We start from the raw sequence: 139,422 nt of genomic DNA on the forward strand, positions 1-139,422 counted from the left end.
GGCGGGTGCCGCCGCCTGATGCTGCTTTTTGGCTCAAGGGCCCTGTGATGTCTACCCTGTCCCTGGACTTTGACAACCCAATGGATCAATATTCACAAGAGACGTGGAAAGGAAAGGGTCGAACAAACTGACAGCACACCAGTCGGTCCCAGCAAACCCCAAAACCCTCACCTCCGCAGGCCAGAGCTCCCACCACGCCGCTCAAAGGCGCTTCCGCCACTAGCCTAGCCCCGCCCCGCCCCGCCCCGCCCCGCCCCGCTCCGCCCAGACCCCGCCCCGCCCCGCCCCGCCGCCCTCCGCGGAGCCCGCGGCGGTAAGCTCCGCCCTAGCGGCCCGCGTGGGGGTTGGGTCTCGGCGGCTTTCTCCCGCCCGCGCGGCGCGTGGTGTACGCGGCGGTTGCTGGGCGCCAGGGCCGCTCCCGGGGTAGCGAGGGATGCTGAAGGAATTGTAGGTACGGTCCATTTTTCTCAACTCTCGCTTTCCGGGCCCTTGGGCACTCCTGGTCCCTGGTCTCCCGCGGTCCTTCCCTTCCTGCGGACCTGAGGAACTCCTTACCTCCCGCTTCTGGGGGATGCGTAGCTCCCAGGCTGGGGAAACAGCCACGAACCCTTGGCTCCCCTCTCCCTGACTCGTTGCTGTACTCCCTCATCCCACATCTCCTCTTTATTCTTTCCCTTCCTCCTCTGTTTCTCTCGTTTTGCAGGTAATTCGCAAATAAGAAAAAAGAGGTCTGTCAGTCAAGATTGACTGCAAAATTAATTTTATTAAGGGCAGACTGTTGTACAATCGGTGACTATCTGCAGATGAACCTTAACATGCTCTTGTGACTGGAGGTGTGTTCCAGGATTCGTTGCTTATTATCCCTGGAAGACCTTCCTCCCTAATTTACCCTCCTCGCGTTCCCCCGTCCCCAGCCCCTTTCTGTTGGCTTTATCACAGGGGACAAGCCCTTTAGATCAATGCTTTTGAAGGATTAAGGACAGTTGTTGCACAGGGACCAGATGTCCAGTTCATCATTCAGGAGTGGTAAGAGCTCTGCAGGCCCTACCAAGTCCCTGACACCCCTCGATGTGTGTCCTAAAGTCTGTGAAAAATTAGATGGTGCAATGGGAGAGGAGCACTTGACCCTCATACTCCCTAATTTTCCATGAGGATAAATAGAATTGATATTTGTGCAACAGCACTGTGGAAAAGTAACACTTGTTACTCTCACAACCAAAGAATTCATGACCCCGGATGGTGTAGTTACTATGTGCCTATGAAAAAGGCATTCATATTTATTGCCTTCTGTGAGTACCAAAATTTATATAGCTTTTTATCAGTTGGCTCTTGTCATGAGCTCCCACCCATTACCAGACAAAAGGAAAGAGGCTTGTGCGGTAGGGGTACTATATAAATAACATGTTTGTGCTACCTCTCATTTTGTACATTATTTGCATATTCATCCTGTTTATACATTTCTGTCAGTTGGAGTTGGTTCACAAAATTCCAGTTTACTGAGGAGGGAACTAAACACAGATTAAACAGTACCTGAACTTAGTAAAATATGCATTCAGTAAATATTTGTTGAAGGAATAAATGGATGAGATCCTCAAGGAGCCATGCCTTATACACCTTTGTAGTCCCTGGACGCAGAGCCAAGTCTAGCTCCAGGAAGTTCGCAAATGTGAGAGAGGTTGAGTGACTCACTCAGGAACGGGAGTTCAGTAAGTATCCTTAGGAGCTACTATTTTGCCATTATTCTGAATGCAATGGTAAAAAAGACTGGCAAGATCCCCGTTCTCAGGGAACTTAAAATTTAGTGCAAAGGGAAACAAGATACGAACAAGGAAATTTTGGATAATGTTAAGTGACTTGAAGAAGTAAAATAGTGTGAAGTGAGAGAGATACTGGGGAAGAAGTTGCTTTAGATTTATTTGTTATGGAAGGGCTCTCCAAAGAGCTGACATTTGTACTGAGACCTCAGTGATGTAAAAAAGCCAACCACAGAAATATTTAGGATCAGAGCACTGCAGTTAAAGGACACTCCAATTGCAGAAATCCTACAGTAGGAAAGAGCTTGGCTCTTTCAAGGAACACAGTAAGATTTCTGTAGCTGGAATATGGATAAAGTGGTGTAATATGACCTTAATGAGATAAGTAGGAGCCAAATCACATAGGGCTTTGAATAGGTCATGGGGATCTATCTACCCATGGAATAAGTTTGGAATTCATTTAAAGTGTGATGATAAACCAGCAGGGAGTTTTCTGGAAGGGAGTAATATAATCTGATTTACATTGAAAAAAAGATGTGTTCTTCCTGTTATGTGGTTAATGTATCATAGGGATTGGGGGAGAAGAGTAGTACCAGAAGATAGTTGTGATCCAGGAAGAAATGACAGTAGTTTGGGCTTAAGTGGTATAAGAAGTGGATGGGTATGAAATATATTTGTAGGCAGAACCTACAGACTTGATGATGTTACGAATATCGGGGAGAGAAAAAAAGAGAAGCTCCTAGGCTCTTCTCTTTAATTTGAGTGGATGGTTATGCCATATACCAAATTAAAAAGACTAAAGAAGAAAGTGTGTGTGTGTGTGTGTGTGTGTGTGTGAAGGGGAGGGTTTTTACTTTGCTCACCTTCAGTTTGATATGTTTATTAGAAATCCAAAGTAAGTCCTGTGTCTTGAGTTCTCTGTAAGGAACCAAAGATACAAAGTTGAGATTTATCAGCACATAGAAAAAACTGCCTGGAGAAAGTGTATTCATAGAGAGCATTCCAATGATTAGAGGTAAAGCAGAAGAAAAGAAGCAAGCAAAGGAGATGGCAAAGGAGTAGCTCAGGAAGTAGGAAGAAAACCCAAGAATGCGGTGGCCGAAGAGCCAAGACAACAAAGCATGGCTAGTGTTATTGAAACATACTGAAAAATCAAATAAAGAGATCTGATCATTGGATTTTGGCAACATGTAGTAGTTATGTGCCTTGACAAGCAAAATGAAGAGAAAATGTAATGTGAAGAAATAGACATAGCACTATAGATATCTCATGATATTTCATGAAGAAGAGTGAGAAATGTAGGTAATAGAGGAATACGTGGGGTCAAAGTAGAATTCTCAAAGATGGGAATACTGAAGTGTGTTTCTAGGCTAATGGGAATTATTCCATAGAGGAGAAAAATTATAGTATAAGAGAGAATGTGTATATTTTAAGAGTGAAGTCTTTGATAAAACAAGAGGGAATAGGATCCAGGGAATATGTAGATGTATTGGCTCAGAAACATGAACGTAAAATTTATAGTAATAGGAAGAAAGGCAATGAGTATAGATAGCCATGCAGACAGATGAATAGATTCAATGATCTCAGGAGAGAGTTTCTGCCTGATACTGATTCTCTTTTTCTCAAGAAAGTAGAAGGTCTGAGGCTAGATCAGTAAGGAGAGAGAGGAAGAATGTTTGGGTAGAAGGTTTAAAGGGTGAAAAGAAGACATAAAATAGACATTTTACCCAATGATAGCCTAGCTGGATATAGTATTCTTGGCTTTTATTATTTTTTTAAGACTTTATTTGACAGAACACAAGCACGGGGAGCAGCAGGCAGAGGGAGTGGGAGAAGCAGGCTTCCCAGAGCAAGGAGCCTGATGCTGTGCTCGATCCTAGGGCCCTAGGATCATGACCTGAGCTGAAGGCAGACACCTAACAAACTGAGCCACCCAGACGCCCTATAAAATATCATTCTAAAGGACAGAAGGCCGTCATACTTGCCTTGGTCTCTGTGGGCTGCTCTAACAAAATAGCATAGACTAGGTAGCTTATAAACAATTTTATTTCTCACAGTTCTAGAAGCTGGGAAGTCCAAGATCAAGGTGCTGGCAGATTCAGTGTCTGGTGAGAACCCTATTTCTGGTTCACAGTAGCCAAAATGGAATAAGGAGCTCTCAGGAACTCTCATCCAGGGTATTTATCCCATTCATGAGGGTTCTGTCCTCATGACCTAATCATATACCAAAGACCCCCACCTCCTAATGCCATCACATTAGGGGTTAGGATTTGAACATATGAATTTTGAGGGGACACAAATATTCAGTCAATAGCAATACTAAACAAGCATAGAGTAGCATAGCTGGGCAGGATCAAGTGCCCATTTGAGATTTGTGGCCTTATTAGTGGGTAGCTGAGATAGGGTGGAGGAAAAGATCATAATAGCCAAGGAGTCATAAGACCAGACTGTTGGGAGGGTTGGCTACCTGGTTATTAGTGATAAATTACTGACTGAGCTAGTTCTTGAACCCAGATATCCTGACTTCCCAGCTCAATAGGTTACCATTTTATTGATAAATGACTCACAGCATTATTCTTTGGTGCCACCTCCCCTTCCAGTTAACATTTAAAAAAAAAAAAAGACTTGATTTTTCTTTGATCCATGTTTCTAAATTCTAGATTTTCATAGGCTGCTGCTTTTTTCTCTTTTATCCCCTTTAATATTTACTTGTTAAATTTTAGGTTTGTTTTTGTTGTGTGGGGGCTTTTCTTTTAACCACTTCCATCAATATGTGTTTATTAAATTGAAAAACCCTAACTCTTTTTTTTTTTTTTTAAGATTTTATTTATTTATTTGACAGACGGAGATCACAAGTAGGCAGAGAGGCAGGCAGGGAGAGAGGAGGAAGCAGGCTCCCTGCTGAGCAGAGAGCCCGATGTGGGGCTCGATCCCAGGATCCCGGGATCATGACCCGAGCCGAAGGCAGAGGCTTTAACCCACTGAGCCACCCAGGCGCCCGAAAAACCCTAACTCTTAAATAGTAAAGTGGGGATGAAGGATGAAATTTGGAAATCCTGTTGCCTATAGAGCTGGAATGACCAGTAATAGGGAGACCTAATTTGCATTTACTCAAATAATAATAGTATATAACAATATAGACAGCATTCGGGTAGCCTTTTGCATTTTATAATATGCTTTTTTTCTTATTGTTTTTAATTTTTTTATTTTTTATACACATATAATGTAATTTTAGCCCCAGGGGTACAGGTCTGTGAATCGCCAGGTTTACACACTTCACAGCATTCACCATAGCACATACCCTCCCCAATGTCCATAACCCCACCACCCTCTCTTGACCCCCCCTACCCCCAGCAACCCTCAGTTTGTTTTGTGAGATTAAGAGTCACTTACGGTTTGTTTCCCTCCTGATCCCATCTTGTTTCGTTTCTTCTTCTTCTACCCCCCTAACCCCCCATGTTGCATCTCCACTTCCTCATATCAGGGAGATCATGTGATAGTTGTCTTTCTCCGAATGACTTATTTTGCTAAGCATGATACCCTCTAGTTCCATCCACATTGTTGCAAATGGCAAGATATCATTTCTTTTGATGGCTGCATAGTATTCCATTGTTTATATATACCACATCTTTATCCATTCATCTGTTGATGGACATCTACGTTCTTTCCATAGTTTGGCTATTGTGGACATTGCTGCTATAAACATTGAGGTGCACGTGCCCCTTCAGATCACTATGTTTGTATCTTTAGGGTAAATACCCAGTAGTGCAATTGTTGGGTCAAAGGGTAGCTCTATTTTCAACTTTTTGAGGAACCTCCATGCTGTTTTCCAGAGTTGTTGCACTAGCTTGCATCCCCACCAACAGGTAGGAGGGTTCCCCTTTCTCTGCACCCTAGCCAGCATCTGTCATTTCCTGACTTGTTAATTTTAGCCATTCTGATTGGTGTGAGGTGGTATCTTATTGTGGTTTTGATTTGTATTTCCCTGATGCCGAGTGATGTGGAGCATTTTTTCATGTGTCTGTTGGCCATCTGTATGTCTTCTTTGCAGAAATGTCTGTTCATGTCCTCTGCCCATTTCTTGATTGGATTATTTGTTCTTTGGGTGTTGAGTTTGCTAAGCTCTTTATAGACTTTGGATACTAGCCGTTTATCTGATATGTCGTTTGCAAATATCTTCTCCCATTCTGTCAGTTGTCTTTTGGTTTTGTTAACTGTTACCTTTGCTGTGCAAAAGCTTTTGATCTTGATGAAATCCCAATAGTTCATTTTTGCCTTTGCTTCCCTTGCCTTTGGCGATCCTCCTAGGAAGAAGCTGCTGCGGCTGAGGTCAAAGAGGTTGCTGCCTGTGTTCTCAAGGATTTTGATGGATTCCTTTCTCACATTGAGGTCCTTCGTCCATTTTGAGTCTATTTTCATGTGTGGTGTAAGGAAATGGTCCAATTTCATTTTTCTGCATGTGGCTGTCCAATTTTCCCAACACCAATTGTTGAACAGACTTTTTTCATTGGACACTCTTTCCTGCTTTGTCGAAGATTAGTTGACCATAGAGTTGAGGGTCTCTATTCTGTTCCATTGATCTATGTGTCTGTTTTTGTGCCAGTACCATACTGTCTTGATGATGACAGCTTTGTAATAGAGCTTGAAGTCCAGAATTTGGCTTTCTTTTTCAATATTCCTTTGGCTATTCGAGGTCTTTTCTGGTTCCTTATAAATTTTAGGACTATTTGTTCCATTTCTTTGAAAAAAAAAAAGGATGGGATATGCATTTTATAATATGCTTTTATTTTCTCTTATCTCATTTGATTTTATAACTACCTTTTTCAGATGAGGACACTGAGGCTCAGAAAGGTTAAGGATCTTGATCCAGGACACATACCTAGTAAGTGGCAGAATTATTAACCACAGTGTTCTGACAACAAGTCCTATATTTTTTACTGTAGTAGTTTGTCTCTTTGCTTTTTATATTTTATTATATCCAAAATGATATCAAAGAAAAACAGCTAGGTAGAAAGTAATGGCTGGCTAGAGGCCTTTTACAATTCAAAAACTTTTTCTGTATGTTTAAAATTCAACAGTTAATGAGATTAGATAATTACCTACCATCTGTTTTAGGTAATTTAAAGAACTCAGAGATGATTATGAAATCACTGATTTAATCTAGTAGGGAAATGCAAGTCACTAAACAGCATTTCTTGTACCCTCTCCCAAGCACATTTTATATGTGCTTCCACAATACCCTGTATTGACTAAACTCTATGTACAAAGGAGAATGAATTCAGTACCAGTTACACAGTGGGCTGTCAGTGAATATTTGTCAAATAATAGCGTGATGATAGTTAAACGAGCAATTGTAATAGTGAGATGGATGCTGTGATAAGGATGCATCCTAAAGGGAAATTCTAAAGGGAGGAGCTCAACACTGATAGAGAGTTATTTGTACAAAAAACAGTGGTGTAGGGTTGGAAGACAATACACAGAATATATAAAGTCTCAGAGATATGAGAGTTGGCAAGTTTAAAGAACTAAAATACAGCTGAAGTTTAAAAAGCCAAGTAAAAAATGAGATTGGCAAGGACAAGTTTAGCCCTTATTAAAGTGAGTTCCATAGCTGAGTTTGAGTTTGGACATTTTTCTTCTATGGGGAGCCATTGAGAAATATTAGGCAGGAAGTTGCCATAATCATGCTATATTTTAGATTATGCTGCACTGTGGACATTAAAAAGGGAGGCCCAAGACTGGAAGTAGGGAGACCAGTTGAAACATCATTACAGAGCTTATGGGAAAAGGTGCCTATAGCCTGGAATGGAACAGCAGCAATTTATAATGAGAGTAGTGGACAAAATTTTCAGTTACTTAGGAGCTTGTATTAACATGATTTATTAATCAGTGGATATCAGCAGGGAACGAGAATGAATGACTCCTTGGTTTCTAGTTTCAGCAACAGGTAGATGTTGCCTTCGTTCTCTGAAATAGGAAAGTCTCTGAAGAAGGAATAGACTTAGTGGGGGAAGGTTTTGAGTTCAGTTGTGCATATATTGAGCTTAAGATGCTTGTAAACACAATGAAGTAGAGATATCCAGTAAGTACTTAAATACACTATTTAGAAACTCAACAGAGCTTCTCTAGGCAGACTCATCAGCATATTGGTCATAATTGGAGCCATGAGAATAAAATAAATTTCTTAAGAAATGTATATAGAATAAGAAGAGAAGAGGGGATAGGGAAGAGTGCTGAGGAACCCCAACACTCAAAGGATGGATAGAGAAAAAGAAGACCAAGAAAGGACAACCAGAGAGCTAGAACAAAGGTTGGACAAGTGATAATGTGATGTGAGAATTCAAAAAAGAAAGACGACTTCTAGTTTTGTGCAATGCCTTATAGGAAATTCTATTAGAAAGACCCTTAACCAGTACCTTTCATTTACAAAGAAGAGATGCAGTGGTAAAGTATTACAAGCAAAGAAAACAAAAAATGCATGGGAGAACAAGTAACAGTGTAATGTGACTGAAATGTAGAATCAAGAGAACTAGAGAGAAAGCCATGATAGTTTGATGCTCTATCGTGGAAAACCACGGATTCTGGGTAAATTGTTGGTAACTTTACTATTTGGTGAGAAAAACCATTATGGTTAGGGCAAAGGGAAAGACAAGGATATAAAACATGTTCTGAACCCTGGAAAACCTTACCATTTTATTGTGGAAACAAGATCTTGGCACCTGAAAAGAATAAAAATTCAAGATAATACCTGATTAATGAGAACAAACACCTAATACTATAGGAATTTTAACAGTGGCAAAGTCGATTTGAATTGGAGTACTAATTTAGTCCAGATTTGTATTGTCCTGATTAAATAATAATGCCAAATAGTCATTATCTTAAAAACAAAACAAAAAGTCCTGTTCTAATTTGAATGCTCTGTATAAAGAATATTCTCTTTGTAGATACAGCTTTCAAATTCATTTGTTCAGAAAGGCTTATACTAAGTTTTTACTTGATGATCTTTGATGTACACTCAAAAAGACTTCTTTGTATGAAAACAGTAGCTCCAAACATCCTAAAATAATACATGTAAACACACATTGATGCTTATGCTTTACCTAACATTCATTTAATAAATATATGTTAAATGAGCATTATGTGTCAGTAATACTTAGTGACTCTGGGCATGGGCTACATATTGAAACACACCTGAATTCAAATCCCAGATCTACTTTCAATGGAAGGAATAAAAGTTGCAATCTCACTTAGAATAGTTTATACTTAATTCTAAATATTATGATTTTTTTAAAATTTCAGTTATTATGTATCCAATTATTAAGACTGCTGTCAAACTTAATTGATATTTTTACATCTGTAGGGGAGAGAAATAAGGAATGATTTTAAAGTATTTGGCTAAACCACAGAGTGAAATGATCCATACTTAAGAGAACTAAGAATTGGCCATAAATTTTGCTGAATGGTAGGGATAAAATCAATAGATGTCGCCATTGCACAATATAGCTTCAAAATGATAAACCCAAAGTACAGTATAGAGTACAAGAACACAGACCAAGGAAAGACAACTAGTTGTTTCTATTATATGATATACATACATACATACATATATACATATTTATATAAGATGTGTCGGTAGTTCCCAAGCAACATGTGTTGATATTCTCTCATGCTGTTTCTTAGTAAGTCCATAAGTGAATAGAAAGGAGCGTAGACTTAAAACTGGCAAAAACCTTTGATCATCTAACCTCCTCCCTCTCTACCCCGTTTTACAAGTCTGGAATTAAGGACAAGGAAGTGAAATGACAAGAAATTGACTCAATACTATGTAGCAGAAAGCTTGGATTTCCCAACTTTATGATACTGTTTCTGTTAACATTTATAATAAAAGAGACATTCTAATAAAACCAGAGCCTCTTAAATCCATCAAAACTTTCTACCACTTTAAAAGCAAAGTCTAACAATATGATAGCATCCCCCATTTCTAATAAAAATTATCAGTTGAATACCATAGCTTTTGCTATGAACTATAAAAACATCTCACTTTATCCCCATAATAGCAAGATATGTAGTCTATATTTAATTATTTCTGTCTTATTCCAAAAAGGATTTTTAAGAAATTTATTGAGGGGCACTTGGATAGCACAGTCCGTTAAGCATCCCACTCTTGGTTTGGTTCAGGTTGTTATCTCAAGGTCATGGGATTGAGCCCCTCATCGTACTCCACACTCAGCATGGAGTCTGCTTGGGATTCTCTACCCCTCCCTGCCAACTCTCTTAATCTCTGTCTCAAATAAATAAAGTTTTAAAAAGAAGCTTACTGAAATAAATATATCATAAAATTAAAAATGAAACTGAAGTGATCATAAAAGATACTAGAATATAAACCACTATTAAGTCTTCTTTTTGTTAATATATGAAAATCATGCCCTAATGTCTAGTAGAATCAGATTTGATTGGTTAGTCTCAAATTTTGTTCTGCCTTCTCTACTGTGAGAACAAAGTAAGAAAAGTAGATAGTATTATGCTCATTAAAAGATAACCAGATACTATAATTTCCCCCAAGATCATGCAAGTAGTATATTTCTGATTTCAAAGCCCTCATTCTTTCCATTTTGCTAGCTATCCAGACATACGAGAGGACTCCTAACAGGATACAGTCACTGTAACCCCTAGACACCCGGATTGCCACAATTCTGATTTATACAGGTAGGCTATTGTTTATATCAAATTTATTTTGAAAATTGCACAGAGTTGTTGACAAGATTTATTCTGTCAAGAAACTGACTCCTAAAAATTTATTAAAAGAAAGATAAACGTTATGAGCTTATCTACATTTTAAATTAAAAAATTTGTATTGTATTAAGGAAATTGGCATTTGAAAAATTGATTATCTAAGAAAAAGACATCTCCAGGAGAAGTGAGAAGTCCAAAGGAAAACAGAGAGGAGATATCTAGAGCAAAGAGGAAAACAGATAGGCACAATATTTAAAAAGAAAGAAGGGGAAAATGGGGAGAGAGCTAAAGCTCATATATCCTGCCTAGCCTGTTTCTGATCCCTAAATTAGTCAGGTATCTGGATTTTCCTCTTTATCTTCCCCCATTTTTGTACCAAAAATCTTTTAAAAAATCTTTAAAAATCTTAAATCTTACCTTAGCCAGGGTCCTAGCTCTCCAAACCTTCCTTTCTTCTTAACATGCAGAAATGTTTCTGTTTTGGTTGTCATCTTGAGTATGTGGCATTTTAAAATTCTCAGTTCTTGGGGCACGTGGGTGGCTCAGTGGGTTAAGCATCCACCTTCAGCTCAGGTCATGATCTCAGGGTCCTGGGATTGAGCCCCACGTAGGGCTCTCTGCTCAGCAGGGACCCTGCTTCCCCCCCACTCTCTGCCTGCCTGTCTGCCTTCTTGTGATCTCTCTGTCAAAAAATAAATGGAATCTATAAAAAAATAAAATTCTCAGTTCACTCCATATTTGTTTCACAAATATTTATTAAATGCTTACCACATGTAGATCAAGGGTAAAACTGGTTATTGTCCCTTCTCTCATGGAGCACACAGCTTTCCAGTTCCCTCCAATATGTAATAGATCCACTGCAACCTCTTTTTTTCACCGCTCACAGTAAAGACTCTAGACAAAACCTGAAGAGCAACTACATGAAGATCAAAAAGTAAAAAAGCAAGTGGATTGTGAAGAAGAGTCAAAACTACAAGACTGAATTTCTTTTGCAGCTTTGACCTGAAGGCAGGCTCCAGTCATAAAACCAATGCAATAATAGCACAGGAGGCCAAAACTACAATAGAAAACCTATTTTTATGACCTGCAGATGTGGGAAAATGGAGTCTGTAGTTTAAAGAGAGCATGAGGAATCCTCGTTATTGATGTTGTTTTCTTTTGTGATTTTTTCCCAAGGGCAGGTCCTATTAATGACATTATGGGCTACAACTCAGAGAAAAACCCCATCTTCAGACCAGAGAAACCAGGGAAAAAGATCTTGAGATATATAGCAGGGTATATAGGATAATAGGTATATATAGATATAGGAGAAGAAAAAAACTGGAGAATGAGTTTCCTTAGTTATGCATATGAACCCATCCAGGGGCTTTGGGTCATCTCCATCTGTGCATGCATGAGACAGAACATTGAAAATAGGAACAGACTCAAAGGAACCCTAGAATTTTTAGTTAGCAGTTAGCAGAAAAAGATGTTAAAATTACTATGACTGTAAGAACTAAAACTAGGAAACTCTTAGAAGAAAATATAGGGGGAAACCTCATGATATTAGATTTGGCAGTGATTTCTTTGATTAGATAGCCAAAGCACAGGCAATAAAAAATATAGATACATTGGACTATATCAAAATTTAAAATGTTTGTGTGTTGAAAAACACCACCAACAGAGAGACAAGACAAGCCACAGAATGAGAGATTAGTGCAAATAATTTATCAGGCAAGTGATTAATATCCAGAATATATAAAGAACTCTTACAACTTGAAAACAAAAATAAATAACCCAGTTAAAAACTCGGCAAAGGGGTGCCTGGGTGGCTCAGTCACTTAAGCTTCTGCCTTCAGCTGAGGTTATGATCTCAGTGTGCTGGCATGGAACTCCGCATCAGGTTCCCTCCTCAGCAGTGAGTCTACTTCTCCCCTTTCCTCCCCCTCTGTGATCTCTCTCTCAAATAAATAAATTAAATCTTTAAAAGAAAAACTGGGAAAAGGACTAAAATGATATTTTTTTTCTTTTAAATTATTTTTATTAACATATAATGTATTATTTGCCCAGGGGTACAGGTCTGTGAATCATCAGGCAAAATAGATATTTTTCTTTTTTTTTTAATATTTTATTCATTTATTTGTCAAGAGAGATCTCAAGTAGGCAGAAAGGCAGGCACCGAGAGAGAGGGGGAAGCAGGCTCCCCGCTGAGCAGAGAAGCAGATGTGGGGCTCAATCCCAGGACCCTGAGATCATGACCCGAGCTGAAGGCAGAGGCTTAAGCCACTGAGCCACCCAGGTGCCCCAAAATAGATACTTTTCTAAAGGAGTTATACAAATTGCCGATGCTCAAGGATGCTCAATAATCATTGGAAAATGGCAATGAAAACCACAGTGAGATACCATTTCATACCCATTGAGCTGGCTATTATGAAAAACAAAGTAACATGTGCTGCCAAATATGTAGAGAAATCAGAACCCTTGTGCAGTACTGGTATGAATATAGGATGGTATAGGCATAGTCACTGTGGAAAACAGTGTGGCAGTTCCCCTAAAAATGAGACAATTACCATATGATCCAGCAGATTTCCTTCTGTGTATATACCCAATATAATTGAAGGCAGATACTTAAACAGTTATCTGTACATCCATGTTCTTATCAATATTATTCACAATAGACAAAAAGTCGAAATGACACAAATATCCATCAATGAATGAATGGATAAACAAAATGTGGTATATATATACAATGGGATGTTATTTATCCTTAAAGGGGAAGGAAATTCTGATACATGTTACAACATGAATGAATTTTGAAGACATTATATTAAGTGAAATAAACCAAATGCAAAAGGACAAATATTATAGATTCCATTTATCTGAGGTACTTAAGGTACTTTAATTCATAAAGATGGAAAGTGGAATGTGGTTTCCAGGGAGTTAGGAGAAGAGAGAATGGTGAGTTAATAGGAAGTTGGATACAGAGTTTCAGTTTGGGATAATAAAGTTCTGGAAATGATAGTAGTGATTGTTGCTGCTTAATATGAATGTACTTGATGCCAGTGAACTGTATACTTTACAATGGTAAATTTTTTGTTATATATATTTTATCACAATGGAAGAAGATTTTTTAATAACTATGATTAATATCAGCCAAGAACATATTATCTTCAAAGGAGCCATGGTAAGAATTAACAGTTAATGTCTCAATAGAAATCATGGGAGCCAGAATAGAGAGGAACATCTTTAAAATTCTTAAAGAAAATAACTTCTGATATGGAATTCTGTATTCAGTGAGAACAGCTTTCAAAAGGAAAGGTGAAATAAAGACACTTAAGGCAAACAAATAAGGAATGTGTTGCCAACAGATATATATTAAAACAAATATTGGGGACAGACAATACCAAGGTCAACAAGGATATAAAACTGTAAAGACAGGTTACAACTAGTACAATAAGAAAAGAAAAAAAAAATATGTAAAATTTAGAAAGGAAGAAATAAAACATTTGCTGACTATGTGCTTGTGTACTTAGAAATCTAAAAGTATCATTAGAATAAGGTGAATTTATCAAGGCTTAGATATAAAGTAAATAAATAAAAATTACATGTATTTCTGCATACCAGCAAAAAAACAAGTAATAAATTTTTTAAATGGTACCATTTGGTACATCCAAAAAACATCAATACCTAGAAATAGGTCTAATGAAAGATACGTAAGAGCTCTACACTGAAAACTATAAACATTACTAAGGTAAACTAAAGAAAATCTAAGTATAAAGAGATACAGTGTTCAAGAATTAAAAGACTCAGTAGTGTTAAGATGTCAGTTCTCCCCAAATTGACCTACAGTTTCATGCAATTTCTTTTTTTTTTGATTTAATGCAATTTCTGTCAAAATTCCACCAGAGAGAGAAAGTGAGAAAGAGTGTGTGTATAAATAGACAACCTTATTCTAAAATTTATGTGGAAATATAAAGAGATAAAGAGTCAATCCTACTCTGAAGGAGAACAAAACTGGAGAACTTCCAACACTAGGTAACAATTCCTATTATACAAGTACTAGTGTAGTATTGGCATAAGGATAGACAAATAGCCAGTGAAACAGAAGAAAATGAAAAATAAATTCACATATATGTGGTCACCTGATTTACAACAAAGCTGACACTGGAATGCAATGGGTAAAGGATGATTTTTTTTTTAAGATTTTATTTATTTATTTATTTGACAGACAGCGAGAGAGGGAACACAAGTAGAAGTGGGAGGGGAGAAGCACAGGGAGCCCGACTCAGGGACCCTGGGCCATGGGATAATAACCTGAGTCAAATGCAGACACTTAGTGACTGAGCCACCCAGGTGCCCCATGGATGATCTTTTTAATAAATGATGCTAAGTCAGTTCGATTTTGATACAAGAAAAAATGAATTTTACCTCTTCTCACACCATACACAAAAATCAATTCCAGATGGATCTTAGAATTAAATGTGAAAGGCAAAACATTAATGCATCTAGAAAAATATATAGAATACCCTATAAGTTCGGGGTTGGCAAAGACTTAAAAAACAATAAAGCTCTAATTATTAAAAAAAAAGATAAATTAGACTAAATTAAAATAAAAATTTCTGTTTGTTCAAAGACATCATCAATGTGAAAAGACAAGCCACAGAATAGGAGACAACATTGCCTATTTATATATCTAATAAAAGATTTGATTCTGGAATACATAAAGAACTCAAAAAAGTCAGTAAAAGTCTGCCAATACATTTTTTTAAATGAGCAAGAGATTTGAACTGACACTTTACTACAGAAAATGTTCAAATGGCCAATAAATATGTGAAAATAATGTTAGTCATCATGAAAATGCAACTTAAGCTTCTGCTCATGATCCCAGGGGGCTGGGATCAAGCCAGGCATAGGGCTCTCTGCTCAGCAGGGAGCCTGCTTCCCTTCCTCTCTGTCTGCCTGCCTCTCTGCCTACTTGTGATCTCTGTCAAATAAATAAAAAATTTAAAAAAAAAGAAAAAAGAAAAAGAAAATGCAACTTAAATCCACAGTGCAACAGCTCCAGAATAGCTAAAAGGAAAAAGATGATACCAAGGTTAACAAGGATTTAAATAGTATTAAAGAGTATTTGGTTCAAATTCCAGCTATGCAATTTGCTAGCTGTGTGACTTTGGGAAAACCACTTACCCTTTGTGGGTCTCAGTTTCAACATCTATAAAATGAGAATAACAAGTAACTCCTATTATGCTAAGCGAAATAACTCAATCAGAGAGAGACAGTTATCATATGATCTCTCTGATATGCAGAGTTTGAGAGGCAGGGTGGAGGATCATAAGAGGTAGGGAGGGGAAAAAAATGAAACAAGATGAGACCGGGGAGGGAGACCATAAGAGACTCTTAATCTCAGGAAACAAACTGAGGGTTGCTGGGGTGGGAGGGAGGGATAGGATAGCTGGGTGATGGACATTGGGGAGGGTATGTGCTATGGTGAGCACTATGAATTATGTAAGACTGATGATTCACAGACCTGTACCCCTGAGTAAATAATACATTATATGTTAATTTAAAAAAACTCATAGTGTTGTGGAAATGATTCATGTTGAATGCTTAACTTAATCCAACTTGTATCAGCTTTTATATCATTTAATCCTCACAATAACCAATATATTTAGCAATATATCATTACAGGTAAGGAAATTGAGGCCTATGGAAATAAATCACTCCTCATGGTTATTAAAAGATAAAGGGGTGAAATACATTTCTATCTCAGCTCCGAAGTCCTTACTTTTAATTGCTCTGCTTACTACCTACAGTTCCTCTCTTGGCAGATATGTAAAGAGAGTATTGAGTAGTTGCCAGGCATAAATGTTACTTGACACAGTATCAAATTTCTCTTACAGTGGCTAACATGTACATTTATTGTTCAGACTCCTTATCTAAGTTTTGAAGTTCTGTTGCATGGTTCGCTTGCCTGGATTCCAAGTCCTGCTATCCTAACCATGACCTAGTTATAGATTTTTTTTTTCCTTAAGATTTGTTTATTGATTTTTAGAGAAAGAGAGAGAGTGGGGGTGGGGCTGGGGGAGAGCAAAGGGAGAGAACATCTTAAGCAGACTCTGTGCTGAGCACAGGGACAGACTCGGGGCTCAATTTTACAACCCTGAGATCACAACTGAGCCAAATCCAAGAGTTGGAGGTTCAACCAACTGAGTCACCCAGGTGCTCCAACATAGCTGTCGATTTTAAAATACGCTACCTTGTGTCATATACAATTCTTGGTGTTATGTTTGCTTCTTCCTGTCTACCTGCCTAGTTATGACTCACAGTTTCTCCTAAGTTAGGTCACAGCTCAAATGTCACCTTGATGATCATTGTAACATCTTCTAGGTTTATTTTCTCCAGTACTTAATCACAACCTGAAAATATATTGTCTTTGTTTTCCTCCCACCAAGAATATCATCTCCATAAGAGCAGAAACCTACCTTTGTTTTATGTTATTTTGCTGTTTTATCTTCAGAGCCTAGAAGAATAGACATTCAATAATTACTGTATGGATGGGACTTTGTGTCCCGACCTCACAACTCTTGTGCACTCCAGCTCAAATTTCTTAATATTTCTAGCCCTCAGCCTATCCTTTCAGAACTTGACACAGCTTGGGTGATTTCACTTACCCTCCTTGTTCATACAGCTTGCTCACTTTTAACTTCTAGTCTAACAGTTAATGACAGGCTCTCATTCTAATGACCAAATAGTTTCTATATTCCCTTCATTAAAATGGAATTTTACTTTAAAGGGACTTAGCTATTTTTCATCACATCTTAAAAATAAAAGTTATTTTCTGTTTTAATGTCGTAAATTAGTTATGATTCCTTATAGGATTTTACACACTAATATTTTACTTCATTAAAATGAGGCAATAAATGTAAAGCACCTGGCATATGTGGTGGATACTCAAATGTTAATGATTCTTTTCTTAAAATTGCTTGTCTTTTTTAAAAAGTCTAGATACAGGAAAAACTGTGAGGTTTGGTCTTATCAAGTACCTAAAAATTCAGACTTAAAGTTTTAAATTTTGTCCTCAACAGTAACTCAGGAATTGAAAGATATTTTTATGGCAGCAGAAATCACAGAGAAGGTAGAAATAATAGATATTTAAAAATAAGCTTCCAGACCTAATTCTTCTCCTGATGTGGTTAATTAATTAATTATTTGTGTTTATAATTAATTCTTAATTCTTTTTTTTCTAGTTCATTGTTATTCAAAATGAAACTTATTTTATTTTGTTTAAATGTTGCACCTATGGATCTTTCAAATGGACTACATATAAAGATAGTATGTATCAGTAACTTACAGATGTAGGTATTAATGCAGTTGATCATATTTAATTTTAAAAATTTTGGACTCTTCTGACAGGGATGTGACTGAAATGCTGGAAATTATTTTAGTGCATAAAATAAAGAACTGGGTTTTCTGATACATGCTTTTACGATATGACCCACCATTATGAACTACTGAGAGGTATTAAATTTCTGTGTGATAATGGTTTTTAAAACATATATACATGATTTTGCTTCATAACTTTACAATGAATATTTAGAGCTGTCTTAACTATGAAGCTATCTGGCTTGACTGTGAAACAACTTTATGATAAAAAAATCATTAAAAAATTAATCCCTCTTACGCATGTTTGTTTCAGATGTCTGTATAGTACTATTTTATTCAAATTGTTTTTCTTTTAAACATTAGCATGTACACCACAGAATCACAGAATGAACATCTGGAGGATAAAAACACCCCATCATCTACAACTTCTCAGGTAAAAACCTAAAACTATTTTGTAATGTACAATATAAAAATCAATCTGATCTTAAAGTTTATTTTTCAAGTTTACCAGTTAGGTTTCTATTATATGTCTAGTTAAAAAATGAGAAGGGGTCACTTAAAAATAACTAGTTTAAACAGGTACTAAGAAATGAGCAAAAGGAATGAAAAGATGGAAAGGGGTGACTAAAGATTATTTTGGAGTAAAGAGTTCAGATATCAAGAATAATGGAAATATGGCTTATTATTTCTCACCATATCTAGGAAAAACTCAATAATTTAGTCTATAGGAGGTAAAGAAATTAATTAAAATGTTGTGTTATATATTTGAAAAGAACCAAGTTTTTATTTTTCTAAGAGTACAGAGTAAGTCATAAACCTTTTGGTCTATTTTACTCCATAATAATTGCTTATGGTTAGAATTATAAATTAATTTACTTTTTAAAAATTTTACTTTTTTAAAACAGAGGTTTCTATGGTTCTCAAGGGCCCAGATTTTCTTCTTTTAAATATTTAAGATATTCACCATTGATTCAAATTATTTGTCTGTAAAGACTTTATCCTAGTCTCTGTCAATTTGTTATAAATTCTGAAATAATAAAACTTAAAATAGTCGTATGGTCTTACTTCATATGACCTTTAACCCACACTAATCAAAATTCATCTTTGTGTCTTTACCTTGGCCCTTGTGTATAGTGACAGACTTCCCACAGAAGCCTTTATACCAGAACTCCAAAAAATTAATCATGATCAGATTTAAAGAACTTTGATATTAAAAGAGCTGCATAATTCATTTACATCAGCTGCTGTGATGCCTTTGCCTCCCTAGTCATTAAATGTTTCCTCTTTGCTTCCTTAATATGTCCATGCCTCTAGCCTTTGTTCCCAGCTTTTCTGATAATCCAGTGTTCTCTCTCCACTGCACTCAAAGTATTATCAATACACTCGAAGTGTTGGCCTGTGTGTACACATGCATACATGTGCATGCACACACACACACCATGACAATGAGGCAAAACTGATGATTTCTATTTCAGGGTTAATGCTACTCTGTTTTGTTTTGTTTTTCTTTTTGTTTTTCTTTTTGTTTTTGTCTTGTTTACCTTGGTAGAAACCTCTCAATATTTTCACCAACTAAGATGTCCTTTTTTTTCTAAGTCAGCAGTTTCATAATTAGACTAACTACCATTAAAAGCCTGGAAGATGCAGCTAAACCCATGAATTACCTAAGGATGTTATCTATAATTAATAGTGGGAGCATGAACCTTAAATTTCTGAAAGCTTGAACTGTTTTTCTCATTTTTTCCAGTTATATAATTTTTCAAAGAAATGAGTCCAAGTAAAATTATATTTCACCTCCTTTCCAACATAGTTGTATTTTCATTCTACAAAAGTTTTATTAAATAATCGTCGGCAGTAAGACTGAAGAGGAACACTTTTAATTATTCTGCCTACACTATAGCTCACTTATTCAGTATGCATAAATCACAAATTAAAAATAGCAGGGACTCAAGTCTATAAAAGCTAAATCAAGGTGCTCTACAAAGTGCTCTCCTGTGACATCCTCAAATACCTATTGATATAGTGCATGAATATTCTTTTATATGTGTAATTCTCCAGGGTGACAGTAATGATATGAATTTAATTATGAGATTTGGTGGTTTTGTACTGTCATAAAATTGTATGAAAAGTGTATTTTTTCAAAGATTTCCTTGCTTTACTTCAGATCCTCAAAGATAGTAATATTAGTGAACATGAAGAAACTAAGGAAACAGTCTTGTCACAAACAGAGGAAACAAAACCACAACCACAGATGGAAAAGACTTGTTCTTGTCCTCCACAAGGAAAACTGAATAAATTTATTACAAATGGTATGTGAAATAAGAAATGTAAGTAGAGAGAAAACCAGAGATGTATTTGATAAATATATATTTTTAAAGATTTTCTTTATTTATTTGACAGAAATAGAGCACAAGCAGGGAGAGCAGCAGAAGGAGAAGTAGGCTCCCCACTAAACAAGGAGCCTGATTTGGGGCTTGATCCCAGAACCCTGGGATCATGCATGACCCAAGCAGAAGGCTGACACTTAACTGAGCCACTCAGGTGCCCCTATATTTGATGAATATGATAAATATTAAAACACGAACCAACAAAGCCACTGCTAAATCTATATATTTACTGTACACTTTAGCTATATACTTCAGTTCTTATTACAAGCAATATGTGGACAAAGAGGAAATATTTCCTTAACTGTCAAAAACTAATAATAATTGCTTAACAGATACATATTTTAATTTTTTCATGACTTCTTCTATTAAATCTTGGGGATTAGAAATAGCATAGATTAAGGGGCACCTGGCTGACTAGGGCAGTAGAGCATCTGATTCTTGATCTCAGTGTTGTGAGTTCAAGCCCCAAAATGGGTGTGGAGCCTACCTGGAAGGAAGAAAGGAAGGAAGGAAGGAAGGAAAGAAAAGAAGGAAGAGAGGAAGAGAAGGAAGGAAGGAAAAGAAAGAATGACATTGATTAAATGATTAAAGATTGATTAAAGATTTTTATTTAAACCCTACTTTTGATATTTAGTTTTTTAAAGATTTATTTTTGAGAGAGAGAGAGAGTGGGGAGAGGAGCCAAGGGACAGAATCTCAAGCAGACTTCCCATGGAATCCAGAGCCCAATGTGGGGCTCAGTCTGACAACCCATGAGATCATGACTTGAGCCAAAATCACCAGTTGGACATGTAACCAGCTGAGCCACCCAGGTACCTCTGATATTTAGTTTTAAGTCAGCTGGAATGAACATTATACCCCTGGCAATATTAAGGTTCTTAATAAAATTAGGACCCAAATTTTTTAAAGAGCCGCTGCCTTGTAAAGGATTGTATAAATTTGCTTTACCCTTAAAATTTTAAAGCATCTCATTGTCGTATATTTATATGTTGTCACCTAATATTAATAAAAGATTTTCTTGATTTTTTTCTAGATATTCTATATGATTTAACTTAGATTTTGGTCTCCATAAGTATAGATCCTATAGAGAACAATATTTAGTTTAAAATATGATGAACAAGTAACTGAAGTTTTAAAATTTTCTTTTTTTTTAAGATTTTATTTATTGAGAGGGAGAGAAAGCATGCACATGCACAAGCTGTGGGAGGGGAAGAGGGAAAAGGGGAGAGAAAATCTCAAGCTGACTCTGCACTGAGTGCCAAGCCTGACACAGGACTTGATCTCATGACCCTGAGATCACAACCTGAGCAGAAACCAAGAGTCAGACACTTATAACCAACTGAGCCCTCAGGCACTCTAAAATTTTACTTTATTTACTGCTTGCTAAATTTAAACTTTTGAAACCAGATTTTACTAATTGATTTTTCCCTTAGTAAAAGTTACTTTTTAATTCACATCAATATATTTTTTTAAGATTTTATTTATTTGTTTGACAGACAAAGATCACAAGTAGGCAGAGAGGCAGGCAGAGAGAGAGGAGGAAGAAGGCTCCCTGCTGAGCAGAGACCTCGATCCAGGACCCTGGGATCATGACCCGAGCTGAAGGCAGAGGCTTTAACCCACTGAGCCACCCAGGTGCCCCTTAACATCAATATTTTTAAGGATTCTAAAGCTGAACTTGAATATCCGACAGTGAAAAGTGATTGGACTTCTTTGTAAACATAATTTCTGCACATAGATCTTACATGCACATTCCCATGACCATATACTCTATATAGTGGGTATTGTCTATACAGCAATTGTTAGGAGTAGGGTCAGGGCCTTTGAAGAGAGGAAAATGTATTGGTCACCAAAGATTATCCACTGAGATTGAGAACTGCAGTTTGCTCAGGAACTAATTTAGGAGTTTTATAACACCAGTATTGAAACTACAAATATACTTGGGCTTATAACTGGTTTTCCCCTTTGTTTGCTTTCATTTTTGATTTTTCAAATTTAGAGAAATTTATAGGAAAATGATCTTCCATGTTTCTATCTTAGGGGGTGTATATTCTTGTATTCTCTTTTTCTGTCTCTATCTCCATCTGTCTGTCTGAGTCTTATCTCTGTCTCTCTCACACGCACAACTACACCCTATATATTGGTGTACAGAAACTCTTAAAACATATTTTCTAGATAATAGCATATATTCTAGATAATGGAGATAGAGCTGCAGTTTCTCTGTAAATCATATTTAATTCACCAATCCCATAATGTATATAAGTTAATTTAGTAAGAAATCTAAACTCTCAATCACATGCAGAAATCAATCTCATCCCTTTTAATCACACTATTTATGTCTTTTATTTGGGTGGTAGCTTGCCTAGTACCAAAGAAATGGATATTCTAGGGAAATAAGTTTAGGTTTTAGGCTATTATTCTTTTTTTGTTTCTTTTAAGTTTGATTTCAGTAAAGATACTTTGTTTTCAATAAAAGGTACTTTATAACCTTTTTCATAAAGTGTTTTTCCTTTAAATAAATGAAAGGAAAGCTTTATTATATGTCCAACTCTGACTTTCAAATAATCTTAGGACCAGAATTTCTCCATTAAAATCTTATCATCAGAAAAAAAAAAATCTTATCATCAGTATTATGAAGTAAGTGGTCTTGAAAGTTTAGAGCTCAAAAATAATATCCCAGACACTTTCAATTTCTGGTCCAGCATCATCCCTCCACCTTAACATATAAAAAGCTGAACAAACTGAAAAATTAATGACTCTTCTTTGTCCCACCAAAAAAGTAAGGCTAGAGGGCAAATAACTACCCCCAAATTGGAGACAGCATGTGGACACAAAGGATCATAACTTATCAGAGCAGAAACCTCTGTGAGAACCAGTACTAGGGTAGGTATACCTAAATTTTAATTGACAAATTGGCTAGGGACTCAGGGTGGATAAGTCTGAGGGGGGTAGGCCAGTCATGGTACGGGAAACACACTTTTGTGAGTTTTACCTCCAGGAGCCATCTGGCAGGCGGAGGGGGAAAGTAATCATATGCAGTATACTAGAGCTTTCTGCTCTTCTTAAGAATACCTTCCCTCAAGAGAAACTGTTTTATCGGAACCTAACCTATGGGGATTTTATCTGAACCAAACTGACCAGGGAAAAGAGAAATAACCAAAACTTATCCCCTCTGTATAACCCCCACTAGCCATCCTATAAAACCTAATGGGATAGGAAAAAAAAAAAAAAAACTAAGAGGCACTTGTGAGGTTCATAGTGCAGGAGCAAAGGCTTACTAAAGACTGGTTCAACTCTATAGAAGTCTTCCCCTTCCCACACAACTTACCACTATATTACCAAAGGTCTTTTTACCCAGGACAATATATTCACTTTTAAGCAAAAATATGTAAGATGTATTTAAAGACCAAACAAACAACAACAACAACAACAACAACAACAAAACAGTTTAGGGACGCCTGGGTGGCGCAGTTGGTTGGACGACTGCCTCCGGCTCAGGGCGTGATCCTGGAGTCCCGGGATCGAGTCCCACATCGGGCTCCCAGCTCCATGGGGAGTCTGCTTCTCCCTCTGACCTTCTCCTCGCTCATGCTCTCTCTCACTGTCTCTCTCTCTCAAATAAATAAAATAAAATCTTAAAAAAAAAAAAAAAACAGTTTAAAGAGACAAAGTATCAGTAGACCCATATATTGCAGGGATGTTGGAATTATCAAACTGTGAATTTTAAAAACTATGACTAATATACTTAGGGCTCCAGTGGAAAAGTAAACATGTAAGAATGGAAGGGTAATGTAAGGAGGAAATGGAAGTCCTCAGAACAAAAAAAAAAAAAAATGCTAGAAATTAAAAACACTAATGGAAACAAATGTCTTTGATGGCTTCATTAATAGACTGTACACAGCTGACAAAAGAATCTCTGAGCTTGTGGATCTGTCATTAGGAAATTCCAATGCTGAAAAGTAAAGAGGAAAAAAAGATTGAAAAAAAGGAACAGAATACACAAGAACTGTGGGATGACTACAAAACATAATGGGATTAGCAGAGAAGAAGAGAAAAGGCAGCAGAATAAAGATTTGAAAGCAATAATAACTGAGATTTCCCCCAAATTAGCACCAGGTAGAAAACCACAGATCCAGGAAGCTCAGAGAATTCCAAGCAGAATAAATACCAAAAAATAAACAAACAAACAAAAATACTACACTTGGTTATATCATATTCATCCTATAGGAACTCAAAGATTTTTAAAAGTCTTGAGAGAAGCCGGGGAGGGGGAACACTTTACTGATAGAGTAGCAAAGATAAAAATTCTATCTGACTTAACTGCCGAAATGATGCAAGTGAAAAGAGAATGAAATGAAATATTTAAAGTGTTGAGACAAAAACAACACACCAGCCTAAAATTCTGTATACTACAAAATGATCATTCAAAAGTGAAGGGTCTTTTGGGTGGCTCAGACAGATAACTGTCTGATTCTTGATCTGAGGTCATAATCTCAGGCTTGTGACATTGAGCTTCGCATCAGAGTCCACACTGGGCATGGAGCCTGCTTAAGAGTCTCACACACACTCTCTCTCTCTGTCTCCCACTGTTCCTCACCCCCAAATTAAAAAAAAAAAAGAAAAAGTGAAAGAGAAATAAAGACTTTCTCAGACCAACAAAAATCAAACCAGTAAATCTGCCTTGCAAAATGTTAAAAGAAATTCTTCAGAGGGAAAAAAATTATATAGGTCAGAAACCCAGATTTACATGAAGAAGGAAGCACATCAGAGAAGGAGTACATGAAGGTAAAACAAAAACTTTTTTTTAATAGTCTTAAATGATTGAACACATAACATTTCACAATAATAGCAAAAATATGTTCACTGATTATATGCATTATTCTCAAGCTTACATAGAACATTCACTAAGATGGACCACATTCTGTCATATGCATACAAAACACCTTAATTAATCTAAAAAAATAAAAATCATACAGTATATACCCTCAGACCATAAAGGGTTTAAGCAAAAATTCCAAAGGCGGTTGGAAAATCCTAAAATACTTGGAGATTAAACAATACATTTCTAAATAATACATGGGAACTTCAAGTGATATTTTAAAATAGTTGGAACTAAATGAAAATAAAAATACAACTTGTGAAAATTTGTGAGATGCAGTGAAAGCAGTGCTTAGAGGAAATTTTATAAAATTTAGGGGCACCTGGATGGCTCAGTCAGTGAAGCGGCTGCCTTCAGCTCAGGTCATGATCCTGGAATCCCAGGATCGTGCCCACATCCTGCTTCCTGCTCTCTAGGGAATCTGCTTCTTCCTCTACGCCTCCCCATGCTCATGCTCTCTCTCTCTCTGGCTCATTCTCTCTCAAATCAATAAATATTTTTAAAATAGTGAGAATTTATAACATTGAATGCACATTTTAGAAAAGAATAAGAATCTAAAACCAATCTTCTAAGCTTCCACATTAGGAAACCTGAAAAAGGAGCAGATTAAGCCCAAAGTAAACAAAAGAAAATAAATAGCAAAAATTAGAGCAGATATCATTGAAACTTAAATCAATAGCAAAAATTTTAGGTGCCTGGGTGGCTCAGTCTTTAAGCATCTGCCTTCAGCTCAGGTCAGGATCCCAGGGTCCGGGGATTGAGCCCTGCATCGGGCTCCCCACTCTGCAGGAAGCCTGCTTCTCTCACTCTCTCATTCCCCCTGCTTGTGTTCCCTCTCTCGCTATGTCTCTGTCAAATAAATAAGTACAATCTTTTTTAAAAAAATAGCAAAAAAATCAATGAAACCAAAAGCTGGTTCTTTTATAAGGTTGATAAGCTCAATAGACCTCTAGCTAGGCTAAGAAAAACACAAAGAAAATATAATCCACTAAAATTAGAAATTTAAGAAGGGACATCACTACATCACTACCCATGGAGCTGTAGAAAGATATTAAGATAAGATAAAAAGATAATAAAGGAATACTATGAACATCTCTTAGCTCACAAATTTGATAACTGAGAGGAAATAGACCATTTTCCTGAAAAACACAATCTACCAAAATATACACAAGAATAGACAATCTGAATAGGAATATATCTATTAAATAAATTGAATCAATAATTAATAACCTCCCAAAACAAAAGGCACCAGACCTAAAATGGCTTCACTGGAGAATCTTGCCAAATATTTAAGAAAGAAGTTATACCAATTTTCTACAATCTCTTCCCAAAGATGGAAGCAGAGGGATAGTTCCCAAATCATTCTGTGAGGTCAGCATTTGCCTCATATTCAAATCAAAAACATTACAAGAAAAGAAAACCAGAAACCAGAAGATCCTCAACAAAATATTACTAAATTGACTTAATAATGTATAAAAGAATTATACAGGGGTGCCTGGGTGGCTCAGTTGGTTGGGCCATTGCCTTTGGCTCAGGTCATGATCCTGGAGTCCTGGGATCAAGTCCCGCATCAGGCTCCTTGCTCGGCGAGGAGCCTGCTTCTCCCTCTGCCTGCTCTTCCCCCTGCTTGTGTGCTCTCTCTCTCTCTCTCTGACAAATAAATAAATCTTTAAAAAAAAAAAAAAGAATTATACATCATGCAACCATGTGAGATTTATTCTAGGTATGCAAGGTTGGTTCATATTTGAAAATGAATGATTGTAATCCATAACATGAACAGGATAAAGAAGAGAAATCATATGATCATAATAATAGGTGCAGGAAAAACATTTGACAAAATCCAATATCCATCATAATTTACAGATAGAGGGAAACTTCCTCAGCTTGATAAAAAAAAATAAAATAGACTAAAAATCCACAGCCACCATTATACTAAATGGTGAGAAACAGAAGCTTTCCCACTAAGACGAGGAATAGGACAAGGATGCCCTCTCACACTACTCCTTTTCAATATCATACTAGAAGTCCTAGCTAATACAATAAGAAGAGCAGAAACAAAGCATATGAAGAAATAAAAAATACAAAAACAAAGTATATAAAGAAATAAAACTTCCCTTGTTCACAAATGACATGATTGGGTAGAAAATTAAAATAATCAAGAAGAAAACTCCAGAGACAACAAATAAGCAAGTATAACAAGATTGTAGGATAGAAGGTTAATAATACTAAAGTCAGTTATTGTCTTCATATGTACCAACAATGAATAAATGGAATTTGAAATTGAAAATACATTACTATTTACATTAGTACCCCTAAAAATAAAACACCTAAGTATAAAGCTAATAAATGTACAAGATCTACACTAGGAAAACTGCAAAACTCTAGTGAAAGAAATCAAAAAAGAACTAAATCAATGCACAGATTTTCCTTGTTCGTGAAAAACTCAGTATTGTCAGGATGTCAGTTCTTTCCAGCTTGATTCATAGATTCAATAGAACCCCAAACAAAACCCGGACAAGTTACTTTGTGGATGCCACAGACTCATCTGAGGTTTATATAAAGTGGCAAAAGACTGAGAAGAGCCAATGTAGTATCAAAGGAGAAAAATTAGATAAGAACTAACACTACCCAACTACAAGACTTACTATAAACCTACATATCCTGGGGCGCCTGAGTGGCTCAGTGGGTTAAAGCCTCTGCATTCAGCTCAGGTCATGATCCCAGGGTCCTGGGATCGAGCCCCGCATCAGGCTCTGTGCACAGTGGGGAGCCTGCTTCCTCCTCTCTCTCTCTCTCTCTGCCTGCCTCTCTGCCTACTTGTGATCTCTCTGTCAAGTGAATAAATAAAATCTTTAAAAAAAAAAACCTACATATCCTGTGGTCATCACATCAAATGATGTGATGAATAGAAGAGAATGAATAGAAGATGAATAGAAGGGAATGAATAGAAGAGCCTTACAGCAATATGACTTTATTTATCCCTCCTCTGCCTTCAGTGCAAGATTTATATATATTTTTACTTCTACATTCTTACTTTTACTTCTACATTTATGTATATATTCTTACTTCTACATTTGCTTTTAAAAGCCAAAATTCTTTTTTTTTTTTAAGTTTAAAAAAGTCTCATATTTGTCCACATATTTACATTCTCTGATTCTCTCCATTTCTTTCTGGCAATCTGAATTTTCATGTGGAATTCTGTCCCTTCAGTCTAAAAATCTTCTTGCAGTGTTTTTTTGCAGAATAAGTCTTATAGCATTCAGCTTTTGTCTGAATGTGTCTCAATTTGGCTTTTTAAAAATTTTCTAAATAGAGGTATAATTGACATATAATCTTATATTAGTTTTTAGGTGCACAATATAATGATTCCATATTTGTATATATTACAAAATGATCACCACAATAAATCTAGTAAACGTCCATCATCGTACACAGAAACTTTTTTTCTTATCATGATAAATTTTAAGATCTACTCTTTTAGCAACTTTCAAATATATAATACAGTATCACTAACAATAGCACCATGCTATACATTACATTCCAGTAACTTATTTATTTTATAACTGGAAATTTGTAACTTCTGACCCCCTTCACCTATCTTGTCAACCCCCCCCCCATCCCTGCCTCTGGCAACCATCAGTTTGTTCTCCGTATCTGTAAGCTTGATTTTTAGATTCCATGTATAGGGGAGCATGCAGTATTTTAGTCTGACTTACTTCACTTAGCATAATACCTTCAAGGTCCATCCATGTTGTCTCAAGCGGCAAAGAATTTTATCTTTTCCTTTCTTATTTTTTTTAATATTCTTAAGTAATTTCTACATCCAACATGGGGCTTGAACTCGCAATTACCAAGAGATCAAGAGTCACAAGCTCCAACAACTGACCCAGCCACGCACCCCAAGTTTTTTTTCTTTTTTGTGACTGGATATATTGCATATATATATATACCACAATTTATCCATTCACCTTAAATGGATACTTAATATTGTTTCTCTATCTTGGCTATTATAAAGAATGCTGCAGGGAACAAGAGGAGGGTGCATATATCTTTTTGACTTACTGCTTTTATTTTTGTTGTATAAATACTCAGAAGCAGAATTGTTGGGTCATATGGTATTTCTATTTTCCTTTCTTCTTGAATCAGTTTTGGTAACTTGTATCTTTCTCTGGATTTGTCAGGGTGCCCAGGTGGCTCAGTTGGTTAAGCAACTGCCTTCAGCTCAGGTCATGATCCCAGGGTCCTGGTGTCAAGCCCCACATCAGGCTCCCTGCTCCTCAGGGAGCCTGTTTCTCCCTCCCTCTCTACCTGACACTCCTCTTGCTTGTGCTCTCTCTCTCTGTTAAATACATTAATAAAATCTTTTTTAAAAAATAGAATTTGTCTATTTTATCTAGTTTTTTAATTTTTTAGCTTCAAGCTTTTTACAATATTTGCTTTGTGTTATTTTAATTTCTCTAAATCTAAAGTGATGTTTCCTCTTTAATTCCTGATTTTGGTCATTTGTACCTTCTTTTTCCTTTGTCAGTCTAGCTAGAGATATCTATTTTATTGATATCAAATAATTTTTATTTCATTGGTTTTCTCTAATGTTTTTGTTTTCTATTATTTTCTACTTCAATCTTTTTTATTTCATACATTCTACTTACTTTTGGTTTGATTTTCTTATCTTTTTTAAGTTGTTAAGGTGGATGTTTTTATTGTCAATTTCAGATAATTCTTTTTTTCTAATATTTTTAAAGCTATACATTTCCATCTGTACACATCATATCCCATTAATATTGATATGCTGTGTTTTCATTTTTATTTGCTTTAAGATAAGTTGTAAGTCCCCTTGTGTTTACTTCTTTGACTCCTGATTATTGTTTGCATAATATGTCTTTTTTCATCTTTTTACATTCAGCTTATCTGTTTCATCCAAAGTATGTTTCTTATAGATACCAAATAATTGGATCTCTTTTTTTTAATCCAGTAAGATAATCTTTGCCTTTTGAATTTAGACCAAACACATTTAGCATAATTACTGGTTTAGTTGAACTTATGTCTACCATTTTATTACTTGTTTTCTGTAAGTGTCATGTCTTTTGTTTTTCTGTTCATTCTTTACTGCTTCTTTTGTGCTAACCAAATTTTGTTAGTGCAGTATTTCAATTTCCCTGTTAATTTTTTAGCTATATTTTAGAGGTTTTAGTTTTAGTGATTTCTCCTGTGGGTTATAATTATTATCTTCAATTTTTCACAACCTACTTCAGTTTAACATTGACTTAATTCCTGTGGTATACAGCAGCTTTGAGCCAATAGACCTCTATATGCTATAAATTCAACAATATTTTGTTATACTTATTGCTCTTAATAATCTTAGTTTTTAAAAATGAATGTATATGTGTATGTATATATATATATATATATACACACAATCTTCTGTACTTAAGCATTTATTTTGTTATACTTATTGCTCTTAATAATCTTAACTTTTTAAAAATGTATATATATAATATGTGTATATATTATATATGTGTGTGTGTACATATATATGTATACATACATACAATCTTCCTTACTTAGATATTTATTTACCATTTCCAGTGCCCTTTATTGCTTCCTACTGGTCCAAATCACAACCTTTTGTCATTTTCTTTCAATTTAAAGCATTAGTATTTCATTAGTGGGGTGAATTTTGTCTATTTTTGTTTGTCTGAGAATGTCTTTATTTCATATTCACTTTGAAGAATAGTTTTACTAGATACTGAATTCTTGATTGACAGGGTTTTTTCCTGCACTTTTTTTTTTTTTAAGTAGCCTCCATGCCCAGTGAAGGGCCCAGTGAGCCCATGCTCAATTCCTAATGAAGGAATTGAACTCACAACCCTGAGATCAAGACCTGAGCTCAGAGCAAGAGTCAGGTGCTCAACTGACTGAGCCACCCAGGTGCCCTTTCTCTGCACTTTTGAAATGTCACTCTACCGCCTTTTGGCTTTTATTTTTCCTGATGAAAATGCTGTTGTTAATTACATTATTGTACCCTTGTACATGATGAGTCATTTTCTTGCTACTTCCAAGATTTTCCTTTTGTCTTTTGTTGTTAGCTATTTGATGACGGTGATGTCTCTAGGTGTAGTTCTCTTGTGCTTAGTCTACTTGGAATTTGTTGAGCTTCTACATCTATACACTTATATTTTTTATTAACTTTGGGAGATTTTCAGACATTATATTTTCAAATATGTTTCTACCCCTTCTTACCTTCCTCTTCTCCTCCTGGGACTTTCTTTATGCATATGTTAGTACTCTTGATGGTATTCTATAGGTGTTTGAGGCTCTGTTCATTTTTCTTTATTCTTTTTTCCTTTAGTTTTTCAGATTCATTAATTAATCTCTGTTGATCTATAGTCAGGTTCACTGATATTTTCTTTCACAGGCTCAGAAATGCTGTTGAGCTCTTTAGTCAACTTTTCATTTCACTGTTGTAGGTTTCAATTCCAGATTTCAATTTTTAAATAAATTTTACCTCTTATTAATATTCTTTATTAAGTTAAATATCACATTTAAATTATTTGAACATATTTAAAATGGGTGCCTTGAACTTCATAAATCCAACACCTGGATTCATTTATTCATTGTCTATTGCCTGCTTTTTTTTTATGAAAATGGTTGTACTTTCCCATTTCTTTGTATGTCTAGTAAGTTTAGGTTGAAAAATGAAATGTTTAGTTACACATTATGGCAACTTTGAATTCAGTTTTAGTTTCTTAAGGTGGTGGTGGTTGTGTTGTTATTGTTGTTGTTTGGGTAATTTGCATGTACTTAAATTGGTGGAATCATTCTGCCCCATGGTTTGCAGCAAGTGATGTCTCTTGGTTTTTGTTTATTTGTTTTTAGCCTATCTCCCTTGGAGTTTCTCTTTTGTCTGCATAACTTAATAGTCACCAAGTGATTTAGGGGAGATATTATGTTCAAGTCAATAAGGCTTCCACCTTCTGTCAAGTAATCTTTAGGTGGGTTGAAGAACACATTCAAAATTGCTACTAGTAATCAAGTCTCACTTTGTTCTTTCTTGCTTTTTTTTTTTTTTTTTTTGCCGTACTCTCTGGAGTCTTCTCTGAGATTGCATACTTTCCCAATCAGCCATAGATATACAGAGAATTTACCTTAACCTTTCTGATTCTGTATTATCTAAGATCTCACAGTTAAATTTTTAGCTTGTCTGCCACTCATATCAACTTGAACTGCAACCTCAAACTAACACCACTACATGTTTTTTCTGCTGATTCTGAAAACAATCCACAATTTTTAACAAAATTATGGGTTTTCTCCCTCTACTCCATATCAAATCTGTTCCACCTCCTCTGACAACAAAGCAGCTGGTTTTTTATCTACCTCTATACTGGTATAACTGAATTTTTTCCCAAATGAAGTAAGTGAGGGAAAATGAGGGGAAGAGAGAGAGCAATCCCAGGCAGGAAGGCCTCAGAGTTTATCAGTCCTACCCAAAACCCTGGCTCTTTTTCTTAAGGAGTAAATTCTTCTCTCAGGGAAGCACAAATCAAAACTGTAATGAGATACTACCTCACAACACAAGAAACAACAGGTGTTGAAGAGGAGGCAGAAAAAGGAGAACCCTCTTGCACTGTTAATGGGAATGCAAACTGGTACAGCCACTCTGGAAAACAGTATGGGGCTTCCTCAAAAAGTTAAAAATAGAAAAATCTTATGATCCAGAAATTACACTACTAGGTGTTTACCCAAAGAATACAAAAATACTGATTCAAAGGGGTTCATGCACCCAATGTTTACAGCAGCATTACCAACGATAGCCAAACTACGGAGAGAGCGCAATGTCCATCAGCTGATGCATGGATAAGGAAGATGTGCGATATAACTGAATATTAATTGAATATTGATCATTGATCATTGAATACTACTCAGCCATCAAAAATAATGAAATCTTGCCATTTGCAATGACAGGGATGGAGCTAAAATGTATCATCCTAAGCAAAATAAATTAGAGAAAAATGCCATATGATTTTACTCATATGTGGAATTTAAGAAACAAAAGCTACTCTAAGATATATAATGAAGTAAAGCTCATAATATTACCATAACAATTTTAAAATGTCATATGTTTTGAGAACAGTTTAGCACTTTAAAGGACTCACATATACTTTTAAAATATTCTTTAAAAAATAATACTTTAACTCTTCCCCTAAGTGGCCTGAGGTGACCTCAGAAAATGGTTTGCTATTTGCTTGACCCAGAAAACCATACAAAATTATGCAAATCTAGAGGTTCAGATCTGTGTACTCACTTTAGGAACACATATGTAACTGCCCAGGCCAACAAGGGTATGCGTATTCAAAAAGCCACCAAGTATCTGAAAGATGGTCACTTTGCAGAAGCAGTAAATGCCATTCCGTTGCTATCATGAAGAAGTCGGTAGGTGTGCCCAGGCCAAACAGTGGGACTGGACACAGGGTCAGTGGCCCAAGAAGAGTGCTGAATTTTTCCTGCCTGTGCTTAAAATTTCAGAGAGTAATGCTGAACTTAAGGGTTTAGATGTTGATTCTCTGGTCACTGAGCACATTTGGGTGAACAAAGCCCCCACGATGCAGCACAGAATTTACAGGGCTTATGGTCGAATTAACCCATACATGAGCTCTCCTTGCCACACCAAGATTATCCTTACTGAAAAAGGACTGAGTGTTCCTAAACCAGAAGAGGAGGTTGTACAGAAGAAAACAATATCCCAAAAGAAACTGAAGAAATAAAAATTTATGGCCCAGGAGTAAATACTGCACAGAATAAATGCAAATAAAAATAAAAAGAGAATGTTGGTTGTCTCTTATTACTAAACATATTTCAAGTATCCTAAAAAAGAAAATAATAATAATACTTTGTTAAAAACTTGTCCCATAAATTGATAGGAACTTTGGAATATATATTAAATGGATATGATTTCAATTATACTAACAAGCAACATAGTCAATGCTATGTATCATTCATTATATAGGACTATTAATAATGACATTTGATAAAATAGAATTCATCTTTGTTATGTATGTATCTATGTCTATGTAGATATATGGTTGTATGGTTTTTTTTATATTTCAGGAGTTACAATTTTTATGTTATGGTGTGTAGCCTGGTCATTCTTTGGCACTGAAGTTCTCCCTGGTGGAAATTTCTTTGGACTATTAATGATCTTTTATAGTGCTATTATTGGGGGGAAGCTTTTGGAACATATTAGAATACCTTCAGTACCTCAACTTCCACCTCTTATTGGTAAGTGTACAGTTAGCTCTTATTTCTTTGTTATTAACTATATGTAAATTATGAACATACTCTAGACAGAATAGATATAATTTAGAAAGATTTCAATGTAATATGATCTTTATGTATTTACCATATATGTATGCTTATAGCTCATTTCTAGAACTATTTATTCTTTCTACAAATGAGCACACAGATTTTTTTCTTAAAATATTTTTGAAATAATTCAAATATATCCAATATATGATTCCTGTTGCCTTATTGTTTAATAGGACATTTTTTAGTTAATTTAAATATATTGTAGAAAAAGAAACACTTGGAAAAGACTGAATTTTTCTGTAGATAACCTAACTCAAATGCAATTATAAGATTCAAATACTGTAGTGATTAGGGCATAAGAAGGTTTTTTTGGGGGGGGGCATAAGAAGGTTTTATGGCTTTTGGGTAAGGTATATGGGCATCTCTACTATGTACATTCTTGGATGCATAATCTGCCTAACTAGTATTTTATCATTACCATTACTATATAACTCTCCATCTGGACAGAGGAAAATTAGTGGAAGAACGTCTATTAGTAGTGTCTCATATTTTCTAAATATTCAATGCATCCAAATATTCAGTATACTTTTATTAGAGACAATCACTCCATCCTATTGCTAATACCTTTTCTATGTCCACAGCACCCTTTCAGCACCTGCTAAGTATTTATTGAATCTTTTTATTTGTCCAAAACTTCTGCTCTTGTCCTAGCTTAGGCTATTTGTTTTCCACTTTTTGATGGACTATGGCAGAGCCTTCTAATTGTTCTCCCCTCCAGTTTTATGTCTATATAATTCATCAAGACCATCACGTGGAAAATACAAGACTTGTTATGTCACTTCCTCCTAAAACTTTCCTATGGTGCATTACTCTGGCAAAGCCGTGCGAATGGAGGCTGCAGGGGGGTTAGCTTTATATGATCTGTCCCCTCCTGCCCATTTTCCTACTCCCTTCCTTGCCCTTTATGTCCCAACAACACTGAATTATTTGTTGTAGCCTTTTAAGATAAGTCATTTTTTATGCTGCTTCCTCTATGGCAAAGCTGCCTTCGCCTTTATGGCGAAGCTGCCCTTCGCCAAAGCAATGAGATACAGTGTGTTTGAAGAAGGGAAATTAAACATTTCTCTCTTCTAACTTGGAAAAATTAAATGAATGAGACGTGCTTTATTTTCTTTCTTTTAAGGGATGTTACTGGCTGGTTTTACTATCAGAAATATTCCATTCCTCAGTAATTACATCCGTATTAATAATAGGTGGTCTTCAGCTTTAAGAAACTGTGCCCTTACCATTATCCTAATACAAGCTGGACTTGGACTCGATCCACAGGTAGATTTCTAATTATATCTTTAAAAAAATATTTTAAATATTAGGGGCTTATAGAAAAGAAAAAGAGGCAAAATTTTTGTTATAGCTATTCCAAATGAAGCCTGTAAGCAAAACTAAGAGAAAAGGATTTTGCAGAAATATTGGCATCTTATAATTTCTACTTCTGGTCACCATTATTGCTGATATGAAGAGAATCATTATGATGTGAGATCTTTATTAGAGCTCATGTTTAATTATTTGTATAGAGATACATTCCCTTGTACAGCATTTGTATTGTTTGGGAGCTGCAGGTTTTCTGTGGAGAACTATTTACTTTCCAGTTAATAAAGGATAAGGTCCACTTCTAAACTGTTTTTGCTTTTCTTTTATTTTGTTTTTCAGAGGGCTTAAGTATTTTGGTAATGTTTTTGTTTCGTGATTGTTATCTACCCACCCCACCCCACAGAATATATGCCTGATTAACTTTGAATTATTGTAGATGCTAATCCTTTTAAATATTTCTTAAAATATTAATATCTAGAATGATAAATCTATTTGGCTTTTAAAAGGATGATTATTCATGAGTATTCATGAGTACTCAAACAACAAGTATAAGAGTTTAGTGGAAATATCTCAAGATATTTGTAAGAGCATATTTTCAAGAGCCTAAAGACAGGGGCACCTGAGTGACTCAGTTCGGTTAAGCATATGCCTTCTGTTCAGGTCATGATCCCTGAATCCACAGGGTCCTGGGATTGAGCCCCACATTGGGCTCCATACTCTGTGGGGAGCCTGCTTCTCCCTCTCTCTCTGAAGCTCCCCCTGCCTCTGTACTCTCACTCGCTCTTTCTCTCTCTTTGTCAAATAAATTTTTAAAATCTTTAAAAAAAATCTTCTTAAAAAAGAGCATTAAAAAACTTATAATTTATTATATTCTCAAGTAGAAAAATAGAACCAATGAAAAAATTATAAATTTCTCCCTTTTAGTAAGTTATGCTGTCTTTAAGTGATGTTCTCTTTTGGCACATTGGTATTTTCTATAAATTAATCAAGTCATTTCTAAAAGTTAGCTGATGGAAATAAACATAGGTTACTTTCATTATATTATTTACAAGGAAGATTAAGGAAGGTAGAAAAATTGATCTTTTAAAATAGTTTAGATACAAAAATGTTTTACAAAATGTGAAATAGTTTATAATCCAATGGACCTACAAAATGAGCTGCATTAGCATTTCAAGCCCAGTGGGACAATCTGGAAGATTTAACTTAGTAAAAGCTAATTACTCAAAAAAGACTATATATTTCAGAATTTACTTAAATAATTTTCTTGTTGGCCAGTATACGTTTGTCTGAATGTGATTATTTTTATATTTCAGGCTTTGAAGCATTTGAAGAGAGTTTGTTTAAGGTTGGCTATTGGTCCTTGCCTCATGGAGGCATGTTCGACTGCTGTTATTTCCCACTTCATTATGAAATTTCCCTGGGAATGGGGATTTCTGTTGGGGTAACTTTTTTTCATTTTCTCTACAAAAATATCCAGTTAAGTATGCTTGGTTTAAAATTATTGAAAATAACTCAATAAAATTATTGAAATAATCAGAATATTATATAGACAAGTTTCTCACTAAAATTCTTCTCACAGTGGTAGAAAACCTTGAAAGTTCAATTGGTTAGAAGCAGAGCCATGTTCTAAATCTACCATATCCTTAACAAACATGCATAGTCCCTTAATGTTTAGGGCAAGATAATTCACTTGATCAATTTATTCATTCTCTCCTATTATAATCTATTTCTACTTTTTAACCCATCCAATGGCCTTTTCCTTATACATTGTATATATATATATTATATATACACGAGAAAGATTTTGTATAGATATAGATATTATAACCAAAAAAAAAACCTCTTTCCTATATCTAGTGTCCCATGTATTTTTACCCACTATCCTTTTCCCTTCATGTTCCAGTTCCTCAGAGTAATAGTCTATAATCACTCTCTCTAGATACTGAACTTATTTTCATTCTTCAATGCACTTACCTTTTGCCTCTACTTATCCATTTGAAAATATAGTAAAGTTCACCCATTACATACTTACTGCCAAATGCAATGGATTCTTTAAAGTTAATTTTTATTATAAAAGTAATACCCAAGTACATTTTACTTTTAAAAAATTAGAACTTTACATGGGCACCTGGGTGGCTCAGTGGGTTGAGCCGCTACCTTCGGCTCAGGTCATGATCTCAGGGTCCTGGGATCGAGTCCCGCATTGGGCTCTCTGCTAAGCGGGGAGCCTGCTTCCCTCTCTCTCTCTCTGCCTGCCTCTCTGCCTACTTGTGATCTTTCTCTGTCAAATAAATAAATAAAATCTTTTTAAAAAAAAATTAGAACTTTACAGACAAAAAGTAAACAGCCTTTTAACCATGTCTTCAAATCCTAGTGCCCATACCCCTACCCAAGGTAACAACTTTTATAAGCTTTATGTTATCATTCTAGATCTATAAAATTAACATTCCATATAATTTATATGAAAATACATAAAACAGGGGCACCTGGGTGGCTCAGTGGGTTAAAGCCTCTACCTTCGGCTCAGGTCATGATCCCAGAGTCCTAGGATCAAGCCCCGCTTCGGGCTTTCTGTTCGGCAGGGAGCCCGCTTCCTCCTCTCTCTCTGCCTGCTTCTCTGCCTACTTGTGATCTCAGTCTGCCAAATAAATAAATAAAATCTTAAAAAAAAAAAAAAAGAAAGAAAATACATAAAACAGTCCTGTTTTCCAGGGATATATGTACTATGTACATATATATCATATAAATTGTATCAAAGAACGTATCACTTTCTTTGTAATTTTCTCAACAGTATTCTTGAGATTATACACATTTAAAAATGTAGTTCATTTGTTTAATTGTTGTATAGTGTTACATTGTATTATAAGACCAGATTTTATTTACCCTGTTATAATAAATGCATTTTATTTGTCTCATTTTGCCAAAATCTGAGTTTTTCTAGAATAGTTACCTATGTTCTGTGCATTTTCAGTTTTGATGGGTACTATCCAAATGCCTTCAGCTCATACTAGTTTGCCCCATCACCAGCAGGGTATGAAAATAACTGTTATTCTTATACATCCTTGCAAATTTTTGATATTGCCGAACTTTTATGATTTCTTCTAATCTGGTGAATGAAAAATGATATTTCATTGTTGTTTTAATGTGCATTTTTGTATTTATTAATGACCTTGAGTATTTTTATAATGAAAAAACTGTATTTAGATTTAGCCAGCTGAACTCAGTTTAGATGATCCCAATTTTGTTGGCAACATCTAAAGCATCATAGTCAGGGGCCAGTAGAACATATGCCTTCTTCTCTGCATCAGGTCATCAAGGTGTTGACCTTGGCCACATCAATGTCCTAGAGATTCTTCACAGCCTGTTTGATCTGGTGCTTATTGGTCTTGACATCCACAATGAACATAAGCGTGTTGTTGTCTTCTATTTTCTTCGTGGCTGACTCAGTAGTCAGGGGGAACCTGATGATGGCATAGTGATCAAGCTAGTTTCTCCTGGGGGCGCTCTTTGGAGGGTATTTGGGCTGCCTTCAGAGACACAGAGTCTTAGGTCCTTGGAACGTAAGTAATGTGAGGATCTTCTTTTGTGTGTGTGTGTGTGTGACTGTAGATGCCTTTCAGCACCGCTTTCTTGGTCTTTGAAGCCTTTGCTTTGGCTTTGGCTTTCAGAGGGGCAGGGGTTTCCTTCTTCGCTTTCGGCGCCATCTTCATAAAAGGGATTACCCGATATTTTTATACTAGCCACTTCATACCCTTTTTCTATTTTTCTGTTGAGTTATTCTTTTCTTTCTTACTATTTCAATGTTTTGTTACAAGTATTGCAAATATCTTGTCCTAATACACCACTAGATATTCATCTTTGCTTACGGTGACTTTCTATCTATAAGAGTATATTTAGGGGCACCCAGGGGTGCCTGGGTGGCTCAGTGGGTTAAAGCCTCTGCCTTCGGCTCAGGTCTTGGTCCCAGGGTCCTAGAATCAAGCCCCACATCGGGCTCTCTGCTCAGCAGGAAGTTTGCTTCCCTTCTTCTCTCTCTGCCTGCCTCTCTGCCTACTTGTGATCTCTGTCAAATAAATAAATAAAATCTTTTTTTAAAAAAGAGTATTTTATTATTTCCAACATATAGAAGAGCAAATACATAAAACCATTCCTTGATTTTGAAAATCAAAAAGAAAAATGAGGGCATGGGGAAACATAAATGTTTTTGCTGTACCAAAGGGTTTTAGTAATGTAATTAAATTTATCAGTATTTCTTTTTCTGTTTAATGCCTTTTCATGTGTCATTCAAATGTCCTTTTTAACCTATAATGACAAATTTATTTATATTTTGTTCACATTACTTTTAAATTAATTTTTAAAAATTCTTTTAAAATAGCTAGAGTTTATTACATATGAGGATCTAGCTACATGCATTTCCACATGAATAGGTAGTTGTCTCAACACCATTTATAGAAAACTTTTTTGTTGATTTTATCATGTAACAAATCTGATAGATTTGTTTTTATACTTTGTGTTCTATTTTCTTCCAATCTCTTTTGTCTATTTCTATGTCTAAAGTTTTTGCTATTTTGCCTCTACAAAAACAGTATCCTCTTTTTTACACACACACACACACACCCCACATCTTCATTATCCATTCATCTGTTGATGGACATCTGGACTGCTTGCACTTCGTTTCGGACATATTTTATTGCTATGTCTTCAAGTTCATTGATCTTTTCTTCTGCAGTGTTCAACCTTCTCTCACTCCTATCCAGTAAATTTTTTAAAATTCAGATATTGCATTTTTTTGTCATACATTTCTTTCCAACTTTATTGAGATATAATTCACATATAACATTTTGTAAGTTTAAGATATACAATGCGTTGAATTGATACACTTATATATTGCAAAATAATTACCAACATAACATTAGTTAATGCCTCCATCTTGTCACATAATTACCTTTGTGTGTGTGTGTGTGTGTGTGGTGAGAACATTTAAGACCATCTCCCTTAGCAACTTTCAAGTATATAATACAGTACCATTAACTATAATCACCATGTTTCACATTAGATCTCTGAAACTTATTCATCTTGTAATTGGAAGTTTATTCTCTAATAACCGACATTTCCCCATTTCTCCCACCCCCAGACTCTAGTAACCACCGTTTTACTCTGTTCTATGAGTTCATCTTTTTTAGATTCTACACATAAGTGAGATCATACAGTATTTGTCTTTCTCTGTCTATTTCACTTAGCATAATGCCATCAAGGTCCATCCATGTTGTTGCAAATGGCAGTATTTCTTTCTTTCTCATGGCTGAATATTCCATAGTGTATTCCATACGTACACATACACACACACACACACACAGGCACACACACCCCACAGTTTATCTACTCAGCCATTGGCAGAAACTTAGGTTGTTTTCATCAGATACTGCCATTTTTTATTTCCTAAAGTTCTCTTGGTTCTTTATTCTGTCTTCCACTTTTTTCTCCATTATGTTCATGTTTTCCTTTAGATTCTTAAGTAACATATTTATATGTAACATATTTATAACAGCTGTATTAACATTGAGTTATCATTTCCCTCATCACTCTCATTTGTGGATCTGTGTTCTATTAACTGATTTTTCCCCCCAGTTATAGGTTACATTATCCACCCCTTCATATGTCTAGTGGTGAGATGCTGGATTTTGAAAGTTTTACACGTTGGGTTTTTGGGGTTTTTTTCTTTTAAAGATTTTATTTATTTATTTGAGAGAGAGGAGGAGATGGGAGAAGGTCAGAGGGAGAAGCAGACTCCCCACAGAGCTGGGAACCCAATGAGAGGGACTCAATCCCGGGAATTCAGGATCGCGATCTGAGCCAAAGGCAGTGGCTTAACAACTGAGCTACCCAGGCACCCATGGTGGTTATTTTTCTTTAGAATTACACTTTGTCCCAGAGGGCAGTTTTAAATTATGTGTGAATTCGTTGATGCTTTCAAGTCTCATTTTTAAGATCTTTTGGGGATTATCTAGAGTAGCCTCACTATAGGGCTAATTTAGTTTCCTTCTAAGGTGTGGCCCTTCTGAGTTTCTACTGAATGCCTTATGTGCTTGACAAGGTATCTCCACTCTAGTTGGTGGGACCCCAGAGGTTTTCCCAGCCTTGTGTGAGCTCTGGAAATTATTTATCCTGCTACTTCAGTGATCTTTCTTTAGGTGTTGTACTTGCCCAGATTTCTGGGGTTTTACTCTATGCCCTTCCTCACTGGTATTCAACCAAAGACACAGAGAGTCCTTCATGCAAATTTCTGGAACTTTTGTCTTTCCCGCCCTCAGGTACTCTGCTCTGAAAATTTTAACTATCTTGGCTTTCCCAGACTTTTTCTCCTCAACCTAGCAAGTTTGTTGGGCTTTGTTTGGTTTTCCTCTACCACAGCCTTGAAATTGCTCCCAAGCAGAAAACCTGGCTCAGTTGGTGGTAGAGCATGTGACTCTTGATCTTAGTGTTGTGAGTTCAAGCCCAATGCTGGGCATAGAGATTACTTTTTTTAAAAAGTAAGAAAGAAAATTTTTAGAAAGAAAGAGAGAGAGAAAGAAGGAAGGATGGAGGGAGGAAGGAAGGGGGAAGAGAGGGAGGAGAGGGGAAAGAGAGAAAGAAAGGAAGGAAGAAATAAAAGGGAGAGGGAGAAAGGAAGGAAGGAAGAAAAAGGAGAGGAGAGAAGAGAAGAAAGAAAAGAAAGAGAGCAGGCAAGAAGGAAGGCAGGAAGGGAGGAAGGAAAATGTCCAAAATTATTTTCCTTAAACTTTTAAAAACTGTTCTGTTTTCTTTCATCTCCTTGCTATTGAAAAGTCTGATGTCAATCTAATTGTTATTCTTTTGTAGGTGATCCTCTGTCTGGACTTTTCTTTGATTTTCCAAAATATTACTGTAAATTATTTAAATATGGATTGTTCCATTGTCTGTGTGACCCTTTATTTAGATTTAAGGTCTTTTGTTTTTGTTTTTGTTTTTAAACAACTTTGTCTTTTTTCTTTTTAAGATTTTATTTATTTATTTGACAGACAGAGATCACAAGTAGGCAGAGAGGCAGGCAGAGAAAGAGGAAGCAGGCTCCCTGCTGAGCAGAGAGCCCAATTCAGGACTCTGGGATCCCCGGACTCTGGGATCAAGACCTGAGTGGAAGGCAGAGGCTTTAACCCACTGAGCCACCCAGGTGCCCCAATCTTTTGTTTTTAAATTAAGGGAAATTTACTTTCATTATCTTTTTGAGTATACCATCTTCTCTAATTTAATATATTTATATTTCTGGCACTCTTTTTTTTTTTAAGATTTATTTATTTATTTTAGAGAGAGAGTGATCAAGTAGGGGAAGGGGCAGGAAGGGAGAGAAAATCCTAAAGTAGACTCCCCACTGAGCATGCAGCTCAATCCTAGGCCACTGAGATCATGACCTGAGCTGAAAACCTGCCATTTAACTGACTGAGTCACCTAGGCCCCCCTCTGGCCCTCTTCTCATCTAAATAATGAAACCACTGCTATTCTGCTTTTTTAAAGATTTTATTTTTAAGTAGCTTCTACATCCAACATATCCTTCTCAGTCATTTTAATCCTTATCTTTCTTGAATTCCACTTTGCCAGATATTAATATTTCTCTTCTTATTTTGTTGTGTGTACCCTATTTAGAATGAGCTCCATCCTTGAATTGTTAAACTTTTTATTAAAGTATAACTCACATACAAAGTAATGTAAAGATATGAATGTACAGTTCCTTGAATGATTAAAAAATGAATATTCATTTAACCATCACCCAGATAGGACCCCAGAAGTGCCCTTATGCTCTCTCCTAATCATTTCTCTCCCTCCTCTCCACATATAACCACTATACTAACTTCTAACACTATAATTTAGTTTTCATGTAATGAAATCATATAGTATATATTCTTTTGTGTGTAGCTCTTAAACTCAACATTATATTTGAGATTCACTATGTTATTATGTGAACAGAGTTCACTTTCCTTTTCACATAGTATATCATTGTATAAATATACTAGTTTGTGCCTTCTATTGTCAGTGGGAATTTGCATTGTTCCTAATTGGGAGTTGTTATTACCAATGCTCTTACATTCTTGTGAATAACTCTTGGTCCACAGTTTTCTATAGGTACATAACTAGGAGTTGAATTGTTGGTTCACAGGGTAGCTGTATGTTTAAAAGTTTGGATTATGTCAAATTATTTTTCAGAATTCCTAATTTACATTTCCACCAGTAGTATTTAAGAGTTCCTATTATTCCAATTCCTGCCAACACTTGGAATCATCAGTCTTTTTAATTTGAACCACTCATATGCTGTGATATCTCATTGGGATTTTATTTCTATTACCCTGATTTATAATAAAGCTAAAGAGTGCCTGTTACGTTTCTTTCCCATATTTCTAATGAGCTTTTTTTTATTGTTGTTTTTTTTTCTGATTTATTGGTAGGCGTTCTTAACATATTCTGGATATTGGTCCTTTGTTAAATGTGTTGCAAATATATTTTTCCATTTATCAACTACCATTTTCACTCCATTAGTGTCAGAAATTTTTCATTTTTAATGTAGTCCAGTCTTTCATTCTTTTTCTTCATTATTGGCATTTTCTGTTTAGGAAGTCATTCCCTATCCAAAGTCATAAAGATATTCTCTATATTGTTTTCTAGCAATTTTACTGTTTTAACTTTCACATTTAAATCCATAATCCATAAATCCATAATCTACCTTAAAGAGAGAAAGGGGGAAGCAGGCTCCCTGCTGAGCAGAGAGCCAATGTGGGGCTCGATCCTGACCCAAGCTGAAGGCATAGGCTTAACCCACTGAGCCACCCAGGCACCCCTGACTGGTACATTTCTAATATTGAGTTATTCAACTCAAACCCATGGTGTGCCCCTCCATTTATTTAGGTATTCTCTAATTTTTCTTAATCAAGGGGTTTTTATTTCTTACATAGAGTTCCTGTGTACATTTAATTAGATTTATTCCTAGGCATTTGATAGTTTTATTGCAATTATAAATAGTACTTATATATTATGTTTTTATTATTTGTCGCTAGTATTTAGAAATATTATTTAATTATTTTCTAAATTGCTTTTGTCTCCAGCAACCTTGTTTGGCTCATTAATTCAAATTTATCTGTAGGTTGCTTTGGTTTTTCTGCATGTACAGCTATATCATCTGTGGGTAATGACAGCTCTACTTTCTTTCCAATAAATATACCATCTATTTTTCTTTCTTTGTGGCACTGATTAGGCCCTTAAATATAACGTTAATTAGAAGTGGTGATAGTAGGCATCTTTGTCTTGACTCTGTATTTGTCATGGTTTTTGTAGCTGCCCTTAATTAAATTAAGGAAATTTACCTCTATTCTTAGTTTGCTACATTTTCATTAAAAATTGGTGTAGAGGAGCACCTGGGTGGCTCATTCCGTAAAATGTCTGCCTTCAGCTCGGGTCATGGTCTCAGGATCCTGGGATCGAGCACCCCACATTGGGCTCTCAGCAGAGTTTGCTTCTCCCTCTCCCTCTGCCTGCTGCTCTGCCTATTTGTGCTATCTCTCTGTCAAATAAATAAATAAAATATTTTTTTAAATGGGTGTAAAATTTATCAAATAATTGTTTTGCTTCTATTGAGATAGTGTGAACTTTCTCCTTTATTATAGTATTATAGTGAATCATGTTGATTAATTTTCTAATGTAAATTAAACTTTCATTTATGAAATGGATTCAGTTTATTTACCAAACTTATAATTTTCAACTTCTTTGTACCATTTTGTCTTAGATGTATATCTCACTAACAGAGCTAAAATTTTAAAATTCAGTCAAAGAGGCTCTTTCTTAACAGGTCCATCCAGCCAATTCCTTGTATTAAGTCAATTTTGACTTAACCTTGACTTAACCTTATTTTGCTTTTCAAAATATTCATGTGAATTTCATGTGAATTCATGTGATTCATGTGAATTTCATTCTTTTTTTTTTTTTAAAGATTTCATTTATTTATTTGAGAGAGAGAGTGTGAGAGAGAGCATGAGCGAGGAGAAGGTCAGAGAGCGAAGCAGACTCCCCATGGAGCTGGGAGCCTGATGTGGGACTCGATCCCGGGACTCCAGGATCACGCCCTGAGCCGAAGGCAGTCGTCCAACCAACTGCGCCACCCAGGCGTCCCAATTTCATTCTTTTTTCACTTTTCCTACCTTTTGTTGAATTAACAGTATTTTCTTTGTTCCACTTTTGTTTATTCCTTTAATATTTAGAAATTAGAAATTCATTCTCCTAGTAATTTCCTATAATTTTGGGAAAAACCTACTTAAATTTATAACATTTTTTCACTTTTTCCCTCATATATTCTCCCACCAGTTGATATAATCTATAATTTTACTCCAAAATTATTTCTAAGTTTTCTTTACAATGAACACTTCTATAGATTTAGCAATTAATTTCACTGCTTATCATTATCTCTTGTGATGATAATCATAATAGTTATAGTAGTAGCATACATTTATATAGTGCTTACCACGTGTCAGGTACTTTGTAAAGTACTTGATAATTAATTTATATAATACTTATAAAGACCTATAAAGTTGATACTATTATTATTCCCACTCTTTTGCATATAAATAGAGAAAAGAGATATTACATGGTTTTCCTAATATCAGACAACTAAATAGATATATCAAGAATTTTGGCTATGGCTGGAGCCTTTATTCTTAACATCTACATTATGCTGCCTCTGCCCTTGTATTTTTTTTAAAACTCCTTTCTTTTGTACTATTCTTCCTGATAAGTTGATCTTCTAGTTCTTTTAAAACTGATAAGTGATTAAGAAACTGCATCCTTGAGGGTCTGAACATAACTTTGTGACTCAGTATTGAATTTTAGATTCAAAATTCTTTTCCCTCAATATTTTAAGGATATCAGTGACATCTCTTTGCATTAGTTTTGCCCATGAAGAATCTCTTATCAAACTAATTTTTAATTCCTTTTCTAGGAAGACTAATACAATCTTTTCTCTTTCCCTCTCTCTTTGGAAGCTGGGTTTTCCAAATTTTTACAATTAAAAATTTCATGCTATATAAAGTATGTTCCTTGGACAGCAACGTTAGTATCACTTAAAAGTTAGAAATGCAGAATCTTGGGCCCCATCCCAGACTTTTTGAAACAGAATCTGCATTTTAATGAGATTCTCGTGTAAATAATTTTCATATTAATATTTGATTAGAGCAGCCTCAGGTCTTTTTATTTAGTGAAAATTTTCAAACATGTACAAGAGTAGAGAGAATAATAACAAAATAACAAGCACCAAATATCCTTAATTTAAAGTTAATAGTCCCTAATGAATCCTAAAGTAAATTACACGCAGGATGGCATTTCATCCCTATACCCTAGAGGATGCATTTCTAAAAGGAACAGCATTTTTCTTACTAAATTAACAATTCCTTAATATCATTAGGCAAGTCTTTTTAAAATTTGTTCTACTCGGTATCTGGTGTAATGTTTCAATCAGAGGATTGTGTATCTTTTTCCAGGTCTTGATTATATCTTTTACCTCTCTGAGGTAAGAATTTTCTTCTAGTATGTCCTTCTATTATGTCCTTCGAGGTAATAGTTTTCTTCTATTATGTCCTTCTGTAATTCTCTTCTCCATACCTATTAAGTTTTCCTTATACTTTCTATGTGTTTACCTTTTTTACCTTCTATGTGTTTTACCTTTCAGTATGTTCAGTACACACTGAAAAATTTTCTCTGCACAGTTTTCTAGATTATTAAATCACTCTTCAGCTATGTTTATATTTTTTTTAATTTGGGGAATTCATTGTTGATTTCTAGGAACTATCATTAAAATTTTATGGATAGATGTAGTGTACTTTCATGATTCAGAGGATATTTATAATTATTCTGAAGTCATTTTGGTGGCTTTCTTCCTATTATATCTCTTTTCTCAGTATAAATTCCTTCCCTTTAATGAACATGTACCTTGAAGTGATAGATTTCCCTAAATATTTTGCAATACTTTTAATTCCCATTAACTTGTGATTACTTTAGCTACTGACTTTTGTCCTCTCTCAGGGAGTAGTCCAATCATGTTACCAAGCAAGGTATCTTAGAAGCTCAGGCTGAGATTAAGCTTCTTATGCAAGTAATGTATTGAGTGAGGTCTCCATAGAAACCTCTGAGTGAAGGAAGCTGGATACATTCTGGAGAAAATCAGTGGTTCCCAAACTTTACTATGTATTAAAATCACCTGGGAGCTTTCGCAAATCCCAACAATCGGAAGAGTAATATCGGCAAGATGGCATAATAGGAAGCCCCAGGCTCCCCTTCTGGCACAATACTGACTTAAAAACATAAGAACCAGATTATCTTTGTGAGAACTCCAGAACCCACTTGAGAAGTTATAGTATCCCATCCAAGTGCAAAGCCAAGAGACACATTGGAGCAGTTAGAACAATTCATTGCATTTACCCACTATGCCTCATCCCCTCCCTGCACAGCAAGGTGTAGCCAGGAGAAAACTCCCAGCTCCTGGCTTCTCTATCAGGAGGGAAATAAAAAAGCTGGAGCATGTGTCCTACAATTTGGTTTTTTTGACCCAAGGGACTGGTTTCTGTCTCACCTGACTCAGAATGCTAGCAGAAAAAAGAGTGGAACACTTTGGATATCTGAGGCCCATTGAGAACAGAAGACCTCAAAGAAATATTTGCACATCCATGTTTATTGGAACATTATTTGCAATAGCCAAGAAGTGGAAGCAGCCCACACTGACAGATGAATGGATGAAGAAAATGTGGTATATACATAGAATGGAATATTATTCCCCTATAAGAAAGAAAGAAGGGGAAGGAAGGAAGAGAAAAAAAGAAAGAATCCTGTTACATTCTCCAACATAGATGAATCTTGAGGACATTATGCTGGGATAAATAAGCCAGGACAAATACTGTATGATTCCACTGATATATCTAAAGTGGTCAAAATCATAGTAATAGAAAGTAGAATGTTGCTAGGGTCTTTGGTGAGGAAGAGAGAAAGGGGGGTTGTTTGATGGATATAGAGTTTTAGCTTTGTAAGACAAAAAAGTTCTAGAGATCTGTTATACAACAATGTGAATATAGTTAACACTACTGAACTGTGCACTTGAAAATGGTTAAGAGGAGGGACGCCTGGGTGGCTCAGTTGGTTGGACGACTGCCTTCGGCTCAGGGCGTGATCCTGGAGTCCCGGGATCGAGTCCCACATCGGGCTCCCAGCTCCATGGGGAGTCTGCTTCGCTCTCTGACCTTCTCCTCGCTCATGCTCTCTCTCACTGTCTCTCTCTCTCAAATAAATAAATAAAATCTTTAAAAAAAATGGTTAAGAGGATAAATTTAATACTATGTATTCCTTACTACAATTTTTAAAAAATTATTTAAAATCCTAGTATTCAGGTCAAATTCCATTTTAAATCAGATCAATATGTCTTAGAATGGGAGTCAGACATTAGTATTTTGAAAGGTCTCCAAGTACAAGGTAGTCAGCCTCTAAGATCACTCCAAGTGATCCCTGCTTTCTGATATCTATACCTTTGTGTAATACCCTCTTCTTGAATATGTGCTGAACTTACTGACTTGCTTCTAATGAACAGAATACAACAGAAATTATAGAATGTCATGACACCTACTATGCCATGAGAAGACCATGGCTTCTATTTTGCATGTTCTGTCTTGCATTTTCTTTGATTACTTATCTTGGGAGAAGCCAGCTGCCATATTATGAGTAGCCCCGTTGAGAAACCCCCAGAGCAAAATACTGAAAGCCTGCTAACAGTCATGTGAGTAAAGCAGATCTTCTACCACTTGTGAGAGACCTTGATTCAGAGGCATACAGCTAAGTCACACCCAGATTCCTGACCCACAAAAATTGTGTGATAATAAGTGCGTGTTGTTTTAAGCTACAAAATTTGGGAATAATTTGTTAAGCATCTACGGATAAATAATGTACGAGGTGATTCCAACATGCCGTAAAGGTCAGAAACCATCGAACTAGGCAAATAAGTATTTTTAGAGAATTCTAGGTTCTTCTTGAGTCCACAGGGAAATTTTGAGAGAAAACTATAACAGACTGTACAGCCAAAGAAGCAAAGGTACTAAACTATCAGACCCTCTATATCAGTCAGTAATTCACAGAAGCTGTCTGGAAGAAGGAGGAGTAGGAGGAAAACCTCCTTAGCAACCTCAAGTAAGCTCTTCTTAGCAGGGCAATATTGCTAGAAAGCTGCAGGTGTCAGAGGTTAGGAGCCAACAAACGGGGGATGTGTGCACTGCCTGCTAAATGTGTTCTGGTGGGGCACAAAGAACATCTGTACACAAGGTATATACTTCAACCTTTATAAAGTGAGTGTGGAAGAGATGAGGTAAGGTACTGAATGAGATATACCAACAAAGGACATCCTGAGTGGGAATGTCCTCATTCCTCATGGGTGTCATCATCCATCCCAGGAATTTTCTCAGTTGTCTTTGCAACTTTGGTGCCTACACTCATTGTTCCTTCTTTGGGACAGACATCTGTTCCTTACTGACTTGTTCAAGAGTTAGAAATGGGGTGGAGAGTACATTTGTCTGAGTACATTTGTCTGGCCATTCTTACAGTGGTACCCCAAATAGTCACCCGTTGAATTTCCTCAGATTTCTTCTGCTCACAGCATCTGCCATTTCTGTATTTGGAGCATTTTTAGAAGTATACCATATTTTTTGTAGCAATGTTTACTCACACACACTTGATTTATGATTTCCTTCTTCAATCTTAAACTCTTATCTTCCTGGGATATACTTGGTTTCTTATCCATTGAGGTGTCTCCTTTTTTTTTTTTTTTCCTAGTTAGGTTATGAGTTTTCATATTATTTTTATATCTTCATCTCAAAGGACTTAGGGATGAAGCGAGAGGCAGTTTGTGCCCAAACCAACATCTTGAATGAAATCTCTATAAACTTTTAGCCAGCAGTAAAAAATGTGTGGAAAATTTTACCACCATTAAATGACATTGACTCAGCATTTTTACTTTTGAAGTTATAGTAAAGCTTTAAAGGTTAATGTATTTGTTGTAAAGATTAATATAAAACACTACTGAAGTAGTGTTTTAATGCTGAAAGAATGTTTTAAAATTGGTTTTCAAAATCTTTTTCATAGTTTTGTAGTAGGTGCTGTCTCTCCTGCTGTGGTTGTCCCTTCCATGCTCCTTTTGCAAGAAAATGGATATGGCATTAAGAAAGGCATCCCAACCTTACTAATGGCTGCTAGCAGTTTAGATGACATCATAGCAATCACTGGATTCAGTACATGCTTGAGCATCGTCTTCTCCTCAGGTAAACAAAAAACAGCAACTGCCATCTTATTCACAGCTTTTTCTGGTTCTTTAAACAAGGTTTCTAGCTTTGCTTCTTTATTAACGTTTATTTTTACATGTAACATCTTTTTATTCTTCACAAAAAGCTCATTCTAGAGCAGGGAAGAGAAAGTGGATTAAGAAACTACTATTTAACACACATGGTTTTATTTTCATAACCATATATTGTAATTAATCTGATAACCCATATTATTACCTGGTTTTTTTGTTCATGTTGCTTTATCACAGTTTTCAATAGAAAATTTTAAGTAGCAATATTACTAGTACTGCTATTTGATATATATTTCTAAAATATGACTTTTTGGCCATCATTATAAATAACTGGTTGCTCTGTTACTCAGACAACCTAAATATATAGAGTATGGACAACTGTGTGCCTTTTTGGCAGTGGTGGGACAAGCTCAGCAGCAATTCTGAATCCCAAGATAATATTTGGTCTTGGATGTCCCAAGAAATTGTGAAAGTAAATGTTTTCAAGTTTTTTAATGCTTTAATTATCTGCAGTGTTTGAAATTCTGTCTTCTGTATTATTTAAGCACCAAAATATTTCTTAAGTTGAAAAATAATATGTCTAGTTTCTCTTAAGATCAAAAGACATAAATAAGAAGGAAAAAAAGGAAAAGATAAAAATAAGCCCTGCAACATACCCTCAGGAATAATAACTGACTCTTTTTTTTTAAGATTTTATTTATTTATTTGACAGACAAAGATCACAAGTAGGCAGAGAGGCAGGCAGAGAGAGAGGAGGAAGCAGGCTCCCTGCCAAGCAGAGAGTCCAATGCAGGGCTAGATCCCGGGACCCTGGGATCATGACCTGAGTCAAAGGCAGTTGCTTAACCAACTGAGCCACCCAGGTGTCCCAAGACATTTTATTTTTTTAAAAAAAGTTTTAAGTTTTTCGAGATATATTACCACAATGTTATGGCCTACCAGGATGTAAAAACTTGCCAGTTTCTCTTCACCTTCTTCAAAACTCAGTATCATTAGTTTTTTATATCTTTGTTAATTTGATAGGTGAAAGGTGAGGCCTTTTTAAATGATATTTTTAATGATGCTAGTGATATTTTTAAATGTTCACATTTATTGACTATTGGCATCCTAGAATGTTTTATAAATTGTTTTTCTTGAAACCTTTTGCTTATCTTATAGCCATTGTTCATCTTTTGTTCTTTTTGTCAAGATTCAGCATAAAATTAGGAATGATAACCTTCTGTTTTAAGTCCTATAGTTTTCCACATTTATAATTTCTCTTTTAACTTTATCTTTTTTCTCAATTCAGATTTTTAAAAAAATTTTTTTTAAGATTTTTTATTTATTTATTTGACAGAGAGAAATCACAAGTAGACGGAGAGGCAGGCAGAGAGAGAGAGAGGGAAGCAGGCTCCCTGCTGAGCAGAGAGCCCGATGCAGGCCTCAATCCCAGGACCCTGAGATCATGACCTGAGCCGAAGGCAGCGGCTTAACCCACTGAGCCACCCAGGTGCCCGATTTTTTAAATTTTTATTGTCAAATCTGACAATCTTTTCCTTCATGACTAGTATCAATAATTCTTTTAAAAAATATTTTTATGTTCCTCTTCCATTGTGTCAACAACTGTGCCAAACACTGAGGATAAACAGTGAACTACAATACTAGCTTTTATAATCGCTTGGTGCTTGCTCCAAGTTCCATAGCTATTTCCACTCATTTCATAGTCACCCCACAGTATGATATTCATTTTACAGAATAGGAAACTAAGGAACAGGGGTTAAATAACTTGCTAAAAGTCACAGATCCAAAAAGTAGGGAAGCCAAGATGCAATCTGGCATTCTGACCCTAGACCCACATTTTTAAGTGCTATTCTACATTAGTTGCCTAGAAAAGAAGACCATATGGTTTATATTCTCAAGGAATTTGTGTTAAACAAATAATTACAAAATGTGATGAATAGTACATAGTGTAGGGTACTATGGAACATGCTACAGAAGATCAAACCTAATTTGTGAAGGACAGAAAAAGTAAAAAACCGAAAGCAGCTACATGCTTAGATAATTCTCTTTACTCATGACCATGTATACAGTCACTTAAAATGTTAAGGACTTTGTGGGCACATAACAGGGTCTGCATTTGACTCAGGTCATGATCCCATGGTTCTGTTCACTACTCATCAGAGAGAGTCTGTTTCTCCTCTGCCCCCCTACCCCCTCTCATGCTCTCTCTTTCTCAAATAAATATTTTTTTCTCTCAAATAAATTTTTTTAAATGTTAAGGACTTTTAAGGTTTTATTTTTTTTTTACATAGATCTTCAGTACATCTATATTTTGGAATATGATAGATACAGAGACCTAATCCTATCTTCTGGATCAGTTGGCCTTTTTATCATTGTATGATGTCCTTCTTTATCTCTTATGACTTACTTGTATTTACTTTATCTCTTATGACTTACTTGTATTTACTTAAATTCTATGTGTGACCACCCTGCTGCCTTTTGGTGATCATTTGCATGGACTCTCTTTTTCCATCCATAGTTATAAAAATTTGAAGTGATAATTTACTTTAACTCACATATAAAAATTCTAATCCTTTACATCTCACCTCTTTCCTTTGTTATACAGGTCACAAATTATTTCTTTTTATGTCGTCTATCTATTAATACAGTCTTTTTTAGAAATGAAATCTTGCCAATTGCAACGACGTGGATGGAACTAAAGGGTATTATACTTAGCGAAATAAGTTAATCGGAGAAAGACAACTATCATATGATCTCCTTGATATGAGGAAGTGGAGATGCAACATGGGGGGTTTGGGAAAAGAATAAATGAAATAAGATGGGATCGGGAGGGAGACAAACCATAAGAGACTCTTAATCTCACAAAACAAACTGAGGGTTGCGGGGAAGGGGGTAGTGGGGTAGGAGGAGGGTGGTTGGGTTTATGGACATTGGGGAGGGTATGTGCTGAGGTGAGTGCTGTGAAGTGTGTAAACCTGGCGATTCACAGACCTGTACCCATGGGGCTAATAATACATTATATGTTTATAAAAATTTTTTAAAAAGATTTTTTAAATACTGTCTTTTTTTCTTAAGATTTTATTTTTCAGAGCGAGAGAGCACAAGGCAGGTTGAGGGAAAGGGAAACTCCCTGCTGAGCAAGGAGCGCAATGTGGACTCCATCCCAGGACCCTGGGATCTTAATCTGAGCCGATGGCAGATGCTTAACAAACTGAGCCACCCAGACATCTCTATTAGTACAATCTTATAGTTATTTTTATGTCTCTAGCTTAAATTCTGTAACAGAATCGAAAGTGATTTACTCACCACCATTACAGTACTACAGGATTCTGAATTCATCTATGTATTTACTTTTACCAAAGATTTATATTTGTGTGCTTTTGTGTTGCTAACATCTTTTTACTTCTACTTGAAGGATATCCTTTAATGTTTCTCGTAAGGCAGGTGCAGTGGTAATGAACTCCTTCAGTTTTTGTTTATCTGAGTCTTAATTTTTCCTTCACTTTGAAAGTTAATCTTGTAGGATAGTATTCTTCATTGACAGTTATTTTCCTTTCAACACTTTGAATTACCATCACACCACCTTCTGGTCTGTAAGGTTTCTGCTCTGAAATCCTCTGATAATTTTACAGAAGCTTCCTTGTACATGATGCGTCATTTTTCTCTTGCTGCAACTTCTTAATTAGTTTGTGGGGTTCTTTTAAGACTTTTGGACTGTATCTATTGTTGTTAATTTAATGCCTCTTTGGGGGATCAAGGTTCTGGGGCTTTCCATTCTACCGTCTTGCTATTGTCATCCTGCATTTCTATTATTTTTTCAGGAAAAACATTTCTAAAATATATATATTTACACACTTCATTGAGCTAAAATACCCATAGCATAACAATTTCTTAGTGTGACGTAGGATTTTTTAAATTTTTTACTCTGAACTACAGATACAGGTACATAAAAATATGTTGGAAACTCAATTTACTGCTGACTCAAAATATTCCTAGGGTTGACCCTGTAGTAAATCTTTTTTTTTTTCTGTTGTTGTTAGATTTTTCTTTGTATGTTTAAGTCATTTGTTCTTTGTCATAACAGGGTATCAGAGAAGGAAACATTACCAGACATGTGCAAGGTGCCAGAGGTGCTCCTTTGTCCAGCGTCTGTCCATTCTTCCACCTCCGCGGGTCTTTAAAGTTGTGTTTATAAGGGAGCACACTATGGCTTATTATTTCCTTGTTTCCTGGCCTACATTTTCAATGAACATCTCTAACTTGTGTGTATTTATTAAATTATTTGAGGGTACATAATGTATCAAATAGATCTTTATGTTTTCAAGTCTACGAATATTAAAGGCCCATTTTTGTATATTTGTTCTAGAAGATATATGCTTTTCTCTATGAACCACCTAGACTTGATCTTCTGATATGTTAGGTATGTGAAAATATTACTCTATGAGATGTTTCCCTTATTGTGTGCCCTTACAGGTACTATACTTAATAATGTCCTTGCCTCTTTTCGGGATGTACTTATTGGCATGCTGGCAGGAGCTGTTCTGGGAATTTTTGTTCAGTATTTTCCCAGTGGAGATCAGGTAAATGAAAAGTTAATCTATTTTTTAGAAGTATAGTATTAGACATTTCTTTCAAAAATTTGAATTTCTAGAGGATCCATGAGGTTTTAAATGTAGTATTTACTGGGAGGAGGGGGGGTTGGGAGAAGGGGGGTGGGGTTATGGACATTGGGGAGGGTATATGCTTTGGTGAGTGCTGTGATGTGTGTAAACCTGGCGATTCACAGACCTGTACCCCTGGGGATAAAAATATATGTTTATAAAAAATTAAAAATTAAAAAAAAAAAAGAAACACACACACAAAAAATTTTTTTTAAATGTAGTATTTAATTCTCTTCCCCAAAATAGCCCATCATGCTACTCTCTGCTTAAAATGGAGCACATTTGTGATTGATACAGGTCAACAGCCGTGATTGAAGTCTCTGCTTCCTGATTCAACAAATAAGAGTATCAGAAAATGTACTTAGGGCTCCTGGGTGTTTCAGTTGTTTAAGCGGCTGCCTTTGGCTCCTGTCATGATGGGATCAAGCCCCACATCCAACTCTCTGCTCATCAGGGAGTCTGCTTCTCCCTCTCCCCCACCCCCTAACTGTGTTCCTTCTCTCACTGTCTCTCTCTCTCTCTGTCAAATATATAAATTTTAAAAATCTTTAAAAAAAAAATAAGAAATTTAAAAGAAGAAAACTGTACTTAAACCAGAGTACCTTCTCCATTCCACCCCAGCCCTATATTCATTAAATTGCCTCCTGACCACTGGCAGTTTTCCGTAATGTTTCGCCACTCAAATTTTCCCCTGAACATTTTTTGGAAAGTAGATTGCCATTTATCTCTGCATATTTTCTGACTTAAATTTACTCCCACTGCCTTTGACTAAGGCAACACTATTAAACTCAACCCTTTCCTCCCCTAAAGGATATGCTATTACTCTTGTATTTCTGTAACTTCCATCTTATCTATAACAGCTATCTCAGCTAAAGAGATATTCAAAACTTTATTTTTTAACTGGATATGTTATAGGAACTACAATATGTATATGTATATGCTAGAGGAACTACAGTTTATACAGTTTACTTTGTTTATATGGGTCTCTTTCCTTCCTTCTTCACTTATAGCTGAGGTACTATAGCCATTTTACTAACATTAGTATGAGAGATGTGGCAGAAGATAAAACTTAATAATTGCAGATTTTTTCACTTGGTCTGCTAAAATATTTAGTGAGGAAGAAAGTAAAAATTTTAGACACTATTTAATATAACATCTAGAGACATGATACCAAAGGGTGAATAATACATGGGTAGAAGATATAAATATATATTGTTTTATATATTAAATGTAAATTAATTTCTAAATATCTATCTAATTCTAGACAAGACGTCCAGTGAAGAGAGCTTTATTTATTTTGAGTATGTCTCTTACTGCTGTCTTGGGCAGCCAGCGTATTGGTTTACATGCAGCTGGAGGACTATGCACACTAGCATTAACTTTTGTTGCAGGGATGAATTGGTCCACAGAAAAGGTGACTATTTTTAATACATCACTTTTTAAGATAAAATAACTGCATTTTTTTACATCCATAATAGATGTTTAGGAAATCTCTTCGTTCTAGTTGGAAGATGTTCCAGAAATTTGTGTCTTCAAGGATGTGTATAAATCAATCGCGGAAATAAGATATTTAGGAAAAGGACCTGGAAATACAATAAAATGCAATCAGAAGTTGAGTTAACAATCAGGCTGCTTTCTTTTTCTCAATTTTTATGCAATGTGATTATAGAACTTTTATTGATTTAATTATTTTATTCATTAAAATTATAGTTATACTGTTAATCCATGAAATGCTCATAAAAGATTAGAACAATACAAAAAGCCCACATATAGAACAAAATGTAAAAGACTCCTTTTCCCCTACAACTCCCAAATATCAGACCCCCTTCCCAGAATCAGTCATCTCCTTTAATCAGCTCTCCATTTGTGGACATTTAGATCCTTTCCATTTTTGTTATTATTAATGTGAAGCCATGAACAATCCTGTTCATGTATCTTTTTGCTAATGTGAAAGTGCTTCTGTAAAACAGATTCCTAGATATGTAATTGCTGAATTTAGAAATGGAATGTTTCTATTTTGAGGGGTACTGCAAAATTATCTTTTCAAAGATTTTAAGCATCTGATGGGTAAGAAATGTTACAGCATTATTATTCTTCGTTTATATTTCTCTGATCAATAGTGCAGTAATCTTCTCTTCATATATTCTTTTTTAACTACCTGTTCATCTTTGCCTGGTTTTTAATTGGTTGATTTGCCTTTTGTTTCTATAGATTCCCTATATATTAGTGCTACTAATCATTTGTTATGTATATATTGCATATAATTTTTGCTTATTTTTAACTTTGTTTATGATGTCTTTTGTGTTGAAGTAAAATTACCTGTAGTCAAAAGTATTTTTCTTTTTTGTTTTGAATTCTGTATCTTGTTTAAGAAGGATCTCATCACCCAAGATTATAAGATTGTAACCATAACGTTTTCTATAGTATCACCTAATACTTTGGTAGTTTTTGTTTGTTTTATTTTTGCATTTAGTTCTTTAATTCATCCGGAATTTATTTTTGTAAATGCTGTGAGATAAGGATATGTATGTGTTCATAAACATGTATACACATACATATAATATATATATATGCATATAAACTGGGTAGTCATTTTTTACTAAATTATTTATTGACTAATCCATTATTTATTCAATGATTTTTAAGAGCCTCTTTTGACATGAGCTAAATATATATATGTATGTATGTATATATATATACATACATACATATATATTCATTGCTGGAATCTATTTAATCCTACCTATCTAGTCCTGTGCCAGTCCCACTCTATTTTAAATCTGTCATTTTATGTCTCAAAATCTAATATGGAAGATCCCTCTCTTTGTACTTATTTTTAAAGTATTTCTTGACTGTTCCTGCACAAATGCTTTCTTAGATAAATTTTAAAATCAGCTTGAGAATTTCCCACCCCAAAAATTATATTAGTGTTTTGTTTAGTATTCCAACAAAATCACAATTGTAAAAAAATTAAATGGTCAGTAATAAATTACAATTAAATAAAATGAAAACTACTAAATTTCACCTGAGACACCTGGGTGTCTCAGTCAGTTAAGTGTCTGCCTTCAGCTTGGGTCATGACCTCGGGATCCTGGAATAAGGCCCTGGGTCTTCAGCCCTGCTCAGCGGGCAGAGGGAATCTATTCTCCCTTTCTCTGTATCCACCACGCCTCCCATCCCAGCTCATGCTCTCTCTCTCAAAAATGAATAAAGTCTTTATTAAAAAAATTAAAAGAAATAAATGGAATAATGTGCCACCATGAAGAAAGAGTACTATTGTTTTTTTCTTTGTTTTTTTTTTCCTTTTTTTTAACTTTACTTTTATAAATTAGAAAACCCAGTCATAAGGGAAATAGTTACAAACGTAGTTTATACCCCAAACAAAGGATATCACAGTTTTATGTCTCTTCTTTAAAAAAAGATAAGCCCGGGGCTCATGGGTGGCTCAGTGGGTTAAAGCTTCTGCCTTCGGCCTGGGATGGGAATGGAGGCCCCCATCCGGCTCTCTGCTCAGCGGGGACCCTGCTTCCTCCTCTCTCTGCCTGCCTCTCCACCTACTTGCGATCTCTGCCTGTCAAACAAATAAAATAAAAAAATAAAATAAGTTAAGCCCAGACTGAAACTAAAATCTCTTCATCCAAATTCCTTCAGAAGAGCCAGAGTACTGTTATATCAACTGGGGACTTTGTTGTAACCACATAATCACGGAAGTAGCATTGGAAGAGGTTCATTCTCAGAAAGGAGAGCCAGGCAGGCAACCAAATTAAGAATCTATTTATGGTTTTGGTTTGGTTTTAAGGAAAAAATAAAATTGAAGTTTTCAACATGGGACCTTCAGAAGCAGGCCTAACAGATTACTGATATTTTTTGCCTGGTAGTTTAGGACATATCAAGATTAACTTTCATGGGATTGGTTTCCAAGACAATTATTAATGTAGGTCTTCTCAACTCCCTTTTGAGAGTTGAAATGGTTGCATAATATTGAGTATGTGCTCAGCAGGCATGATGTAGTTCTAGTTCTGGCTCTGTTCAATTACCTTATAAACAAAAGCTAGAATTGTTATTGAACCATTCAAACATGTCTGGAACTCCGAAGACCTTATTTGTTTACTGACAAAATTACCAAATAATATTTTTATTGATTAGCTTTATAGACTTTTTTTCTGGTTTCAAGGACCATTAATTTTTACTTTACTTCTTTTTTTAAGTTTTTAATTTTAATTCCAGTAAGTTAACATGCAGTTGTTATATGTGTATCAGGTGTACAATACTGTGTTTCAACACTTCCATACACTAGCCAGTTATCATCACAGCAAGTGCACTCCTTAATCCCCTTTACCTGTTTCACCCTTCTCACCTACCTCCCCTCTTGGAACCATCAGTTTGTTCTCCATCATTAAGAACCTGTTTCTAGGGCCACCTGGGTGGCTCAGTGGGTTAAAGCCTCTGCCTTTGGCTCAGGTCATGATTCCAGGGCCCTGGGATCGAGCCCCACATCAGGCTCTCCGTTCAGCAGGAAGCCTGCTTCCTCTTTTCTCTCTCTCTGCCTACTTCCCCACCTACTTGTGATCTCTGTCTGTCAAATAAATAAATAAAACCTTTAAAAAAAAATAGAACTTGTTTCTTGGTTTTTCTCTCTCTTTCTGTTTTTTCCCTCTTTGCTCATTTGTTTCTTAAATTCCACATGAATGAAATCTTATGGTATTTGCCCTTCTTTGATTTATGTCACTTAGCATTATATTCGCTGGCCCCGTCTATATTCTTGCAAATTACAAGATTTCATTCTTTTTTACGGTTGAATATTATTCCTGTGTGTGTGTGTGTGTCTGTGTGTGTGTGTGTGTGTGTGTGTACACACATACGACATGTTCTTTATCCATTCATCAGTCAACGGACAGCTGGGCTGCTTCCATGTCTTGACTATTGTAAATAATTCTGCCATAAGCTTTGTAGATTTTTTTTAACCAAATTCTACTCAAGTGTTTGAATAAAAGAATTAACCTATTCAATTTTTAAGCTTTAACATTTCTTCTACAAATAAAATATCTTAAATTTATTAAATGTTGAGAGACTTTAATTTCTAAAAAGCAATTATTCTGTGTCACAATAACTAAACACAATAACTAAAAATACATTATTCTTTCCTACAGATTAGAGTCCAAAGAATTATTAAAACTACATGGTGTATTTTTCAACCCCTTCTTTTTGGTTTGGTTGGATCAGAAGTATCTGTTGCATCTCTTAAATCAAATGCTATTGGTAAGAATAATTACAGGCACAAAAAATATGAGCTTTGAAAATATTTAAGAAAACCATGAATAACTTTTTTATTTTGTTTACAATATGTCTTGAATGCTATTAAGAACCTTCTTCAGAAACTCATGTTGATACAGTTAATAACATACATTTGCTCTTCTGTTACCTCATATGCTCTTCATTACCAAAGCCAGCTCTGAATACCTTCCCTGAGTGATCTGAGGAAATGCAGTTTGAAATTCTTTTCTGACAGAAAATATTACATACCATCAGCAGCTTTTGAATACTTTCATTTGTAGGGAAAGTTCAAAGTCTATTAGCTCAGAATTAAATAAATATAAGCTATCTTATCTTTCATGGTACCTCCACCATAAGATAATCTCTTGCACTTTTTCTAGACATAAAGTACCACTTTTTCCAAATATTTCGTTGTTTATGTTTTTTTTAATCTGTTGTAGGCATTTGTGTTGCTACCATGAGTTTGGCATTATTGATTCGAATTTCTTTTACATTTGTATTGATGTGTTTTGCTGGCTTCAATTTTAAGGAGAAAATATTTATCGCTTTATCGTGGATGCCCAAAGCTACGGTCCAGGTAAGAACATATTAAGTCATGTTAATAATTTTTAATGTTAATGATTTTTTAAAATTCCAAGTGTAATGTTACCTTAATTACAAAATGTACATTATTAGCCTTACTTTTAAAATATTTGATTGAGCATAACTACTTACTGAAAATAATGTAATCTTTGTCAAAATCTGTTTTAAAAGCAATTCTTCTGAAGTTGAAAAGTGTACCTTTAATGACAAATACTTCCTAAACTTCTGAAACATTTTTTTTCTGTTTTCCCAAAATATAAGAATATATCTGGATACTGGAATGTTTACATTTTGCTGAATATTACAGTGATAAATGTAATGACTTTAAAGTGGAGATACATTCATTCTTCTTTTTTTTTCTTTTAAAGATTTTATCTATTTATTTGACACAGAGAGAGACAGTGAGAGAGGGAATACAAGGAGGGGGAGTGGGAGAGGAAGCAGCAGGCTTCCTGCCTAGCAGGGAGCCCAGTGCCGGGCTCGATCCCAGGACCCTGGGATCATGACCTGAGCCGAAGGCAGACGCTTAACGACTGAGCCACCCAGATGTCCCGAGAAACATTGATTCTTTTAAAAATATATCTTTCCTACCCTTGTCACCCACTCCACCATATATGAATGCACATATATTATTTTTAATTATGCATTTAATTTATATGATTTTAATTAATGACTAAATCTCCTCATCAGACTATCTGGGAAAGACAGGAACAGTATTTTCTTTCATTAATTTTCCCCTAGTACTTAATATACTGCCTGGCATGCAGGAGGTACACAATTAGTAAGCACAGCATACCTACAAGAATGAATAATGAATGATGAATGAATGAATGAATGAATGGGGAGATCTTATAGTTTTGCCCTCTGATTGAATGTTAGTCTGCTCCTACAAAGAGCTATTACTACTTATCGTTAGACTTTTTAACCTGGCAGCATAATGTCTTGATTTCTGGAGATTCTTTTTTCCACTGTTACTCCAAAACAGAAATTTGTGAGTTCTTGTACAACAAAATTCTTACTATGTATTGGTTGGTTTTCCAACCTGCTTTTGCAGGTCGATGGGACCAGCCTGAGTGTTTTGAATATCATGTAACTTACCTAAAACATTAGGCAAGTTACTTCCTAATCTCCCCTGTCCACTTTGTAGATTCCAAACCTCTTGCCAGTTTTACTGGACACACTGCCTCCCAAGTAGGAAGACAAGAACATAAGCAACAAAATCCTAGAGAACCATAAGAAACCCTAGTATTTTGTGTTGTCTTATTATACTCAAGAATTTTATCATCTGTGGTAAAGGTAAATAAGCAAAATCCTGCTTTAGCTAGAACTCCTGAGGTTCTGAGAGTAATGTGAGCACTCAAAAAAAAAAAAAAGATATTTAAACAGGAGAAAGCTGAGATGATAAAAATATAAATCAGCCCCAAAATGCATGCACAATGATTTGTCAATATTTCATTTTTCATCCAGATATATTTCCTAGGAAGAACATAGAATTGATGAGTAATTCCTGATAATTCCTCAGCACTTTAAGGCTTGTCTCTTTTCTGATGGCCTACTACTAGGTTTTGTTTGTTTTAACAGGGCCATTAACTTTTGTCATATATTAGCTATTTAACATTTTTCTTTATTTTTTCTTTATCTTTTTACCCCCTAAATGCAGGCTGTATTAGGTCCTCTGGCTCTAGAAACAGCAAGATTCAGCGCACCCCACTTGGAACCATATTCGAAGGATGTGATGACAGTGGCATTTTTAGCCATCTTGATCACAGCTCCAAATGGAGCTCTAATTATTGGCATATTGGGGCCCAAAGTACTTACACGCCATGATCCAAACACCATCAGTATGGAACTGACAAAGATGGAACTTCATTAAAAAGTTTATTTGCCATCACCTGCCTTCTTCTTTTAATATATTATCTTACATGAGAGAAAAATTAAAACATACAAATATGTGGAGATTGTACATAGTACCAAGGATTTAATAAATATGTGGTTTCATTACAGAGCTTTCCTATGATTTTTTACTCCAAGGTTAATTTAATAAAACAATGTAAATAGAATGCCCAATAGTATTTATGTATTTCAAGAACAAAGTAAATCTGTAAATATTCTAGGAAAGTTTAAAGTAATCCATTAGGCTGAATCTACTGTCACATTACAAACTTGGTGTAATTAAAAAATTAAGTTAACCCAATGACAGAAAGATAAGATAGTCTAAACCTCCATACAGAAGAAGTAGAACTCATCACCTGTTTAGTAATTTAGTTAAAAAGATCACCAGAAAAGGGGAAAAAATGCCAAGAATAAGTGGGTCAACAAAATGGATTTTGAATTGTTTTTTGTGACTATCTGAATGAATGGTATATTAAATAAAAGAACCAAAATTAGACTTATTTATTTCTGCAGTACCCTTAAAATGACAAGTTTAACAGTTTTTAAATGAAACTATGTGAAGTATTTATTTATAGATTTAAAATTAAATCACAAATGGAAATAAACCATGATTTTTCAGTGAGTATAAAATAAGGAGTTAAAGTCAGCCTGCAGAAATGAAGGATTAATAGACTTGTCCATGTGAGATTTTCTTTTCTTCAGTAATACAGAATCTCCTTTCAATTCTAGCTGATTAAATCTGCTATGCTTATAATAGAACCAATCAGAAGCAAAATGCAGTTTTCAGTTTATTTCAAGATTATTTTAAAGTTGGAAGGGTCAGGGTCGCCGGGTGGCTCAGTGAGTTAAGCTCTGCCTTCAGCTCAGGTCATGATCTCAGGGTCCTGGGATAGAGCCCTGCATTGGGCTCTCTGCTCGGCAGGGAGTCTGCTTCCCCCGCCCCTCCCTGCCTGCCTCTCTGCCTACTTGTGATCTTTCTGTCAAATAAATAAATAAAATCTTTAAAAAAAAAAAAAAGTTGGGTCATGTAAAATCTTCTCAAATAGCCTTAGTGGATGGCTTCTTAAAGTCAATCAGACTTCTTTGGCAAAAGCCAAATTCAGGAATTAAACATTACTTGGTTTCCTCTTCCCTCTTCTATATAAGTAAAATACTAAAATAGCAAAGAATGTAAAATTTACACATAAATTTGCAAAGTGAAGGAACTATAATTTAAGGCAACCAAAACTATACCAAAACTATATATGTATATACTGGGACCTTTCACAAAATATAACACTAAAACTGTCAAAAGTTCACACACACACCTGGATAACTCTGGGAGGAGATAAAATCGCTGCTGTTCTAGAAGCATTTTCTTCTACATTCTTACAACTCAGCGTCAATCCTATGCCTCATTAACAACTATTTTAATTCTAGTACTAAAATTCTAAAAATTTAAAATTCTAAACTGCCCCAGTGTTTTGACTAATGTTTAAATCATGGGGGCATATCATTTTTTACTAATATGTAAATGAAAAAATATTTACATTCACAAGGTAGTATTTTACATTTACAAGAGAATTAGATTTTAAACTAAAAAATTGATCTTAATAAAAGATAAAGTTATAATAAATCATTTTCAGAATGAGGAACTATGTTTTTTAATCAAGGGGAAAATTCTCATTTTTTGTGATTTATAGATTTTTCTTAAGTATTAAATTTAATATTTATATGTTCATTAGACCAAAACACTCTACTTTTAAAAAGTAGTGTTGCAGGCATTCAAATAATTTGAATTTTTGGTTTTCTATATAAAAATTTTTTTTAAAATTACCTTCATTAGGGGCACCTTCACCCCAATGTTCATAGCAGCAATGTCCACAACAACCAAACTGTGGAAGAAGCCAAGATGTCCTTCAATAGATAAATGGATAAAGAAGATGTGGTTCATGTATACAACGGAATATCACTCAGCCTTCAGAAAAGATGACTACCCACCATTTACATCGACATGGATGGAACTGGAGGGGCTTATGCTAAGTGAAATAAGTCAAGCAGAGAAAGACAATTATCATATGGTTTCACTCATATGTGGAACAAAATAGTGGAGGACCACAGAGAAGGGAGGGAAAACTGAACGGGAAGAAATCAAAGACAAGAGACAAACCATGAGATTCTGGACTCCGGGAAACAAACAGGGTTACAGAAGGGAAGGAGGTCAGGGGATGGGGGAACTGGGTGATGGGTATTAAGGAGGGCACGTGTTGTGATGAGCACCGGGTGTTATACACAACTAATGAATCTTTGAACACTACATCAAAAACTAATATATACTGTATGCTAGCTAACTGAACATAAATTACCTTCATTAATGTCATTTTAAAATTACAAGCAGTTAACCATGTTTACAGTATTCAAGTGTTCATAGTATTTAAACAAACACAAGAACGGTGTTCCTTATGAATTTGTCAAGTATGTCTTTGTTTATTCACTAATATTTTTTCACTATTTAAGGAATTTTTATTAAATCACAATCCAAATTACATTTCCTTGCTCAGTTTTCAATTCTATTACTTAAAACAAATGACATGCTGAGATATTCTACAGTAAAGATTTATAAAATCAGAGGAATGCTTTAAATTTTTGTACTTTGCTGAAAACTGTTTTTCCCAGGATCTATAAAACATTAGTTTTGGGACATTTGGGTGGCTCAGTTGGTTAAGCATCTGCCCTCGGCGGTGGTCATGATCTCAGGGTCCTGGGATTGAGCTCTGTGTCAGGCTCTCTGCTCAGCAGGGAGTCAAAGTCTCCCTCTATGCTCACTCACTCTCTCAAATTTTTTAAAAAATCTTTTAAAAAAAGTTTTTATAGTACTAGTTGTGTGTGTGTGTTTGTGTGTGTGTTTAAATCAGGAAGTAATCCAGCATTATGTCTGCTAGACCTGGCATTTGCTCAGTACATAAGCTTCAAAGTTTCTTTCCCTCTTTTGCATCTATTTTATATTTAGCAATTTTTCCCCATAATATGTAAGCTTTTAATGTTTAGATATTTTTCTTTGGTGAAGCATGCATTTCTATTCATGGTCTGCAATCAATTTTTAAACAATTGGAGCTCCAAGGACATTGTTAATTGCTTCCTGGGCAGCCTTTTTTGCTTGGTGGGCTTGTAGTACACCAACACTTCAGCAACCTCAAATCAGAGAGACTCTGGAGCTTCAAGCCTGTTAAGAGGTTCTGAATTATCAGTTTCCAAAAACACATGGGTGATTTTGACCAGCAACAGTAGGGTGCATGGCTCGAATAAAAGGAAGGAATCATTCACACAAATTTGTTTTTGTACTTGAGGAGGAACAGATGCTAACGTGAAAGTAGTCACAGTCTCCTGACCTTGTACATTAACAGTAGGCTGCTGCATGGTAACCTGTGGCTTTACATTAAGACATTGTGGAGGATTACCAACTCCTACAGCATATTTATACTGTGGAAGAACACTGACAGCTGGAAGAGCTACCACAGCAGCTGCTGCAGTGGTGGACCCACTGTCTGTTGGGTTAGCAACATACTGTTGACACGACTCATGATGGTAGTCTAGGAGCAGCTGGTAGATAACACCAGGCATTGTTTGGAATGGATGAGGTCTGGGACCCTTAACAGTCCAGCAAGGTCTTGGTCTTAGTTGAGCAATTTGGTGAGGATGATAGTATGCAGCATGGGTCTGAGTCTACAGGATCCCTGCCAGGAAGTATCCTGAAGGACAAGTATACAGGCATTGTAGTTGTTTCCAGCTGGTGATTAAGTTTAATACTAGCTGTAATCACCAGAGCCAGAAGTCCCTTGTATTCTGTTTATGTCAGCTTGGTATTTTTTTAAATACGCAGGGTGTTTTAGCCCAGGACAATTTACTTTTTGATTCTCAAATTGTCCCAAATATGGCCCTTGGGTACCCTTCACAGTTGATTCTGTACTCTTTGGACATGAAGCCATAGTGTTTGAATGCTTTCTTCCTTTCAGACATAACAAGCTGTCCCAGATTCATAAGCATTTTCCCTACTCCAGACCTGGAATCAGCTAGTCTCCAAAAGACTGGTATCTTTCCATGAAAATGAGTATGTTAAAACCAAAACCTGAAGGTTAGGAATGCTATTGCTGGAGAATCATTGTATCTGGATCTTGTCATAAACATTGCTAAAAAATACAAGTTTTAGAAATCAAAAAATACATCTTTTAAAATAAAAAGTACAGCTTTTACTATTACTATTATTGGTGATGTTAGAATAAAATTCATAGCACAGATTATATGTAGTCAAAATCCCTTCAGAGCTGATTAATGAGGAGAAAAAGTAAATATTATATGAAATAATGCAATCATGGGACATAAATTCTATAAGATAACTAAATATTTTAAGTTTCCTAAGTTATCATAGTCTTTGAATCATTTAAAAACAAAACTATGAAAACATGAGATCAAGCTGTTATTTCTAATTCAAATGTAATAAAGGGCTTTTACCTTTATCTTTTTTCTCTTTCACTGAATATATTGGTTCTTAATATTATTAATGTAGTATTTATTAATTAGCTTTATAGTATTCAAAAATTTCAAAATAGCAATACCAATATTATTATAATTACTGAATTAAGTTTAAGATATGTTGCAGTTTTTTCATCCTTAAGACTATATCTCACCAAAGATGTCCACCAAAAGTACTAAATTCTAAAGCTCCTTGAAATTATATATATAACTACATATATATAGTATATAATATATATACCTGGATATACAGTTAGATTTATTTCTTTCTATTTGCTTTCAGTTCTAAGAATTGGTTTTAAACAAGATTTATGTATAATTTTGTATACATAAAACATATATATAGTTTAAAAGTCAAAACTATAAGAAAAGCTCTATTTGGAAACTCTTGCTTCTTTTCCTGTCCCTTAATAACTCTAGCCCACTTTCTTTTTCTTTTATTTAATTTCTATTTTCTGCTCTTTTTTATATTTAAATAAATATAAGCAAATAGATATTTTATTGTTGAAAATTGTCCCCTTCTATTTGCACAAATGGAACATATTATGTGTATTTTTTTGACCCATGTGAGTACATAGAAACTGTCCTTGTTCCTGTTTCCCACTGAACATTACTATATTGTGGCCATGTCCCATTAGTTTGAGCAGTCCTCTGCCGAGAATGCTTTTCAGTCTTTTGATGTTAGAAATAATCCCACAATGAATGAACACGTGTTTATATTTTGTGTGTGTTTATATGAGTGTGTATGTGTGCATGTGTGTGTTCCTGGGCAGAGTCTTTTCGAGGTCACACCAAGAGCATATATATTTTCAAACTTTGGGATTCTTCCAGTCTGATAAATGAGAGATAGTATTGCAGTGAAATTTTACGTTTCTTTAACTATGAGTGAGTGGGCATCTTTTTCATTGGTTTAAAGATCATTTGCCTTTTTTCTGTGAAATATCTGTTCATGTCCTTTGTGATTTGGAGTATTTCTCTTTTCTATTTTAAAAAGCTCTTTACAGGGGCGCCTGTGTGGCTCAGTGAGTTAAAGCCTCTGCCTTCGGCTCAGGTCATGGTCCCAGGGTCCTGGGATCTAGTCCAGCATTAGGCTCTCTGCTCAGCAGGGAGCCTGCTTCCTCCTCTCTCTCTCTGCCTGCCTCTCTGCCTATTTGTGATCGCTGTCTGTCAAATAAATAATAAAATCTTTAAAAAAAAATTAAAATCTTTACATAAAAAAGAGTAGTCAATTGTCTGTGATATAAATTACAAATATTTTCTTCAGTCTTTTGATGTTGCTAGTTGTGCTTCTTTTGTTAAGCAGAGAGTTTTCTGTTCATATAGTTGAATATATGAATCTTTTCCTTTAGGATACTTTTCCTTTAGGATACTTTCCTTTAGATACTGATTCATGGTTAGAAAGGAATTCATTCATTTTTCCTTTAGCACTTGTATAGTTTTATTTCTCACTGTTACTTCTCTAATGCATTAGATTTTATCCTGTTATTTGATGTGAGGTATGGATTCTATGTTCTATTTTGCCAAATGGTTATCCAGTTATCTGATCCTGGATCAGTTTCGTAAAGCTGCTGAAACAAAGTAGCACAAACTTGGTAGTTTAAAACAATAGAAATTTATTTTCTCATAGTTCTGGAGACTAGGAAGTCCAAAATCATGGTGTCAGCAGAGCCATGTCCCCTCCAAAGCTTCCACGGGAGGATAGAGATTTCCTTGCCTCTTCCAGCTGGTGGTAGTCCCAGGCATTCTCTGCCTTGGCAATGTATCACTCCAGTCTCTGCCTCTGTCTTTACATGGCTTTCTCCCAGTGTGTCTTCATCATCCTCCCTTTGTGAATGTCTGTTTCTGTGTCCAAATTTCCCCTTCTTAGGATGTTAGTCATATTGGATTAGGGCTCAGCCTACGCTGGTATGGCTTCACCCTAATTTAAATAATTACATCTGCAATGACGCTGTTTCCAAATAATTCTGATGTTTTGAGGATTAGGACTTCAACATATCTTCTACATATTAGGACTTGAACACAATTCAACATGTAATAAATAAATAGATTCAGCCTATATTTATTAAAATAACTATCCTTTTTCCCCCTGTGATTCAAGATGTCTTCTGTATTGTATATTAAATTTCCATATGTACTTGAGTCTATTTCTGGAGTTTTATTTTATTCCACTGATATATCTAGTCACCTACTAAAGCCAAAATATTTTTCTTAAATATTTATCTTTGAGAGAGAGTGAGAGGAGGAGCAAAAGGAGAGGGAGAGAATTTCTTTTTTTTTTTTTAAGATTTTATTTATTTATTTGTCAGGGGCAGAGGGAGAGAGAGCGAGCACAGGCAGACAGAGAGGCAGGCAGAGGCAGAGGGAGAAGCAGGCTCCCTGCTGAGCAAGGAGCCCGATGTGGGACTCGATCCCAGGACCCTGGGATCACGACCTGAACCGAAGGCAGCCGCTTATCCAACTGGGCTACCCAGGCATCCCGAGGGAGAGAATTTCAAACAGACTCCGCACTGAGCATGAAGCCCAGTGATGCGGGGCTCAATCCCTCTACCCTGAGATCAAGACCTGAGCTGAAATCAAGAGTTGGACGCCTAACCGACTGAGCCATCCATGTCCTCCAGAATATTTTACTTTTCGTAGCTTTATGTTATGTTTTAATATCTGGTAGAGCTAGCTACCCTCAATGCTCCTTTTCCCCTAGAACTTTCCTTGCTTATTTATTTTCCTCATGAACTTTTAAGATGAACTGTTCAAATACAGAACATAATTCTTGCATATCACTCTGTCTGCATCTTGAGAATGTGTGGTAAAGTATCCAATCCAACATTCACTGCACAAAGAGAGACACAGAAGGAGGGTGTGGATCAGGAAACATAAATGCTTTTCATAAAAGAACTGAATAGACTATGTTTAAGTGACTTTCATTTGTTTAAGGGAAGGAATGCCTGCTATATTTAATATCCTTGCCACTACATTAATTCATATGGTACATTATACTCCCATGATGAGAGTATTCTTAAGGTTCTATTATTTTTTTATAAAGACAGTATTTTTGTTGTACTTGTTCATAGGAGTTACTGTCTGTTGGAATGTACACAAAATTACTTCATGGTGGCGTGCCTGGGTGGCTCAGTTGGTTAAGCATCTGTCTTCAGCTCAGGTTATGATCCTAGGTTCCTGGGATCGAGTCCCACATTGGGCTCCCTGCTCAGTGGGGAGCCTGCTTCTCCTCACCCTCTGCCCCTCTCCCCAACTCATGTTCTCTCCCTCTCAAATAAATAAATGAAATCTTTTTTAAAATATTAAAATCTTTTTTAAAATGTGTTTTCTTTCACTGACAACATATTACTTATTTTTTTATTATGTTAGTCACCATACAGTATATCATTAGTTTTTGATGTAGTGCTCCATGATTCATTGTTTGTGTGTAAGACCTAGTGCTCCATGCAATATGTGCCCTCCTTAATACCCATTACCAGGTTCACTAAACCCCCCCATCCCTCCTCCCCTCTAAAACCCTGTTTGTTTCTCTGGGTCCACAATTTCTCATGGTTTTTCTACCCCTCTGATTTACCCCCCTTCATTTTTCCCTTCCTTCTCCTAATATCCTCCACGCTATTCCTTACGTTCCACAAATAATTGAAGTCAGATGATAATTGACTTTCTCTGCTTGATTTATTTCACTTAGCATAATCTCCTCCAGTTCTGTCCACGTTGATTCAAAAGCTGGGTATTCATCCTTTCTGGTGGCTGAGTAATATTCCATTGTATATATGAACCAATCTTTATCCATTCATTTGTTGAAGGGCATCTCTGCTCTTTCCACAGATTGGCTATTGTGGACATTGCTGCTATGAACATCGGGATACAGATGGCCCTTCTTTCCACTACATCTGTATCTTTGGAGTAAATACCTAGTAGTACAGTTGCTGGGTTGTAGGGTAGTTCTATTTTTAACTTTTTGAGGAAATTCTGTACTATTTTCCAAAGTGGCTGTGCCAACTTGCCTTCCCACCAACAGTGTAAGGTGGCTCCCCTTTCTCCACAACCTCTCCAACATTTGTTGTTTCCTGCCTTGTCAATTTTTGCCATTCTAACTGGTGTAAGGTGGTATCTCAATGTGGTTTTTGATTTGAGTCTCCCTGATGGCTAATGGTGATGAACATATTACTTAAAATATTGTTATCAATAGTTCATATCAATTCCATTGAAGTAAGTATTGGGTGCATACTGCCCCCATGGAGGTAGTGTAATTTGGGCTACATAATTCTTTTTGTCTAAGGCAACTCTTGAGGAAGGTCTTGCTTGTGGTCTCTCAACAGACGACACTCAAAGCAGGCAAGGGAATGAGTGTCTCAGTCCTGAAAGAGGGATATTGGCTACACATCACCACCCTTCGTGCCATTTAGATCTTTGGATCTATTGCTCCATATAGATCCAAATTTCACTCCCATCTAGGAAAAGCTCCTCCAGAATTCTTTTCTTTTGCTGAGAAATTTATGAAAGGAACATTAATGGAATGAAATATAGGTCCTTACCTCTGCAGCTGGTCTTACACCCTCACCTGCCTCCTCTGCTATCCACATGCTATCTACTCCACATTTCTCTTACCCTCAGCTCACACTTCTGCTGGTCTCTGTCACTTCTCTGGCAGGGTGACCCAGATCAGCATCCCTGAGTACTCTTAGCCTAGGTCGTCATTCCTCCTCTACTGAACACCGAATGCAATGCTCAGCTATGGTACTGCACTTGTCTACTTAAATTGTGCCATCAAAACTGAACAAAAGATTACCAGTGGATCACTTGGAAGGTGCCAAAGACATTCCTCTCTCTTTCCATTTTGTAACAACATTGAGAGAGAGAAGAAGCAAAATTTCCCAAGCAGTCACTGTGAACGATGGTAAATCTCCCACTCTTTCTTCTACCCTTGATCCTCTGTCTGCCAGAGACATGGGACGATATAATGGTCATTGATCTAGAGTGTATGCTGGTATCCCATCCTTGTAGCTTCAAAGGACTTCTAAAGCTTTTTCTATTGCTCTATCAGTTTGGCAGGTTCTGGTTGTAATGATTTCATAATTTTTGTTGGATCGCTGATTCACATTGTCATGTGTCCATTGCTGCAACTACTGTACTATAAAGTGTCTTCCTTGGTCCAATGCAATGATGACCAGGATTCCATGTTTGTGGATCAACATTCTGTTAGCCCTTGGATAATGGTACTGTTTGAGGTTGTAGGAGTAGGAAAGCAAGCCCATATTCAGAATAAGTCTCAGTTCCAGTCAAGACGAATTGCTCTCTTTCCTAAATGGAAGGGATTCAATGTATTCAATTTGCCACTGTGTGACTATTTGGTCTTCTTGATGGATGGTACCATACTGAGCCTTCAGTGTTGTTCTCTGTTACTGGCAATTTGGACATTCAGCAGCATCGGTAGCTATATCAGCCTTGGTCAGAAGGAACTTCTGCTGTTTGCGCTTCTTTATAGTTTGCATCCCTGCCACTACATTTATGCACAATTGTGCCAGTACTTAGGTGGCCAATAGAAGAAGCTGGCTGATGTCAATTGGCTGAATCATTTTGTTGCCTTGGCTATTGGTAGATACCCTCTGTAAGAGTTAATATGTTATACAAAGATCTTCATACTTTGTCCATTTCCATAGTTTCATCCATATGCCTCTTTCCCAGATTTCTTTGTCTTCAATTTTCCAAGCTTTCTCCTTCCAACCCCTGACCTATCAGCCAAGCCATTTGGCTATGAATATATGAGTATATTCTTACTTTGGGCCACCTCTCTATACATGCAGAATGAATGACAAGGTACAAAGTCCAAAGTTTGACTACTGGGAAGCTGTTAATTTTTGCTCTTTCCAGAGCTAAAGTAGGCAGCCATACAATTCAGGCTTTCATCCATATCCTGAGCTAAACTTTCAATAAACCAAGTTTAACCTTTTTTCCTCTCTAAGCAATATGGGAATACCTACACAACTATAGTTGTGAGCTGAGGGAGAGAAACTAGTGAAATAATTTTTGATGCACCACCTGCTCACACTGTGCCTTGTACTATTTCTCATGCCCGATCCCTGATGTGCTACTTCCATCCTGTGATGGGTTACTACGAGACCTTATGACTCAGTAGGCCTAGCAAAACCAAGCTCATCATGAGAAGTTCTAGTCGCAAGGTCACTCAATACCCATTGCCAGGTGAACCCAGTATTATTAAGGTGTAGAATTATACTATACAATATGACATATAATTTTCAGCAGATAGCACGGCCTTGCTAGAGAACCCCAGAGAACTATGTCTTGGTTCCTCCTATTGCAGTTTGCTGTACACTCCACATGGTGTCTTTCCCACTGCATGTATCTCTAATGCCAGAGTCTGCTGGATTGTACAGCCAAGTGGTAGGGCTGCTTGTACTATGGCTTGGACTTGCTGCAGAGCCCTTTCCTACTCTAAGCTCCTGTCAAAGCTGGCAGCCTTCTGTGTCCCTCAGCAAATGTGTCAGAGCAGTATCCCTAAGTGTGGACTATGCTACCGCCAGAACCCAAAGATGCCCATGAGACATGGTGGGAATACAAGATGCAATAGTTTATACTTTATTTTAAACCTACCACAGTACTGGAACACTGGACCCTTAAAATCTCTAATGTGGTAGGTCCCTTAATCCTCAAAGGGTTTTCTCATACTCTGAGGGATGTGCCTGTCCCACATGTCCAACATACTTGCAACTTCTTATTTACCCAGTCTGTTTTAACTGGTCCCTATAATGAACAAATGTGACATTCTACAGAATATCCAGAAGTCCGGGTCTTTGGACTGTATTATGACAGAGAGTAGAAAAGCTAACATAGACTTTGGACAAGGCTGTAAACATATATTGTCCTTTCATGAATGTGAATTTCTTCTAGTAAATGTCCCTTAAAGTACTGCTTCACGTGTATTGTACAGCTGTTGGTCTATAATCTTTTCATCTTTATCCAATTTAAAATATGTTCTAAATTTAGTACAATTACTTAGTTTCATAAATTATTTAGATTTGTGCTTTTAATTTCTAAAATTTATGTATCTCTTTTGGATCACTTATTTTCTATTTATTTATTTTTAAATTTATAAGACGGAGAGGAGGGGCAGAGGGAGAGGGAGAAGCAGACTCCCTGCTGAACAGACAGCCTGATGCGGGCCTCCATCCCAGGACCCTGGGGATCATGACCTGAGCCGAAGGCAGACATGTAACCAATGGAGCCACCCAGGCACCTCTGGATAAGCTTTTGTTATTTATTTCTAATACTAGTGCTTTGTGTCTATATATGAATTTTAAAATGTGATACCTTTAGGTCCAATATCTGGTCAATTTTTGTAAATATTTCAAGTTTACTTAAAAAGAATAGGGATTATTTGATTATAGTTTTATATCATCTCTATAGCCTTGCTAAGTTTTTTTTTTTAAAGATTTTATTTATTTATTTGACAGAGATCACAAGTAGGCAGAGAAGCAGGCAGAGAGAGGGAGGAAGGGAAGCAGGCTCCCTGCTGAGCAGAGAGCCCAATGCGGGGCTCGATCCCAGGACTCTGGGATCATGACCTGAGCCGAAGGCAGCGGCTTTAACCCAGTGAGCCACCCAGGCGCCCCTCAGTTGTTTTTTTTTAAGATTTTATTTATCTGACACAGAGAGAGGAAACGCAAGCAGGGTAAGTGGGAGAGGGAGAAGCAGGCTTCCCACAGAGCAGGGACCCCATTGTGGGGCTCCATGCGGGGCTCCATGCCAGGACTCTAGGATCATGACCTGAGACAAGGCAGGCGCTTAACGATTGAGCCACCCAGGTGCCCCTAACCTTACTAAGTTGAAATCCATTTAGTCAATTATTAAAAATGATGTGTTAAAATTTGTGTATTTATCAATTATTACATATAATTCTATTAATTTTGGTCTTATTTATTTTGAAAATATATGATTAGGTGTCTACGATTTTAGAACTGGTATATCTTCCTCATGAATTTTTACTTGTATTATTATCTAGTGAAAGGGAGTGAGTTTGAGCATTTCAAGGCTGATCACAGGGGGAAAATATGGCCATAAGGTGGCAGTAGCATACACAAGTTTTATTTGGGTGCCTCTTTGAAGGTTTGCTTACTGGGTAAGGCCCCAACACCAGACCATTTAGAGCCTTAAGACAAAGAGGCCATCATTCAGAAGGGGAAGACGGCAAGGGAACTCCTAGAGGAGTAAGGCATCAGAAAGAGGGCTTATGTGTGTAGGTGGTTTTTGTAGTATAGTATAGATGTTAACTGTTTGTAACCTATATTGCAATTTTCTCCATATTTGTATTATTATTAGACTTTTTTATCACAAAAATTGTTCATTTTTGCAGCAGTTTTCCCCCGTCATTAGTCTACTTTCTCTCCCTCTCCCCCTGGCTCCCATTCTACCTCTAAGATGATTTTAAAATTTTAGGTGTCACATCAAAGCATGTAGTGTAAATTGGGAATCCAATTTTGTTTTGACTTGAAACAAATTGATCAGATAAATAAAATCTTAAGGATGAACAATTAATATTAAATGTTCATATATATCTGGAGTCACAATTCTATCGATCTTGTTTATTCTTACTTAATGCAATTGCTTTTCTTTTATTAGCTGACTTGATTCCGATGGGTTTATAGGGTATGCTGATTATCCGGTGAGTAAAGTCTCTCTCGATGGTCTTTTCTTTTGGGTAGGATTTTCTGACTATTCTTCTATATGAACATTAAGATAACTTAATCCAATTTTTAAATACTCTTGGGATTCTAATGTGAATTTTATTAAATTTATATATTGATTCAATTTTTAATTTTTATTTATCTTTGACCCTGAGATCAAGAGCTGAGCTGAGATCAACAGCGGGACACTTAACTGACTGACCTACCCAGGTGCCCATATATATTAATTTTAAAAGATTTATACTTTTACACTAGCAAATTTTTTTCATGTGTTTGTCATTCAGTTGTTTTAAATAATATTTTCATAGGTTTTTTTTTTTTTCTCCCCTGTGGTCTTTTAACTTCCTTGATAAATTTTAGTTGATACTTATTAATTTTTTTCACTATTGTGATTTTTCCCATTAGCATATCAGGGTGCTTATTGCTATTAAATTTTGTAGATTCATCTTATTTCCAAATACCTTACAAAATCTGTTTTTCCTAATGTCTGTTTTCCCAGGTATATAATTATATCAACAGAGTTTTCTATTTTTCCTGTATTTGTACTGATTATTTCACTTTTTTAAAAATTTCACTTTTTAATCTTGTCACATTCACTGGATCCTCCAAGATATTTTTTAATATTATATAATGACAGGCATTCATTCCTGCTAGTTAATGATTTTATTTTCTTAAAAAAAAAATTTTTAAGATTTTATTTATTTGAGAGAGAATGAATGAGAGAGATCATTAGAGAGGAGAAGGTCAGAGGGAGAAGCAGACTCCCCAAGAAGCTGGGAGCCCGATAGTCCAAGATCATGACCTGAGCCAAAGGCAGTCGCTCAACCAACTGAGCCACCCAGGCGCCCTAGTTAATGATTTTAAATGAGCTTGATTTGGGGGGTTTTTTTTAAAGATTTTATTTAGTTATTTTACATACAGAGAGAGATCACAAGTAGGCAGAGCGGCAGGCAGAGAGAGAGGAGGAAGCAGGCTCCCCACTGAGCAGAGAGCCCGATGCGGGGCTCGATCCCAGGACCTTGGAATAATGACCTAAGCCAAAGGCAGAGGCTTTAACCCACTGAGCCACCCAGGCGCCCCTAAAGGAGTTTGATTTTTAAATACTTGTAGTCTTTTCATAAATACCTTCATTGTTTAAATGGTTTCCCTCAATTTCTATTGAAGAATCTTGATTAGAATCATTAAACTCCAACTGATGTTATTGAATCTTAGCGATAGTTCTTCCAGCATCTATTTTCTTTTTTTCATTCATTTATGTAATTGATTGTGTTTTTAATCAGATTAGAAATAGAGTTTTAAATTAATAGATTTACTGATCAAAATACTCTTAATTCCTGGAGTGTATTAACCTTTTTCTTTTAACTGTGCTGAATTTTTTAGAATTTTTATTGATATGTATAAATGACATTGCTCTGAGTTTTTGTGTGTGTGTTTATCAGCTTTTCATATTGTTATATAACTATATGAAATGAGTTGGTAATTTTTTTCCTATTTAAAAAATCAGTAACTTATTTTTCTTGCAATCTTAGTACTTTTTACTTTATTTTTTATTTTAGGATTTATTTATTTTAGAGAGAGAGAGAGAAGGGATGCTTGGGGAAGTGGGGCAGAGGGAGAGGGAGAGAGAATCACAAGCAGATTCTGCACTGAGCATAGAAACACAATTGGGCTCAATCTGATGAACCTGAGATCAGGACCTGAGCTGAAACCAAGAGTAGGACACTTAACAGACTGTGCCACTCAGGTGCCCCAAGTACTTTTTAAATTATGGATTTTAAAAATCACTTTTAAAAACCTCACTTTTATGTTCTTATTTGATAATCTACTTACATTTTAAATTCCATCTTGGGTTACTTTTGGTTATTTATGTTTTTATAGGAAATTATCCATTTCCTCTAAGTTTTTCAACATGTTACTTATACAGTCGTATGCAGCATTTTAAAATGAACATCCTATCTTCATCTTATTTCACTTCTCAGCAGCATTCAACATAGTTGAAGACTGTACTAAGTTTTGCATCTCTTAAATTTGTTGAATGGGTGTTACGGATTCCTATCTTCAGTGTGATAAGGCAGAGGAATCTATGATGAATACTAATGGAAAATTACAGAAAATTTGAAAATTTAGTGAATTATTTCTTGACATTTTTTATTTTCTCATGAGTACAGGGTTCGCCTCTGTAATTATGCAATTTACTACCCTTTTCCCCTTTTCTACATAATGGAAAATTCCAGTCTTATAGGAGAGATCAGGAATTTGTTAACACTGGCTGATCTCTTTGATAACCGTAAATATTGAATTTGACAACAGAGAATAGAGTCACAGATATACTCTTTTTATAAGCAAAGAATCAAATACTTAAACCAAAGGACAATTAGAGGGCGATATCATCTCTGAGTAACAACTTAAGTATGCTTCTCTGAACAGATTTTCAGTGTCCTTCAAGACCATAATGAATATAAAATGGCATAATACAATCGCAAATAATGTAGACTGTCTCCTTCTTATATTAAAATAATGCTTGCTATGACATGACTCCACTGAACTGGATCTCTGCAAAAGATAAAAGTATTCACTATCTGAACATGTTAAAATAAAGTGAGCTTCCAGGAAGGGACTATCGTGACAAACTGCAACACAGCTTCAGATGATGTGGCATAGCGAAAACAAAACAAAACAAAACAGCTATGGGAGTCCTCTGCAGTCCAACCTCTGGTGCAAAGGGACCCCTTGACCAGCAAGACAGTCAGTCACAGAAATGCTGCTGTGTGGTTTTCAAACAAGCATATTTTATCCTCCCAAAAGTGGAAGTCCTCTAACGTGATTTGTGTGGTTTAAATCACTGTTCCTCTAGTTTTCCTCATACTTTAACAAATTAAATTGTGTAGTGAATTACCACCCTTAGACTTGAAAAATGTTTCTAATTGAATGGAAGAATTTCCTATGATAATCCTCCACATATCCAAGAATGACTCAAGGTATTTCCTGCATAAATTTTCCTCCTGGATATATCACTTAAGTACTAAACTTTTCACTATTTGAAGTGGAAACTGGTATCACCAAATGCAACACATATCCCGCCTTCTTAAATACCATACACTACCTATCTTGATTCAAATTCATCATGAGGGATGCCTGGGTGGCTCAGTTGGTTAGGCGGCTGCCTTTGGCTCGGGTCATGATCCCAGTGTCCTGGGATCAAGTCCCGCATCGGGCTCCTTGCTCGGCGGGGAGCCTGCTTTTCCCTCTGCCTCTGCCTGCCATTCTGTCTGCCTGTGCTCGCTCTCTCTCCCTCTCTCTGACAAATAAATAAAATCTTAAAAACCAGCACAAATTCGTTATGAAACATCATTTGTATAATCTGATCACAGAGATGCTCTCAGGGACTGCGGTGTGCAGGGTCCTATGTTAAATTCTCAATCTGCCATGCTTTTAATGTTCACATTAAATTTATTGTTTGGGTCCCTCCCCTGGTATAAGCTGTTATATTTTATTGTTTACCTGCCACTAGCCAAGACCCTGTCTATTCTTTGTTTTTTGTTTTTGTTTTTTTAAGGAGCAGAAATCAGATAACCAAATTTATCAGAATTAGTTGTGAAGTAAGAATAAGCAGACTCTGAGGATGGGGACCCGAGGCACTTTTTTAGATGTTTCTGGTAGTTAGTTAATTTAACCATAATTTAAGAACGCTAATGAACAGTAGAGTTTTTAAAAATCTCTTTGCAGAGAGAGAGTCTGACAGTATGCTTCTACTGGGAAACTATAGGAATCGCAATAAGGAAGGTAGAACTCTATGGATCAGCAACTGGCCTAAGTAGCTTCCCATAAACTTATTAACAAATTAGGTTACAAAATACAAAAGCAGTTGAATGAATCATCACATGAGGCACTGAACTCAAAGCTGAATTGTAAGGTGCTTTCACAATACAACTTCCTTAATTACACATATGAATGAGTCATTAATACCTTAAGCCTGCTCAACACTTTTGGATACCTGACATTTATGTAATGGTGGTGCTCATCTGCTAAGTAAAGCAATGAACAATTCCCTGGGTAAGGAGAAACTGGCCTCAAAACAATCACGTGACAGTGATAGCGTTGTTTCTTAAAGGTCCTAGAAACCCAAGATAGGTATTTCAAGAGCTGTTATTGTCTGTTGTAACAATTCAGAAGCAGTTACTAGATATCCATTTTTTAAAAGCAGACAGAATTCTGTGAATTTACAAGAGGAAGTGACAGCAACTGACAATAATGCTTATGTAAAGGGAGTCATTAAAATAACAGCTTGCTACCAGCCCCAGGCTTCTGAAAAATCTGTACAGGTAGGAAAATATTTGGACACAGCTCTTTAACATATTTTAAAAGTTGAAAATGTGGGGAGCAAAACTATCCTGAGAGTAGGGACGCCTGGGTGGCGCAGTTGGTTGGACGACTGCCTCCGGCTCAGGGCGTGATCCTGGAGTCCCGGGATCGAGTCCCACATCAGGCTCCCAGCTCCATGGGGAGTCTGCTTCGCTCTCTGACCTTCTCCTCGCTCATTCTCTCTCTCACTGTCTCTCTCTCTCAAATAAATAAAATTTAAAAAAAAACAAAAAAAAAAAAAAAAAACTATCCTGAGAGTATAGCCCTGATACTTCTGGGGTGTTAAAGTTACCTTTTATGAGATAATTAGTTTTCCAATTCATTATATATGTTTAGTTGACAAAATTTAAACTTGATAATTTCATTTTAGTCTCCACATTTTTAGGAAATTTTACCTTCTGTGAAATCTAAATATGGGAACCATTAGAATATACACGTTGTGCTTAAAGAAAAGCATTTTATGACCACAGACCAGGGATATTCGAACTTTTGATACGGAAGATTTTTTCCCAAAGTCTTTCGATCAGCTATGGAAAAATACTTGCTTCATCTGACAGTGAAGCCCCTTAAGAGCGTTGAAGAGAAGGCTGTAGAACAGAATACCCAGAGCCAGTGACAACAGGGGTAGATTGCTCCCTCTTCATACATGAGGAAAGAGCAACTATTTTGTACATATGCCTTGTAAAACTTCTCAAAATTGCAACTGCCTTTCTAACTCTAACTTTAAAATTCCTGCTGTTGGGGTGCCTGGGTGGCTCGGTGGGTTAGAGCCTCTGCCTTAGGCTGCAGTCATGAACTCAGGATCCTGGGAGGGAGCGCCCCCCGCCACCCGCATTGGCGCTATGCTCGCAGGGAGTCCGCTTCCCAGTCTCTCTCTCTGCCTGCTTGTGATTTCTCTGTCAAATAGATAAAAATCTTAAAAATAAATAAATAAATAAATAAAAGTGAAATTCCTGCCGTTGGTCACAAGAGTTAAGATCAAAGATGACACAATAGAACCCACTGACATTACATGTAATAAATTACAAATCTACATACCAGACTTAGTGCAGGGTCTTGTATATATGCATGCTATTAACTTTGATTATTATTGGGAGAATTAAATATGTCGGCCTCCTGTACCTTCCTTGTTTTATAAAAAAGACACAGTAAACTGACAGGATTGTACCTTTGATAGATGACATAAGGATAGCTATTAATGCAAGAACTATAATATACAATAAAACCAAATAGACTTGGGCTAAAAAATTACAAAAGTTTTAAGATTCTCCAATAAGCTTATTTTGCAACCTTTTCGTATTTTATGCTTTATTGGCTTACACTGTTATAAAGAGAAAAATGTAAAGGATTTTGAACACTAATTTATCATTTTAATATGAATTCAGATGTTTTTTATGTTTATTTCTAATTAACCTTCAAATTGCAGCAGCTTGGGAGTTTAAGTATCCTTGCCACCCCATTCCACCCTGTCACTGAGTCAGTTCAAGATACTTTTACAAAACACACACCTAAACAAACACAAACAAGCCTTTTATAAAGTAAACAAGTTTTTTATCATGCATGTAACTGTTCCTTTTTGGAACTTTCTATATCCAGTTCATGTCTTTTCAGAAATTGGGATATTCACACTTATTAGACACAGTATTTATAAAGCAAAGCATTTATCTTTTTAAAAACTCAAGTAATTCTTGAAAGCAGTGTTTTTCTTATTGATCTGAAAAGAACGGAGAATGGAAGGCCAAGAGGAAAAATCACTTCAAATGATCAAAACAGAAGGGGACTGAAAAATAATATATTTAACAGTGTACATAGGGAGAAAAACTTTAATTGTAGATTCTGTAGAAAATATTGAAATTCAGAGGAATAGCTTTGGACTCACTACCAAAAACATATTTTTCTCAGTTAGTTAAAACCACGACTGTTGGTTTTATTCAGGAAGATACATTAAGAATGAAAGGGGTGTACAATTTAACCTCTATATAAATGACTGAATATACAAAATATCAAATATGAACAGTAGTGTAGCAAGAAAATAAATTGGCAGAAATAATTACTCAACCAGTAGCAATCATTAAGACCATCATTTGAAAGACCCTCTATACACAAAGAATGAAAAAATATTGTTATAAGATTTTACAGCACACAACCGAATTCAATCCTAATTCATTACTATTATACTTCTTTCTTCTTCAGTATTAGTGGACCCACATTATCTCCTGTCAATTCATTATGTTTATTATGTGAACCATCACAGGCAGGAAACTAGAAAGGAAAAAGAGTTACAAGTGTTATTTTATTTATTTTTTTATTATAATTTTTAATTTTTTATTAACATATAAATGTATTACAAGTGTTATTTTTAAAATGATTTAATAAGTAGGAATATTTATGAAATGTTCTTATAAAGAAATTACGTAACTTTGAAAAAGATCATCAGCTTTCCTGAGTAATGTGTATTCTACATCTAACCTAACTCATTCCAATATCAAAGCAAATCTAACAATTTTAAATAATGTATTATTTGATACAGATTTGCAATAAAGAGCTTTGAATTAGTTCAAGAGTCAATTAAACAGGTTTAAAGGGGGACCAAAATAAGCCCTTGTTCTCTGTGGAACTCCAAATTAGAGCTTACCTCTTTGTTTATTTAAATTTAAAAAGAATGTACAGTTGACCCTTAAACAACACAGGTGTGAACTGTGTGGGTCCACGTAACTGTGGATTTTTTTTTTCAATAAATCTCTTATATATATATATTTTTTACCATAGGAAGAGAAAATTTCGTATTTTTTTCTCTAGCTTACTTCATGGTAAGAATAAAGTAAGTAATACATCTCACATACAAGGTATGTGTTAATTGTCTCTTTGTGTCATCAGTAAGGCTTCTGGTCAACAGTACGCCATTAAGTTTTGGGAAAACCAAAAATTATACCCAGATTTGACTGTGCAGGGGGTGGCTTCCCCAACCTCCATGCTGTTCAAGGGTCAATTGCAATTTAAATTCAAAAAACATTACTTCATGTTTTCTTATTATAAAACTCACACATAACATTTTTTAAAAAACTTAAAAAATACATTTAAAAATTCACTCATAAGTAACAATAATCAAGGTTTTGATCTATTTTTCCTCTGCATTTACTGTATTCCTTTTTTAAAAAACAAAATAGGGATCACACTGAATGTACTGTGCATTTATTAATTATATCATGTTCTCGTGTCATTAAAATAGTCTTTAAAAACATGATTTGTAACAGCTTCCTAACATCCCTTGATTTGTATTATGCTATACTTTAATCATTCCCATTTTCAGATACATATCTAGATTATTTCCAGAACTTTGCTATCACAAAAAAATGTTGTGATGAACACTCCCGTACTTAAAACTTCAAATAACCTATGATCATAGTACTAGAAGAAAACACATATCACCAGCCACTTGAAATACTCATCACTCCATATTCTTTATTATTTCAACATTAAAAGTCATCCATAATTATAGATGCCATTTATTAGCTCATCTATATATAAGGTACTGTACATACAGCATCTCACCAAATCCTAAAAAATATCTATGATGTTGACCTATTATTGGGGAAAAAAAACCCCAACCCTGAACATCAGAGATTTAGGATTAAGTAACCTGCCCAACCAGAGTCACACTATCAGTGGCAGACATGAGCTCTAAAGCATCAGATTTCTATCCTTCCTTGCTGCTGTAACTTTTCTAAAATAGATACGTATCCATCATAAAATGCAAACTTTAACTTAGGAATACAGAATTTCAGAACCCTGTGGAAAAATCGTTCATCTCCCAGAACCTCAAAAGTGATGATTTAACAAGCAGAACAACTTGAACTGTGCGGTGTTAGAGTACGTTTGAGCACACATCTTACCGTCTTAGAACGCCAACACCTACAGTAAGCTGCTTTGGTGAGACACAGATCTTCAATGTTTATTTCATTCACCACTTTGGGATTTTCCTTTTGTATTTTAAGATTAATCAAGCTATCCTTCTGTTGTTTTTTCTTCGGGAGGAATGGACGAATTGCAAGGTAGCCAAGTAGTGCAAGTACACCGAGGAAAGGCAGTAACCGAAGCCATTCTGCAACTGAACACGTACAGATTTAAGCGTGCGGCCCTCTCAGAGCTCAAACAGCACGTGTTGTCCTTGAGCTTACTCTTTCCCTATTCTTTACTTCTCATGTTAATCTCAAAACTAACTTATCTATAACACAATGTATAAATAAACACAATCAAGCCACCTATACCTGAGACCACTTCATTTTTATCTGTGGGCTAACTTAAGACTTAAAACACAAAACTTGGAGAAATAGATCCTATCTTACGTCAAATATTTTATTTCATTATCCTCACACAAAGTATATTTGTGTTTACTTTGTTTTTGTTTCAGGAATAATGATCACGATTATTACAAACAAAAGTGATATATTTTATAGGTTTAGAAAACATTTCCACCATGTCTAAAGTCATGTAACAGAATACCCAAAAATGAATATTTTACCCTTGATTTAGGATTTCAGAAAGAACATGTCTTCAGTGCTTTAATTTACATTTTTGGTAAGACATAGTGATTCCTTAAGAAATGTTTCTAGAGGGGCGCCTGGGTGGCTCAGTGGGTTAAAGTCTCTGCCTTCGGCTCAGGTCATGATCCCAGGGTCCTGGGATGGAGCCCCTCATTGGGCTCTCTGCTCAGCAGGGAGCCTGCTTCCCCCTCTCTCTCTGCCTGCCTCTCTGCCTACTTGTGATCTCTGTCAAATAAATAAAAATCTTTAAAAAAAAAAAAAAAAGAAAAATGTTTCTAAAAGCTACTATTTTATTTTTTTTTAAAGATTTTATTTATTTATTTGACAGAGATCACAAGTAGGCAGAGAGGCAGGCAGAGAGAGAGAGGAGGAAGCAGGCTCCCTGCTAAGCAGAGAGCCCGATGCGGGACTCGATCCCAGGACCCTGAGATCATGACCTGAGCCGAAGGCAGTGGCTTAACCCACTGAGCCACCCAGGTGCCCTAAAAGCTACTATTTTAGGGACGCCTGGGTGGCTCAGTGGGTTAAGCAGCTGCCTTCAGCTCAGGTCATGATCCCAGCATCCTGGGATCGAGTCCCACATCGGGCTCCTTGCTCAGCAGGGAGCCTGCTTCACCCTCTGCTTCTCCCTGCCATTTTGTCTGCCTGTGCTCACTCTCTCTCCCTCTTCTGACAAATAAATAAAATCTTTAAAAAAAAAAAAGCTACTATTTTAAAGAACTAATTGAAATTTTCATACACTGAATGTTCTCATTATTAGATACATCTTTTTCCCTAAGCGTTCATTAAATGCCTTCGGGAGTACAAAGTACTGTCTTAAGGGGGTTAAGGAATATAAGTGACTAAATAAAATGGTCCCTATGTCTGTGAAGACAAACACATAAGGAAACCAAGATTTCAACATTTCAGCATGCGTTCATCAAATGTTGGCTAGTGCCATGCCTCTGTAAGAGAAACATTTCTGTTCTTAAAATGTTATTCTTTGACAATCTTCCACTGAGTGCTTACCTGCCATCTTGCTAAGCACTATGTAGAAATAGCTTAGTCAAGAAAAAAAAGAACTGAAGATCATTTGCCAAGGCATGCTAATGAATGTTAACACACTATGCTAAGAGTACAACTGTGTTACTTTAATTCTGTTAAGCTGTTTTAAACAGCTATACTTGGTAGGTACCATTATTATTTCCATTATTCATGTGGGTAAACTACAGCTTAATAAGCAGGTTTAGTGCAGGACAATAAATCCTAACCTGTTTTGATTTCATCGAATCCAACAGATTTAAAATTTTATCTGTTCTTCTCTTGGTAAAACTACCCCAGAGATAATTGTTCTTACTATTCAAGTATTAAAGGAAAAAACTGGCTTAGTATGAAGTCTTCCAAAATGAAACTATTTTTGATACACCACCATGCCAAAGTTTGTTACGGGTTCTAAATGAAACACCTATCTATATACTATATGAACAGAAACTGTAACAGTGCCTAGCAGAGAATATATATAATAAATAATTTTTATTAGTAGGTTATGGAAATTGGTAGCCACTCCTTTGAAAAAATATTGCCAACTCAACTTAATAACAGTATATAGTTGAAATCTTTGGGGATATAATCTTTTAGTCGCCAGAATGAAGCTCTGTAAGGAGAAGGACCTTACCTATCATGTTCACCATTCTATTCTCATAAACAAAGTGGAGACGCTCCATATAGATTCTCTGAATGAAGTTCTGGAAATGAAATGTTTCTTGGGGAGAAGGGGTCTATCTATAGATCAGTCGTTGTCGAATATAGTAGCCACAAGCCACACTGCTTTGATTTGTACCTGTGATTTTATTTTAACCAGGTATGGTAAGATGACAGACAAGGAGACAACTGCCTTGAAAGAAAAGTTTACTGCTTGTATTCCCAAAAGCAGCTACACCATGTCACACAGAGCCACACAGGGAAGTACCAGGTTTGGTCAGGAGGCAGGCAAAAGGAAAACACCCACACAAATCTTGTGTTTTCCATGGAAAAGGTGAAGGAATAATTTCCATGGGCTCTGGGCTATAGGGATAGTCCCTAGTTGTCTAGTACCTAGCCCTGGGTGATTAGGGCAGGAGAAATACTGGTGTGCTATGTGAGAGCGATTTAAAGGAGGTGGTTGGTTTGCATATGAAAAGTGTGTTCATAGGGCAGGTTGTTTACTATCTCTAAGAATTAGCTGGGAAGGTGCAGGTTCTTCTTGGCCCTCATGATGTCAAAGCATCATAAAATATAGAAAATTTAAGAACATGATTAAAACACACATAAAGCTATAAACTTTAAATAAATTAAAATTAAGTAAAATTTAAAATTCAGTTTCTAAGACAAACTAGTTACATATCACCAGCTCAAGAATGACATGGTACTTGTGGCTACTCTGACAGCCAAAGAACACTTCCATCATGTTTTTTGGATGGCACTGCTACAGACCATTGTTTCAATAAAGTAACATCTCTATAGCATGGCAAGGCTGCTTTGACAGCTTCGGCACCCATCTCTTACCTACCTGAAAGCACCCAAAGCTACTACCTAGTAGCTGCCTTCCTGTGTTCTTTGCATAAGGAATTCCTTCTTTCTGCCTCTAGTTTACTGGACTGATTTGTGTAGATCCTTTAAGATTAATGTCATATATTGCCTTCTTCAGAAGTCTTCCTTGATTTCACAAAGCAAAATCTATCACTTCTTCTTGTACTTCCAAGCCCTTTTCTTGTTTCTTTTATCACACCATTGTCATCTGCTTATAAAACTGACTCATTTGTCCCTACCACTCTCCCTGACACAAAGTAGATACCTCATAGGTGTTTTATGAATGACTTAATGAATGAATGCAGAGCATAAATGTCAGTCCCTTTCTCACTCACCACACAGTACTTAATTATTTATTTGCACTTATCTTGTAGATCCGGCAATGAATATCTATTGACCCAATACTCAGTAAAATATTTTAAAGTAGTAGGTATCCAGTAAATGTTTACTAAATGTAGAGTAACTTTTAAGTATTATTCTGTATATTACAAAATTATAAAGTCATGAGGTTAAATGACTCAAACTCAAAAAGTAAATAGAAATTTAAAGATGAAAACCTTAACCTAGATTCTTAAGTTTGGCATTTCCTGTCCTAGCCCACAAATCTCAGGGAAAAAAATGGTGTTAATACTTTTTAAAATCTACTTCAGAAAATGTTCCTTTGATGTACTTAATTCCTCAGTAAAGCATTACTCTGTGATAGTATGGGAATAAAAAGTACTATTACCTCCTACAACAAAGTAATTCAGACGAGATCGGGCGCGTTCAGGGTGGTATGGCCGTAGACACAACAAAGTAATTCAAACAAGAGCCTGAGTACAATCTACTTTCTGAGGGTGATAATCTTCAATTTAATTAAAGAAAAGGTTTATAAAGAAAAATAATAAAGACTTTGAAGCTTAATAACTTTAAATGTATCTATTAAGGTTGATTTTTAGCAAACAAATATGAAATACAGAAAAATCAAACAAATTTTAAAAAATTTTAAAACAGCTATTTCCAATGAACCTACTTGATACATGTTGAGCTATTACAGAAATTTTAGATACTTTGAGGGGAAAACTATTACCTCCTAACTGTCAGGTATAATGTATATTTTGTACAGTGTATTCTTTATTTTTATTGTTTAGGATTATCAAAAACAGCACTTATTTACAAAATTTAGGAAAGTATAAAAATAACTTATAATACTATCAGTCAAGAGTTGAAAACATTTTACTTTTTTTTTTTTTGCTCTGTAAATATGTGTTTTTAATACGTAAAAACCAAAACTGAGACCATGTTGTATATACAGTCCATATCTTACATTTTTCACTTTATATCAGGAACATTTCCCAATTTCTTAGCATCATTTGGAAACATGAATTTTAACAGCTACATCCATCTATCATGTTCCCCAGTCAGGATGTAAGATCTACAAAAGCAGACACCTTATTTGTCTAGATCACCACTATATCCTCCGTGCCTAAATAATGCTTGCTTCAATTTATTTTATTTTATATTGAGTCATAATTTATAGTATAGACTGTTGAGCTTTGAGTTAAGTGTTATATTGGATGAGTCTTCACACCTACCTACACCTATAAACACCACCTGAAGCAAAATACGGGGTATTTCCCTCACTCTAAAAAGTTTGCTCTTGGGGGCACCTGGGTGGCTCAGTGAGTTAAAGCCTCTGCCTTCAGCTCAGGTCATGATCCCAGGGTCCTGGGATTGAGTCGGGCTCTCTGCTCAGTGGGGAGCCTGCTTCCTCCTCTCTCTCTGCCTGCTTCTGCCTACTTGTGGTCTCTGTCTGTCAAATAAATAAATAAAATCTTTAAAAAAAAAAAAAGTTTGCTCTTGTACAATCAATCCCCTCTGAGTTCCCTTGCCAATTTTAGTACTTAATATATTTTAATGAATTAAGAAATCTCAATTTAGTTTTTGACTACACAGTAAGTACCCACGATGTGGAGACAATGTGCTAATGCAAGTGTAACAGCTTTCTTATCTGTTTCTATGTACCCAGTGCTCAGTACACTGCCTGGCACAAAAGTAGGATTTCAATACATAATGAATTCACAGTATATTTGTGGAATAAATCCAGATTTTGATATACTCGGAATTAGGTTTCTTTGGTCTATAAAACAGAACTACATAATTCATTCATTTGTTCAACAATACAAGTACCCACCACATCCCAAATATTACATTAGGTGCTGGAGATTCAGGCAGATGTACAAGGTCCCTGTATACTCATACAGTATACATTTTAGATGAGGAGATAACCACAAACAGGTAAACAAATAAATAAGCAAGATAATTTTAGACTATAGTAAGAGCTATGAAGGAAACAAACAGGATGATATAAGCAAGAGACGATCCTAGGGGCAAAGCAGTAGGCTGACTGCAACTTTAGGTAAGGGACACAGGAAGGAAAAAAGATCTTTAAGCCAAGACCAAAGGAAAAGCAGGGAGCTCAAAGACTTGAGTAAAGAACTTTCAAGGCACAACAAAGAGTACATGTAAAGAAACTTCCAACTTCATAGAACTGTTGGGAGGAATGAATGAATGAAGTTGGAAACCACTCTAGAAACTTGTGAGCACTATGCAAAAGGAAGCTACTAATGCATTCCACCCTGAAACTAAAATACCGGTCTCCTCACCCACTCACTATCCTCTAACAGACTTAGGTAAACCAAGACTTCAATTAATTTTAACTGAATTGAGTCTGTACTCCATTAAGCTGGTATTTAAGGTAACTCCCATTAGTATGCACTTGTTTGCCTTTGTTCAAGGCTTATGAATAATAGTGTAAGTTAACAGATAAAAATTCTGTTTAAGACATTTAAGAAAAAATCTGAAGCGCCCTCAAGAAGTATAAGACCTCACAAACAGATTAGGTGATATGACAGGTGAAGATACAAAAATTATAAGACACAATCCCTAACCCAAAGAAACTTTTCATCTAGAATGGAATACAGATCTATAAAAAAGGATTACACTACCGTATAGTATGTATAGTTGTAAATAAGCAATACAGAAGACGACATGATTAACTCTGCAGGGATGAGCAGACTTGACAGAGGATATGGCACCTAACTAGGTTTCTGAAAGATGAGTAAGAGTATAGGAGTCCACAGGCTTATGGGAGGAGGGGCTGTATTTCATACAGAAGAAACAGCATAGGCAAAGGCAGAGATACCAAGATGCATGAAAAGTAACAATACTGCTGGAATATCATGAAACAGGGAAGGACTATACAGGTGACCAGGTGCCAAATGATAAAAATCAACAGGAGGGGCACCTAGGTGACTCAGTCGGTTAAGCGTCTGCCTTCCACTCAGGTTATGACCCCAGGTTCTGGGATGGAGCCTCATGTCAGGTTCCCTGCTCCTTGGGGCACGCTTGCAGCTCTGCCTGCAGCTCCCCCTGCTCATACTCTTTCATTCTGTGTCAAATGAAGAAATAAAATCTTAAAAAAAAAAAAATCAACAGGTAGGTAATAATCTACTCTGTACATAAAAGGGAACCATTGATATATCTAAATACTAACATAAACAGAAAGCTATTTTCTATGAAATCAGATGGAATTATGGTATCAGATGGAAGATGGACTGGTGGAGAAACAGGTAAGAGCAGACAGGGCTGGTAATGGGAGGACAAAATGCAAGACAATCTGTTAGAAATCCACAGAAATAATTCCGAAAAAAATCATGCAAACTTAAACTGAGGCAGTGGCCATTAAAGTAAAAAGGGCAAATGGATCCCCTGAAACTGCCTTAACAGTGTATGTGTGCATGCATTTTTTGAGAATAGTTTCATGCTTTCATTGGGAACACCGAGTAGGTCTGTGATCAATCTTCACTTGCCTTGAAGCATAAGAACCACTAACTCAATAAAATCGATAGGATTGGGTGAGTGATCAAATATGGAGGAAGTGAGGCTTTTTCTGATTCCCAGATTTCTGGTTTCATTATCGGAATGGATGGAGATACTGGTCTCTAATTTAAAAACAAAACAAGGGGCGTCTGGGTGGCTCAGTGGGTTAAGCCACTGCCTTCGGCTCGGGTCATGATCTCAGGGTCCTGGGATCGAGTCCTGCACTGGGCTCTCTGCTCAGCGGGGAGCCTGCTTCCTCCTCTCTCTCTCTCTGCCTGCCTCTCTGCCTGCTTGTGATCTCTCTCTGTCAAATAAATAAATAATTCAAAAACAAAACAAAACAGAACATAAGAAGAGCAATTTTAATCAGAATAAGACCAGTGTAGTGTTGTAGAAGAAAGGGGAAAATATGAGGTGTTGACATCTTTAAAGAATATAAAAGAGAGGGGCGCCTGGGTGGCTCAGTGGGTTAAGCCTCTGCCTCCAGCTCAGGTCATGATCTCAGGGTCCTGGGATCGAGCCCCACATCGGGCTCTCTGCTCAGCAGGGCCCAGCTTCCCCCTCTCTCTCTGCCTGCCTCTCTGCCTACTTGTGATCTCTCTTTCTCTGTCAAATAAATAAAATAAAATAAAATAAAGAATATTAGAGAGAGACTAAAAGGTCAATAGTTAGCAGCAAAAAATTAGGGATACTGAAGGATGGCACAAATCACAGTTTTCTTTGAAACACTGAAGGAGTCCAGTGTGGAAGCTGCTCTGCAGAGCCTAAAAGATGCCAACTTTCTCTGCCCCCTCATCCCAGAGAAGACAAGGAAAGATAGAGAAAGAAAAGATACCACTGAGAGAGCTACAGGCAGGGGAAGTGACTTCCTCAGGGAGAACTCTGTTTCATTTAGGGCAAGGAGGTACGTCTATGAAAAATTATGAAGTAGACAAGCCAGGAGTAGAAGATAACAATGTGAGAGATCAAGGGTGGGAGAGTGTGGGGTGTAGGTATTTTAGGCTATAATTAAGTCAAGTACATGGACCTTAGTGTGACCTCAACATTCAATCCACTAAAAAGGGACCCAGTTAGGCAACATTCTGCTTACTCATTTGAACATAAAAGGCTTAAACTTCCTCAAAATTTTTCCTTTTTTTCAAATTTTTCACTTCAGAAAGATCTTCCTCCTCTCCAGTGAAGTTTTCCTGTTTCCAATTTTTTTAAAATACCTGTTTCTAAGTTAAAACAAACAAACAAACAAACAAACCACACTAATTCTAAAATACCAAACACAGTTGGGACGCCTGGGTGGCTCAGTTGGTTGAGCAACTGCCTTCGGCTCAGGTCATGATCCCGGTGTCCTGGGATTGAGTCCCACATCCGGCTCCTTGCTCCGCAGGGAGCCTGCTTCTCCCTCTGCCTCTGCCTGCCTCTCTGTCTGCCTGTGCTCGCTCGCTCTCCCTCTCTCTCTCTGACAAATAAATAAATAATAATTTTAAAAAAATCTTTAAAAAAAAAAAAACACAGTTCTAAGTGTGTTTTGTAATATTCTACTTCCCACTATTAAGATAAGCAACAGCCTCAGAAGGTACACTGAAACAACTCACACCATCAGAGTAACAAAATCTACACCAAAAGAACATTTCAAAGCAACCTGCATAGCAAGCAATTGTCACATAATTTTTTGGAAGTTTAGATACTGTTCAAAGATAGTATCTCCTCAGAGAAACAGAATTCAGATTAGGACAGGGCAGATTCAAACTTTTATAAAGATAGGCTACCTATCACATCCTATTCTGGACCAAGATATATAAACAAATACAATGATAAAAACATTTGTAGAAGCACACATAGACACACATGGATCTCTATGAGGAATTATATTCTAAGAATCTAGGAAAGACTTTAGCCATCTCAAAAGATGGTGTATGATACTATTAAAATAATGTTGGGAACATGGTTGCTGATAGTTTAATAACATGCTTTCTTATTAGATAACATAGAAATATTTCTATTTCTGAATTGTAAAAAGAGGAAAGTAAAATATTTTCAAGGGATGGTTTTACTATTGCCACTTAAAATCTAATACAAACTGTTCAGGACCAAAGGCCAGTGAAATGAAATTAATGATCAATTTAAAAACCCTTTAGGGGCACCTGGGTGGCTGAGTGGGTTAAGCCGCTGCCTTCAGCTCAGGTCATGATCTCAGGGTCCTAGGATCAAGCCCCGCATTGGGCTCTCTGCTCGGCGGGGAGCCTGTTTCCCTCTCTCTCTCTGCCTGCCTCTCCATCTACTTGTGATTTCTCTCTGTCAAATAAATACATAAAATCTTTAAAATAAATAAATAAATAAATATTTAAAAAAAAATAAAAACCCTTTATCCGGGGCGCCTGGGTGGCTCAGTGGGTTAAAGCCTCTGCCTTCGGCTCAGGTCATGATCTCAGGGTCCTGGGATCAAGCCCCGCATTGGGCTCTCTGCTCGGCGGGGAGCCTGCTTCCTCCTCTCCCTCTGCCTGACTCTGCCTACTTGTGATCTCTGCCTGTCAAATAAATAAAATCTTTAAAAAAAAAAAAAAACCCTTTTTCCATTCATTCTTATGAACAGTGTTTTAGTGTCTAGAACATTTCCTGGACCAAGTACTCAATAAACACCTGATGACTTGAAAAATCTTATACCGCAAAGTAGTTAGATGGCACAAAATGTGTTAATGAGACTGAAACTGTTCTCCACAAAGGCTAGTATAATCTTCAATTCTTTAATTACACTGACTTAAATACAGCTGGTCTCACTAGGAAGAGGGAAAAAACTTAAAACTTCTAGGAACTATGAAACTCTTTTCCCAAATTCTCAAAAACAGTTTTTTAAGATAAAATTCTTTGATCTTATAGAAATAATCTCTAGTATTTACATAGTAATAAATGCAACTTTCTAGTTTGAACTTAATAATTTCTTATATATCCCTATTGAGAAAAATCACTTTTCATTCTATTTCTTTAAAAAATATTGTGACAAATTTTACATACAATAAACAGATCTTAGGTGTCTAGCTCTGAGCAGTACAATTAAATATACCGCAGCAGCCTCCACTGAAAACATAAAAACATGCAAAATACTCTACCACCCAAGAAAGTATTCTTTTGTCCCTTTCCAGTCTATCCTCCCACCACTGATGTCTATAAAGATTTTTCACTCAACATTAAGTTTTTTTGAGATTCATCCAGTGGATCAGTAATTCACTCCCTTTTCCAGCTAACCAATATTCCACTCTGTAGTGTAGTATACTACACTTTGTTTATCCACTCTCCTGTTGGTAGATATTTTGGGTGCTTCCAGTTTGGGGCTATTATAAATAAGGTTGCCATAAACACGCCTGTAGAAGTTTTCTTACCCATATAAGTTTTCAACCCTTTTCCACTTCTAAATTCTTCATTCAAAATTGGCCCTTTCTAGGTAAACAGAGCTAATGCCTTTAAAGCTGTCAGCTCTGACATGCTTGTGTTACTCCAGAAAATATACTGATTATCTTGGGACTCACTGCATTATCTTTAGGAGCAAAACTGTTATGTTTCAAAGAAGCAAACAGGGTCAAGGAGGGAAGAGCTACTACATTCAGTTACACAGCAAGCTTTTAAATCTAGAAGTAAACTTCTTCTGACTTCTGCATAGGAAGATTTTGTTGTTTTTCTATTTTAAAAGTTTATACAACAGGGAAAGCTTTTTTAAGGTCAGAGTATTAGAACAGAATACACTTCCAAAGGGCAAAATCATACAAATTTATCTTAAAAGACTCACTGTTAAACATATGACCTAAACAAAAATAGGTAAGTTGTTTCTAATAGATAAGGCCGGTCTGTAAATATTGTATGGTGATTAAGGATCTCCAAGTGTTTACTAAGAATGCAGAGTCATCATGAGAGAGCCAAGTGCTTTTAAAAAAACCACTAGATGTAAATAGGGAAGGAAAAAAAAAAGCAATAAGAATGTAAGCCATTACTTCCTTCTAATTTTCAGATAGAAAATGAAAACACTTTTGGTGTCTTAGACATTTTAAACATTTGTTGAAAAGTGATCCTCCAGGTTATTTCAATAAAAGTCCAAGTATGGATTCTGAAAGTAGCTCAATCAAGACAGATAAATGTAATTAGCTATTACAATCTACTTTGAAGGGAAGACTCAGAGTAGAAATTGATCCGTGGGAATTTTCTTCTATAGTGCTCCAAAACAAATTCTGCAACTGTTACCTTGTTGTCTAGTATGAAATAGACTACCTCATTTTTTCATAAAGCATGTTTTATTACAAACATGTTTCCTAACAAGCAATACAATAAGAACTAAAATAGACACATTATAATGGAACTTAAATACATGTTTTTAAGATATTTATCAATGTTGTCACTCTTCCTGAGAATCAGTTCCCACTTTAAATATTCAACAGCTTTGAAGAGGAAGTTACTATATATTATAGATTTAAGGGAGAAAAACTTTAGGCTAAGTTTCATTAATGCTTTTAATAGGAATTAAATATTTGTTGACAGTGGAGATTTTGAAGGGGGGAAATAAACCGCTTCTAAAATCTAACCGTTCATTCAAATTACATACTTTGTACTGTTACAACTACACTGCATTTACAGAAAATTGAAACTAATGTCAAACCAGCCACCACTGGAATCAGCACACATAATTCAGTTTATACTGGACTGGGGTGGGAGTAAGGGGACTTCTTTCTTTCCTGTTAAAAACTTGGCAATTGGGGCGCCTGGGTGGCTCAGTGGGTTAAAACCTCTGCCTTTGGCTCAGGTCATGATCCCAGGGTCCTGGGATTGAGCCCCGAATCGAATCGGGTTCTCTGCTCGGCAGGGAGTCTGCTTCCTCCTCTCTCTCCGCCTGCCTCTCTGCCTACTTGTGATCTCTGTCTGTCAAATAAATAAATAAAATCTTAAAAAACAACAACAACAAAAAAAAAAAACGGGGCGCCTGGGTGGCTCAGTGGGTTAAGCCGCTGCCTTCGGCTCAGGTCATGATCTCAGGGTCCTGGGATCGAGTCCCGCATCGGGCTCTCTGCTCAGCAGGGAGCCTGCTTCCCTCTCTCTCTCTGCCTGCCTCTCTGTCTACTTGTGATTTCTCTCTGTCAAATAAATAAATAAAATCTTTAAAAAAAATAAAAAATAAAATAAAATGAAATAAAAAACAAACAAACAAAAAACTTGGCATTTAATTTGGGCAAATTATTAATATAAGTTGGCAACTGGGAAATAATGTCACAAAACAATTATATTCTTCTGACCTGGTATTACCATTTTTGTGAATACATTCAAGGGTATAATTCAGAGGAGGAAAAAAACCCTTAACAACTGGTATAGGGCTACTTACCAGAACATTATGAATAAAAGATATATATGCACAAACATTCCAAATTTCCAACTGCAGGGGAATGGTTAGGGCTACCATGACGTTAGTCTAATACAGGATTATAGAGTTGTTAGAAAAAGAGAAATATATTAAAATATGTAAAGTACTAAAGTAAAAGCAATAATAAAGGGAAAAAAGTCAAAATTTTATATAAAATCTATCAGAATTACAGGATCAAAAGATTTTGATGCTTATAAATACTTGAAACATTTTTTCATTTTATGTTACTTTTACCCTGATTCTGAGGTTTGATGCTTCTTTCAATGTTAATTATTCAGTTACCATGCTTTCTATTCAATTACAAGCTTCCTACCAAGCCAGAATTCAAAGAATCTCTAGATTTAGAATGTCCTCTAGTTTACCACCTCTTCTAAATGTACTATCTGACTCTGGCTTTTTTTTTTAAAAAATATTATCCTTTTTTAGGGACAGTATTCTCTTAAAAAAAAAAACACAAAAAACAACCAAACAGAAGCCTTCTGTGTATTGGGGCTGAAATCCATCTCCAAATAATTTTCACTAATTTGGTCCTAGTTCTGCCTTTTGGTCTACAAAGAATATGTTATTCTCCCTCCACCAATAAGCCTTCCAAACGCTTTCATGTCAGCTACCACAGAACTCCAGACTGCTCCAGGCTAAGAAGCCCTATTGATCTTAAAATTATCTTAATGCATGTTTTATTCCCATTCAGGATCTATGAGTTCAAAGTTTGCCAAATCAAAATGGTTGTTTCTCCCCTCACCATCCCAATCAGTCTCAGTCTGGTTTGCAAATACCCCTCTTAGACTGTTAACACCCCAAACCCAACAAAATCTTCCAAGTGTTGGCTGCATTATGGAAATTTTCGTCTTTTAGATGTGAAATCCTGAGTTGCGGGGGTTTTGTTTTGTAAAGAACGGATCTTAAAACCACGATGTTACATATATATTCATTAAATTTCATTATCTAACATTTGGTCTATCGTACTGGCCTTTGAACACCTTTTGGCCAATTTTTCTTTCCTGAATTCAAGTTACCTTAACTACATCCAGGCCCAAGGCAATGGAGTTGACCTCGAAAGCCCTCGGGGTACTTCAAGTGTTCCCTGTGGGAATGGAGGTTATTCTCGGATTTTGTTACCGAATAAAGCTGTCATACACATATTGCGTGTATGGCTCTGTTTCTCCCCCCCCCACACACACACACACACGCTGTGGGTAAAACCCCGCTGAGAGCTGGGACTGTCTGATTGCACAGCGCCTTAGATAACGACGGCTTATCCTACTCTAACACAAACAGGCACACAGCAGTGAGAGATAGAGAGATGAAAGATATGGGCTCGCTACCAACTCGGCACTTTCTCTGCAAAAACCCGGTCTCCCATCACGAAAGGACTCGGAAAAGGCACTAGGACAAGGACGAGAGGTGGAATCATCCGCGCTCCAAGGCGGCTGCGCAGGCGCCCGCCCCCGCCGTCTGCGCACAGGGTCACGGAGTAACGCGCCACTCGCCAAAGCCCCGCCCCTTGGCCCGGGGAGGTTTAGACCACCCCCCACTCCCACGTTGGGAGTGCACGGATGGGGACTGGAGGAAGGCGGGGATTACCTGTGAGCCGGGCGAACCCGGTAATGCTCTCGGGGACAGGAAGCCGCTTTAGATACGCCGGGAGCTGCACCTTCACGATGCGGGCCACGCTCTCCAGCACCATCCTCGCCAGCAGCGTCCACTCCCCTCCCGGCCCGCGCCGTTCTCCGGCCGAGCTGTCGCGCCTGCGCGGAGAGCGGAAGTGCCCGGCGGCCGCCGCGGCCTGGGTCCCGCGGCAGGCAGGAGGGGGCGGTGCTGAGGGCCCCCAGAGGAGAGGTTGACCTGCTGGGCGCCGATTGGCAGCGGGCGAGTGACGTGCGCGCGCCGCGGACGCCGAGGGAGAGCGCGCGGCCGCGAGATGTGGAGTAGCGGCAAGGGATGAGGAACGAGGACCTCCGGGGAATCTCGGTTTTGGAGAGGGCGCGCGTGCACGTTGGGCCCTTCGCATCTGTAGACGCTCGAGGCCCGCAGAAAGGATACTGTGGCCGATGAGATAAAGCCTGTGAGGGTGCTTTGTAACCGGAAAGCGCCTTTCAAAAGTGAGTTGCTCCTGGCGTCGGTTTTTACTTTGGCGTCTCGTCCCGGCCCCTTTCTTCCCGGAACCGGTGCCTGGGCCCTAGGATTGCAAGCTCACCACGACCACCCTCCCCGCCACCCTGCGGTGCCTGACTCCGTTCCCTCACCCCAACAAGCCAGGTTTAAAGAAAAGGTTAACATACTCAAACGACGAACTGTTTAAAGCTAGCCATTAGGCAGTTTTGTGTAACCCTGAGGGGTTTTTTGCTCCTTAGATTTGTTTGTGGTTTTTTTAACATTTTATTTATTTATTTCACAGACAGAGATCACAAGTAGGCAGAGAGGCAGGGGGAAGCAGGTTCCTACTGAGCAGAGAGCCCGATGGGGGCTCGATCCCAGCACGATCCCAGCACGCTGGGATCATGACCTGAGCCGAAGGCAGAGGCCCATACCACTGAGCCACCCAGGCACCCCTGCTCCTTATATTTGACTCGCGGTAGTCCTGTTTTAGATACTTTCAGTTCCTTCTGCCTATCTTTTTTCTTTTTTCAGTTAACTAAAACTAGGAAAGTGGTAAAAGAATATAAACCTTTCAAGTGACTTTTATGTTGTACAATTTCTGCTACAAGCTAAAGTATCTGTGAAGTTCTTTAATTTTAATTGCTTATTAATATCTTTTTTTAAAATTTTATTTATTTATTTGACAGAGATCACAGGTAGGCAGAGAGGCAGGCAGAGAGAGGAAGGGAAGCAGGCTCCCTGCTGAGCAGAGAACCCGATGCCGGGCTTGATCCCAGGACCCTGGGATCATGACCTGAGCCGAAGGCAGAGGTTTTAACCCACTGAGGCACCCAGACGCCCAATATCTTTTTTTTTTTTTTAATTTAAGAAAGCTACATTTCCTTGCAGCGCTTTCCTTAGCGTGACTTTGTTTCCTATTTTTACTGAAGTGAAATATCCGAAGTAATGCCATGTGCTGGTTGCATGTTGTGTATGTGGTGTGCTGTCTGTCTTATGCCTCCTTACCGTTCTGTATCCCACCTGACCAATAGTGGTATGTAATACCAACGAACTGCCGACGGTGCAATATTTCATTTTGTGTGACTTAATATAACAGCCAGTTGTAATAAATACATTTCCTTCTTTATTTTTCCCTTGGTATTTTCATTGTAAAGTGAGAAAGAGAAGGCATTTTTTTAAAGTAACTTTTTGTTTTCTGGAATCTTTAATATGTGGTGGTTTTTAGCCAAAAAATAAATAACCGTCAGTAAAAGAGTTAGTTAAAATCTAGATTAACCAATTTTCTATCATTTACCCTGTTCAAAATACAATTACAGTGGACTTTCAATGAAAATGTTTAGATACAAATTCATGAACCAGAGCAATATAGAAGGTTATATACAAAGTGATGATCAAAAGGTTGTTTACCGGGGCGCCTGGGTGGCTCAGTGGGTTAAGCCGCTGCCTTCGGCTCAGGTCTGATCTCAGCATCCTGGAATGGAGCCCCGCATCGGGCTCTCTGCTCAGCGGGGAGCCTGCTTCCTCCTCTCTCTCTACCTGCTTGTGATCTCTCTCTGTCAAATAAATAAATAAAATCTTAAAAAAAAAAAAAAAAAGGTTGTTTACGTTAGGATTTCTTTTCAGTTTCCTTTTGAGAGCTTACTGTTGGTTTGGTGAAAGTAGGACCCTGAAGCTTGTTTACTATGAATATGATATTCTCAGATATCCTCGTCCTCTGGATTGTTCTTTTAGAGGTTATCTTTATTATTTTCTTAAAGATTTTATTTGTTTTTATTGTTTGACAGCACAAGCAGAGGGAGCTGTAGGCAGAGGGAGAGAAGGAAGCAGGCTCTCCAGGGAGCAGGGAGCACCAAGAGGGACTTGATCCCAGGGTCCTGAGATCATGACCTGAGTCTAAGAAGGCTCTTAACTATCTGAGCCACACAGGCGCCCCTTAGGGGTTATCTTTAATTTCTGTTGATCAGATGTAGAAGTACCCTTGGAGAGATGATTGACCTAGGGGTGGGTTGGGAGTGAGGCAAATTAGGGGAAGAAAAGATTGGAGATAACCTCTAAATACTGTTTTGTTTAGATTTTATTTATATTTGACAGAGAGATCACAAGTAGGCAGAGAGGCAGGCATAGAGAGAGGGGGAAGCAGACTTCTTGCTGAGCAGATAGCTGGATGCGGGCCCTCATCCCAGGACTCTGAGATCATGACCTGAGCCGAAGGCAGAGGCTTAACCTACTGAGCCACCTAGGTGCCCTAAATACTTTTTTCTTAATTAGAGGCTTTGTAGCCTTAACAGGGGCAAAAAGCAAGCTGTGTTGAGTGAGATTCTTTAGGCTTCTAAGGTTTTTCTTTAAGAGCATTAAAAAATAAATGCTTAAGAGATACAGCGTAGTAAAATGTTAGGGTGCCAAAGGTAGAATCTGATGTGACAACTGTGCAGATCAGTATATATGGGATATCTCCAACTCTGAGAGAGCTTCATTGTGCCCCTTCCAACCATGTCTCCTTACCCCACCACCACTACTATTCTGTCTTGCTTTACATGTTCTTGGACTTCGTATAAAAGGAGTTCTACAATATACATAGTTCTTCTTTTGTGATTGGCTTTCCTGAGCAATTTATGTGGATAGCTGGTTTGCTGTTTCCAAGTAGAAGAAATGTAATGAGTGGAAGTCTTATCCCCATATCTATCTATTTTTTTTTAAGATTTTATTTATTTGTCAGAGAGAAGGAGAGAGAGAGAGAGCACATAAGCAGGCAGGGAGGCAGAGAAGCAGGCTCCCTGCCAAGCAAGGAGCCCAATGCGGGGCTCGATCCCAGGACTCTGGGATCATAACCTGAGCCTAAGGCAGTGGCTTAACCCACTGAGCCACCCAGGGGTCCCCCTCCCCATATCTATCTTATCTTACCTTTTCTCTTTCTTTCTTTCTCTAATCTTATAATTCAGAGGAGATGCATTACACAAACTACATTAAAGTATAAACGGTGATAGTTTCCTAACCCCACCAATAAAATTCTTACTGTGTATTTTAGGGAATATTTTCTTAAATTCCTTTTACTTTCAAATATAAATCTTGTTTCATTCATATCTTAATTTGCATTTCATTTCCACAACCCTGCCTTCTTGGTAGTATGTGAAACAGAGGGACTGAAAATAATATCCTACACAGAAGTGACAGGCTTATCTAACCACTTTCTGACATGGTGTCCAACAAAATCTGGTTTTATTAGTATTTGTATCTTAGATTTAGATGCCATTTTTAATAGCCATAAAGATATTTTATGGTTAGAAAAGAACAGACAAAATAATATGTGAATAAAGCTAAAGGAGTTATTATTTAGTGTTAAGAATTTGAATGAAGATCGGTAAATCCTCTGCCTACTTTGTGTCCTAGCTAGACCCAAGTCTCTAATTTCTTTACAAGTTTCCTTCTGTAAGCTCATCTAGTCCCATGAATTCAAATGTGATCAATATGTTGACCTAGCCCAGATCTCTAATCCCAGCCCAGATTTCTCTTGTACAGCAGTCCCAAATGCCTCCTGGATATCTCTGTGCATCTTTACTCATTTTGCTAATGCTTTGCTCATCTTTTTCATTGATTTATGTTTTCTGTAAAATAGTACCTTGTTGGTTAAATTGGTTACCTGTCTTCTTCCAGTTTAAGACTTTTCTCTGACCTTTGTTTGTGGTGTCTTTTTTTTTTTTTAAGATTTTATTTATTTATTCAACAGAGAGAGAGATCACAAGTAGGCAGAGAGGCAGGCAGAGAGAGAGGAGGAAGCAGGCTCCCTGCTGAGCAGAGAGCCCGATGTGGGGCTCGATCCCAGGAACCTAAGATCATGACCTGAGCTGAAGGCAGAGGCTTAACCCACTGAGCCACCCAGGCGCCCCTGTGGTGTCTTGTCTTATACTGAAATTTAGTTTTAATGTAGTCAGATTTATCTTTTCCATTATATTTTGCGCTTTGGAGATCTTGTTTAAGAAATCCTTTCCTACTTCAAAATAACAAAGATTTTTATCTTTTTACTAAGAGTTTAAAACTCTTATTCTTCATATTTACGTTTTTAATCAACTTATTTTTGTGCATGAGGTAGAGATCTAATTTTATTTTATTTATATATGTACAATTGTTCTAGAAGCATTTATTGAATAATTTAACTTTTATTTTATGTCACTCATCTCAGAACAGGTTTCCACACATATGTGGGAGTTTTCCATCAATTTGTATGACTTCTGTGACATTACCACAGTATTATAATTGCTACAGATTTATAATAAGTGTTAATATCCAGGAGGATATTAACAGCAGTTAATAATCCACATATTTTTTCAAAATTATCTTAGAAATGCCAGTTATAGATAACTCTATATAAATTTTAGAGTTTTGTTAAGATTTATTGAAAAAACGTAAGAGTTTTATTGAAAAATTGTTAGAAACTCAGTTTCTCCCCTAATATGCCTATATTAATGGTTGTTATGACTAGATAAAATTAATCATTTTCATGTGCTTAATGAATGGTTGCTGTCATTTGTATCATCATCATCATCATCATCAGTGAATGAGCCTTTACTCTGGCTTTGAGATCTTAAATTCAAAAACACTACCTTCTGACCACAACCTACTATAGCTCTTTATACATCTTCCACTCCCTTACTCCTACTAAACTTATTCTTTGACTTTATCAAGATATTTAGTGTTGAAACTCTCTTTTTCTAGTCTGTCAGTCCATTTCTGGATTTATTTACTTTTTTCATTCCTTCAGATCTTCACTATTTTACATTACTTATTTATTAAGCTTTCTAATTGTTACTACCATGCTTATTTTAAGCTTTGATGACCCTGAATTTTAGTTAACAGATAAGCTCTTCTCACCAGCATCTCTAGATGTGGCTGTAATTCCTCCTATAATTAGCATTTGCCCGGCTCTCCAAGTCTTTTGCACCCTGTGTTCTAGAGCTCATCCTACAAGACCTTGCTTCATCAGTTACCATCTCAAATTTTCATTTTTCTTTCTCTACTGGCCCCACAAACTGTTGCTCTCCAGGCTTTTAGATTTCACCCGTAATTTTTTTAATTGAGATAATCAACATAGGTTTGCCAACTTTTTATTTTGTCAAGAAAAGATACTTAAAAGCAATATAACAAAAAACTACTATCACCTACTACTAGAAGGTAACATAACAGTAAGACCGTAGACTTTAGAGCTAGACTGTTTAGAATTTTGGCTCTGCCAAAATAAATTCTGTGACCTATAAAAATACAGATAATACCTACCTCTTAAGGCTGTATTGTATATACTAGTTTAGTGGATTAATACATACAAAGCAACTAAACCCACTTGGCACACATGCACAGTTGCATTATCTTCTCTCTTACATCACTGTTAGCACATCTTGTTTATTATAGCTACACTTGGTTTTTTACCATGGCTGCTGTACGTCTGTGTGGTCAGTGTGATGATAGTGCATGTGTCAGTGCTAATCACATGTGGCTGTTGGGGATCTTATTAAGATTGCTTAAAATGCTTCAAGGGGACCACATGCACATGTCTATAAAGATAGCAAGTAGAGAGACAAAGAGTAGATTGTACAAGTTTATAGAGAAAAAAAACAGGTTTCATATGAGGCACTCAAAGGTAAATGTGTTGGACTTCTCAGTAGCAACTCTGGAAACAAAAGGGTAACAGAGCAGTTCTTCAGAATTCTAAGGGAAAATTAATTCTAGTGTAGAATTCTATATAAGTCAACCTACTTATCAGTTATGAGACTAGAATAAAGTTATGTTCAAACCTAAAAGGTCTCACACTCCATACATCCTCTCTCAAAAAGCTAATAGAGAATGTGTACCACCTAAATGAGGATTATATCAGGAAAAAGCAGGGCATGTTATTAAGGAAATATGAAATCCAGAATAAGAGAGAGGTAAGGGAATTGCATTTGATGGATTGGAACAGTAAGATGAAATTAATGGAACACCTAACACAAGGATAGCTTTTTACCGTGCTTCACTTTATTGTGCTTCACAGATACTGTATTTTTTTTTTTTAAAGATTTTATTTATTTATTTGACAGAGAGAAATCACAAGTAGACGGAGAGGCAGACAGAGAGAGAGAGAGAGAAGCAGGCTCCCTGCGGAGCAGAGAGCCCGATGCAGGACTCGATCCCAGGACCCTGAGATCATGACCTGAGCCGAAGGCAGCGGCTTTACCCACTGAGCCACCCAGGCGCCCTGATACTGTATTTTTTTATAAACTGAAGGTTTGTGGCAGCCCTGCACAGAGCAAGTCTCTCAGCACTGTTTTTCCAGCAGCATTTGCTCACTTTGTGTTTCTGTCACATTTTGGTAATTCTCACAGTATTTCAAATTTCATTATTTGTCTTGGTGATCTGTGATCAGTGATTATGACTCACTGGAAGCTCAGATGATGGTTAGCATTTTTAATAATAAAGGATTTTTAATTAAGGTATGTACATTGTTTGATGTAATGCTATTGCATGTTTAGTAGATTATAGTACAGAGTAAACCTAACTTTTATATTGAGTGGGAAACCAAAAAAATTATTTGACTCACTTTATTGAGATACTTGCCTTATTATGGAGGTTTGGAACTGAACCCACTATATTGCTTAGATGTGCCTGTATGTCTGAACAGATTATTTGCAGGCTTTCCCTCTTAGGTTGCAGTTTGGGGTTAAATGAATGATTTAGAAACTAAGCAGATTCTTAAGAAGATTTTTTCTTAAACTTATCAATTTATTTATTCAAACATTTTTTTTTAAAGATTTTATTTATTTATTTGACAGAGATCACAAGTAGGCAGAGAGGCAGGCAGAGAGAGAGAGGAGGAAGCAGGCTCCCTGCTGAGCAGAGAGCCTCAATCCCAGGACTCAATCCCAGGACCCTGAGATCATGACCTGAGCCGAAGGCAGCGGCTTAATCCACTGAGCCACCCAGGCGCCCTTTATTCAAACATTTTTAAAGGGATAAACAAAATTTATTAAAAAGAGTGTTTTGATTTTGGCATTTGGTGTCACATTATACTTCCCCTTTCTTCTTGAGGAACCACATTTTAACTGCTTTGTCTTACAGTTCTAAGAGGAAATGCAACAAACTGGAAATAAAAGCAAAATTAGAGAAACAAAACTGGTGTTGGTAAATTAATAACATATGGTAAAACTTTAAAACCATCTTCCATAGTACTTCCTAGTACTAAAAACAAGCAGAATTGCCTAATGGGAAATTCCTAGAGACATGTGGTGGACTAGAGTGAGCTTTGAAAAAACCTTTCTACTCCATAATTTTTTTTTAAGATTTTATTTATTATTTATTTGACAGACAGAGATCACAAGTAGGCAGAGAGGCAGGCAGAGAGAGAGAGGAGGAAGCAGGCTCCCCGCTGAGCAGAGAGCCGGATGTGGGGCTCGATCCCAGGACCCTGGGACCATAACCCGAGCTGAAGACAGAGGCTTTAACCCACTGAGCCACCCAGGTGCCCCTATAATTCTGTAAGTGTATAGAGTTCTTCCTCAATTTATGATGGGTTTGTGCCACAACAAACCCATCGTAAGTTGAAAATACTGTAATTTGCAAATGCATTTAATACACCTAACCTAATGAACATCATAGCTTAGTCTAGCTTACCTTAAACATGCTTAGCACACTTACATTAACCTAGAGTTAGGCAGGATTATCTAACACAAAGCCTCGTTTATACCAAATATCTCACCTAATTTATTGGATACTGTATTGAAGGTGAAAAATAGAGTAGTTGTATTGGTGCAGAATATCTGTACATGTATTGGTTGTTGCTGGTGATTTTGTGGCTGGCTGGGAGCTGTGGCTGCTGCCACTGCCCAGGATCACTAGAGCGTATCGTTGTCACTATCACTAGCCCAGATGAAAGTCCTAATTCAAAATTTGAAGTACAGTTTCTGCTGAATACACCTTGTTTTTGCTTTATTATAAAGTTGAAAAATTATGAGTCAAACAATACTGTATTGACATGCCACTTTTGCAGTCACTGACTAGAAGAAGATTACAATTAAGAAGTAAATGCAAACATTTATAATAAATGCAACATATATAATAAAAAGCTTGATTCTGTAGACTTTTGAAGTTTCCTTTTCTTTTTTGGAAGCCACCTTTCTTTGCCATAGAAATTCCATATATACTATAATCTTCATATGTAGTCATTAAAATAATATAACAGATTCTTAATTACCTCATAAGTTTATGGAACTAGCCTACTCCAAGTGTGATCAATTGGGCAGTAAAGAAAACAGGAAACAAATGCTTTGTGATAATACTGTTGTGCATGCATAAATTTGAGATAGCTGAATTGTGTATGGAATTGTGCTATTTAGATTAAAAGCACCCATTAATATCTTGTTGATGACCGATTTGTTAAGGACATATCTAGGTAAAAAAAAACTATAAATAAATGGTTTAAGAATATAAGCAACACTTAAGTCGGTAGGAGAAGAATAAATGAAACAAGATGGGATTGGGAGGGAGACAAACCATAAATGACTCTTAATCTCACAAAACAAACTGAGGGTTGCTGGGGGGAGGGGGGTTGGGAAAAGGGGGATGGGGTTATGGACATTGTGGAGGGTATGTGCTTTGGTGAGTGCTGTGAAGTGTGTAAACCTGGCGATTCACAGACCTGTACCCCTGGGGATAAAAATATATGTTTATAAAAAATTTAAAAAAAAAAGAATATAAGCAACACCAAGTGTAGTAGATTAATGATTTCCTGATTCTTCCATGTCCTGTTAACTTACAAAATATTCAACATGTCAGTTATGACTATTTACATCTTTGCAGCTGTATTTCCTTTTTGTTCTCATAATTAAGCATATTCGGTTTTTTTTTAGTGGGTGTTGAGGGAATGCCAGGGTGGCTTAATCAGTTAAGCATCTGCTTTTGGCTCAGGTCATGAATCCAGGGTCCTGGGAACAAGCCCCATATAGAGCCCTCTGCTCAGCGGGGACCCTTCTCCCTCTCCCTCTGCTCCTCCCTCCTCCCAGTCCTGTGCCCTGTGTTCGTTCTCTCTCTCTCTCTCTCTCTCTGTCAAATAAAATCTTTAAAAAGAAAAACTTTTTTTGTGTGTGTTACCCTTGATTAACGTGATATTTTTAACAGATTACTTCTTTAAATCACAAATTTTAAGTTTCACTTAAGGCTTCTGGGGCACTTGGGTGGCTCAGTCAGTTAAGCATCGAACTCTTGATCTCAGCTCAGGATTTGATCTGAGGGTCATGAATTCAGGCCCCAGGTTGGGCTCTATGAAGCCTACTAAATGAAGCCCACTAAAACAAAAGAACACAGTAGATTCCACTTAAGATTTCCAAGGTGCAGTATTAGCAACTCTTTTCAAAATAATTTATTTTGCTATTTCAGAACTAATCAGTTTATGCTTGGGCCATAGCTACAACCTGCCTAATATTTGACCTATAGCTTCTAACTCTAAAATAGCCTATACAGAGCTTTACAAAAATAGTTTACAAAATAGTTTTTCTAAATGAAATTTTTTTAATAGGTTTTTTTTTGAGCAATTCTATGTTTACAAAAAAATTGGGCAGAAAATAGAGAGTTCCTACATCACACATACATATTCTTCTATTATTAATACCTTGTATTAGTGTGTATTAGTGGTATATTTGTTACCTTTGATAAGCCAATGTTGATATATTAGTATTAATTAAAGTCCCTAGTTTACAGTAGGGTTCACTCTCTTTTGTACAGTTCTGTAGGTTTTGACAAATGCATAACATTATGGACCCAGCATTATAGGATCATACAGAATAGTTTCACTCACCTAAAAATGCCCTATGTTCCTCCATTGTTCATCCCCACTCTCCACCAACCCCTGGCAACCAACAGTCTCTTTTTTTTTAACCACTGATCTTTTTATTACCTCTATAATTCTGCCTCCTAAAAGAAATTCTTAGTGTAATTTAAAACCTCAGTCTCTGGAGTAGATCCAAATGTGGGAAAAGAAAAAGCAGGCTGCAGAAAACATGTATTCTATTTATAAATTTTTTAAACCATGCATATATACATATTTGATTATACATAGAAAATTTCTGGAAGGATACATAGAAAAATAACTACTTCTATGTAAAGGATAATGGGGTTGATGAGGTCTTTTATTTCTGCTTTACTTCTGTTTTGTCATACCATCTACAAATATTATTTTGTAATTGAAAATATTTTAAATGTTAGGTTTTTCAAACATGAAAGCCCTAGGTACCACAAGGGGAAAAATCTAGAGATTGTAGCTACATAAAGATATTCTGTACCTCAAAAGCATCATAAAATCTGATCAACCCTTCTATCTTTATCCATCTATGATATACTTTTTAAAAATTTTATTTCAGGGGCACCTGGGTGGCTCAGTGGGTTAAGCCGCTGCCTTCGGCTCAGGTCATGATCTCAGGGTCCTGGGATCGAGTCCCGCATCGGGCTCTCTGCTCAGCAGGGAGCCTGCTTCCCTCTCTCTCTCTCTGCCTGCCTCTCCATCTACTTGTGATTTCTCTCTGTCAAATAAATAAATAAACTCTTAAAAAATATATATATTAAAAAAAAAAAAAAAAAGCCTTTGCCTTTGGCTTAGGTCGTGATTCCAGGGTCCTGGGATCGAGCCCTGAATGGGGCTCTCTGTTCAGCAGGGAGCCTGCTTCCTCCTCTCTCTGCCTACCTCTCTGCCTACTTGTAATCTCTGTCAAATAAATAAATAAAATCTTTTAAAAATTTTTTATTTCATTTTAATTTATCTATGTTGTTCTTTAAACTCATATTTCCATACCTAAGAGTCTCCCATGGCTTTTTAATGATTTCTTGTTCTTTCTTTATATATTACTAACCTCCCACTCAGCATCCTCTTGATTCCTATTTTAAACTTAGTTTCTTTTTTTCTTTTTTTTTTTTTTAAGATTTTATTTATTTGACAGAGATCACAAGTAGGCAGAGAGGCAGGCAGGCAGAGAGGGGAAAGCAGGCTCCCTGCTGAGCAGAGAGCCTGATGCGGGGCTCGATCCCAGGATCCTGGGATCATGACCTGAGCTGAAGGCAGAGGCTTTAAACTACTGAGCCACCCAGGCGCCCCTAGGCTTAGTTTCTTTTTAAAATGGTGACCCTTTTCAGCATTCCTAATCGGCTTTATCCTACTTTATTTTATAGCAAATACTACTTTCTAAAACGTTATTCCTTAGATAGTAAGTTGTTTGATGTTTTTGTCTCTGTCCCTCATGCCATTTCCTTCCACTGAAAATAAAACACACAAGAAGAAAGGTTTTTGTCTGTCTTATTCACTGATGAATCCTCAGTGCCTGACACTAGCAGGTGCTCAGTAAAAATTTGTTGAATGATTAATTGAATTGTTTTTTAATTCTTAAACTTAAAACATGTTTTTAAATACCTATATGCCTATAGTTCTGCTTCAGTTGGTATATGTTATGTAATTTGCTGTGTTACATAATGATCATACTCCTCAGGTGTCTAGATATTTGGTTCACTAGCTTATATTCTCTACTACCTTTTTTTTTTTTTTTTTAAAGATTTCTTTTACTTGAGAGCGCACCCTAGAGAGAGCATGAGTAGGGGTGGGGTTGAAGGTAGGTGGAGGAGCAGAGGGAGATAAATAGGGAGCCTGATGTCGGACTCCATCCTAGGGCCCTGAGATCATGACCTGAGCCAAAGGCAGACACTTAACTGGGCTACCCGGGTGCCCCTTTGCTACCCTTTCTGATAATGGATATGGAGGAAGAGAAAAAGAGAGACCCTAGCTTTTATCCCTTCCCCCAAGTTTAAAGACTAGAGAGCAGAGAGTTCCAGGTACCACAGAGGAGCTATAGTGCTTTATCTCTGTTGCTACTGTTGACTAGTTCTCTAGTGAGGATTTACCTTAAAACTCACAGGCTAGGAGTGCCTGGGTGGCTCAGTTGGTTAGGCAACTGCCTTCGGCTCAGGTCACCATTCCAGGGTCCTGGAATCCAGCCCCGTATTGGGCTCCCTGCTTATGCAGGGAGGGAGTCTGCTTCTCCCTCTCCCTCTGCTGCTGTGCCTGCTTATGCTCTCTTGTTCTCTCTCTCTCTCTGTCAAATAAATAAATAAATAAATAAATAAATAAAAAACGGGCACCTGGGTGGCTCAGTCATTAAGCGTCTGCCTTCGGCTCTGTTCATGATCCCGGGTTTCTGGGATCAAGCCCTGAGTCAAACTTCCTGCTCGGCAGGAAGCCTGCTTCTCCCTCTCCCACTCCCCTTGCTTATGTTCGCCCTCTCGCTGTCTCTCTGTCAAATAAACAAAATCTTTAAAAAAACTGAAAAAGGGGCGCCTGGGTGGCTCAGTAGGTTAAAGCCCCTGCCTTCGGCTTAGGTCATGATCCCAGGGTCCTGGCGTACCATGAGGAAAGAGCACAAAGTTTCCTTAGACATTCTCTTTTCACCAAGTCATTAAGAAGCGCTTTGGTGATAGGAGCATCAGCATTCCCAAAGAGCTCTGAAGCGGCTGTCCTCTGTCAAAATGATGGTGATGAATGCTGTGGTAGAATTGTTTCCTAATCTCAAAGAGAATAATGCCATCCCAAAGTGGCAAAGCCCACATGATGGCATATAACAACCAGAGACACGGTGGACACGATTACCATAATAAGTAAAAAAAAAAAAAGTTAGATTGTTTTGACCTGCAGGGAAAGAGGGATAATGACCAAATGATAACAAAGTCCCTAGAAATGAAATGGCTTAAGTAGCACATAAGGTGCTGCTTGACATATATAGGTGGGAAAATTCTGAACGTGTTGTCGTAGTGAAATTTGAAGACTCCCATCCGATTCACAGACCTGGAACTCCTTGATAATGGAAGGAGACTGGGTCCCTGTGAAGAAGTACCCAGCAGTGCAGCCACAGTTGTATAACCATGAACCTTCCCCTTATCCAGTGGTTTCCAGACTTGTCTGTACTTTAGAACACCTGAGAATTCTAAAGAACATACTCCAAACCAATTAAATCATAATTTCAGTGAGTGAGATCCAGGCACCGATACTTTTTAAAACTCCCCTGGTAAATTCTGAGAGAATTTAGGGGATCAATGCCCTAATCCTTCTCTATTGGCCACTTACTGAAGAAAGGAAAATACCAGACCTCCTGAGGCTTATTAGATACTGCCTCTTAATATCTGTTGATACCTAGAGACCCCAAACACCATCCTGGACAACTGGTTGAAATAGAAAGTCAAGTGATGGATATAGTCTTGGCCTGAGTCTGGGTAACAGTGAGTCCAGGAAGACCCATATTGTGGCTATTTCTCCAGTCCTAGAAATGTAGTAAGAGTAGATACATTTTAATAACCAAAGCAGTGTTCATTTTGTTTTCCTGACCAATGGAGTGACGGCTGTTACAGTAGGAAGGGCTATATAGGTGCTCATAACAGTAGGAAGGGCTATATAGGTGCTCATAACTGCTTGCTACCACTCTCACACTAAGACTATATACAGAAAGTACCACATCCTGGGGAACTCATGCTGGAATAGTGATTCATACCACATTCCCACTTAAAAATTCCTTTTGTGGTCACCAGATGAGTCATAGGGAATGACAGTGTAAAAACCAGACGGGTAGTAAAGAATGACGATTACTGCAGAGTTTGGTCAGGCGGAGATGCCAGTGGTAGTTGCTGTTGGGATCTTCACTGGAGGAAATTAATAAGAGTTTGACATGATTATATAGATTTTGGTCTGGAAGTGCCCCCTTCACTCCATTCCAGTTAGTGAGGGAAGTCAGAAATAGATCACAATGAACTGCCAGGGACAGAGTGGGCCCTTACTGTCTTGTTGCAGGGCTGTGTCAGCTTTCTGTTCTGTGGTGTGAAGGGACCTTGATCATCTTGCTACGTCATAGAATGTTTACAGTAGTCTATTATAAAAATGAATGTTAAATGAACCCAATGAGCAGGAAGTAGTAATAAGCACTCCACATGTTTTGGTAAGACCCATGCATGCAACATTAGGTGCAAGAAAAACCCTGTAAAACTTCCAGGACCTGTCACAAATTTCTAGGAGTCCAATGTCCTGAGACATGTTAGGTTATCCATTCAAGTAAAGAATCCTGTGTTGTGTTTTTCACCACAGCAATAAAGAAAAAGGCAAAACATATGGCAGACCTTCTTGGGTTCTGAAGACAACAAAATAGAACATTTGGGTGGCCTCCTCTAACCTATTTTCTGAGTAACTGTAGTCTTCAGTGGAGCCCAGGGCAAACTATCTTGCCAGTTGGACCTTGTGATTGGGCAAATCCAGTGGTATTGGAAATTCATGTGGTAGAAATGTTATATGAAGCCTCTGATAAGTGCCAATAGGAGAATTACAACACGGATTCCTTGGTTTTTGAGTAAAGATCTATTTTCCTCAACCAGTGTTTTGTTTTGTTTTGTTTTGTTGAAAAGTAGCTCCTGGTTTGCTGCTGGTACCTGGTAGAGATGGAACACTTGACCATGCGACATCAAGTGACTGTGTGAATAATCAAACCAACCATCATGACCTGGTGTTATCTGATTCAACAGACCATACAACTGGATGAGCACAACAGCAGTCCACGCCCTACAAGACTGGGAACACTGTCACAACTAAACTGAACAAGCAGGTGATTCAGACTATTAGTACCCGCCCCTATTCCTTTAGCACTTCTCCCACAATCCATATATACTGGCTTCAAAAGAGTTCCTCTAACAAATTAATGGAAGAAAGAAACGTTTGTTTGTGGTTTCTTTTTTAAAGATATTTATTTATTTATTCATCAGAGATGGAGAGAGAGAGAGGCAGAGGGAGAAGCAGGCTCCCCACGGGGTAGGGAACCCAGTGCAGAGCTCAGTCCCAGGACCGTGGGATTATGACCTGAACTGCAGGCAGCCACTTAACCCACTGAGCCACCCAGGCGCCCCTTGGTCTTATTAATTCAAAAAAGGGCCTGCAGTGACCTTGCAATAACTGGGTGTGAGTGGTCACTATACAACATCACTCATTAGTGGCCCTGAAACACAACAGTAAAAAGAAATCCTTTCATTGAGAAGAACTTTAGGAGATGATGGCCTGAGGTAAGGGTTCGTTTTTAATGGCTTATGAGTTGAAGGCCTGGACAAGAGCTTAGAACAAACTGGAAAACTGATTCAGTTGATGGGGCTAGCCAAGAGACAATAACCTGCAAATTAAGGATGCTGACCAATGGAATGAAGTATATGCTTAACCCCAATAATCAATATATAGTGCTATCTTAACCAGAAAGTACACATAGTGGAGATGAGAGTGGCTCCTCTATTTTATACATGCCTAATTAAAAAAAAAAAAACTGGCATTACGTTTTCTACATGAAATTACAGATCCACAAAACTAAGTGAACCACAAGTAGGAAAATTACAATGAAAATCACACCAATGCATGTTATAGTCAAACTGAAAAAACTAAGAAAAAGAAAAACATCTTTTTTTTTTTTTTAAAGATTTTATTTATTTATTTGACAGAGAGAGAGAGAGAGATCACAAGTAGGCAGAGGCAGGCAGAGAGACGGGGGGGGGGAAGCAGGCTCCCCGCTGAGCAGAGAGCCCGATGTGGGGCTCGATCCCAGGACCCTGAGATCATGTCCTGAGCCGAAGGCAGCGGCCCAACCCACTGAGCCACCCAGGCGCCCCAGAAAAAGAAAAACATCTTAAAAGCATTCAGTACAAGTACACATTACACACAAGGCTATTACTGCATTTATTTTAAAGTTTTTTAATTGAAGCATAACACATGAATAGAAAAGTGCACAAATATAATTATTTAGCATGACTTTTACAAAGTGAAGATAACTATGTAATCAGCACCCACTTCATTAGCTTCAACACTGATTACCCCATATTTAATATACCACATTTAATGAATCTACCACATTTATCCATTCTGCTGTTGACAGCCAAGGGAGGTATTTCAATTTGGAGCTATTATAAGGACTGCTACTATGAACATTCTTGTGTACCTCTTCTGATGTACACATGTATGCATTTTTGTTGGCTTTTCTTATTATACCTAATAACCCACTTGAAGAATTTTTGGTCCCTGAAACTTTGGACTTAGTGGGTTTGGAGGTCTTAGTACTGAAGAGAGGAATGTTTCCTAGGAAGGCTTCCTAGGGAAATAGTTTCAGTGAATTATAAGTGGACACTGCTCAGTGGCAGGTATGGGATTTTTCTGTCACAAACCAACAAAGGGATCACTCTTCTGGCAAGGTGAGGGATCCCTTTTATCTTTTTTTTTTTTTTTTTTTGAGATTTATTTATTAGAGCAGGGGAAGAGGGGAAGGAAGAGAGAGAAGCCTAAGCAGACTCCATGCTTAGCACGGAGCCCAAATTGGGACTGATCCCACAATCCTGAATCACAAACTGAGCCAAAACCAAGAGTCGGATGCTTAACTGACTGCAACAACCAGGTGCCATGGGATCCCTTTTATTTGTTTATTTTTAAAGATTTTATTTATTTATTTGACAGAGAGATCACAAGTAGGCAGAGAGAAGGGGGAAAGCAGGCTTCCCACTATACAGAGAGTCCAGCGCAGGGCTCAATCCCAGGTCCCTGAGATCAGGACCCGAGCCAAAGGCAGAGGCTTAACCCACTGAGCCACCCAGGAGGCCCATGGGATCCCTTTTAATGAGGAAATTGCATTGCTGCTATACGATGGAATAAATATGACTATATATGGAATGTAAGAGTATTCTCTGAAATGCTTATTTGTATTCTCTTAGCCAATAGTCCAATAAAAAACTAGAGTAGCCCAAAAAGGACCTCCACTAGGACTCATAAGAATGAATGTTGGAGCACCCCACCTTGTAAAGAATCCTGTTCAGGGTGCATCTGGGTGGCTCAGTCTGTTAAGCATCTGACTCTTTGTTTCAGCTCAGGTCACAGTATCAGGGTTGTGAGATTGAGTCCTGCCTCAGGCTCTATGCTCAGCATGGAGTTGGCTTAGGATACTCTATTCCCTTCTCCCTCTACTTCTCTCCCTACTCTCAATCTCTCTCTCTCTTTGCTCCTCTTCCCTTTTCTCTCTCTCTCTCTCTCTCTCTCTCAAATAAATAAAATCTTAAAAAAAAAAATCAAATTCCATTCAGGTGAGGTACAAGCAAAAAGTGAGAGAAACCAAGAATGGATGGTGAAAGAGAACAACTATTTTTATGAATCTATGCCTCATAACCAGCTTAAAAAAGCAAGTTTTATAAGACTAGTTTGGAACTTGTTTGTTTTCTCCTGTACTATATATGAAGACTTCTGGAGTGGCTAATGTTTATGGTTTCAGGACTGAATGACACCACCCCATGATGATTTTGTAGCTGATGGGAGGAAATTGCGTAGTGGAAAAGAGTGAGGTAAGCATATTTATTCCCTCTGGCTCCCTCCAGTAGAGGCTACCTGGAACTGGATGTATACCTTGACCTTAGGTCATTGCCTCTCTCAAAGTAAACTCTTCACAATTCTCTCTTTCCTGGTTCTGATTAATTTTTTCCTCTTCTGTCTTGTAGAGCCCCCCTTGTAATTCTGTTATACCCTACACACACACATTTGTAACTAGTCGTTTTGTAGGTAAATCTTTAAATTATCCTAAGTGTATCATTTGTTTCCTGTTCGGATTCTTGGACACATGAACAGTTTTTTTGTTTTGTTTTGTTTTTTGTTTCCGTGCCCAGCATGGGTCTTGAACTGACCCTGAGATCAAAGTCCCGTGCTCTACCAACTAAGCCGGCCAGGCATCTGTGAACTTTCTATCTCTTACATTGCTTCTTGCTTGAAATCTACTTGGATTTAACATAATCACACCATCTTTGTTAGTTTTTGCTGATGTATCTATCTTTTTACTTTAAGTTTTTCTACATTCTATTACTTAAGATTTGTCTCTTGAAACAGATTAAAGGTGTACCTTTATAAATCCAAGATAGTCTGTGTCTTTGCATTGGGATAATCAGTTTCCATTTAATGTAGTTATTGATATATTGGCTTTAAAGCTGCCATCCTGATGTTTTTGTCTCACCTGTTCTTCATTCCTTTTTTCTCTACTTTCTTGGGGATTGTTCAAGTTTTTTTTTTTTAATTGTTTTCTTTTGATTAGCTTTTTGGTTTTATGTTCTTTTAATATTCTTAATTCCTCTAGAAATTAGGATGTACATCCTTGACTTTTATTTTTTTTTTTAAAGATTTTATTTATTTATTTGACAGAGAGAAATCACAGGTAGATGGAGAGGCAGGCAGAGAGAGGAGAAGGAAGCGGGCTCCCTGCTGAGCAGAGAGCCTGATGCGGGACTCGATCCCAGGACCCTGAGATCATGACCTGAGCCGAAGGCAGCGGCTTAACCCACTGAGCCACCCAGGCACCCCATCCTTGACTTTTATTTTTTTTTTTTTTTTAAGATTTTATTTATTTATTTGAGACAGAGAGAGTGTGAGAGAGAGCATGAGCGAGGAGAAGGTCAGAGAGCGAAGCAGACTCCCCATGGAGCTGGGAGCCTGATGTGGGACTTGATCCCGGGACTCCAGGATCACGCCCTGAGCCGAAGGCAGTCGTCCAACCAACTGCGCCACCCAGGCGTCCCCATCCTTGACTTTTAAAAGCCTAAGATATATTAGTACTTTTGTCCACTTCCTGAACAATGGGACCAGCTTGGACCACTTTAAGTTTGTTTACCCTCTCTTCTCAATTACTGTATTGTTGCGTTTTTAAATCTGTAAGTTTTTAACATCACAATATATTAGCATTGTTTTGTAAAGTTACTATTTATTGAGATTTACCTATATATTTTTCCTTTTCATTGCTCATCTCTCCATAATCTGAGAGCATCCATCTGAGATCATTTCTCTATGCCCAAGGTCCACTCTTTCTTGTAAGGCGAAATGCTGGTACAAATTGTTTCTGTTTGTTTGAAAATGTCTTTATTTTGCCTCAATATTTGAAAGTTATATTGTTTGGACATAAATTCTGAGTTGATATTTTCCTTTGGTACTCTAAAGATAGCATCATTTTGGTTGCAACCATTGGCCTTACTGTCATTCATCTGATAAAGTAATTTATCTTTTTCCTTTGGATGCTTAAAATTTCTCTTTGGTTTTCAGCAGTTTTACTATGATGTGCTTAGGTATGTTTTTCTTTACCTTTTTCTTGCTTAATGTTTAAAATGCTTCTTGAATCCAAGGCATGATGTCTTTTACTTAGTTTAGACATCTCTTTTTTTTTTTTAATTTTTTTTTTAAAGATTTTATTTATTTATTTGTCAGAGAGAGAGAGAGAGTGAGAGCGAGCACAGGAAGAGTGGCAGACAGAGTCAGAGGGAGAAGCAGGCTCCCTGCAGAGCAAGGAGCCCGATGCGGAACTCGATCCCAGGACGCTGGGATCATGACCTGAGCCGAAGGCAGCCGCTCAACCAACTGAGCCACCCAGGCTGTTATAGTCTCTCCTTCCTCTCCTTCTGGGCCTTAATTATAACTATATTAAAATTTTTTAAAAATTTTTGTACTGGAAGTCTCTTCCACTCTTTAAAAATTTTTTGCCATTATTTTCATCCTTTGTCTCTAAATCTGAATATTTTCTTCTGAATTCTGTCCAGTTCCCTAATTTTGTCTTCAGCACTGTATAATTGGCTATTAAGTCCATCCACTGGGTTTTTAATTTGTTACAGTCTTTCAACAATAGGATTTCTATTTGTTTTTGTGTTCATTCTCTATACATATTCTTATTCTTATATTTTAAGTTCCTGAGCATTTTAAACAGCAATTCAAAGTCTTTGTTTCATAATCCCTGTGGGTTTTGTTTCTATGATCTGTGGCTTCTCTGGTTTTGTCGTACCTTCTCACATACCTGATTATTTTGTGTGTGTGCTGGGTATTATATATAAAATATTGCAGAAGTATTTTGAAGCTCTGGATAGTATTGCTTTCCTCTAGAGAGGATTTCTTTTACTTCCATTAGGCAACTCAACTGGAGCTGTTAGCAGACTCAGATCACTATAGTCCAGTTAGGGCCAGAGATGATTCAGTCTCTGCCATTTCTGACCTATTTTCAGTTCACTTTGACTGCTAGGGTACATCCCTTCAGGATCTCAACTGAAAGGCTGGGTGAGATGTTGATCTCTTCCTTGGTGAGCCCTAAACTCCAGTTTTTCAACCTCCCTGCCCCCTTTCCTAGGCCTGTGAGCTTACAAAAATCTGTTTACCTTCTCAGTCGCTTTTGGAAGAGACCGATGCCTCAGCAGAATGGGGAGAACCCCAGATATTCAAGCATCTCTCCAACATATCTCCCTCTCCTAGATCTTGGCCCTGCAATCTTCACCAATTTGGCAGCTTTTCAGTGCCTCTAAAGAAATATAGTTTTCTTTTTCTTGGTCCACTTTTCTAGTTATTATCAGCTAAAGCATGATCTAAACCCACCTAGTTCTTCATTACCAGAAGTGTAACTGCAGAGTACTTTTTTTTTTTAAATATTTTTAAAGTAATCTCTATACCAAATATGGGGCTTGAACTCACAACCCCAAGATCAAGAGTTATATGCTCCACGAACTGAGCCAGCCATGCACCCCGAAGACTCATTTTTAATGTCAAAAATTTTTATTGGATGCCCCTGTCCCCTCTCTTATCAAAATATACAAGGTAATAATTGTAATGCTTCACATATAAACTATAAATAAATATGTAATAAACATAATAGTGTGTTATTTATTTATGTCCAGGTTCCTTGCAATAACTGTTACTCAGGGATTTGTAACTCAAGGAAGGGAAACACTACTGGAAGCAAAGGCAAAGTCTCAGGAAAGTTACGATATATTTGAAAGATATTTTTAAAATTTACTTATTAGAGCACACGAGCTGGTGGAAGGGGGCAGTGGGGAAGGGAGACGCAGGCTCCCCGTTGAGCGGGAAGCCCAACAGGCTTGACCCCAGGACCTAGAAATAATACCTGAGCCAAGGGCAGACATTTAACTGACTGAACCAGCCAGGTGTATTTGAAGGAACATGAGGAGCCCAGCTTGATTAGAGATTTCATATACAAAAGCAGAGATCAAGTTCTGATTTGTATTCTCTATATAATAGGAAGCCATTGGAAATTTCCTCATTATGGTTATCTTTTAATAAAAGCTGTGTTTGGGGTGCCTGGCTGGCTCAGTGGGTTAAGCCGCTGCCTTCGGCTCAGGTCATGATCTCAGGGTCCTGGGATCGAGTCCCGCATCAGGCTCTCTGCTCAGCAGGGGGCCTGCTTCCTCCTCTCTCTCTGCCTGCCTCTCTGCCTACTTGTGATCTCTCTCTGTCAAATAAATAAATAAAATCTTTAAAAAAAAATAAATAAAAGCTGTGTTTACTCTGATAGTGACATGCAAAATAGACTGAAGAAGTAGGAATAGAGGCAGAGAAAACCATTGGGAACCTATAGTAATGGACCAAATATGAGTTGTTGATGACAGGCGTCATAGTGTAATGAAAAGAATGTTGACACTAGAATCATGGGACTTGTAATTACTGGTCCTGTCAACTTGGGCAAGTCATTTAACCTGTCTGATTCTACTTATTTACATGCCTATCACCTTGGAGGCCATTAATAGGAATGATGAAATGCTAATAACTTTTGTTTAACTCACAGAGTGGTTATACATATATAATGATAAGAATCTTTTTAAATGTATATTATAAAATTTAAGCTGTAATATGCAGTTGAAGATCCAAAGAAGAAAAATGGAGACTGGTAAGGAATGAGAGGGTGAAAGAAAAAAATGAATCCTGGTGACTAGAAAATAGAGTCACTTAAAACAGTCAGTCAGTAGAGGAACGGATTTGGGAGATCAGGACAAAGTTTAGGGGGAAAACAGTGATTTATTTCATTTTAATTGTGGAAATGGGGGCTCCTGGGTGGCTCAGTGGGTTAAAGCCTCTGCCTTCAGCTCGGGTCATAATCCCAGGGTCCTGGGATCAAGCCCCACATCGGGCTCTCTGCTCAGCATGGAGCCTGCTTCCTCTTCTCTCTCTGCCTGCCTCTCTGCCTACTTGTGATCTCTGTCAAATAAATAAATAAATAAAATCTTTTAAAAGAAATTGTGGAAATGTTCAGCTGGCAGTTCTGTTACATCTATTAGTTTTATATATTCTTAGATATTTTTATGTGAGATGATTCAATCTCCTTTATAAAATTAAAAGTTTTGAGAGAGATATGCAGCCATCAAAAGAAACGAAATCTTGCCATTTGCGACAACATGGATGGAACTAGAGCGTATCATGCTTAGCGAAATAAGTCAAGCGGAGAAAGACAACTATCATATGATCTCCCTGATAGGAGGAAGTGGTGATGCAACATGGGGGCTTAAGTGGGTAGGAGAAGAATCCATGAAACAAGATGGGATAGGGAGGGAGACAAACCACAAGTGTCTCTTAATCTCACGAAACAAACTGTGGGTTGCTGGGGGAGGGGGGTTGGGAGAAGGGGGATAGGGTTATGGACATTGGGGAGGGTATGTGCTTTTGGGTAAATTGGAAGGGGAGGTGAACCATGAGAGACTATGGACTCTGAAAAACAATCTGAGGGGTTTGAAGTGGCGGGGGGGTGGGAGGTTGGGGTACCAGGTGGTGGGTATTATAGAGGGCACGGCTTGCATGGAGCACTGGGTGTGGTGAAAAAATAATGAAAACTGTTTTTCTGAAAATAAATAAATTGGAAAAAAAAAGTTTTTTGTTTTGTTTTGTTTTTTAAAGATTTTTATTTATTTATTTGACAGAGAGAGATCACAAATAGGCAGAAAGGCAGGCAGAGAGAGAGAGGAGGAAGCAGGCTCCCTGCTGAGCAGGGAGCCCGATGCGGGACTCGATCCCAGGACCCTGAGATCATGACCTGAGCCGAAGGCAGCGGCTTAACCCACTGAGCCACCCAGGCGCCCCGGAAAAAAAAAGTTTTGAGAGAGAGAAAGAAGTTATCTCCTTGAGAATATGTGTTTCCTCCTCATTTTTAATTTAAAAAATAAAGCCTGTACCTGCTGATTTGATAAAAAGTTCCATCTATTTTGTCCAGTTTATTAGTAAATGTGATTATATGGGCAAAGTGATTATATGGGCACTTCTGGTTTAAGGATTATTTGTTCCTCTAATTTAATACCAAACTGATATTCTTCAATATGCATCACTCTAAAAGTTACCACATTAGTACTTTAGGTTACTAGTACCCTACTAAAAATCAGGCGAACATTTTAATTTCTATTTGAATTTCAGGTGAGATATAATAAATATCTTATTGAAAGTTATGTGCATGATCAAGGCACCTGGTAGCTCAGTCAGTTAAGCGTCCAACTCTTGGTTTCAGCTCACGTCAGACTCTGTGCTCGGGTTGGCCGGCGGGGGGTCTACTTGGGATTTCCTCTCTGACCCTCTCCTTCTGTCCCACCCCCACCCCCACCACACATGCTCATAAGCTCAAATAAATCTTGGAAAAAAAGGAAAAAGAAAGTCATGTGCATGGTATATTTGTTTTATATTTTAAATGTATATGCCTTTAATTTAGACCATGAACTTTAAGATGTTTTCTTTTCCTTTTTAAATGCTTAGTTTCTCCTAGTTCTTTTTAAACTTAAAACTGTATGGACACCCAACCATAGCAATAGCTCTATGTTTTGCACTAAGAACTCATCCCCCATAGTTCATCTCTGGACTGCTCTATATTACAGCATCTGTAACTTTACATTTCTAGTAACATCCAGCATCTTCAGTTGTTTAGACTTTTAAAAGAAAAGCTTCGTCTACCTTTAGAAAGCTGATTGGGTGTTTAGACCAAACATTCCTCTTGTATCATTTGCTCCCTCTCATTTTAGCCTAGTTTTACCTACTCTTTTTTTTTTTTTTAAAGATTTTATTTATTTATTTGACAGAGATCACAAGTAGGAAGAGAGGCATGCAGAGAGAGAGGAGGAAGCAGGCTCCCTGCAGAGCAGAAAGCCTGGTATGGGGCTCAGTCCCAGGACCCTGGGGTCATGACCTGAGTCATGACCTGAGTCGAAGGCAGAGGCTTTTAACCCACTGAGCCACCCAGGCACCCAGTTTCCCCTACTCCTAACATAAATAGAAATTTGGTTATACAGACCTCTTTGCCTTTTTTTTTTTTTTTGCCCATTACAATTTTCAATATTTAACAGCCCTTCTAGTTCTACTTAAAATAAAACATTCTGTATTTTTTACATGGGACCACAGAAATAATGTACTGCATTCTCCCTTATCCAGTAGACTTTGGCATTCTCAACCTCAGGGTACTTGGAAGTAAGAAAAAAAAGCAGCAGGGAAAATAGGTTTTGTAAGCTTTATTCTGCAACAAAAATATTGATCTGTTCTTGAGGAATTAAGTGTTTCACAAAAGTGAGTTCTCCATATGACTAAAGCTTCAGTTATTCATCATGGACAGTATGTCAGTGCAGTTTGAAGGTCCTTGCCATTACTGGTGAGCTGATAAATGTTTGACAACTAGCTCATGGCTGGGGGCAGTGGTGGGGGGGGGTTGATCGTGTGCAAATTTCAGGGGGTAAATAATCCTGCTTTGGCTCATTTCAAGCTACCACAGGACATCAGGAACACAGAACTGGAAGGAGATGTATAATTATAAAATGTTATTTCTACAATATGGATATGATAACCACAAAAACATGGAAAATAGTAAAAATAGAGTGAATTTTGAGTATTACTAAATCTTATATATTGGATGTTAACATAATTGTCAGGTTATATAATTAATTTTTAATAATGGCTGTGTTTAACAGTCTGTACAATTTTTTTTAAATTTTCAAATTGGTACTCATAACATAAGCCAGCTCTAGCGAACTACTGCCTGCACACTTAGTTTTGCAAGTGACTTAGCCAATATGAATTGAATCCTTCATGCCTTTTTCATATTCCTCCATGTTTTCCTTGTTATGACTTTACTTTTTAAAAATCTTCTAAGGCTACTGTAAATGTTCCATTTGTGTCATCTGTAAATAAATACAAACAAAAGGAATTTGATAAACAGTGGGAAAAATATAGAGACCTTTCTTCAAGGAAGATATATAGATGGCAAAGCAGTACATAAAAACATGTCGAACATCTTTAGTCACTAGGTAAATGCAAATTAAAATGACAATAAGATATACCACTACATACCTATTAGAATGGCTGATTGAAGATACTAGTCATAACAAGTCAGGAGGAACTGAAATTCTCATACACAGCTGGGGAGAATGTAAAATGGTACAACCACTTGGAAAACAGCTTGGCAATTTCTTGAAATATTAAACATATACCTATCAAATGCCAGCTATTCCACTCCTAGCTATTTACCTAAAAGAAATAAAAACCTATGTCCATACAAACACTTGTAGAAGAATATTTGTTATAGGAATGCTCAGGTGGCTCAATCAGTTGGGCATCTACCTTCGGCTCGGGTAATGATCTCAGCGTCCTGGGACTGAGCCCCGAGTCAGGCTTCCCGCTCAGCAGGAAGTGTGCTTCTCCCTCTCCCTCTGCTACTCCCTGTACTTGTGCTCTCTCACTCTCTTTCAAATAAATAAATAGGGCCTTTTAAAAAAAATAGTATTTGTTATAGACAAAAACTGGAAACAACCAGAATGTCTACTGATGGGTAAATGGATATGGAAATTGTGGCATACCCATACAAAGTATACTACTCAACAATAAAAAAAAAAATTAATGAACTATTGAGTTGCACAACATAGGTAAATCTCAAAATAATTACGCTGAGTAAAAAAAGTCACAGAGGGCATACAGTTTTACTTATTTAAAATTGTAGAGAATGCAAACTAGGCCAGAAAACGGATCAATGTCTTCCTATGGATACAGGAGAGAGGGGTTAGCAGAACAGGGTTTACAAAGGAGTACGCAGATCCTTGTAGTGATGCATATGTTTATCATATGATGATTGTTTTGATGGGTATATACATATGTCAGATTACCAAACTGTACACTTTAAGTAAATGCAATGTATGTCAATTGCACTATAATAATGCTATGAAAAATTTAAAACTGGTCTCAGGGCGCCTGGGTGGCTCAGTCATTAAGCATCTGCCTTCAGCCCAGGTCATGATCCCAGGGTCCTAGGATCGAGTCCCACATCCAGCTCCCTGCTCGGTGGAAAGCCTGCTTCTCCCTCTCCCACTCCCCCTGCTTCTGTTCCCTCTCTCCCTGTGTCTCTCTGTCAAATAAAGATTTATTTGAGAGAGAGTGCATGTGCATAATATATATATTTCATGTTATTTGTTCCTCATGTAACTATTATAATGAGGCTTTGGTATTAATATTCGACCACTGGTTTTTCAGACTCTGTTCAGTGAACACTAGGGATACTCACAGAACCATCTAAGGTATCCTTAGTGGGTATGGGGTTGGAGATAGAGGGAAAGTGATAAAGATTCTGAATGGGCAAGGCTTCAGCATCCAACTCAGGCAGCTTGTTTTGTAGACTTAAGGACTCTTGGGAAAGAAGTGTGAAAATCATCTAAGTTTTCCAAAAGCCACACTCAAAGGCTAATACATAGTAGTTGCTGAACAAATATCTGAATGGATTTTGATTAAATTTAAAATGCCACTTTTACTTCTTTCAGTACTCTTCACGTGGCACATAAACTTTTATTCTGCCATTTGAGTTTCTTGAGATGGGAGTATTAATTTTTGAGAAGAGCTGTTGATTTTATACTACAAAAGGTAACAACTGCAAGGAAGACAAAGAGTAGAAGGATCCTGAGCTCACCTCCCCCAAGGGATACCCCAAGGCTGCGACTACTTTTAATGCAAGTCACTCTGAAAACAACCTGAAGACTAGCAGAACAGCTTTTCCACAGCTAGAGATCTAAAGAAAAAGCCACATTTAGAAGGGTAGAAGGGGCAGAGACTCAGGAATCAAAACCCACAAGCAGCAACCCACAAGCAGTATAGATACCACAGGAATGGAGGTCCTCTCCAAGGAGGGAGGGGAATCAAGCCCCACATCGGTACCTCTGGATCTGGGGACCTGCACAAAGAACATAAATCCCCATAAAATCTGCCTCTGAAAATTAGCAGGGCTTATCTTAACGCCAAGAGAGCCAGAAGGCTGTAAGAAACCAAGACTACTCAGAGGGTCAGAGCACTATATCACTTGGTCTGAGATCCAACATAGAGGCAAGCTGTTTGAAAAGAAAATGGTTATACATGGGTTTATATGTGAAGGAAATTTACTGATTTTAGGGTGTATGCTAAAGGGTCAGGGAAATGCTGGTGGGCACCATTCTTCCTGCTGCCTTTTAGCTTAGCTGGCCAGATGCTTGTAGGAGCCAGTTCTGACACTCTCCATCTGTCCTGATAATACCACTTTCTCTATGCCAGCGTTCCCCTGCAGACCTGCCCGTCCCAATCGGCACCACACCTGGCAAACACTATTTTGTTCTGAAGATTTTACTGGGGTAATCTCTACACTCTAGATCAAGACTCACATGCTCCACTGTCTGAGCCAGCCAGGCACCCCAGCAGCCTCAGTTTTGAACAATGTTTCCCCAAAGCAACTTTCATCCCACCGCACATGGTGGGCAGCCCCAGCCCAGGCCAGTACACCTCCAGAGCAACTCTTGCCCCAGGAAGTGGGTGTGCTAGCCTCACCCATTAGCATGCCCACAGCAGTTGTGGCTAAAACTTAGCCAGCTACGCTGGGAGCTAACCCCATCCACCAGTACACCCACAACAGCCAGGTCTCTTAGCTAGCTGCACAGGGGTCCAGCCCTGCCCACCAGTATGCCCACAGCAATCACGGCTAATCACTGCAACCAGCTATGCTGGAGGCCAGATCTGCCCACAACAGGAAGGTTGCATGAAGGCAGGGGATATCATTGAGAGTACTTGGTTCTGGTGACACAGAGCACTGTGTGACTTGGCCCCAAGGGACACCTTCTACATAAGGCCATTACTTTCAACATCAGGAGACATAGCTGACCTACTTAATATAGAGAAACAATACAGAGTCAGGAGACAGAAGAATATATTCCAAACAAAAGAACAAGACAAAACCTCAGAAAGAAAACTATGAAAGAGATAAGGAATCTATCTGATAAAGAATACAAGGTAACAGTCATTAAGATGTTAATCAGATTTGAGAGAAGCATACAAGCTCAGTGAGAACTTAGACAGAAAATATAAGAATCGGAGCTGAAGAATACAATAGCTGAGGGATGCCTGGATGGCTCCGTGGTTAAGCTCCTGCCTTTGGCTGGGGTCTTGATTATGGGGTCCTGGGATGGAGCCCCACAACAGGCTCCCTGCTCTGTGGGAAGCCTGCTTCTTCCTCTCCCACTCCCCCTACTTGTGTTCTGTCCCTCACTGTGTCCCTCTTTGTCAAATAAATAAAATCTTAAAAAAAAAAAGTACAATACACGAAATGAAAAATACACTAGAGAAAATCAACAGCAGATTAGAGAATGCAGAAGAATGAAGCAGTGATCAGGAAGACAGAGTAATGGAAAGCAGCCAAGCCATACATAAAAACAAATTTTAAAAAATTAATAAAGATAGGTCAAGGGACTTCTGGGACAACATCAAGCATACTAACATTCATAGTATAGGAGTCCCAGAAGGAGAAGAGAAAGGGGCAGAAAACTTATTGGGGAAAATAGCTGAAAACCTCCATAAGTTTAAGAGGATGAAAACAGACATACTGGTCTAGGCTACACAGAGAACCCCAAATAAGGGAGCCCAAGGCAGTCTACACCAAGATATATAGTAATTGAAATGTCCAAAATTAAGGATAAAGAGAGAATCTTTAAAGCTGCAAGAGAGGGGCACCTGGGTGGCTCGGTGGGTTAAAGCCCCTGCCTTCAGCTCAGGTCATGATCCCAGGGCCCTGGGACTCAGCCCTGCATCAGACTCTCTGCTCTGCGGGGAACCTGCTTCCCTCTTTCTGCCTGCCCTCTCTGCCTACTTGTGATCCCTGTCTGTCAAATAAATAAATAAAATCTTAAAAAAAAAAAAAAAAGGCGGCAAAAAAAGCCAATAGTTACATACAAGGGAAATCCCATAAGGCTATCACCTAAATTTGTCAGCAAAATGTTTATAAGCCAGAAGGGAGTGACATGATATATGCATGATAAGTGCTCAAAGGAAAATAGCCAGGAATACCGGACAAGGTTATCATTCAGAATTGAAGGCGAGTTAGTTTCCCAGATAGACAAAAGTTAAAGTTAAGCACCACTAAACTAGCCTTACAAGAAATATTAAAGGGAATTCCATAAGCAAAAATGGAAAGGCCATAATTAGAAGAAAGCTATAAAGGAAATAATTCCACTTGTAAAACCAAACACATAGTAATGGTAGTAGATCAATTACTTATAAAGAAAGAGCTGGCTATTTGAAAAAATAAAATTGATAAACCTTTAGCCCAGACTCATCAAGAAAAAAAGACAAAGAACTCAGCTTGCATGACTCAGTTGGTTAAGCGTCCAACTCTTGATTTTGGCCCAGGTCACAATCTCAATGTTGTGAGATGGAGCTCCACATCAGGCTCTGTGCTGGGTGTGGAGCCTGTTTAAGATTCTCTCTCTCCCTTTTCCTCTAAAAAAATAATATAAGAAACAAAGGAGGAGATGTTACAAGTGACACCACAGAAATACAAAGGATTATGAGAGTACTATGAAATATTACATGCCAACAAACTGGACAACCTGGAAGAAACACATAAATTCCTAAAAACATACAATCTCTGGAGACTGAATCAGGAAGAATTAGCTCTGAACAGATGGATTTACTAGTAACAAAATGGAATCTGTAATCAAAAACTCCCAACAAACGGAAAGTACAGGACCAGACACCTTCATAGGTGAATTCTACCAAACGTTTAAAGAGCTGATACCTATCCTCAAACTATTCCAAACAAAAAATGGGGTAGGGATGCTTCCAAATTTATTCTGTGAAGCCAGGAAGGATTATCCTGATACCAAAACCAAAAATACTACAAAGAAAAATTACAGATCAATATCCTTGATGAACATAGATGCAAAAATCCTCAACAAAATTCAGCAAACCAAATTTAACAATATGTTAAAAGGATCATTCAACACCTTCAAATAAACCAATATGATAGACCACATTAACAAAATGAAGGATAAAAATCATATGATCACCTCCGAAAGTGCAGAAAAAGCCCTGGACAAAACTCAACATCTGTTCCTTATAAAACCTCTCTGCAAAGTGGGTTTAGAAAGAATGTACTCCAACATAATAAAGGCCATATAGGACAAATCCATAGCTAACATCATACTCAGTAGTGAAAAGCTTTATAAAGCATTCCTCTAAAATCAGGAACAAGACAGGGATGACTACTCTTGCCACATTTATTCAACACAATAGTAGAAGTCTTAGCCACAGCCATCAGACAAGAAAAAGAACAGGCATCCCAAGTGGTAAGGAAGAAGTAAAACTTTGACTATTTGCAGATGACATGATACCATAGATGGGAAACCCTAAAGACTACACCAAAAAACTATTAGAACTAATGAATGGATTCAGTAAATTTGCTAAATACAGAACCAATATACAGAAATCTGTTTCGTTTCTATACACTAAGAACAAAGTACAAGAAATAGAAATTAAGAAAACAATCCCATTGACAACTGCATCAAAAAAGAATTACCTAGGAGGGCACCTGGGTGGCTCAGTGGCTTAAGCCTCTGCCTTCAGCTCAGGTCATAATCTCAGGGTCCTGGGATCAAGCCCTGCATCGGGCTCCCTGCTTAGCAGGGGGTCAGTTTCCCCTCCCCCTCTGCGTGCCTCTCTGTCTACTTGTGATCTCTGTCAAATAAATAAATAAAATCTTTAAAAAAAGATCTTTGACCCCACTTGCTCTAAGATAATTCCCTATCTTCTAACTTGCTATCATGATCAAGCTCTGCATTTTTTCACTTTCCATTCACTCCCTAACATGCTTAAATTTAAATTCTGTCGGGATGCCTGGGTGGCTCGGTCGGTTGGGTCACTGCCTTTGGCTTGGGTCATGGTCCCGGAGTGTGGCTTGGGTCATGGTCCTGGAGTCCTGGGATTGAGTCCCGCACCGAGCTCCTTCGGCCAGGAGCCTGCTTCTCTCTCTGCCTCTGCCTGCCACACTGCCTGCTTGTGCTCTCTCTCTGACAAATAAATAAATAAAATCTTTAAAAAAATTTTTTAATTCTGTCGACACTACCTCAATAAAATTCTGAGTCATCAGGGACAAAATTTAGTTGACAAGTTTCTGATCTTTAGTATGTTTAACTTTCTATACCATTTCACACTTGATATTTTGAATAGGTAGTCAAATATATTTTGAATGAATAAATGAGAATTGGAGGAGGGAAGGGAAATGTTGCTCTCAAACTCAAGAGTACCCAAGGAATAATAAATAGCTGTAGTACTCAGAATAATGTCTCCCCCTGCTCTTCAACCCCCACAGAAGATGTCTATATCCCAGTTCCTGGAACCTGTGAATATGTTATGTTACATAGCAAGGGGGAATTAAGATTGTGGATGGAATTAAGGCAGCTAATCATCTGGCCTTCACATGGGTAGATTTTCCTGGATTATCACAAAGATCCTTATAGGAAAGGAGGTAAGCAAGTGTGTCAGAGTGACGTGATGGGAGAAAGACTCAACTGGACATTTCTGGCTTTGAAGATGGAAGGGGATCATAAGCCATGGTGTTAGCAGCCTCTAAAAACTGGAAAGGGCAAGAAAAGAGATTGAACCACCAGAAAGGAACAAATCTTATACCTTGATTTTTAGACAAGTAGAACCCATTTCAGACTTCCAACCTCCAATATCTTAGTTATCCAACCTCCAGATATCTTAGTTATCTAAAATAACTGTTGTTTTAAGCTGTTGAATTTATACTAATTTGTTACATCAAGAGTATTACAATTTTCCTTTAAAGTATAGTTGAATCTTGTGACTTTTTTTCCTATTGAGTCTGATCTGTTGAGTGGAGGCGTGGAAATAAGAAGGAAACCGGGATCAAATGAGAGTTCCATTAACTATGTCACAGCAACTATTCTCTTGCTGACCTTCATACTATCAGCAGCTTGCTTATAATCTGATATAAATACTAACATCCTACTATCAGAAATTAAAACCCTAATGAAAACTTAACAGGTACATACTTGCTTTAGGAACAAAAGTATAAGGAAAAAAAGAATTGTATTCTTTTGTATTCTGTGAGATTGTAATTCACCCATCCCATACCCTTCAGAAGAAAATCTGAACCCATTACCATGGCATGTTAAGGTCCTCAATATATCTAGCTTTGACTTTGAACTGTTTTGTCCCTTCTCGTCCATTCTTTCCTTGCCCTCCCCCATTCCCCGACTGCCTCCAGCCAAAGTACTTGCCAAACCTGTAGTCTCCAAAACATATCAGGTCAAGTTCTCTGAGACTTCTTTGTGTTGTTCCCTCTGCCTAGGAAGCTTCCTCCTTCTCCCCTGCCCCATCCCCCACAAGGCCAGCTATGCCTTTCTTTCATTTCTTTAAAGACAACTCTTCCATATAGAAACTTGCCCTGGGCACCCCCAGTTAAATTAAGTACTTAATATTACTCTATGCAGGGGCACCTGGGCAGCTCAGTGGGTTAAGCCTCACCCTTCGGCTCAGGTCATGATCCCCAGATCCTGGGATCGAGTCCCACATCGGCCTCCCTACTTGGCAGGAGCCTGCTTCTCCCCCATCTCATCTCTCTCTGCCTGCCTCTCTGCCTACTTGTGATCTCTCTTTCAAATAAATAAATAAAATCTTAAAAAAAAAAAAAAAGAAAAAGCCTCTGCCTTCGGCTCAGCTCATGATCCCAGGGTCCTGGGATGGAGCCCCATATCGGGCTCTCTGCTCGGCAGAGAGCCTGCTCTGCTGCCCCCCACAACCCGTCTGCCTCTCTGCCTACTTAGGATCTCTGTCAAATAAATAAATAAAAATCTTTTTAAAAAAAATATTACTCTATGCATGTATCTATGTCATCATATTATGGTGATTGTCTGATCCTTAATGGTCTCCTCAAAAGACTTTCTTAAAGATGACATCTGGGTCTTTTATCTATGAATCTTCAGCATCTAGCTCAATGCCTTGCATATAACGGGCATTCGTTATGTTTTTTAGGAAGATGGGAATAATTATATCAATAGGTTTCTATTACATTAACATTCTTCAGCCTAAACCTTCACTTAGGGAGAAACTTCCAATTGGTCTAGTTAGACTCAAGTATCGCTGACTGACCAACTGTATGAGTCTCTTGGTTTTGCCTCAACCTACATCAAAAGCAGCCCCATATTGTGAATGGATGTTTTTAAAAGCCGTAAACAAGGAGGTTTTTGGAAGGCAGAATGCACTATCATACGTGAACAATGCTGTTATAGTGACTGAATTTCAAGTTACCAAGTACAGAAATGGTAACCAAGTTGTGTAAAACTGAACCACCACAATTGTGGTGAATTCTATGCTCGAGGGTAGATCTTCTGGTGCTTAAGCGAAGAGGGGGGAAGGAAATCCTCTTCATTCCTCATTTCCTTGAGAATAGTTTTGCCTTTGACATTTTTCTTCCCACTTCTTTCTGCACACCTCTCCTTGTAGTCTCCAATGTCCTTACCTTTTGTCCCTAGTTATAGCTCTATCCAAGCCAGGAGCAGGCATTCAGCTTTATCCCTAAAATGCTCCAGAGTAATCCCCTTCTCTCCATTACTGCAGAATAGAAAGAAGGAAAATAAGGAAAAGCTAAATTCACAAAAATCTGTAACTATCTAATTATATCTTAAATCTCAGGGGGTTTTGTGGAAAGTATTCTCTGGGAGTTGAATTTCAAGTATTGTAACACCCAAGACTCTCCATTTTTGTCTGGGTCTTTTTGTAAGATGGAGAACCTGTATCATACTGTTCTCTTACCAAATATATATATATGGTAAAGACCAATCATTAACTTTTGGAGTTTAATATGCTTTGATGATGGGGTATCTCTGAAACTGTCACATTCTTCAATACCAAATAAGCCAAATTTGTTAAGGTTTTTTGTTGTTGTTGTTGTTAAGGTTTTTTAGACGTAGTGAAACATTTGTTTCATTCTTTTAGTGCCATGTGTTAAAATTGCTACTTTTGTGCAATGAAAAAACCAACAGGTGCAAAATAGTGTGTATTAAAAATTGGCGCAGTGAGTTAGGCATCTGACTCTTGGTTTTGGCTCAGATCATGATCTCAAGTTCCTGAGGTCAAGCCCCACATGGTCTCTGCAATCAGCATGGAGTCTGCTTAAAACTTTCCCCCTCTGCCCCTCCCCGCTGCATGCGTGCATGCTCTAATAAATATTTAAGAAAAACTAAAAGTCTCACATAGTGCCTTTATTATGTTACTTAAATACTATATAGATCAGATCCTTCAGAACCACTATGTACAGCATTCCCATCACTCCTTACAATTCTTTAACAAATAAAAGAATTTATTAACTTACTAAAGAATTTTCATATAGAGGGCGCCTGGGTGGCTCAGTGGGTTAAGCCGCTGCCTTCGGCTCAGGTCATGATCTCAGGGTCCTGGGATCAAGTCCCGCATCAGGCTCTCTGCTCAGCAGGGAGCCTGCTTCCCTTCCTCTCTGCCTGCCTCTCTGCCTGTGATCTCTGTCAAATACATAAATAAAATCTTAAAAAAAAAATTTTTTTTTTCACATAGATATATTTAAATAATCAAATCCACTATTTGTAAAACAATGATCCATTTCTGGCCTAAATCACAGTACCTGTTTCCTTTGGATTTTTCTGTATTATTATTGAAGCAACAGATTATATTTATTGTTGGGAAGTAATACTAATTCAAAGTACTTATTTTTTACTCAAGTACTGATAAAGTTAATTTTTATATTGAGATCCACAAAATGGAGGCCACCTCAATGGCCTGGCCCACACGGTCACAAATCTAAATGAAGATTTGCTGGAGCTTACAGAAAACACCTGCCAGGGAAACAGCACACTCCAACCACAGTCCTTCAACTCCACTTTAGCTAGCATACCTTACCCTAGAAAACAGGAACTGTTAGCCTTACAAGGAAATCCCTGGCCTCCTAGCCAATCATGCTGCTACCATCTTACTGCTTCTTATGCTCTGTACGATGGCTCCTTTCCAAAATCCCCTGAATGTTCTGCTGTTTGTTAGGTAGTCTGCTCCCCCAATCCACAGATTGTTAACATTCAATAAAGGACATCAAACTTTTTTTTTAATTTAATTTTATTTTTTTCAGTTCCCAAATCCATTGTTTGTGCACCACATCCACTGCTCCATGCAATACCTGCCCTCCACAATACCAACCACCAGGCTCATCCCCCTCACCTGCCCCAGTAAAGGACACTGAACTCGTTATAAATTGGTTTTCTCATTTGACACTATCTAATCCTCAAAATCCTTATATCTAGATGATTTATCCATGATTTTCAACCTAACTTGATTTCATCTGAAATTTTAAAAGGTTTTTTTAATCTATTTAGACAATTTGTAATTGGATATATTCTATTTCCAGCCATAATTACGAACTTCTATTTTCAAGGAAATACAATGCTACTTAAAGTTAATTTTAATCACTATTTTATTCATTAAGATTGGTGAAAATACCCCAAATTAAAAACTAATTGATAGCAAAGGTTATTATCGTATTAAAATCTAATCTGGATTATACTGTTAGTAATGAAGGAAAAAGCTACTATTGGCTGTTAATTTTTCATTTTACAAAGATATCGTATCTCATTTATCATCAGTAATCTGAGAATGTTGAGATACTGAAAATATTCAGTAATAAGCTTCAGGTTGATTTCACATTTGGTTCTAATTAACTTTTTTTTTTAGACTCTGAGGTATTTCACATACCACAAAATTCTTTCTAAGTGTACAATTCAGGGGGTTTTACTGTATCTGTAGAGCTCTGCAACCATCACCATTACCTAATTTTAGCACATTTCATCATCTCCCCCCAAAAGACCCCATACTCCTTCAGCAATCACTCTCATTCTCCCCACTGCTAGCTAGTCCCTGGCAGCCAGTCATCTCCTTTCTGTCTCAATGGATTTGCCTATTCTAGCCATTTCCTATAAGTGGAATAAAACATGTGGCCTTGTGGTGCCCGGGTGGCTCAGTGGGTTAAAGCCTTTGCCTTCAGCTCAGGTCATGATCCCAGGCTCCTGGGATCGAGCCCCACATCGGGCTCTCTGCTCTGTAGGGAGCCTGCTTCCTCCCCTCTCTCTCTCTGCCTGCCTCTCTGCCTACTTGTGATTTCTCTCTGTCAAATAAAATCTTAAAAAAACAAAAACAAAAACAAAAAAAACCCATGTGGCCTTTGTGTGTGGGTTTTTTCACTTAGCAGAGTATTTTCAAGCTACAAGATACACATATTGGTATTTTATTCTTTCTAATAAATATTATTCCATCATACAGGTATACCACATTATATGTAACCATTTATCAGCTGATGGACATTTAGTTCTTTCCACATCTTAGCTATTATGATTAATGTTACTCTGAATAGTCATATATACAAGTTTTTATGTGAAAATGCTCAAATTTATTTTTAGCCGATTTGTGCCTAGCTCATTATGTACCAAAAACCAACTTTATTTAAGGTCAAATGATGTTCAAAGCAAAAATAAAGTAGGTCCCTAAACCACATTAACTTGTCTTGATCATAAAATGAGACCTGAACTGGTGAAGTACAGAGAAGGGATAATTTAATTTTTATGCAAATATGAAATAACATTCGGTTGACTTGGGTTCTAAATTACCTATTCCAAGCAGCATATGTAAGTACAGATTTGAATATAAAATCTGGACCGCAGCATTTACAATTTAATTAAACTAATAAAATGGCATACAGTGTATTAGAGCCAGTATCCTTAGCAAGTTATAAAATTCCATGACAAAGTTACAAAGATCTGAAAATACAGACTCAATAAACCTAAGTATACGTATCAGTCTATGTTAACTGTATTTATTCAAAAGTACATTTTAATTAAGCCTGGTACTCAGGTTTTTATAATTATGTGGCTTTACTGATATGTTCATATAACATTAGGACTTTGACAAATTTCATTAGTTATTACTTACTTCACTGCCACTTTTATACTAATGTTCTTGAACCTTTATATTTTTCTTGTGTTTTATGTCAATTCACGCAAGATCTGATCTACCATAATTAGGAAGTTTTTGAGACTTCAATATTCACTAAGGATTTTTTAAAGCTCACCTTTTCAACATTTTTGTATTTATATTAATTTTTGAATGTCAATGTTTCTTTCATATATAAAACCTTTTTAGCCCTTTGTAAGACTGTAAAATAAAAAAATCTTTCCTTTTCATCAGATACAGACGTTTAAACCACTGTAATTCAAAAAGTCAAATGAATGAAAGTCACTTTTAACTTTATTTGCAATTGTAAAAGGAGTTCTAACACTAGATTTGTAAACAGCGTTTTAAATTTTCAGCTAATCCTAGGCTGCTCTAAAGCATCAAAATGCTTCTAAGTCATGTATGTTCCTTTTATTTTTACCCCTAACAAAACTGAGTAACATTGTTAAGTTTGCTAATGTAACTACAAGAAAAAAAATAAACAGGAAATCTAATCAACCAATAAATTCACTTCACTGCCAAATAAAAATTGGGAATTAAACAACCACTTGTCTCCAGGCATATATAATCTAGACTTTCATATATTAACATTTATTTGTATGTCATTATTTCTTGTATACAATCTTGACCGTGGCCGACATAAAAATATAGTGGCACCATTATAAAACAAAGTCTTGATTTCAGATGAGAAAGTATGTCTGTAAGGCAGGTAAAGGCATAAGTGGATTTTTCTAAGCAAAACTTTATTGCAACAAGAACCTCTGCATAACAATTGTCCAGCCCCAAACGGTCACCCACTTATTTAAAGGTGGTGTTGGATACCATAAGCAATACTGCTGCAAAGGAAAAGTTTAGAAAATTCCTTTCAGGGACGCCTGGGTGGCTCAGTTGGTTAAGCGGCTGCCTTCGGCTCAGGTCATGATCCCAGAGTCCTGGGATCGAGTCCCACATCGGGCTCCTTGCTCGGCAGGGAGCCTGCTTCTCCCTCTGCCTCTGCCTGCCACTCTGTCTGCCTGTGCTCGCTCTCTCTCCTCTCTCTCTGACAAATAAATAAATAAAATCTTTAAAAAAAAAAAAGAAAAAAGAAAAAAGAAAATTCCTTTCAGTCACTGGGTGGAATTTTACTTGGAATACTAAGAAATGCAGAAGTTGAGACAGCAAATATGTACTTGTTGCACTACTGGGCAAATTAATATTCACTAATAATCAAAGGACTAAAAAATAATCAAATAGCTTACTAGTTGAGTGTGAGATTTGAGGTCGGACTGCCTAGGTTTAAATCCTGACAATTAGTTAATAATTTTAAGACCTTGAGTGTTTCATCTATATAAAAGAGATTTTATAAGATAATGAATTAAAAGACCCCACTCATAGTACTTCAAAAAATAATGATTAACACTCATTAAAAAATTTATACAGTATTTTAATTTAATCTTTGGCTATTATTTTCATTTTACTTCTTCTACCACATCATATTTGCAAAGGTATGTGATAAGTAAGAATGACATAGTAAAACCTAAGTTACCAGAATGCTTGGGGAATAAGTTATCTGGACAGGAAAGTCTTCTATAGGATATATTCAGAGGTTTAGTTTTTTTAAAAAAATCAACAAATGAAATAAACTATTTCCTAAAACTATTATGTACTTCCATACACTCTTAATGAGTATATTGGTAGTAATTAAACTTTTTTAAATTAATCACTACTGTTATGAATATAAATTATAACTGCATGTTAAAATTTTACAATCCCCTCAAGGCTCACTAAGAAGAGTAAGCCCACTAGACTTTACCAAAAATTTTTTATCATGAAGTTCTTGGATAGAATCCAGGGAGTATGTGGATTTTGATGGGTGAGAAAAAATACACCTTTATTTTTACTAATCTCTAACTGAAATTTAGCATTGCCTTCAATTTTGAATGTAAGCGACAAACAGCTATACCTATGTTGTATCACCACTAGGAATGAGATACTTTATATCATATTATTACCATTGCTATGAATTTTATTTTAAACATTTAGAAACATTATTCTTAGAAGAGTCCATGGCTACACCAGACTGCCTGCGTGGTCTGTCGCACAAAAGTTAAGAACTCTGACCTCAAATTTGTCCCAGTCTGCTGTGCTTTGTTAATTAAGAACATTAGCATGTTCCTTTATATGGAACTTTCATATTGAAAGACTGTTTAGATTAGGGTAATACAAATTGGCTTATCTGGGATTTTTCTTTATGGAACTCCTGGATATTGTGAGTTGCCTTTGGGTAGGTAGGAATGTTTCCTACCACTCTTGTAACCTTGGGTTCTGAAATAACAAAACAGAGGGAGAAATAAGTCAACAAAACTAGATTCAGAGGACATTATAAGTAGAAATATAAAACATCCTACTCTCCTACTTTCTAAATTAAAAGACAATATGAAACTCCACCCATTAAATACCCTGAAGTTAACTGCATGGGTTCAAATTCTACTTCTACCACTTATTAGCTATGTGATCCTGGGATTAGTAACAATCTCCCTATGCATCAGTTTCTTTATTTGTAAAAGGAGATTAATAAGCACAGTACCTGACAAATGACAGGTGTTACATAAACATTACCTGTATTTATGATTATTCTTACACAGGTATCACATTATGGCCAGTTAATGTCTGACTGATTATGTTAATAACTTAGGTTTATACACCACTGTAGTCTACA

At 37.0% G+C, this 139,422-nt stretch overlaps 2 protein-coding genes, 1 long non-coding RNA gene and 1 pseudogene across 11 annotated transcripts; 3 read left to right on the plus strand and 1 right to left on the minus strand.

Annotated features, from left to right (window-relative positions):
* Positions 1-369: 369 nt before the first annotated feature.
* Positions 370-63,679, plus strand: SLC9B1 (solute carrier family 9 member B1). 5 transcript variants are annotated; one of them, XM_044224381.1, is made up of 13 exons: positions 377-451; positions 10,374-10,460; positions 18,213-18,282; positions 20,014-20,158; positions 34,221-34,391; positions 35,602-35,744; positions 37,100-37,227; positions 50,952-51,127; positions 55,633-55,739; positions 57,085-57,234; positions 60,971-61,079; positions 61,535-61,671; positions 63,337-63,679. In XM_044224381.1, the coding sequence occupies exons 3-13, from the start codon at positions 18,214-18,216 to the stop codon at positions 63,547-63,549; spliced, it is 1,548 nt and encodes a 515-aa protein (XP_044080316.1). In that variant the 5' UTR covers positions 377-451; positions 10,374-10,460; position 18,213; the 3' UTR covers positions 63,550-63,679. The 5 variants fall into 5 exon arrangements, with proteins under 5 accessions (XP_044080317.1, XP_044080316.1, XP_044080315.1 ...); XM_044224383.1 differs by lacking the exon at positions 377-451 and adding an exon at positions 6,580-6,636; XM_044224382.1 differs by lacking the exon at positions 10,374-10,460 and having other exon boundaries at positions 370-451.
* On the plus strand, positions 33,343-33,877 carry LOC122889323 (annotated as a pseudogene).
* An 18,997-nt stretch (positions 63,680-82,676) lies between the features above and the next one.
* Positions 82,677-99,267, minus strand: CISD2 (CDGSH iron sulfur domain 2). Its single transcript, XM_044224388.1, has 3 exons — positions 99,071-99,267; positions 85,036-85,250; positions 82,677-83,404 (listed from the first exon to the last, which is right to left on the minus strand). The coding sequence occupies exons 1-3, from the start codon at positions 99,171-99,173 to the stop codon at positions 83,315-83,317; spliced, it is 408 nt and encodes a 135-aa protein (XP_044080323.1). The 5' UTR covers positions 99,174-99,267; the 3' UTR covers positions 82,677-83,314.
* A 37-nt stretch (positions 99,268-99,304) lies between these two features.
* LOC122889327 lies at positions 99,305-120,120 on the plus strand. 5 transcript variants are annotated; one of them, XR_006380879.1, is made up of 4 exons: positions 99,305-99,588; positions 114,026-114,222; positions 116,905-116,974; positions 119,779-120,120. It is a non-coding gene; the product is annotated as an uncharacterized LOC122889327 (long non-coding RNA). The 5 variants fall into 5 exon arrangements; XR_006380883.1 differs by lacking the exon at positions 119,779-120,120 and adding an exon at positions 118,872-118,895; XR_006380882.1 differs by lacking the exon at positions 119,779-120,120 and adding an exon at positions 118,035-118,073.
* The last annotated feature ends 19,302 nt before the right edge of the window (positions 120,121-139,422 follow it).

This window comes from Neovison vison, chromosome 11 (genome assembly GCF_020171115.1).
Source record: "Neovison vison isolate M4711 chromosome 11, ASM_NN_V1, whole genome shotgun sequence".
Taxonomy (NCBI): domain Eukaryota; kingdom Metazoa; phylum Chordata; class Mammalia; order Carnivora; family Mustelidae; genus Neogale; species Neogale vison.

What these genes read in the sequence shown, in the direction of transcription:
- SLC9B1 (XM_044224380.1), top strand. An exon ending in ATTTTCCCAGTGGAGATCAG is followed by an intron (nt 55,740 to 57,084) that starts GTAAATGAAAAG and finishes ATCTAATTCTAG; the next exon opens with ACAAGACGTCCAGTGAAGAG. An exon ending in TGCCCAAAGCTACGGTCCAG is followed by an intron (nt 61,672 to 63,336) that starts GTAAGAACATAT and finishes CCCTAAATGCAG; the next exon opens with GCTGTATTAGGTCCTCTGGC.
- CISD2 (XM_044224388.1), bottom strand. Translation starts at nt 99,173, where the DNA reads ATGGTGCTGGAGAGCGTGGCCCGCATCGTGAAGGTGCAGCTCCCGGCG. An exon ending in CGGGTTCGCCCGGCTCACAG is followed by an intron (nt 85,251 to 99,070) that starts GTAATCCCCGCC and finishes GTACGTGTTCAG; the next exon opens with TTGCAGAATGGCTTCGGTTA. An exon ending in GGTGTTGGCGTTCTAAGACG is followed by an intron (nt 83,405 to 85,035) that starts GTAAGATGTGTG and finishes TTTCCTTTCTAG; the next exon opens with TTTCCTGCCTGTGATGGTTC.